Source organism: Cryptomeria japonica, chromosome 5, assembly GCF_030272615.1.
Source record: "Cryptomeria japonica chromosome 5, Sugi_1.0, whole genome shotgun sequence".
NCBI classification, from domain to species: Eukaryota; Viridiplantae; Streptophyta; class Pinopsida; order Cupressales; family Cupressaceae; genus Cryptomeria; species Cryptomeria japonica.
The window spans coordinates 361507204-361651382 of NC_081409.1; the positions used below are offsets into that span (position 1 = coordinate 361507204).

The 144179-nt window shown below is 37.6% G+C and overlaps 1 protein-coding gene across 1 annotated transcript; it reads left to right on the forward strand.

Moving 5' to 3' along the window:
- The first annotated feature begins 35033 nt into the window (after positions 1–35033).
- On the forward strand, positions 35034–113329 carry LOC131034533 (RNA pseudouridine synthase 6, chloroplastic). Its single transcript, XM_057966039.2, has 9 exons — positions 35034–35507; positions 85390–85518; positions 85634–85888; positions 86116–86197; positions 110657–110772; positions 110891–110945; positions 111104–111215; positions 111500–111669; positions 112704–113329. Exons 1-9 carry the CDS (start codon positions 35302–35304, stop codon positions 112986–112988), a joined length of 1410 nt encoding a protein of 469 aa, XP_057822022.2. The 5' UTR covers positions 35034–35301; the 3' UTR covers positions 112989–113329.
- The last annotated feature ends 30850 nt before the right edge of the window (positions 113330–144179 follow it).

Here is a 144179-nt window from a genome sequence, read left to right on the forward strand (position 1 = left end):
ATATTATTTGTAAAATGTTTTTATTGTAATATCTTGTAGAGCCGACCTACTAAAATTGGTCTTAGGGTATGGTATATATGTAAGATCTTATTTGTAAGATCAAATGTGGAATGCGAAAAAGAATTAAGTGAAGGTATATGCGAGATCAAGTAGAGGTATACACGAAGACATCATTTGAAGGTGAAGCTAGGTTTTTGTATAAGCATATCAGCATTACACCGATACTGAATCCAGCATATGAAGATGCTATTTTTGCAGTACATTCTTATTGGATTTAACCATCCAACTGTAGTCAGTGTGACTCCCATTTTGTGATTGAGTAGTGAGCTCTAGGTTGTTGGCCTTTCTGCATGTGCAGACCCCATTTATGTACACTTACTATCTGCAGTAGTATCATCTGATTGTGGGTAAGGTTTCCCACCATGGTTTTTCCTCTTATAGGGTTTCCACGTACAAATATTGGTGTTATGTGTTGTGGATGACTTTATGTTTATGTTTCATGCATTAATCTTTACCAGTATAGCAATTTACTGTTAACACTGTCTACCGGCATACTTAACTGGTTTACCGATATTAAGCATTAAGCTGGTTAATTGGTTTTTGGTTTGAATTTATTAGACAACTGATTCACCCCCCCCCCTCTCAGTTGTCTCCGGGACCTAACAAGGTTACTCAAATTGCCATTTGGAGCAACAAAAGTTGTCATTTTAGACACCTTTTTGTAAAAAGAAGACAAAAATGCCTTATTTCCATACAAGACTTGATAACTACCTCCAAATACTATATATATGCCTCCCTCTTCTTTGTATAGGGTTGGCTTTTGTACTTTCTATCATAATCAATCAAAAGAGCAGCAATTTTCATGTCTTTTCTCATGTTTTGCACTCCATTTGTATAGCAGCCCGTATTGGGACTTCTCATTTTCATTTTGTACCTTTTGGGCAGTGATTTTAATGTATATTCAATGATATTCATGTAATTAGATTGTAGGTTTTGTGTTTGGAAGTGGGTTGTACAAAAAGTTTCATTTTTGGCTCTTTTGCTGCCCTGTCAAGGGTTTTGGCCTCCAAAATGCATCAACTTGTCTAATTCCAGGTTTGGGCTCCCATGGATGGACTTAGAAAAGTTTTATTGCTCATATACAATGTATGTAATTCATCTTTTGGTTAGGGTTGTGCAAAGGAAGTTTTTTTGAGTCCATGCTAGGCAAGTTGGAGATGAACTTGGCTAGCAAATTTGAGAAAGACTCAAATAAGTTTGTGCTCAGAGGTCAATTGAGTGAAAAAACTTGAGGAAGAGGTATGCACTATAATTCAAGGGGTTTTGGATTCATTTGGAGTTCCAAACAGTGTGTTTTTCATCTTTCAAGTGTGTGTTAACTTTAGTTGGCAACAAGCATACATTTTCCAGATTTATGACAGTCAAAATTGGTCTCGGTGCAGAGATGATAAGTTTTTATTTCACCATTGGATCTATATGAATTTTTGATATGTTTCTCTTAATCTAGTTGTATAAAATTCCACTGAAGTTATTTGAATATTATTTTCTGGTTTATAAGTTATTAATGTCTGAGTGTGTTGAAGTAGTGGCTGGCAGCAAGTGCCCAGTTTTGGGAAATTAATGCCTTTGTGAATCCAAGTTTGCTTTATGAACACATTCATACTTTGGCATCTTGTAATAGGGCTAACAAAGATGATTAGAGGTTGATATATGCATTGATGAAGTTTTCTATGGTGATCTAACCTTGCAAAGTGTAGGAAAAACATTGGTTTGACAGTGACAATATTTTTTTTAATCATTTTAATGTTGTATGGCAAGTGTTTGATGTAGTGACAGTGCAGGGCAGAGTTAGAAAGTAGTTCAAAGTGATGGGGCAGAGATTATAAAAGAGTTTGGAATCTTGGTGTGTGGTGCAAGAGTAACTTCCTTTGTAACTTGAGAAAACAAACAAGACCAATGTTGCATAACATGCAATAGTGAGGTTGTTTGAGGAGAAGTGTGGGTGTTAGAGTTTAGTTGGATGTTGCCAACACAAATTTAATACAATAAAAAAAAAAAAAGTATAACCTTGGGTCCATTTGAAAATTAGACCAATTTAGGCTCATTGAGTAACTTCTCACTCAATCTCCCTATCATAGTGGTATCAGAGCACAGTAAGATTTAGGTGAAAAGAGAAAACAAATTGACTTAGGATCAATAGAATACTTAGAAGAAAACATGGTGACTAATGTTGAGCTAGCCAAGAAGGTCGAAGACCAAGAAGAAGAAAATAAAGCACTCAGAGAGAGGTTGGAGCAGCTAGCAGTGAAATTAGCTGAAGTAGAAGTCAAAACTGAAGAAGTCCATGATAAGGTTGGAGATTAGGGCAAAACAAAGGCAATAGAAGATGAGGTTCCCATACCTGACCCTGTTATTGAGCAAGAACCATTCTTGAAGACTTTGAGAGCTATGAGTGGTAAAACCTTAGAGGGAGTGGCTCTTTTAAGTGGAAAGATGGATCCAAATGCTCTTGTAGAGTGGATTGAAGGCCTAGAAAACCATTTTGAATGTGATGGAATAACTAAAGCACAAAAGGTTAAAGTAGCAAAATCAAGGTTGAGAGGGGCAACCTTAACTTGGTGGAAGTTCATCCAAGAGGAAAGGGTGAAAGAAGGTAAGCAACCAATAGCCACCTGGAAAGCAATGACATACAAGATTAGAGAAACCTATCTTCCTAAAGACTATGAAATCCAACTACATAGGAAAAGACAAAATTTGAGACAAAAAGACTTAGATGTCAGTAGCTACATTGAGGAGTTCCAAAAACTATGCATGAGATCCAAAATAGTAGAGGATGAGAGTATAAAGGTAGCAAGGTATTTTAATGGATTGAGATGGAACATATAGGAAGAGATGAGTTTGTTATGTCCACAAATAGTACACAAGTGTTATCAACTAGCACTTAAAGTGGAAGAGAAGATTATGAAAAAGCAAGAACAAAGCAATAGAGGTAGAGGTAGGGGTAGAGATGGTGGAGGCCATAAAGGCAGTTTTGGGGGAAGAAGCATAGATCAACGGTCCCAAGGAGAGTCTAAACTTATAGAGAAAAGTGGGGATTCTCATAGCAAACCCAACTATAGGGGTAGGGGATCAAGCAACCCAAGTAGGGGTAGATGTAATGGACCAGGGAGAGGGTCCTACTTCTCAACCACAAAGTGCTATAACTATCAAAAGTTGGGCCACCCTGCCTATAGATGCCCAGAGAAGCCTAGTTCATCCTATGGTGGTGAGAAGAGGGTAAACTATGTTCAGGAAGATGGAAGTAATACCAAAACTTTAGCATTGAATCTAGCTTGAGAAGATGGTGAGAGTTTAATGATCAAGAGAGTGTTAATGAAGAAGCCAACTAGTAAAGAGGTCTCATAGAGAAGAGCATCATTCAGGATTAAGTGTAAAATGATGGGAAAGGTGTGTAAGCTGATCATAGATTCAGGAGCCACAGATAACATCATATCAGAAGAAGCAATAAGAAAATTGAAACTACCTAGGACACAACACAAGGAGCCATACAAAGCAACATTGTTAAACAAGGGGCCATACATAGGTGAATACACTGATAGGATTCTATGTGACATCCTTCCTATGGATGCTTTCCACCTACTGTTGGGTAGACCATGGCAGTTTGACAGGAAGGCACAGCATGATGGGGAAAGAAACTCCTACTCATTTCAGAAAGATGGAGTAACCTATCAGATTCAATCGCTCAATGAAGAAGGAGAGAGCAACAGCAACAAAGTGCCTAACATCTTGTTAGTGGATGAGAAAGAATTCATAAAAACACTAGAAGAGGGTGAAGGAATTGGCTATGCAGTCATAGTGACACCTAGAGAGGAAAAGAAGGACAAACAAACTGAAATCCCACAAGAAGTGTAGAAACTTCTTGACAATTTTAAAAACATCATAAGTGATGGAACACCAGCAACTTTACCAGCTCCTAGAGCCATAAGTCATTAGATTGACTTCATACCAAGAGCTTCTTTGCCAAACAAGGCAGCCTATAAGATGACTCCTGAACAAAACAAAGAAGTAGCAAGACAAATTCAAGAACTGTTAGACCAAGGATAAATAAGAAAGAGTATAAGTCCTTGTGCAGTACCTACAGTGTTTGCACCAAAGAAAGGGGGTACATGGAGACTATGCATAGATTCCAGAGCTATAAACATAATCACTATAAGATATAGGTTTCCCATTCCTAGAATAGAAGACTTGATGGATTGTTTAGGGGGTGCAAGGTACTTCACAAAAATAGACCTGGACAGTGGTTACCATCATATCAGAATCAAGGAGGGTGATGAGTGGAAAACCGCCTTCAAGGAAAATGAGGGCCTTTATGAGTGGCTAGTTATGCCATTTGGTCTTTCTAATGCTCCTAGCACATTCATGAGATTAATGAATTAAGTTTTGCATGATTTTCTTGGCAAGTTTGTTGTAGTCTACTTAGATGATATTCTCATTTTTAGTAGGACTAAAGAAGAGCACTTGAAGTATTTAGCTATTGTATTGCAAAAGTTATCTGATGAACAACTAACCATAAATCTTGAAAAGTGTGATTTATGAAGCAAGAATTGGTCTATCTTGGTTTTGTTGTATCAGGTGGAGATCTGAAAATGGATCAATCTAAGGTTGCAGCCATAACAAGTTGGCCAACTCCAAGAACATCAAGTGATGTCAGAAGCTTTCATGGCCTAGCATAGTTTTATAGAAAGTTCATCAAGGGTTTCAGTGAGATTTGTGCTCCAATGTTGGATACCATCAAAGGGGGTGTTAAGGTAAAATTTCAGTGGACAAATGCAGCTAACAAAGGGTTTGAAACACTAAAAACCAAAGTTTCTTCACAACCAGTACTCATACTTCCTAGTTTTGATAAGCTTTTTACTATTGAATGTGATGCTAGTCATATTGTTGTAGGTGCAGTTTTGAGTCAAGAAAATAGACCAGTTGCATTCTTTAGTGAAAAATTAAGTGATGCTAAGAAAAAGTACTCATCTTATGATTTGGAGCTTTATGCATTAGTATAGGCACTTAGGAAATGGAGACACTATCTCCTTCCTAAAGAATTTGTTGTTTACACAGACAATCAGGCATTAAGTTTCTTGAATTCACAGGATAAGCTCAGTCATAGGCATGTTAAATGGGTTGAATACTTACAGTCTTATACTTTTACTCTTAAGCATAAGAAGGGCCAATGTAACAAGGTAGCAGATGCTTTGAGTAGAAGGCTTCTCATAGTACAGGAGGTACAAGTACAAAGTATTGGTATCGATTGCTTTAAGACTATGTATTCTGATGATGATGACTTTGCTGCTATATATAAAGTTTGTTCAGATTTTGAGAACCATTTCCATCATGAGTATGATGATTATACTTTGCAGAATGGTTTGTTGTTTAAAGGTGGACAATTGTGTGTGCCCAAGAGCTCCATGAGGGAGAATTTGATTCAAGAAAAACACAATGGGAGTTTGAGTGGACATTTTGGTCTCAACAAGACCTTAGAATTGGTGCAACATTTCTATTATTGTCCTAAGATGCAGCGTGATATCAGGAGGTATGTGGAGTAATGTATGGTTTGTCAGAAAGCCAAAGGTACCTCTTCCAATTCTGGTTTATATCAGCCTCTTCCTATTCCTACTAGACCTTGGGATTGCTTCAGTATGGATTTTGTAGTAGGATTGCCTAGAACTAAAGCAAGTTTTGATAGCATCTTTGTTATTGTTGATAGATTTAGTAAAATGGCACACTTTGTTCCTTGTAAGACTACACATGATGCAATCCATATTGCTTATCTTTTCTTTAAGGAAGTAGTTAGAATCCATGGCTTACCTACAAGTATTGTTTCAGATGGGGATGTCAAATTTCTTGGTCATTTCTGGAAAACATTGTGGAAGAGATTGGGTACTAATCTTTCTTTTGGTTCAGCTTACCATCCTCGGACTGATGGCCAAACTAAGGTGGTAAATAGGACTCTTGGAAATCTTTTAAGGTGCTTGACAAAGGAGTATGGACAGATTTGGGATCAGCTCATTCCACAGGTAGAATTTGCTTACAATGATAGTGTGAACAGGTCGACTGGCAAGAGTCCTTTTCAGGTGGTTTATGGTATGCACCCAAGGGGTGTTATGGAGTTGAGAGATCTTGGTGATTTGCAGAAGAAGAGTGGAACAATAGATGACATGGCCCAATCCATGAAAGAAGTTCATGCCCAAGTAAGGAAGTCTCTTCAAGAAGCTACTCAAAAGGTTAAGGACCGACTAGATGCAACAAAGAGGGATATTCAGTTTTCAATTGGTGATTATGTCATGGTTCATTTGAAAAAATCCAGATTGCAAAAAGGAGTTCCGAGCAAACTCCAAATGAGGAGGATAGGTCCTTGCAAAATATTGGCTAAGTATGGTACTAATGCTTACAAAATTGATTTACCTACTGATCTTTCTTTGTCTCCTATTTTTAATGTTTCAGATTTGGTAGCATTCAAGGGTCCACTTCCTCAAGAGAATGAAAGAGTTTTAGATGTGTATCAATCACTTTCAGACTTTCCTTTACCTCCTCCATCCATTCCTCAAGCTGAAAAGGTGTTGGACTCAAGAGTGTACAAGAAGACTCACCATCAAGTGTACATGGAGCATCTTATCAAGTGGAAAGATAAACCACTTTCAGAAGCCACTTTGATACATGAATCTGATTTCTCTAAGTCTGGAATTCCTTCTTCTTTTCTTCATCAAGGAGTCACATGACTTCTTTGTCTTTGGGGGAGTATGGTGCAGGAGCACCTAGTCATGCTTTACTCTCCATTTTTAGTATTTTCATGCTTAAGTGTTTGTAAGTCTTGTAATAGGTTTTGAATTTTGTAATAGGTTTTTTTTAGTCATTTCATGAGTGTTTGATCTTATTTTGTGCTTGAGAGATCAATTTTTCTTTCTTAGGGCTTGAATTGTCAATTTTGTGCTTCTAGGCCTAAAAGGGCTAAAAAGTGGAAAATTGCATTATAGGCTTAGGCATGCTTTGGAAAGTATTAAAACATGTTTAGAAAGTGTTTTTAATCATTTATAGGTTATTTTTGAAGGTTGGTTGTGTTAGGTTGCTCAAATAGCCATTTGGAGCAACAAAAGTTGTCATTTTGCTTGTAAAAGTTGTCATTTTAGACACTTTTTTGTAAAAAGAAGATAAAAATGCCTTATGTCCATACAGGAATTTATAACTGCCTCCAAATACTATATATATGCCTCCCTCTTCTTTGTATAGGGTTGGTTTGTGTACTTTCTATCATAATCAATCAAAAGAGCAACAATTTTCATGTTTTGCACTCCATTTGTATAGCAGCCCATACTGGGACTTCTCATTTTCATGTTGTACCTTTTGGGTAGTGATTTTAATGTATATTCAATGCTATTCATGTAATTAGATTACAGGTTTTGTGTTTGGAAGTGGGTTGTACAAAAAGTTTCATTTTTGGCTCTTTTGCTGCCCTATCAAGGGTTTTGGCCTCCAAATGGCATCAACTTGTCTAATTCCAGGTTTGGGCTCCCATGGATGGACTTAGAAAATTTTTATTTCTCATTTACAGTGTATGTAATTCATCTTTTGGTCAGGGTTGTGCAAAGGAAGTGTTTTTGAGTCCATGCTAGGCAAGTTGGAGATGAACTTGGCTAGCAAATTTGAGAAAGACTCAAATAAGTTTGTGCTCAGAGGTCAATTGAGTGAACAAACTTGAGGAAGATGTATGCACTATCATTCAAGGAGTTTTGGATGCATTTGGAGCTCCAAATAGTGTGATTTTCATCTTGCAAGTGTGTGTTAACTTTAGTTGGCAGCAAGCATACATTTTCCAGATTTATGATAGTCAAAATTGGTCTCGGTGCAAAGATGATAACTTTTTATTTCACCATTGGATCTATATGAATTTTTGATATGTTTCTCTTAATCTAGTTGTATAAAACTCCACCGAAGAGATTTGACTATTATTTTCTAGTTTATAAGTTATTAATGTCTAAGTGTGTTGAAGTAGTGGCTGGCAGCAAGTGCCCAGTTTTGGGAAATTAATGCCTTTGTGAATCCAAGTTTGCTTTATAAACACATTCATACTTTGGTATCTTTTAACATGGATAAAAAATATTATTAGAGGTTGACATATGCATTGATGAAGTTTTATATGGTGATCTAACCTTGCGAAGTGCAGGAAAAACAATGGTTTGACAGTGACAGTGTTTTTTTTAATCATTTTAATGTTGTATGGCAAGTGTTTGGTGTAATGACAGTGCAGGGCAGAGTTAGAAAGTAGTTCAAAGTGATGGGGTAGAGATTATAAAAGAGTTTGGAAGCTTGGTGTGTGGCTCAAGAGTAACTTCCTCTGTAACTTGAGAAAGCAAACAAGAACAATGTTGCATAACACGCAATAGTGAGGTTGTTTGAGGAGAAGTGTGGGTGTTAGAGTTTAGTTGGATGTTGCCAACACAAATTGAATACAATAAAAAAAAAAGCATAAGCTTGGGTCCATTTGAAAATTAGACCAATTTAGGCTCATTGAGTAACTTCTCACTCAATCTCCCTATCACAATATTTCCCACGATAGCTTGGAATTGATCTGCATGCAAGTCAATAGGTATAGTAGTATTAGTAATTTCTTTGTCAAGGATAGATTTATGCTCAGGAGATAGGTGTAAAAGCTCAAGTATAGAAATCTGTGCGGGCATCTTCCTTAAATGTTCTTTAAGGTTATATCACAAAGTTGACGTAGTGGGTTTAAAATTAAGACCTCAAAGGGTAGCTATGCATCTACGTGTGGTGACATTGCATTTAGGTTCTTTCCCTTTTATAATGAAAGTATTTACACGGTTATCTACCTCATTGGAGTAATTTATGACATAGTCATATTGAGCATTGGAATAATTTACACCATTACTAGAAGGGGTATATTAATCAACTGCAATCTTTCCATCATCGATAAGGTCTTGTATCCCATTTCAGAGTTGATTGAAACTATTAGTTTTGTGTCCCTTGTGCCTATGTTATTCACAAAAGTGATCACCATTCTTCCATGGGGGTTTGACTTATGGATTATACTCTCTTATTTCTAGTAGTGTGATAAGATCATTTTCAAGAAGTTATTTCAATGGTGATTCAAGTGATATCCTAATGGTGTAAATTTTCATTTAGGAAAGCTCTTTTGTTTTTTGGTTGCCTTTTCTGAAGATGAACCTTTAAGGTTATAAATGGGTGATGAGTTTTTTGTTTGCATCAACAACTCCATCATTGACCATATCCTTTTTTTTTAGCCCAAAAGGGTGTCTTACATTGTTTGAATTCAAGTTTTCTTGTGACCTCTATCAATGGTTATCTTGATAGTGCCATCATCAATAAGGGTTTGTTCAATTTGAAATCTCATTTCTATTACTTCATCAAAAGAGTCTAAGCATTTAAGGCAAAGTTCTTTTCCAATTTCCTTGTTCAAATTTCAACAAAAGAGATCAACTAGTTGTTTGTCGGGAATGTTGTAAGGTGCTCTTTTGGTCAAGTGTCTCCATCTTTGTAAAAATGAGACAAATGATTCTCCTTGTTTTTGTTTAGTGTTAAAGAGGTCCATCATGGTCACTTCATGTTCATAGTTAGAAGCATAAAGTGAGATAAATTTATCAATAAATTCTTGAAAAGACTTGATAGTTGGGGGTAATCGTGAAAACCATTCCATTGCGCCTCCTCCAAGACTACGAGCGAATAATCTCATAAGGTATGTTTCATCGATGATATTTCCAAAGTAGCGACACAAAATTCTCTCAAGTGATCCTTAGGATCCCCATTTCCTCTATATTTATCAAGTTTTGGTATCTCCCAATGACTAGGAAAAGGTGGCATTGGAATACTTGGATCAAAAGGATAGGAACATATATCCTCGATAGAAAACTTGTGAGATGATGTCTTATTGTTCTTGAGAGTGTCCAGCTATTTTCAAAATGCTCTAAGTTAATCCAAAATAGGATCACTTGTAGGTGTTATCTTTGGTGTCTTTATAGGACGTTTGCAACCCGGTTGTAAGAAAAAAGGTCTATGATCTTTTACTTTGTCATTATTGTGTTGTCTTAGTATGTTTAGATTCACTAGATTTGTCATTTACTGTAAGTAATGATATGTCAAAATCAGAAGGTATTTCAATTCCTTCATCAGCAAGGGATTTGAATTATTCTTGTGGATTACATTTGACAACTTATTTAAATAGTTTAGTGGGTAAGTGCACCAAGATGGTGACCAAAAAGGGGGTATAAGTGGACACCTTTTTTTTCTTCTTCTGAAATCAGCTAAACCTAAAATTGGAAGAGAAATTTGAGACTTGTCCACTCAAAATTTAAAGATACCCAAAGAACAAATATTGTAGTACTCTGAATCTGGTTTCCAAACTACTAAGGTTTTTAAAAATCTAATAATATTAAGTGGTTCAAATCTTGAGCGCACACAAAAGTGTTCTTGTTTTTTCACCAAAACATAACATAGTGTCTGACGTGCACATCAAAAAAGTTATAGTTGCATTTAGTATTTTAAAAAACCCTTTGGTAGAGAGATAGTTAAGAGACAACACTATAAGTTGTGTATTTTTTTGTATTTTTTTGTTGAGTATTTTTTTTTTATGATTTTTTAAAGTGAACACATCCTGAAAATTAGGTACCTGTTCGTGTGCGTCACATAACTTGCACCAAAATAATCAAAAAATCATTTTTTTTAAAGTGTAAAGAATGAAGTGCAGAACAATCATATAATTTTTTTTTCAAATTTAGAAAAGTACTTAAAAAATTATTTTAAAAAATGGTACACATCTGTTTTTGAGAACTATGGAGACACTAGTAAAAGAAATTCAAGATTAATATGTTAACATTGTTCAAATTTTAAAAAATATATATGGCTAGAAAGTTCAGAAGATGAGTGAAATTATGGTGGGAGTTTTACAAATACCCACTTGATAATGTGTAAAATTGATGGTGATGAAGTTGAGAAACCAAATTAGAAGAAGAAAACACATAAAAAGGAGAGAAATAGGGCACCCAAGCCTCAACCTTGTTATCCAAGGCTAAGTACAAGGCAAAACACGTACATGTTTATAATATTCAAATAACATGTATGGTTTGTTATTCTATATAATAACATGTATGGGTTTTTGTACATAATAATAACTCGTGCAAAGTTTTATTTTCATAAAAATGTGTACGAGTTATGTTCTTTAAAATTTACATATGTTAACATAGAATATATTCATATATAATTTGACATAATTACACATACATATATTCATATATAATTTGACATAATTACACATACATATATTCATATATCTACATAGAGAAAGAGGGAGAGAGATAGAGAAAGAGGGGGAATGGAGGTTGGGAGAGAGGGAGAGAGGGAGAAAGAGATAGAGAAAGAGGGAGAGAGAGTAAGAGGGGGAGAGAGAGAGGGGGGGGATAGTGAGGGAGATAGTGAGGGAGATAGATAGAGAAAGAGCGGGAAGGGAGGTTGAGAGAGAGAGAGAGAGAGAGAGAGAGAGAGAGAGAGAGAGAGAGGGTGGGGGGATGGAGAGAGATAGAGAAAGAGGGATAAAGGGAGACTAGGGAAGAGAGATAGAGAAAGAGGGGGAAGGAAGGTTGAGAGAGAGAGGGAGAGAGAGGGAGAGAGATAGAGAAAAGGGAGAGAAGGAGAGAGGGGGAGAGAGATGAAGGAGAAAGAGAGGGAAGGGAGGTTGATAGAGAGAGAGATAGACACACATAGAGGGGGTAAGGGAGGTTGATGGAGAGAGAGATAGAGAAAGATGGAGAAGGGATATTGATAGAGAGAGAGAGAGAGATACACACACAAAGAGGGAGATCTCTCTCCCTCCCTCTTTCTCTCCCTCTCCCTCTCTCTCTCCCTCTCTCCCTCTCTCTCCCTCTCTCCCTCATTTTCCATCTCCATCTCTTTGTCTTTCTCTCTCTTCCTCTCTCTCCCACTTTCTCTATCTTCCTCTCTCCCTCTTTCTCTATCTATCTCCCTCTCTCCCTCATTCTCTATCTCATACTCTCCCTCTTTATCTATCTCCTCCCCTCCCTCTTTCTCTATCTCTCTTCCTCTCTCTCTCACTCTCTCCCTCTTTCTCTATCTCTCTCCCTCTTTCCCTCATTCTATATCTCCTTCTCTCCCTCTTTCTCCATATCCTCCTCTCCCTCCTTCTCTATCCCTCTCTCCCTCTTTATATATCTCACTCTCCTTCCCTCCACCCACCCTCTATCTCTCTCTCCCTCTCTCCCTCTTTCTCTATCTCTCACCCTCTCTTTCCCTCTCTCCCTCATTTTCTATCTCCCTCTCCCTATATTTCTCTCCCTTCCTCTATCTCCCACTTTCTCTATCTTCATCTCTCCCTATTTCTCTATATATCTCCCTCTCTCCATCATTCTCTATCTCCTCTCCCTCTTTCTCTATCTCCTCCTCTCCCTCTTTCTCTATCTCTCTTCCTCACTCTCCCTCTCTCTCTAGTTCTCTCCCTCTCTCCCTCTCTCCCTCATTCACTATCTCATCCTCTCCATCTTTCTCTATCTCCTCCTCTCCCTCTTTCTGTACCCCTCTCTCCCTCTTTCTCTATCTCACTCTCCTACCCTCCACCCCCCTCTCTCCCTCTCTCCCTCTTTCTCTATCTCACTCTCCTTCCCTCCACCCCTCTCTCTCTCTCCCTCTCTCTATCTCTCTCCTTTTTTTCTCAATCTCTCTCCCTCTCTCTCTATCTCTCTCCCTATCTCTCTCCATCTTTCTCTATCTCATTCTCCTTCCCTCCACCCCCCTCTCTCCCTCTCTCCCTCATTTTCTATCTCCCTCTCTCCCTCTTTCTTTCTCTCTCTTCCTCTCTCTCCCACTTTCTCTATCCCCCTCTCTCCCTCTTTCTCTATCTATCTCCCTCTATCCCTCATTCTCTATCTCCTTCTCTCCCTATTTCTTTATCTCCTCCTCTCCCTCTTTCTCTATCTCTCTTCCCTGATCTCCCTCTTTCTCTATCTCTCTCCCTCTCTCCCTCATTCTCTATCTCCTTCTCTCTCTCTTTCTCCATCTCCTCCTCTCCCTCTTTCTCTATCCCTAAACCCTAAACCCTAAACCCTAAACAATATTAACACCTTCTAGAATTATTTATAGAAAACCAAAGTATATAATTGACATTGATGAAAATATTTTGAAGCCAATGCCTAATCATATTTCCTGACACACTTGTCATAGAATGACTAAAAAAATTGGAAAATTATTTTGAGAGATTAAATAAAACCACGAGATGCCAATTAATTTTTAAAATGATAAGAAATATGAATTATAGAGAGATAATGAAAATCATTGGCTTAAGATCATCTAAAAATGATGGTGAAAAAACTATACTAAGAAATATATTTGATACGTGTCAAGCAATTGGTTCAACATCAAGCTCTAAAGATGCAAATGTTACTCAGCGTGTTCTTACTTCAACCATAATGAGCAACCAAACTAAAAAGCCTCATTTAATAAGCAAAACATTACTACACCATGGCTTAGGGAGGCGTGACAAACTTGAGGATCCTAACAATAATTCTCTTTGGGCATTTTCGGGTAGACTTCCACAAAAAGACTAAGTTGTTGTTGATGCAAATTGAAAATTGTTGGCATGACAACACAAGAGTTTCACCTAGTCAAAGAGATGTTGTTAGAAGGAGAATCGGATCAAGAAATCATGAGCCACATCCGAAGCACTTTTTGGATATGACTTAAACAAAAATTTTCAATAAATTCATTCAAACATATCTTCAAATAAGAATTAGCCAAAGGTTTTTCGAAATGGAAAAACCCTTTTATGTTAAGATAAATCATGCACACACTACGTGTTGTTGTAGAATGCATATTGAATTTTCCATGCATTATGATATATATCGTCGTAAATGTTGTACTTTGCACACTAATGATGTTTTGCAGGAATGTGGTATACAAGCACCTCCAAAGTCATCAAGAGAATTTATTTCAATTGCATTATGTCAAAGAGATGATGGTTGCACCTTTTATAAGATTATGTGTTTGAAAGGCTCATGTTCTGCATGTGGTGGTTTGCAAAAGTTGCAAAAATGTATACATTTAGAGAGTACACATGAAATTGGAAAGCACTAGTCTCTTATGGAAAATACAAGTCGATCAAATATGGGGTTAAATATGGAGAAGAGTTGAAGAGATGTGAGTTGGTGAGTCAAGATTTACTCGTAGCACAGTTTATAAGTTTTTTTGAGGAGAAACTACTTTATGACTACATAATGCATACACATATAACGCGGTGGTTGGATGAGTAATTCAAGATATGTAATGATACATTTACTCTTGATACCATAGTCTCTATTGTAGATTTTGCAGAGAATTATACGTTACAACCTCAAAATGAAGTGCAATCTCAATACGACCACTCTCAATAGGTAACTATTTTTGTACACATAGCATTCATGTATGCACATGATAGCATGGAGTAGGATAGAAAGATAGTAAGAGAATATCACTATTACATAAGCAACGACCGTAGTCATACAACAGAGTTTCCGCAAGGATGATTTCAACTCTACTATGAGAATTTAAGGGAAAGGAATATCAGATACAACCAAAACATCATATGGTCATATAATTGCACATCACAATTCAATAATGCAATGATGTTCTATTGGTTGAGTATGATGCATATGAGGACTGGTGTACAACATTTTTGGAATTTTACTAATGTTGGACATGGAAAGGGAGAGCACGATGGTGTGGGTGCATGTGTAAAAAGAGATCTTGCTAGAGAAGAACTAAAGTATGAAGGTGGTGCTAATTTAACAGATGCAACAACCATTGTGCAATGGTGTAACTCGACAATGGGACTAGGTAATCAAGGTAATTCTATTATTTCTAGATATTTTTGGTTGATACGTGAATCTAATGTTGCAAGCTATGTAGATTGTTGCACAATTATAGGATTGAGTGGCTTGCACTCATTTAGAAGCTCAGATGTAAGCTCACCAATTATTTATACTAGACAGATGGTATGTTTTTGTTCATGATGTATGGATTTAATGTGGGATGATTGTGAATCATATGAGTGGGTTGATGGTTGGTATTGTAGACCTTTAGTTCCAATTGACACATATCAACTTCCCAAACCACTATGGTTGAACCATATGGAAGTTTTTGTAGATTTTGACCATGTATATAACTTAGTGCAACCAGGTATTGTTTAATGTTACTTAGTTATTGGAAAATTTTAACTCATTTTATTTTATTTTACATTATTTTGGGTACTAATTTATCATTCAATAAAATGCAGGTCATGTGTATGCAGTTATTGTTGATGAAAACAATGAAGAAGGGATGGATTACTTTTTGTGTCACTGCATTAAGGCAAAATATAAAATTGATAGCCACAATCATTGATGGAGAGGGTATTGAGTACCCAACAAGGTCTGTTGTTGTAATAGGAACATGGCTTCGAAGGTACCCTATGAAAAAACTTGATGTTTGGTTGTTCGAGGACTTCGACGCACATAGGCATATTCTTCATTACTCTAACCTTGTTGTTGCAACAAATATTCACTTGATTAAATATCATGGTAGACCGCTCAATAATAAATTATGGAAATTTCATGAATCTGACCACAAGGCAACACTTGACACAATAAGGGTTAGAGCTAATCCACAAGGTTCATTAGATTGAGCTGATTTGTATGTAATCATAGGGAAAATTTTGTATATAGATGGCCATGAGATGATTTGTATGTAATTAGAGGCCATATTTTGTATATAAATGGTCATGAGTTGATTTGTATGTAATCAAAGGCCAAATTTTGTATATAGATGGCCATGAGCTAATTTGTACCTATTTAGGGGCCAAATTTTGTATATATAAATGACCAAATGATTATAAATGCATAAATGAAATTTCATGATAAATATTGTATCTATGATTCTACTTGACATTCAGGCACTATACTTTTGTTAATATGTAATTCATGCATTATTCTATCTTGCAACTTTGCATTGCACGTGGTTGATGATGGCACTCAAGGCACTAAAGAGATGGGCCACGACGGTAGGGCGATGAATGTTTGGGTGGCTTGGGGACCCAACTAGGACTATTCCTAGCGTACAAATGCCCACCCGAATGTGCTCGTGTCGACAGTTTGTGGATACAACAAAAAAACAAGATTCACCCTATCTTGCAACTTTGCATTGCACGTGACTGACGATATTTGCACCAACAAAAAAATCACATCCCTAAGAGAATGGCTTTGTCTCTTAAAAATATAAGATAGGTTATTGTATAGGGGACTAATGTGACCTCGTGGGCTCAAATAGATCACTCTTACGTGGCTCAGATTTTGAGAAACAACCTGTCAAAGTTCGATAATTTTTTGAACTCGAGGCACTAAAGAGATGGTGTTGTGACGATAGGGCGTTGAATGTCGGGGTGACCTAAGATTACAACCAGGACAATGACTAGCATACAAATTCCCACTCGGATGTGCTCACGTCGACGGTTCATGGATACGACAAACAAAATGAGGTTCACCCTATCTTGCAACTTTGCTTTGCACATGATTGATGATATTTGCATCAACAGAAAAATCGCTGCCCTAAGAGAATGGATTTGTCTCTTTAAAATATGAGATAGGTTATTGTAGAGGGGACTAATTTGACCCTGTGGGATCAAATAGATCACTTGTAGATGGAATGGACTTTGAGAAATAGCTCGTCAAAGTTCAACAATTTTTTGAACTCAGAGCACTAAAGAGATGACATCGCGATGATAGGGCGATGAATGTTTGGGTGACCTGGGGACCCAACCAGGACCATTCCTAGCATACAAATACCCAATTGGATGCACTCGTGTTGACTCTTTGTGGATACGACAAACAGAATGAGATTCACCCTATCTTGCAACTTTGCATTGCATGCGACTGACTATATTTGCATCAACAGAAAAATTGTTGCCCTAAGAGAATGGCTTTGTCTCTTCAAAATGTGAGATAGGTTATTCTAGAGGGGCCTAACGTGACCTCGTGGGATCAAATGAATCACTTGTATGTGGCTTCAATTCTAAGAAACAACCCGTCAAAGATTGACAATTTTTTGAACTCAGGACACTAAAGAGATGGTGTCATGATGGTAGGGCAATGAATGTTCAGGCGACTTGGGGACCCAACCAGGATTGTGCCTAGCATACAAATTCCCACTCGAACGCACTCACATTGACAATTCATGGATACAACAAACAGAACAAGATTCACCCTATCTTGCAACTTTGCATTGTAACTATTGACAACTATTGACAACTTTTCACAACTATTGACAACTTTTCACAACCATTGACAACTATTGACATCTATTGATAATTACTGACAACTTTTAATAGACTAAGTACACATTTTGATCTCAACAAACATAAAATTTGGTGAATTTACCCAAGGCAACCAAATTCCACACTAGGAATTTAGATAATACCAATTGTCCATGAAGTAACTGAGATCAAAAGTTAATAGACGAATTGTAAAAGTGGAGGATGAAGGTAGAGCCATGCTCCAATAGTTGGAGTTTTCCTAAGTGCATTACTTTGGACATTATTTTGGACACGCTTTTATGATGGGCCTTTACTAGCAATTGCGTGAGTGGAAGCCATTTTGAAGTGATCCAAGAATTTTGTTATGATTGAGGCAAGGAGTTTTGTAGGTTGATTCAATATTTTATAAATCTTATCAAATCATATTCCACAATTGCAATGCTTTATATCATAGCAACAAAAAATGTTTGTGGAAAAAATCAACAAAATAGATGTTTGTGGAAAGTATTTAACCCATGAATTGTATAAAATAGATTTTTGTTGTTTATATTCATATTCTTGATTACATAGGTAGATATCCATTTAACTTATTAAAAGAGCAGTCACCCAATTCACCAAATAGTTGTCTAAGTCTAAAGATCAAAGACTAGCTACTATTGTAATGCCCGCCAAAATACCCTAGAGAAATTAAGAAACTAACATTCTAATGGAGATAATAATTTTTTTTTATAATAACATCTAACGCAACACATAACATTAATTGTGTAGAGAACCCACTAACATGTAATCTCTATGAACATGAATACATATCACATACATTCATAAACCAATTACGCAAGCGGAATCAAACATATCATCACTACCATCTCCCTAGGGTATCTCAACATCATTACTTACTACCAACACAAGCAACACAACTACTCATGATCATTACACCCTTAAGATTTCCATTACCAACGCGAAAGGCACTTTTACTTAAATTCCATGATATGCATCTCACTATCTTTATGCCAACTTAATATGCAATTCTTCCAATGCAACTCAATCTAATACTTTAGTCCATTTATCAACCAAATCCAAGCATTTCCTAATCCCCATATCCATTTCCTTAACTATCATGATCTCATTCCATCTATTATGATTATCTACTCATAACATATAAACTATAATTCATTCTTCAATCCACATGATAAACCAATTTCCTTATTCCTTTACTTAAGCATGAACGTGAACAACATCACAATAATCTTTCATCCATAGTTCCATTTATTAATTACATACATCTAACAATGTAAATCTATTTCTATTCAATACAAGTATGTGGTGTACATCATATACAATTCATTTACTATTTGTCTAGCATGATATGCATTCCATTACTTTGCAAGTCTAATTATTTACTATTAGCTTCATTATAGAACATCAATACCTATTATTTCTAATTTTCCTTTACATTCAAATTCTCACAAGAACATATCTGTCTCCTCTATCATGATTTACCTATTATCAACATGATCTATTCATATTTATAATTCCTTCATAACATCATAGCTTACACATAGCACCAAAAGCAAATCCATGAATCCAATAACAATAGTTTCCTTTTCTAATCCAACTCGATGACACAATAAGATTCATCCACAATTATTCTCTTACTAGAGTCAAAGACTCATTCCACATCAACTAATGCAAGTTAGATCATTTCCTTAAGGTTAATTATCCATTCTATCAATTACTCAGACTACAAATGCTAACATGATCTTTTCATTTGACAATAACCCCAATGCATAATGCAGGAATCCTAATATTTTCCTTTAATAATCCTTTTTGCATTCTATGCATACTTTTCCTAATTTTCAATGAGTACACATAAAGACATCATCATCTAACCTTATCCCTATTATCTAACATACTCAGTACTTACATTTAAGATTACTCCATTTCTCAAGGTTCTTTCACATATTAAATCACAACCTAAAGGTTAGCCATAAAATTCCTTTTTAACCAATACGAAAAGATCATATTATAAATCATGACATATCCTAACTACCATCTATGAACTACTTACGAATATATTTACATAATAATACATCATGAGCATAGCTCTTCCTTCTATGTGATTCCATCTACCACATACAAGATACTACATACATGTATCCAATATATTCAATACATAAATCTTCTACAAGGTACATCCATAATCCATCAAGAAGGAGAATCCACATCCACACAACAAGAATCCAAGAGAACATCCCAATGGATAAAAAGCACCAACCACCCGACCATGTGGAACCAAAGGAACCACCCCCCATGCTAGGAGATGACACAAGGTCCCAACACACTCTCTAAACCTAAGTGGGCACCTATAACCAAAGGGGAAAATCACACAAGGACTCTCATGCAAGAACCAACACAATACAACAAGAATAAACTCCCAGAGGCATACAAATCAACAAGACATAATTACCTCCAACAAGGCATCATCATAAATCATCAAGGGAACACATGTAGGAGTGGAGTGTCATCACATGCCATTCTCAAACATAACAACATAAGGCACTAGCCTGATGGACATGTGGAGCCATCTCAACCTATGAGAGATCAAGGGAGACTGACTTACCATCACAATGGCCTTCTCATGCTTATCCTAAAACATTCTCCCTAGGATCAAGTCATGAGGCCCACATCAATTATTTATCTTTATTAATGAATCTAGCTACCCAACCCATTAATTATTAGGTTATCACTTATTTACAAATCATGGTAAACTCTCAATATGCCCTGGCGGTCTAGACTTCATGCATCCTTACAAGGAACCTCATGCAAGCCTATCTCTTGTGACCCCAGTCATCACATGGAAGCTCACTCCCCCTAACATGGCCCAAACAATAAACACAACAAGAGGCTCATATCAACAATTAAATTTGAAATCATTACCATCATACAACCATATAGATACATGACCATCCAAAGGTCATAAAGCCAAATAAACATCAAGGAGCCTCATAACATAGAAATGCATCAATAAGATAATGAAATTTGCTCATCAAATAAAATAAGTATCAACAACAAGGTACATCAATTTGCTGGATTGAGCACAATAAACAACTCTACCATGGATTCTCAACATGATAGAGGCATAAATCCAATATAAAGATTTCTACAACAACATAGAAGTGAATGTTAGGTCCCAGAGGCAACTGAAAGGGCGGGGGGGGGGGAGGGGGGGGGTGGTGGGGTGAATCAATTGTCTATTAATTTCAACCCAAATATAACTTAACCAAACTTAGTGCATAATACTGGTAAACCAAACTTTAATGCTGGTAGATAGTTTAGCAGTTAATAACAGTACTGATAAAGTTTAATGCATGAAACAGAAAGACAAATAACATACACAACACATAACATAGTAATTGTTCGTGGAAACCCTGTAAGGGGAAAAACCATGGTGGGAAACCATACCCACAATCAGATCATACTACTGCAGATAGTATGTGTGTACAAATGGGGTCTGCACATGCAGAAAGGCCAACTGCCTAGAGCTCACTGCTCAATCACAAAATGGGAGTCACACTAACTACAATTGGATGGTTAAATCCAATGATAATGTACTGCTCAAAATAACATCTTCATATGTTGGATTTAGTACCGGTTAAGCTCTGATTATCTTCCTCATACCTTCCTTGAATTTTCAAATGATGTTTGCGTGTATAACTCTACTTATATTTGCATATACCTTATTACAATCCTTTTCACACTCTTCTTCTACTACATAATCTCATAAATGAGATCTTACATATATACCAAAACCTAAGACCAAATGTGTAGGTCGGCTCACTAAGATATTACAATAAAATCAATTACAAATGAATCAATTTGTGATGCATGATATCGGCTCAATGCATTTACAACAATAAAAAATCATCTCCATAACGTGTCGTGTTGATTTGGAATAGATAATGCTTGCCGGTACATAACCTAGACCTATTTGCCGGTAACAACAAGTATGTAAACTCGATTGTACCAATAATGAAATCACCAAAGCCAAGTGTCCAAACAATGTCTTCGACATAACCAAGTAATCTCCAGATGATAATAAATCATCCTTAGTGCCGGTGAACAATATAACCTATCGGTGAACCAGATACCAGTGACAGTGCATAAGTCATTGAACATGCCGATGAACATAACCAAAGATCTCCAAGTGTTGACAAGTGCTCTCAAGTGTTGACAAGTGTTGACATCAATGACAAAACCAATGCAACACATCCATAATACCAACAATCTCTCCCTTTGGCATTGATGGCAACACAAGATGGAAAAACTATCTAAGTGCCAAAGTAGAAATGTCAAAAACCAAAAACCAACAATCTCCCAAAGAGATAATTAACCAGAGATCAAAATACAGATATAGACAGTAACAATCTCTCCATCTCTCCCCAAAAGATAATGTGTCTTTCCATAGATATCTCTCCCCCTTTGACATCAAATGCTAAAGCAATACAAAACCAAGTACAATCAGTTCATAATACCAACAGTGAAAACCATAAAAGATTCATCAAATAGATCAAATGCATAATCTAGAAATCATCATAAAACATCCAAAAGGCCTTTGGTACGAAATCCAAATCTAAAAATGACATCACAAATGACAAACTGGAATGATACTAAAAAAAGACAGTTTAGCGCATATGTTCATTGTTTTAGCGCATACGTCAATTCTTTTAGTGCATTTATCAGTTTGTGAAGCGCATGTGTCCTCTGTTCTAGCGCATTTGTTCACTGTAGTAGCACATTTGTTAAACATATTAGCGCATACATTAAGTCTTTTAGTGTGTTTGCACAATTTTTTAGTGCATTTGTTCTAGAGAACATAAATACGGAAAGATGACTAAGTTTCGAACTTAAATTAAAAATCATAGAAAAATAATTAAGTATTGAAATCAAATGGATCAAAGTCACCTTGAAAAGACACAATACTAGCAACAAACAGATTGCAAAATCATTAGCTTAAGAAGGAGAAATCGAATCTCAAAACCCAAGAGCTTCCAACTCAATTCAAACCAAAATCAATTCACAGAATGCTCCAAACCAAATAAAAATCGTTCCTATCATTGTTTCACTCAAGGAAAATTAGGGAATTCCTTTAATCATACCAAAATAAGAAAATAACAAAGAAATCTTCAAAAACTCCCTCATGGCAAAATCAATCAAATCTCTCCAAATCTGATACAAACTCCCCCCAAAATCTCTACCAACAAGAAAATCTCTCAATAATCACCCAAAAGACATCATTCATAGAAGAATAGAATTAAATTTTCACAAAATCGAATCTATCAAAAAGATGCAAAGCCGTGCGCTCACGACAAACCAAACCAACCAATGAAAACAAAGTATTTTTCTCCCAGCCTAAAGTTAAACTTTATAATAATTCTATGCACATAAATATTTCCCAAAAACTATAGTATAAACTTTATAATAAATCATTTCCCAAATAAAACCCACAAACAACAATTTCTGCAAACACAAAGAATACACATGAAGCAAATTAAATGTGAAAGAAGAGAGCTCCAACCTGGAATTTGAAGTTATAGAAGAAATTTGAGGAAGAGCTCCAAATCCAAATCCAAACCACAAGCTCCAACAATCCAATAACCAAATCAAAATCCAAACATTGCAGAAAATCTTCAAGAATGGTAACCTGACACAAAACTTAGGGTACCAAATAAAAAGAATTTCAATCCAAAACCCTTGCCTCAAACCCAACCAATCAAAATAATCCTTAAAACAATATATCTTACTTACCAATCATATATTATATTTTATTTCCCCAATACATTCATAGCCAATAAGAATAAGTGGTAAGTAGAGAATAATATAAAACTTATTCACATGTATAAATAGAATATTGCAAATATTATTTACCAATGTATAAATAGAATCAAGCCCATATAAAATAAAGTATGGGTTATTAATTAAATATAATCTCATAAATAATCAAGCCAATAGCATTTAACAGTAGGTGGGAAATATAATAAACCCATTTACTCTCGTAACGAGAGAAATAGCTAAAATTATATAAAATATTATTTACCAAGTAACAAGAGAATTGTAATAAGATATTATTAAGTATTGATTACCAATGCACAAACAATAATGACCATGCCCTATTAAATATCTAAGGGCCATTTAAAATAAAAACCAATTAAATAATTAAATACAAGTTGCCAAGGCTAATAAAATGAAAGCCGACTAAATAAATAAATAAAAAAAACCAAGGCTCAATAAATAAATTAAAAGCCACCAATAAATATTAATCAACATTAAAATATAAAAGCACTATTAAACAATATAAATGCCAATTAAATAATAAATCAATAATAAATAAATAAAACATTAAATACCAAATAAATAATTAAACCATAAACATTAAATGAATAAATAAATAAATAATTAAATAATCAAATATCAAATAAATGATCAAAACTTAATAAAGATTAAACAATAAATACCAAATAAATATTAAAATAACACAAAATAAATAACCATAAAATATCAAATAATTAAATACTTAAAGCCAATAAATTAAATACATTAAAATAAGCATTATTAATTATAAAATCACACATCAAGGATCACATAATTAATCTAAATACTAAAAAGATCGTGGCGAATTACGCCAAGACGCTAACGACACATGGTGAACATCTTAGACCTAGAGTATGTGAAGGGAACTCATGTTATCTTCAAACCACATAAGCCATTGGAATTAAAGACACACTAAGACCTGTGAAGCCAGGTGGAGTCAATGTTTGGTACCTACAAGGTCTTGCAACCACAAAATGATAATACAACATATACATATATATCATAACAGGAAAGTGATAGAGAGTCGCGACTACACATCCCGCTCGCAATGAGTGACGTGGAATCGTCTCTATCATGAAGACAGTCCAATAATAGTCAAACATATCTCATAAGCATCTCATCAAATGTAATCATGAAATAGGGTTAGTGTAATCATAATCAACATCAAATTCATGATCAATATAATCTTTCGATAATCTATCACATAGTAAGCATAAAGTATCCATCAAATCACATGATCAATAATGATAGTATCAACATCGTATAAATCATCCAAAATAACATATACCAATAATGCCTATCATCACAATGCGTAACTAAAACACATGAACAATCATCATCCAAATCATCATAAATACTCAAGATAAGTCTATCACGCATGGAATAAAAGTCAACTCTAATAAAAACAAGTCAAGTCAAGGGTGGACACTACATCTATGAAATAGTTGAGATCAAAATTTATCTTGAACAAAGATCCAACTATTCTAGGAATTTAGTAAAAGTGGAAGCCATTTTGAAGTGATCCAAGACTTTCATTGTGATTGAGGCAAGGAGTTTTCAATGATTAGTTCAATATTTGAGAAAGCTTATCAAATCATTTTTCACAGTTGCAATGCTTTATATTCCTTGATTGAAATTGGTAAGTTTTTTATATGGGGTAGAATTCAACAAAAGATATTTATTTAGTTGAAGTAAAATATTAGCTTCTATCATTTCTATGGTTCAAAACATAACCATTCTTATTGAAATCAATATACATTCTTCATAACTTAACGATTCTCAAAATGTTAATAAATTGTTCAAAGTATGAAAATATGCACACAATGAACAAATTAGATTGAATGTCATCTTTTATATATATCCAAATGCAGAATAAAAGTTTTACAAAATTGTGGCATATGTGCCAACTCAACAAAATGTACAAAAACTGGCATATGCACCAACTCAATAAAATGTACTATATATGCCAAAATCAATACAAGTTTTACAAAACAATGGCATATATGTCATCTCAAGATTGATATACAGTGACCACCACTAATAGTATATAACTCTAAAAATCCTATAGTTGTGGTGGATCATCAAAATCGAGCCTCTTTGAAGTAGTGTGTGGCTTTGTAGATGCGAGCAAAACAACAATTTAAACAACAAGTTAGATTGCTTATATCAATAATAATTTATAATTGTCAAATTAACATCAAAATAACTATAATTTACTACTATTTCCCTACAATTGAATTGTTGATTACCTCATGTTGTGGTTTTTTTTGTTGAAATTCATTCAACAAATGATGGCCCCCTTTGACCCCTTTGACTATCAGGAGTCTTCTGAAATCACCTAGGTAGAGGATTTGTGTTATGCTCAAATCGCGAAGGTGGCTACACCAGTTAAAATACCATTGATACAAGTCAATATAAACTATATATATATATATATATATATATTTCTATTTAAACAAATATTTATATTATGGAATAAATGTGTACCAGAGGCTCTAATGGTTCTCTTGTTGTCCTAGGAGGGGTCATCACTGATGAAATAGGCATCGATATTACTTGTACATGTAAAAATGATAAGATTGTAATATAATGAATGCACACATGCATATAATCATGAAATTGAGAAAATTTAAAAAACATATACCTCTTGCATCTCTTCTTCCAATGCATCATCAGGCGCATTTATCATTGTTGTAAACGATCGTAGCCATCATTGTACATGTACAAGACAAAAGATGTTAGACTCGATCAATCTAGATGAACATGTACATAATCATAATAATTTTAAAAAATAAAATCTAAATCATGCTACAATAACACATGTAATCTCTTCAAAGTATTGTAATTTAATTAAAATTGTGATCAATTACCTTTTTCTGCTTGGGCGTCTTCGATTATGTCCTTTACAAAGGATAAATATCAGCCATAGGTGACATACCCAAAAAGGGTAACATAATTAATATACACAAACATATAATGTTAGCATAAAGTTAATTAATTAAAATTCAAATGAGATGCATATTCAATAAAAACTATAAACAAGATGTGTACAAAGAAGAATACCGCATAGCTCTCTAGGACAAATGAAATGGTCATACTTGTGGCATCATGAACCTGTGAAAGATGGTCCAAAGTCAACACTTGTCAAACCCCACACAAAGATACATTGGACAGATAATATGAATTCTAAAACATTAATTTGAGTTCAAGGTATTATTCTATTTTGACATGAATTGTAATTGTTTTACCTTCGATGATGATACAGGTGCAAGAGTTGTGATAGGTGTGGTGGATGACACACCCAAATTTGCTACATCCTAAAATGCATTATATTTGCATTAGTTTAATTTAAACTATAATTAAATATCTATTTACAATTAAAAATTTAAATTATTTACTAAATAAAACATTATAAATTCAAATCAACATACTTGACAACCAAAGACCTGCTGCTGCATGAGGTCATTTGTGAGGACCACATCATTTGGACCACCAACCTCACAACTAGCCCCACAACGTGTTCCCTGATCGTAGCTCGAACCATCAGCACGTGCAGTGTCATCTACCCCCTAGTATACCTCTAAGAAGGTGAAGCACTGGTGAACATTGGGCATGCTACCGATAGGTGGTATAGCTGCAACACCATTGTATGTTGTTGCACCATCATATGGGCCAAGAGGATGTGACAATTGCATCCCATGCTGGATAATGGTGTCGGTCAATGATACAGCTCCTGAAGAGTCTCCATATCCATAGACTCCTTCAGGGCTATAGGGACTGTCACGTGCACCAAGGGTTTCAGAGCATGTGGAGCCCGATTCTAAACATTTTGTACATGTCGAGCCCTTGGTCTATCTTGGACAAAGCCTCCACCTCTTCCCTAGAACTCCCTCATATCAAAATAATTAGGGATCTCATGGAGGATGACCTTGCAATATAGTTTCCTCAAAAAATACAAAGGCACCTCAAAGTTATTACAAGGAGGCTGGTCAAAGACCATCCACCACCTATCCCAAAATTGTGTTTTCATGGCAATGTGATTACACCAATGTATAGGAAACCTCTTTGAATTAAGAGGTAGGGTCTCCTAGGTTTGAGGATCGGTGAAAAGAGCACATATTTGTGCTTTGCTTATTTCTTTGTTCTTCGCAACATCATATGAGAGACCTTGTGTGTAAAAGTTGTGACATGAGTTTTTATATGCATCCCATTTAGTGACTTGTTTTGAAACTTTGTCGACACTATCCACCATTGTTTCTAGGGCTTGGGCAAGGTCTGCATGGTGCTGGTGTTCTGGTGCTTTCAATCTAGCCACAAGATTGGTAATGGTAACCCTATTTTGTGCTAAATGACCTAGTAAATCCTCCTGTGTGGTTTGGGAAGGGGTTATCTGTGGATTAGGAGGATTATGAGGCATATTTTGCTGATGGGGAATGTTCCCTTGAGGGGGGTTGTTTTGTTGAGCATCTGATATCAAATTTACAAAATAAAATAAAATAAATCAAAAACTACAAAACTATAGTGAAATTTGAGATAAGAAACAAAAAAAATGCATAAATAAATCATAATCTTACCTTTGCGATGGCGTGCCATTATTTTTTTGCATATAGGTCTCAAATCGTGTTTGGGTTTTTGGCGCTATGCTCTCCTCGTTGTAGGTTTTTTGATTGGGCTGCAGGTAGAATGGACCTAGTCAGGCCTCCCCCCAAAAAATTGTAATCAAAATAATGCGTACGTATTACTATTACATTTAGTAATGCGTATGGGTTACTAAACTTATTAGTAACTCGCACATGGTTCTTTTACTAAGAGAACCCTATACGCATTATGGGTTGGGATTCCCTAGCCAAAACACGTATGGGTTATTTGAAAAAATAATAACCTGCACGCATTACGTTGATTTTTCATTTTGGGGGGGAGGGTGTCCCTTTTTTTGTTCACCATCTTGGTGCACTTACCCTAGTGAATCCATTATCATGAAGTGCTTCCTCTACATGTTCTTGGGTTACCTCTTCATTGTTAGCTTCAATTTTTGTTCTTCCTCATCCCCAATATTAATGTGTTCTTCATCATCAAGATTTTTCTCCCAAGGCTTTTCTTCTTGTTGTTTCATTTCTCTTCTTTCATGCACTCTTGTCTTAACAAGCAATGTGATTGTTTTGATCTTTGACCTAGGACTAGTGATGTGACAATGCATGAGACTCAAGATTAGGATGCAATGCAAATTCCCGAATGTGGAAACAACTATATGAATGGGATTGGACTCTAAATGAGGTTTGGAGACAAATGATAAGATTGATATGTTAAAGATAAATCTATAATAATCTCAACGCAACTCTACGTTTTCATATAATTTGTGTAGGCAAGGATTTAATTGTGTTATGATGGATAGACACAAGGAAAAATGATCAAGATAGAATATGCTAAAGTAGGAGATGATGAACTCCAATCATATTATCCTACTCAAAGATGTTGATATGTTCCCTAACTCAAGGATGATGAACCTTAAGTGACAAGGGTGATCAATAGCCAATGTTTGATTCAAGACCTAAGGGAAATAACCTAAGTGCAAGCTAAAGGTTCTATTTGACCAATGATGGATATGCAAGGACTGAATGAAATGATCTAAATATGCAAGGACTGAAGATTGAAACCTAAAATATCAAAATTGAAGAATGATGCCCTAAGAGACTTGACATGATTGTGTTTTTGAGTTTTGTTTCAAAGGTGCATTTTGATGTCAAAAACACAAGTTCTGTGTTCAAAAGCATAGGTTTAATGTTTAGTGACAATTTTGCTTGTTTTTGCAATTTTGATCAAGTTTTTCTTTGTTGTAAGTGACCTAGCGTGACAAGAAATCACTCAAGCACAAGAACACAATGTCTAAATGTATGAGAAGTAGTGTAAACATAATGTGTATGTTCAATGCCCCCTCAAGACCAATTTCCATAGGTATAAACACAATCGAAAACACTTGAAGACAACGCCTATCTACCTAAGGTCATTTGGACTACAATGCGAATGCGATTCAACCCACAACTTGGTATTTCTTGTTGGAGTTGAGAAAATACAATAACACAGGAGCCCAAATGATCTCTGCAAGCTGAAAAACCTATTACAAGGAGAAGCAAGGAAGCAAATCACAGAAGAAAGAAATACACAAAAAATATGCTCAAAAAGAGAGAGCTCAATATTCACAAAATGTGTAATGTAAAAAACCTTCTTCTTCATACAATGAAAAGAATGAACTCAACCTTTAATAGGTCAAGAAACCCTAAAAAGGGAAAACCCTAGGCTTGCACATAATAATTAATAAAATAATTAATTAATATGCACCTAATGTTAGCGAGTGAACTCACAAAGTTGGTTCCCACTTTTGCCAATGAAGGAAATTGGCGAAAGTGGAAAATTTTGTTTATGGGGGGTTCGAGCGAAGTGGGGGTGTTCGAATGGAATACCCTTTGGGGTTCGAGTGAAGACCCCACTTCGCTCAAACCCCATCTTTCGAGTGAAGCACCTTTAATGCCCGTTAATGTCATTTTTCAATTATAGCACGGGGGTTTGATCAAACCCCCCTTCATTCGAACCCCCCTAAAAATGGGGTGTTCGCTCGAACCCCCCTTCGTTCGAACCCCTTTTTTAACACTTCTCTGAAGATTTCTACATTTTTTTGCAGATTTTTGGCCTTAAAACCTCTGGTTGAAGGCTCAAATGGAATGATCTTGACAACCCAAAATGTAGTATTATAGTCCTTGAAGCAAGCTTTCCAATGAATATAATTTTATTACATATTGAGTTTATTATGAACTTGTTTTTTTAATCTTACCAAATATAGGTTTTTCACCGAACATGAACTTCTCTGTTCAATGCATTGGGAAAAGTAGGAAACTAATTCAAAAAAATTCTGAAAAATATCCAAGCCCTGGGTATTGATGTCTTCTTTCTAACAAAAAAAATAAAATTGAATTTCGATATATAGAATAAGTTACGTGTTCAAACGTAAACCTATGTCTGAATTATGACTAGTCGGACTTCAAAACTTAATAAAATGAAAAATATTGAACATATCACTATCAAACCAACTGCAAGCCTTGGATATTGATGTTACAAACCAAAATTTGAAAGAATTGAGTTTTTATCATTTATAGAAAAAAAGTTATGCGTTTCGGGAGGCACATCACTCTTAAAAAATGTAGTTTGTTGTAAAAAACTACTTTTCGAGGGAGATGGAAAAATTAAAAAAACATCCTTTAAAAAAATTTGAAAAAAATATATATAGAATCTGCAGACAAAATTCTACAAATCACTAATTTACATCATCTTCAAATTCTTAATAGTTTAAAAGTTATAGTCGTCGGAAGTTGAAGATTATTTTAAAATTGTTCATCTCAGTGTCAAAAGTGGCAAAAAAGTGGGAACCATTATTGTGAGTTCACCCTAGCTTAAGTGTAAAACAGATAAAGGGAACTTAAATAATTAAACAAATATTGTTTAATTAATCAAGTAAATACCTAAATACTCTAACACCCCCCCTTAAGCTAGACTTAGGGAGAAGCTAAAACCTAGAACAACTACTGGAAGCAAGAAAGATGGGTCCCGACAACAAGGCTTGATCAGGTACCCAAATACAATGAAATCTCTATGAACTGGAGAAATAGAGAAAATCACATGGGAACAAAACTCTACTCCAAAAAGAGATGGAAAAGAACACCACTGAAGCATGAAGAACCTGCAAACACTATCGAAGAATAACTGTTGATCTAAAGAACCTCCACTGAAATAGAACATGACCAGGTAGAGAAGACTATAATCTGTATGAGTGCCCTCAAATGACACTACTCGAATTAGAAGGCAAACAAGGCAAACAACTGAAATCGAAGATACAGATGGCATGAGAAACCAAAGCCTGAAGAGTTGATCAATCGAACCACGGAAGCATTAAAACCAACAAGACAAACCTCCCCATAATGCTGAAGAGGGAGAGAGACAGGAACACTGAAAAGAACAACCAAGAAGAACTGCATGACGAAGAACTAGGAACATCAAAGGTGTTGAGAAAAGTACATGGTGTCGTGGAAGGAACACTCACTTGACACACATCATGAGGTGAATGTCATGGAAGGAACACTTACTGGACAAAGGAAGATGGCAAACAACAGGCAAACATCAACCTCCTCATGGCACTTTATAAGTAGTGCATGTACAATAAGGTACATGATGTGCATGATCCTAAAGAAACAATGCATGATGGCACTTTATCTCAGTGCGTTTGCATAAATACAAGCTACAATGATAAGAAGACTGGAAATAGAAACGAGAACCAAAATAGAGACATCCTACCCAGAGAAGAGATCCCAGGACCTGAAACAACCAAGATATCCACCAGAGTGCTGAAAAGCAAAAAACTGAATAAAATATGCATGGAGCAGAATCTAGAAATAAAACTCATATGGCTGGAAAGTACACAGCTCATGCTTTCCAAAAATCTAAAGTTTTCGAAAAACGGAGGTCGGATGCTCATTCTACGTCTCCTGGAGTGCAAAAAAGAGACCCCACTTTGACTGGAAAAAAACACATTCAAACAGAAAATTGGAAAAAATTACCAACACCATGAGGTCCGGCTCGGAACCAGCTTTTCGACGCCTATTCGTTTTCAAAAAAATGACTCCGTATACCTAAGATATGACCAAAAAACCAAACCCCCCTCCAAAACAAGAGGAAGGGGTAGTCTGGTGGCTGGGCAGCAGTGGCCGGGGCAGTTTTCGGCGGCAAGAGCCAGGCGGCAGTGGCGGGAGTTGGCAGGGCCAGAGCTGTTGGTGGAGTAGGCTGGGCGAAGCTGCGGGGAGCCGGAGGGGCGGCAGGGGTCGGAAGGCAGGCCAACGAGGAGCTGCGGGGAGCCGGCGGCGACGAGAAGTAGCGGCGGTTGGAGGAAGCGCCAACGGGGGCCGAGAGAAGCGTTGACGGGGGCCGGCGGCGGGTCGAGGGACGCCGGCGGGGGCCGGAAGGCAGCGGGGCCCGAGGACCGGTAGGGCGGGGGGCCGAACTGATAAGTTCGGTCGTCATACGACGACCAAACTGTTAGCGTCGGTACCCTGTGCAATCCCAAAAAACCTTTTTGCAAAAAAAAAAAAAAAATTGATTTTTTTTGAAAAAAAAACAACTATCGACTTTTTTGATTTAAAAAAAAAATAAAAATCAAATTTCTTATCTTGGGATCTACTGAAATGAAGGAAACAAATTATATATGCAAATGCACCAAACACATCAAATACTTGGGTTTTTTTAAGTGCCAAACAAAATGTGAAGTAGTCTAAGACAAGCAGGGTTCATTTGCCACTTAGAAAATGGAATGCGAGTTATTCATTAAAAACCAAGCCAAATCTACATGCACAAATCGTTAGTAGTTTTATCTCCCCATCTTCGACATACGATAACAAGCTACAACACTTGTTTGTCCACAAGAATTAGTCCCAAACTAAAAACTAACCGAAAACACTAAATTCACATCAAAATGAATTAAAAACAATCTCACTAACCAAGAAAACAAACTAACAAAAATCGTAGTAACCAAAAACAAACCAACAAACTAAACTAGCAAAACCACGCTAACAACAAACCACACTAACAATAAACTAAACTAACAAAAACCGCATTAACGATAAACTAAACTAACAAAACACAAACTAACCATAAACAAAACTAACAAACTAAACTAACAAAAACCACACTAACAATAAACTAAACTAACAAATATAGCTAAAAACAAAGATCAAACTAAAACAAGAACAACAAACTAAAAAAAACAAACTAAAAAAAACAAAAAAAGCAAACATGGGAACTATTTGTCACAATGCCTCAACAAAAACAAACAAATTATGAAAGCCTTTTTTTTTTCAAAATGTGAAAGATACATCTCCAAGAGCTCATGATTTGCAGATTGTAGGATAGGTTCAAAATGGATCACATAGCAAATGACTACAGGATATGCATGAAATAGATTTATTGAAACGGGTCCAAAAATAGATGTACGCTATTTGACAAAATGCATAAAAGAAATGTGGTCTCGTGGATGACAATGATTCTAAGAAATGCACATAATATATTTGTTGAAACAATTTTTTTATATTTTTAACAGTTAGCAATATATTTGTTGAAATGGGTTTAAAAACTTTCAAGCAAGAGCATTTGGCTGCTTAACATATGATAAGGCTCTAGAAAATTTATCAAATGCAATTAGTGTTAAATAAGGCATTAAAAAACCTTCAAACATTTACCATTGGTTGCCTAGAAATAAGGTATTAGAAACCTTCAAACAAATGAAAATTTCTTTGCAAAATAAGGCATTAAAAACCTTCAAACAAATGCAATTTTTTGTGCAAAAATAAGGTGTGGGACTGTTTAATAAAAATGCATCAAAACAAATTTAAAGAAAGGCATGTGAACTATTTATATAACAGTTACATGAACTGTTAATTCAATGAATGCTTGAGGTATATGTGTCCCGTGGAGGTTGCAATTATAGAGCATGTGCAAACGATAATTATAAAACTGATTCACACAAGCTTTTCAAGCATCCTCCCAGCCAATGCCAATACGAAAGCTTTAAAACAACACACATACATCCATCAAAGAACAAAAGAAAGAGAAACAAAATTTGTTGATAAACTTTCAAACAAACTACCTTCTACTAAGCGAAAACTAGATTAACAAAAGGACCTATGTCCCACCGGGCATGCCAGATGTTCGATGGAGGATACAAAACACTAATTCTTGAACCATTATTGCCCAACCATAAGCAAAGATTCAGATTATTTGACACCCCTAACACTTGGGAGAAAATATAGCCTTAGGGATTTATGACCTATAATTCTAATCAACCATTGGGTATACACTTGAGTAGGTATAGGGGATCAAATTGGTACTATAAGATTTTGCAAGATATAAGCATAGTCCACATTACCTTGCTCCTTGACACTTATACAATGAAGCATAATGTTTCTGATGAAGGCATCAAAGATAATTGGTCTAATAAGTTACTTAAAAAAAGTTGAAAACATGGATAGCTATTGCTGGCCTACAATGGTTGTTGAAGAGGATTTAGATAGAAGAAAGAAGTCTTGGATGAAACAAAATAACAACTAGATGAGTAAATAGGGCATTAAATTGCATGAGCACCCCAACACTAATGAAGAGATAAAAATATTATGTTAGAAAAATTTATGATTGCCATGTGCTCAAAACATATTGGTAAAAAAAAACCAGATTATGTCAAAGAGAATTTAACCTCACATGGGAACATGGTGAAAAAAATTATTCAAGGGTCACAATCAAGAGAAAGGCTAGACTTTTAGTTGTGCAATTGAGAATCGTTTCACACCATCTTAGGTGTGAGACAGGAAGATGGATGGTCCCCAAAGAAGAGTGAGAAGATATAATTTGTATTCTTTGTGATAGAAGAGTGGTTGAAATAGAATGACATTTTATTATAGAGTGAGGACATATAACTTGTTTTCTTTGTGATAGAGGACTGGTTAGAATGGAATGACATTTTATCATGGAATGTGTTGCATATGAGGGTATTTCTATTCAATATAAAAATGATTTGAGGAAACAAGACTTCAAAACACTATTGATTTCTTGATTGAAATTCACACTAAAAAAATCAACATTAAAAAAGAAACTTGAAAATTGTTAAAGTTTCAACTCTTGATCCCTTAGACTACTACCTAACCTTGTGAACATTATTAAAATTTCTCTCCATTCATTTATTTACTCTCCGAAACAAGATCAACAATATTGCACCTACTAAATTTTCAACAATTTTTGTTCAAAACCCTTTTGAAAAAACCCATAAAAACCTTATGCTCACTTCACTCACTCAGTCAAGCATTTTGTTGTAGATTCCGGGAACACGTTCTTATCATAGTGAACCATTCATCCTCTAGCTTTTGGGTGAACTTGTTTACGTAAGTGATTGTGCCTATCCTGTGGCACTTTTGGCTGTAGCTCTTATGCTCCTTCTAAAGGGCTGTCTCTGCAAAGATGGGGCACAACCATAATCCCAACATAATTGAATAGGATATGAAATGCATAAAACAGTGATGATGGGTGGTGTTGGCACGAGAATGAGGGTGTGGGTATCACCATACTCTTATTCTGCTCCTTCAATTCTTGGGCATGTTTGGAAAAGAAACAGAAGCGGAAGCAGAAGCAGAAGCAGAGTTGCCATTGATTCCGCGACACCTGCATTCTGTGGGAATGTTGAAACTTCCAATGCCTTGCCTCCTAAACGGTATTTATTCATTCCCATTATTTCTCTTGTCGCCGTCGTGAGTTCTTGAAAAATAGTTGCATAAACTAAAATAATGCTCCCAAACGATTGCGTTGACTTGATATCCTCTCAGTTAACATACTGGCAGATAGATTCTGTAGCCGAGAAAATTGTTGATATACATTTATATCTGGGAAAGTATGAAATTCCGTTCCTTCCTTACTCTCACCAACCTCCACATATATTTAACTCTTGGCTAAGTCTGCAATCTTATCATTTGCTTCTTTTTAACAATAGATTGATTTAGAAGTTCACACAATTTGATGTTAATGTATGGGAGTGTTAGATTATAAAAAGACCTCCTTTTTCCGGTACATATGCAGACAAACTTTTTTGTTCTTGAGGGCTCCTCTATTTAATCTTTATCTGATATTTTCACTTTCGTTCTTTAATGCCAATCGGAAATAATGGTCTAAATTTTCCTTGGTTTTTGCTCGGCATTGCTGGCATATCTTATTGTTAGAATGTGCATGTGCAAAATGCCTTGGGTTTGGATTGGCAAAAATAATCTTAGTTGGCTTCTTCAACAAAGTGTCGAACACCATAAAATGTTGTCTTGCTTGAAAGTGACCAAAAATGCCCTACTCTTACCTTCTGTAGCAAATAAATGCATTTTTTTATTAAATTTGGTAAGTCATCTGGAGTCTTGGATTTATAATTGTAGCTTGTTCTGGGCAATAAAGAGGAATTAAGAGGTGTTGAGAAGTGGAACTTGAAGTTTTTATTCTAAGAAAAGGAATGATATGGGGCATCTTCCTTAACTTACTCTGACCTGTTAGTTGAATATTGCTCATTTTTTTAGGACCTTGTTTTTCTAATTTTAGTTAAAGTTCGGCAGTTTTGTTGCAATCAAATTTTTTAGCTATTACATTTTACTGTTTTTAGATTGAAGAATAAATGTAGAATTGAACAACTGTTTTGGTAATAGAGGCTGGGACTAATGGGTAATCGGGGGAGTTAGTTCTTGGGGGGTTTTAGTTTTGAGTATAGAATAGAGAAGGGAGGAAATACATAGCCAGGGGCTGAATACTATGTAGTCAATGTTTCTTTTAAGTTTATTCTACAACTGTGTTTGTCGTAGTAGTTTCTGAGAATTAAGATATTATAACATAACTTATTGTATGTTCAAATGGATACAAAATAGTTGATTTTATGACTGTTTAGTTCTTTGCCATTTGACAGTGTTCACATGCATGAGTTAACATAGAACAGGGTATTTTTCTTTGCAACTAATATGCACATTCAAGGAACCGATCCGCATCACTTTGATATCAAAGCATAACTTTCAATGGCCCAGGGGGGAACCCATGTGGTCTGGGGAAGAAGAGGCCAGAGAAATGCTAGAGGGAAAGGTAATGCGGTTGATGAAGTACTCAGAAGGTTGCAGGCCTTGGAGGTCAGGTTGCCACATGAGGATTCTGAGGAAAAATTCAGAGGTTTGAAAGGGTTGAGGTGGAGCCGTAGATCTCATGGAAAGAATTATTGAAGCTATTAATCAAACAGGAAACTAGAGGTAAACTTAAAGTCCTTGATTTCAAAGGAGAATCGAATCCAAAAGTGTTCTTAGATCGGCTTCACGAGCTGGAAAAATGCTATGACATGGAAGGAATTAAAGAGACTGATCCACAAAGCATCATGGTTGCAGCATCTAAAATGAAGTCGCATGCTGCTCTATTTTGGGAGAATCTTGAAAAGGTTAGGAGAAGACAAGGGAAAGAGACAATCAAACGGTGGTCAAAGATGTTAAAACATTTGAAAGTTAAATTCATGTCTTCCAGTTATTAGCAAAAGCTTTTTAAAGAATTCCAAAATTTGAAACAAAAAGAGTCTTCCATATCAGCCTACACTAAAGAATTTTTGAAGTTGGAAATCAGGACAGATTTAGAAGACGATGATGAGCATGCAGTGGCCAAATACATTAATGGGCTTAGATTTTAACTTAAAAATGAGTTAGCTTTGGTCAAGGTGAATGCTATGGATGAGGCTTATCAATTAGCTTTAAAAGCGAATGAAGAACTAAATAGGTTGGGCAAGGTAGCTAATAAAATAGGTGGCAACAATTCAAATAGGAAGAGGAGTTTCCTCCGTATCAACCAACGAAGAAGAGCCGAAGGATGATTTGAAGCCAAACTTCCAAGGGAGAGGTGGTTTTAAAGGTAGAGGACGAAGACGACAATCTTTTGGAGATTGAAAGTTTTTGAGGTGCTTTATTTGTAGTGAGGCTCACAAGGCTATAGACCACCCACAAACTCCAAGAGAATGATGGTGACCGAAGAAGAACCCTTGATAAAAGAAGTCGAAGTGAAAAATGGGTGAGCATTCGATGTGATAGCTGGAGACAAAGAAGCCCCCCATTGTTGATTATGTCTGAAACAATGTGTTTGAAACACAACGCAAGTGTAAAGTGTGCAAGATGATTGTGGATAGTAGGTCAATAGATAACTTGGTAAGTACATAAATGGTGCAAAAATTACAGCTTATTTGTATTCTAAAGCCAAATTCTTATTAAATTTCTCGGTTGAAAAAGGATCATAGTGTGGTTATGAATTAGGCATGTCTAGTTGACTTCAAAATTGGTTTGTATGAAGACAATGTGTTGTGTGATGTTGTGGTAAACCCTATGCCCTAGCCGTATGTTTAAAAATTAAAACTGTTTAAACTTTTAATGAAAGTTCATTGTTTTTTTGGAAACCCTAGTCGGTGCCAAAGATCCATGATTTAAAAAAATCACCAAAAACTCCAAAAAAAATCTGCCAAATTGCAAATCGTGGTTTCTAGACTTGTTGCAAGCCAAAAAAAAGCTTGGTTTTAGTGAAAAGACGAGCAAAAATTTGTAGAAAAACCCATTGACCACCTAGAAACTCCAGTTGCTATTGTATCTACTTTATTGTAAATTCATTTACTAGAAATAAAGTGTTTCAACTGTTGGTGGTGGGTTTTTTCCCGAAGGTGAATCAATGACTGTCGCTATACCGCATGATGGAGATGCACGAACGTTATCCATCGTGGCTTGGCGACCAAGTGGTGGGGCTCGACAAGTTAGCAGCTCAGGCGAGTTAACGAGTGAGCAAGTCCGGGATGATCGGACGATTGTCGCTATACTGCTATGGCGAGATGCATGAAGTTTAACCTCCATGACTTGGCGACCAAGGTGGGGCCCGACAAGAGAGCTTCATTCGGGGCGGTTAGTGAGGCCTTGCTAAGGTGGCAGGGCAGGGACCTCGGAGCCAATCAGGGGGTGCCACGTGGCGGAGCACAAAAAGAGATCAAGGAAGATCGGACGATTAGGATAGCTGTTTGGTTGTCTTGCCAATGACCTGATGGAATTGCCTTCGGTGATCGGGGTATTATCAGAGATCGGGAGAATTGGTTGTTTGCTACACCGATACCCGATGAGGTCGCCTTCAGCGATCGGGTTGATATTGGTGATCGGGTTGACAAGATGGAGCCGATCTGTTTGGAGCCTCATTAGTGGAGTCGCTGGTTCATCGGGAGATTGGAGCAATGTTTTTGTGGTCTTTCTGATGGCCGATGGAGTAGAGACCGACTACAGGTGTGCGCTCGAACCGGAGTCCAAAAGATAAACACTTGGACATTGAAGATGGTCTTGTCGGTGTATATGAATACGAACCGACCCAACTTCCTGGTGCATGTGGGATATTGTGTTTCTCATGAATGCAGACCAACGCAAACGGTTAGACTTCAAACCGTTGGTGCAGTTGCTCAGATGAACTGTCGACAATCTGATATATGTAGCCATTGGATAACTATGGTGTAAGGACGGATAGCGTGAGTTGATTGTAGTGTCCAGTTCGCGAGAATCTGAGAACGAATACCTGTAGTTGCAGACTGAAACTTTATTGTAAATTCATTTACTAGAAATAAAGTGTTTCAACTGTTGGTGGTGGGTTTTTTCTCGAAAGGATTTTAAATATATATATTTTTTAATAATAACATTAAATTAGATAATAATAAAGGTAATAAATATTTTTCTTATTAATTTTTTTTTAAAACAATTAAAATTTAATAACAATATACCTTTATTAGAATTATTTTACAATTGATCAAAGTATATATATTTTTTAATGTAAATAAATGCGGAGTCGACTTTCTCAAGTTGAAAACATGTCTAGAAAAGGTATTAATTAAGACGATATAGAAGGTACAAAAAATGATTTCGCAATGCAAGTACAAAGGTTCAACAGATGAGCCGGAGCAAGTCGGAGACACTAACGGACATAATTCCCATGGTCCTAATAGGGAAAACTACGTTGACAAGGTCACACTAGCTGACATTAGGTAGTACATACCAGTCTTATATACCATACAATCACTGACCATAACCATTTCGCTTCCCTCTTTCCCGATGATATCTTTTTCCCCTTCTTCTTGGAGGCCAAGTCATTCCTGCATCCACTTGTCCAAACTAGAGTAGTTAGTTCGACATCTCGATATTTCAACTTTAATGTTTATATTCATTAAATCAAAAGATGAGTTACAACATTACTTAATGAAAACGAAACAACACAACATTTCATATATTTTATAATATTCAAAAATAAGAAATAACGCAATTTTCAACTAGGGCACCATTTAGGCTAAATCACTGTTTCTAGCATTCAATACCATTTAGGGCATCATTGTTTAACCGAATACGACTGTTAGCAAAACCAAAATCTTGTAGGGAATCAAAATCATTGTTTCAGAAACCAGTATCCATCTAAGGCATCAACACCATAGTTCCCAGATTCGGACTTGGCTCGGACTCAGCAAGGCCGACTCAACTCGTGACTCGGCTATGACTCGGCAATGACTCGGCAAAATAAAAAACCCTTGAAATTAAGAGATTTTTAACGATTTAAAACTTGTTTCATGCACCCATTATTGAATAAAGCCCAATTATAATGTGTGTTAGCTTGTTATGCCATGAAAGGCATGTTGGTAGAGTATCTACTTGTTTGGGGCTTCTGTTTAGTATTTTCTTTGGCCAAATTGAAATTCTGGGAGCACCAACATGAGACATCATGAACATCTTCACTTGGAAACTGTGAGGAGTGCTTGTGTATGGTAGCATTAAATATTGTGCTTGTTGAACTTAGGTTTTACCTTGGGACTATAGTTGACCTTGGTCTTTCTTGGACCTCTTAGTTTTTAGGCTATATATATGTTGGATGGAAGGGGGAATTGTGAGGCCAGAAGGGTTTGAAAATATGCTCCTCAGAGACATGTCCCTTGCCAAAAATAACCTTGTTTGCCGTGTTGGAGGGGATGTGACACCTAATCTAACTTCTATTCTAATGATCTAACTATTTAACACCTATCAACTATTCACTATTCACTATTTGCTATTAACTCTTAATTATTCCCCTTACAAATGAGATGTTTGAGCCTTATATAGAGAGCTCATTACAATTCAAAGGCTCAGATCGATTTGAGATGAATGGTCGAGATTTTACAATAAGACCCTAATTAGGGTTTGTTACAACAAACTCTATTCTGGCCAATGAAATAATTGCAACATTTGGACACATGTCCTCTTTAGAATAGTTGACCGATAGATGGTGGGGGTAGGTACACTGAAGTTTGTACCCCTATGGATTAGCTTGGTTCATCGAATCAGGACATGTTGATGTGGAACCTTCCGATTGTTGGAATGATGACTAGGATGCCACCTCATTCTGCTTGTTCTTGTAGATTTGATTCATCATCATGGAAGAGTGTTGAGAAATGTCTCTTTTTAGTCAACATTATCTAGTTTGCTTAATGTGATTGTGATGAGAAGCATCGTTATGATCTAATAAACTTTGATTAACTCTTCTGAAGCTATTTGCATCCTTGATCATGTTTGATGTAGACTATGTGATGACTTTGATTGATCCTCCCTTGTTTATGATACACTTGATGAATGGTGCACCTGGTGTACTATCTTTGATTCTTGGATTCCCAAAGGGAATTCAAGATTGTAAGACATTTCTTCCTCAAATAAGTAAGCTCCAAGGTCTTGACTTTGATCTTTGCTTTGCATGACTCGAGCTTGATCTTGATGTTGCTTTGTCCTTGGCTCCTTACTTAATCACCTGCAAAGCAAACAAAAGTGTGTCAAATACATAGAATACATACTAATTTCACTTACCTTCTACTTTTAAAGCCCTGATTTTGTGCTTGCTATAGTTCTGATACAATGTGAATTTTCACACAATTCTGCCTTGTGTCTGTCTCCAAAATGCCTTCAACTTGATTTGAAAACCTTTTCTCTCCCTCAAAACATTTTAATTTGCCTTTTGTTTGGTGGGTGCTTATCCTTAGAGAGTCGACTTCTTAATTGCTCATGATTTTTTGAGTTTTAGCTTTGCAACCTTGGCAGATATTTGAAGGATCTTTGCAACTCTTAGCATCATGGTGGGGTTTTGGATGAACTTTGCCATATTTGCTAGTGGCGACATTTTGAGGGGGCATTGCAAGTTAACACCTTGGGCGGCTTTTCATAACACCTTTGCCACTTATTCACTTAGTCGGATTTTTAGGCCTTCGCAACTTTGCTTCATGGGGGAAATTTAAGGTACCTTTGCCACGTTTCCTTGAAGGCGAAACTTTAAAGGACCTTTGCCACATTTGCTTGAAGGCGAAAATTTGAAGGACCTTTGCCACATTTGTTTGAAGGCGGAAATTTGAAGGACCTTTGCCACATTTGCTTGAAGGCGGAAATTTTAAGGACCTTTGCCACATTTGCTTGAGGGTGAAAATTTGAAGGACCTTTGCCACATTTGCTTGAAGGCCAAAATTTGAAGGACCTTTGCCACATTTGCTTGAAGGCAAAAGTTTGAAGGACCTTTGTGTTGATGTGTCTTTTGTACACGACCAAACACAGAATAAAATACCTAAAGGTACCTTATCCTCTCTTGAATAAAGCTTCCCCAAATGCTGAAGATCTTGCTGAAGGATCAATCGGAGTAGCTCCAAGGTTCTGATTGTAGGTTCTCTACGTGTGGATAAGCTCTTGTGGTATGATGTGATTTTGCTGGAATCACAAGGGGACTTACATTCGATGACCTGAGCATCTAATTTGCGTTGGTATCACTGGAACGTGGGTCTTTACTGATCCTTGATTTTTAAAAAAGGGAAAAGGATAAGGGTTGGAGAAGGATCTAATTCTAACACTAATAATGTAGGAGCAATGGATGACCTTTGATGAAACTTTAACTAAGTCTTGCTTTGACATGCTAGGATCATCTCCACAAGGTTAGTGCGATCTTCTAAGGAAAGCTTTATGATGTTCAGATCACCGCTACAAGCATAAACACCGTTAGGTTGATGCATATCAATGAAGAAGCGATAATTGAAGTTAAGCTTAAGCTGAATGATTCCAGTTGACTACGCAAGGCAAGTTTGCAATCAACAAACCGCTAGTAGTATGGATATTTTCACCATTGATCATACAAATTTTTTCCATTCATCTAATAACATGAAATTAAATTTGAGAAGTATAGAGACCATGCAAATTGTAGAATCGACACATGGAATTCACCATTCCTTCAATGAAGTTTACATGTCTTTTGCAACAATCTCTTGGCAACAATCTTTGCCTTCTCTTTCTACTCTATACTCTAAAATGCTATCTACTATTGAGCTACTAATTATTGACTATCTCTCTTTTGCTAACTCCTAACTATTCTTTGACTATTAACCCTTACAAATGAGGAGCCAAGGCTTTATATAGAGAGCCCTTTACAAATTGACGGCTCTGATTGACTTAGAATCAATGGCTAGGATTAAAGGATAGAAACTCTAATTAGGGTTTGTTATAACAAACTTCCTTAGCCAATGAGAAAATTACATTCCAGGAGTGAGGACCAATAGGAAGCAGGGGTAGGTACACCGAAGTTTGTGCCGTCCCCGATGAGTCAGGTACATTGAATCTGGACATGTTGAGGTGGACCAATCCAATTGGAGGAAAAATGACTGGGATGCCACCTTGTCTGACGTATGTGTCTTGGTTGATGCTCTTCTGTTTCTGACGTGATGAATGATGTACTTCCTTGACTCCCCTGTGCTTGATGAGGCTTCCTTATGGTCAAGTCTTCTTCCTTTGGTAGCATATCTTGCCTTGAAGTGTTGGCAAAGCCTTTCTTTGTCATCTTGTGGTTCATTAGTGTGGTGAAGCGAAGGTTTTGGAGATAGCTTGCAATTCCTTGAACACTTGAAATCTCCCAATGCTTTTCTCGAACACTTGAAGTCTTCCTCCATGCATTTGGAGTGTCCTTGATGATGATGGGCTTAGAATAGGTCGTCCTTGTCCTGGCCTGATTTTCTTTCACCTGCAACACAAACCAAAAGATGATCAAGTAAACATGATATATTTATCCTGTTCATAGCATTCATTACCTTAAATTATTAACAAGAAGGCATCGAGATAGAATTTGCCTTAGAATCCTTCCCAGGGACAGACCTTATAAGAATTTCGCTCAGGACCCTTTGGAAGGGTTAGGAGCAAATTTTGACAAAGTTGCTCAATCAGACCTCATTCTCAACATTACCTCACCAAGATCAAGTCATTAACCTCCAAAATTGCCAAGGAATAGGTTTTGCTCAAGGACCTAGGCAAAATATTAGACCAGTTAGGAATTTCGCTCTGGACCCTTTGGAAGGGTCAGGAGCGAAATTTGCATTCTTGGCTCAAATTCTTCTCACTTTTTGACCATACTCGCTCAGATGCATGTCTAAGTATTTCCTCAATCTCAACCAATACCAAGCTTGATGCAAAATTGTAGCAAAATGGAGTTTTTAAGGATTTCGCTTTGGACCCTTTGGAAGGGTCAGGAGCGAAATTCTTGAATTAGGCTCAAATTCTATCATTTCTTCACTCCAAAATGCCTCCAAGACAAGCATATGCTAGCCTTCTCTCCACCAAATCCTAGGAATCCACCACTTGACCTTCATCATGAGCAAATTAGGTGAAATTGAGAATTTCGCTCTAGACCCTTTGGAAGGGTCAGGAGCGAAATTCTTGACTTGCTTGTTTTCCTTCACCAAGGTCTATCCTTTTCACTCTCTATACTTGGACTCTCATCTTTGGATCCCTCTCCCATGCATGCAACACTTGTTTGACCCTCAAAATGGCTAGAAAGGAGAATTTCGCTAAAAATCATGGCCAGGGAGAGGACCTATTTAAGATTTCGCTCTGTACCCTTTGGAAGGGTCAGGAGCGAAATCCTAGTTTAAGCTCAAAATCTTGATCATTGATGGCCATAATCAATTCAAAGGCATGCCTAGGGGTCCTTCCAGGCTCAATCTACCTTGATCCACACTTAGCTTGACACAAAAATGGAAGGAAAAGAGGGATTTTGGGAATTTCGCTCTGGACCCTTTGGAAGGGTCAGGAGTGAAATTCTGGTTTTGAGCACATTTCTTCTTTCTTTCAACTCCAAACCACCTCAAAAGGCAAGGACATGCCACTCCACACCTATCTATTCCATAAAAACCAAGGATTTGACCATCTCCAAGGGAAAATAGGTGTCCTTCAAGAATTTCGCTCTGGACCCTTTGGAAGGGTTAGGAGCGAAATTCTAGTCTTATCTCAATTCCTTCACGTTTGGTGATCATAAGCAACTCAAAGCCATTCCTAAGGACATCTTCAATCTTGATCCACACTTAGCTAGACATAAAATTGAGAGGAAAAGGTAGATTTTAGGAATTTCGCTCTGGGCCCTTTGGAAGGGTCAGGAGTGAAATTCAAGATTGAGGCTTGATTCTTCATTCCCTTCGCCCTCATTCACTTCCTAAGGAAAAACATGTTGATTTACTTCCAAATACTCCCAAGGAACTAAGATCTTGGTCCAAACAAGGAAGAAATGGGCGTGTTCTTGGAATTTTGCTCTTGACCCTTTGGAAGGGTCAAGAGCGAACTTCTTGACTAAGGTTGATTTCACACTCCATTGCTTCTCTTTGTTGGAAATATGTGCCTCGAATTAACTTGACTTGTGTTCAGACTGATCAGAGTAACCTATCCTGATGGAACAGCTGTTAGTGTGACTATTTTCGATGGGCCAATGGAATCTTCTTCCTGTGATTTGTTAATAGGTGATCAAGTTCAAGATGATCCAACGGCTGTCGCTATACCGCGATGGGAAGATGATTGAAAGTTATTACCTGCGGCTTGGTGACAAAGCACGTGAAAAAAAAAGGAAGCAAGTTAAAGACCGTGCAGGTTGAAGGTGAATCAACGACTGTCGCTATACCGCATGATGGAGATGCATGAATGTTATCCATCGCGGCTTGGCGACCAAGTGGTGGGGCCCGACAAGTTAGCAGCTCAAGCAAGTTAACGAGTGAGCAAGTCCGGGATGATCGGATGATTGTCACTATACTGCTATGGCGAGATGCACGAAGTTTATCCCTCGCGACTGGGCGACCAAGGTGGGGCCCGGCAAGAGAGCTTCATTCGAGGCGGTTAGTGAGGCCGTGCTAAGGTGGCAGTGTAGGGACCCTGGAACCAATCAGGGGGTGCCACGTGGCGGAGCGCAGAAAGAGATCAAGGAAGATCGGACGATCAGGATAGCTGTTTGGTTGTCTTGCCAATGACCTGATGGAATTGCCTTAGGTGATCGGGGTATTATCGGAGATCGGGAGAATTGGTTGTTTGCTACACCAATACTCGATGAGGTTGCCTTCGGCGATCGGGTTGATATCGGTGATCGGGTTGATATCGGTGATCGGGTTGACAAGATGGAGCCGCTCTGTTTGGAGCCGCATTAGTGGAGTCACTGGTTCATCGGGAGATCGGAGCAATGTTTTTGTGGTCTTTCTGATGGCCGATGGAGTAGAGATCGACTACGGGTGTGCGCTCAAACCGGAGTCCAAAAGATAAACACTTGGACATTGAAGATGGTCTTTTCGGTGTATATGAATATGAATCGACCCGACTTCTTGGTGCATGTGGGATATTGTGTTTCTCATGAATGCAGATCGACGCAGACGGTTAGACTTCAAACCGTTGGTGCAGTTACTGAGATGAACTGTCGACAATCTGATATATGTAGCCATTGGATAACTATGGTGTAAGGACGGATAACGTGAGTTGATTGTAGTGTCCAGTTCGTGAGAATCTGAGAACGAATACCTGTAGTTGTAGACTGAAACTTTATTGTAAATTCATTTACTAGAAATAAAGTGTTTCAATTGTTGGTGGTGGGTTTTTTCCCGAAAGGATTTTCCCACGTAATTTTTGGTGTTCTGTCTCTGTGTTGATTCTATATGTTTTGTCTATGTTATTCTTAATGTTCAGTAAAAGTTTTAAACTGCATTCTTACATGATCTTCCTTGTTAATTGACATTAGGAAGGCGTTTCCGCACTGTGCTTTCCTTACACTCTTTGCCTTCAAGCTCAATCAAACTCACTTCTCCTCACAATAATCAAATCCATCTGCCATCCTTTTAGCTCAAAACAAGGTCGTTTTCATCATTTTAGGCAAGATAGGGGGTCAAACTGAGGATTTCGCTCTGGACCTAGGCCAAGGACATGACCTATAGGGAATTTCGCTCTGGACCCTTTGGAAGGGTCAGGAGCGAAATTCTCCTTTTGGGTTGATTTCTACCACTTCATCGCCTCAAACCTCTTCTCAAAGGCAAATATGCATCAAAGCCTCCTTAACCATGCCTCAAAAATCCAAAAATTGGCCATATCAAAGAGCAAAATAGAGGAAAAGTGAATTTTGCTCTAGACCCTTTGGAAGGGTCAGGAGCAAAATTCTTATTTTAGGCTCATTTTCACCTTTTTCCTCCCTTCTTTGGCTTGGATATAACTTATTAGGCCTCTCCTGATCATCCTCCAGTCCAAGTTAGCATTCACTTCAAGGTTTTGTGAAGAAAAAAGGGTCTCATATGAATTTTGCTCTGGACCCTTTGGAAGGGTCAGGAGCAAAATTCCTCCTTATGCTCAAATCCTTACTTCATTTTCGTATTTCTTCACTCCAAATAAGTGTTTTGCCCTCAATAATGCCTGGGAATGAGTTAGTTCTAAGTTTGGATCAAAGTAGAATGTCCTATAGAGGAATTCGCTCTGGACCCTTTGGAAGGGTTAGGAGCGAAATTGAAATTCGCTTTGGACCCTTTGGAAGGGTCAGGAGCGAAATTTGACATTTTGGTCTCTCCGTTAGGATTCATATTTTGGAATATAACATATAAGTATAAGAAAGAAGAAAGATATAAGGAATTATACTTTAAGTTATATTCCATATATACTGTCAAGATGTTTGATAGTGGTTTCGGACCTCCAAGAGTTATAATGCAAAATCTAGTTTTTGGAGGATTCTTCAATTTTCCAGACGTAGTCAAATTTTAGGATCAGGATGACATTCCAGACAGCCAAATTTCAGGACATTTGAAGATCAGGATGACATTCCAAACTTCATCACTCACCAATTTGACCTAACTCAAATCTTCAAAGATGATATTCACTCACCAAGCTTCATTGACCTCCTGAAACTCAAACAAGACACTATTAGCAACAAGAGCAAAACTAGGCCTAAGGGAGACTTTCAAAGAAACCCTAACTTGGAGCACCTGCTGACTCCCCTGGCTCAAGCAGAGCCTACCAATCCTAGTGATCCCCCTGGTGACACTCAAAATGCAAAGGCTAACAGACAAAACCCTAAAAACCTAGAAAGCAAAAAAAGTAGGGGTCCCCATTTGCAACGGGGCGATGTGTGAATACGTCACAACACTTTGCCACATTTGTTCTTAGGTGGCCAAATCAAAAACCTTTGCAAGATTTGATCGAATTCGGTTCTTGAAGATAGCTTTGCAATCTTGTTTGTGAATCAAAGCCTTGTTAAGGTTTTGAGACTAAGTTTATCAAATTTCATCTTTAAGGCAAATCATGATTCAAAACTTCATCCTTTGTCAAAATCTTTGCTCACCAAATTGGCTATCTAAGGTTCTTTCGTACTAGATCTTGATGTTACGACACAATTGAGACAAACCCTCATCTCAAACCCTAATTGACCTAAGCAACCTCAATGATCTCAATACTTCCACACACCTTTTAACTCATGAGTATCATCCTTAGTCATGGGGATTGGAATTGCTCTAGGACAAAGGGAATCTTCACCTTGGAGTCTAATCTTAGAATGCTAACCATTAGAAGCTTTGGAGAGCAAAGATAGTGTTGCACCTCACTTCATCCTAAAGAGAGAGACTTGATCGACCCCTAAGCAACTAGATGCAAGAAGCTAATAGCAAAGACACGACAACTACCAATGGCTAAGCTAAGATGACCAATCTAGAAAGCGAAAAAAAAGGGGGTCCCCATTTGCAATGGGGCTATGTGTGAATACGTCACAACATCTAGCGCCACCTCGAATAAATGTTCTTGAACATTTCAAAGATAAAGACTCAATCCATACTTATAATCTTCTGAAAATTCAACCCAACTTATCAAGAGACTAGAAAGTGTACTCAAAGTGGAAGAAGAATCCCAAATTGGATCAAGGCACTTTGTCTTTGAATATCCGCGTGTGTGCAAATGCATTAATTTCTTCTCAACAAGACAATCATAACTTCCAATTCCATCGTGATTAGCTACATAGTTTGTCTAAACTCCATAAGCATCCTGGATAGAGCTTCGTTGCCAGTCGGACGTCTATAGCCCCGACAAGGTTATTGCTGTAATCTCATGAGTATTACTCCATTGCCAGCCGGGTGTCCATAGCCCCGATGGAGTTACTCGCATGTTCCCATAGCCAATTTTGATATTTCATCATTTTTCTCTTCTTGATTTTTTCTTTTTCTCCTCATTTTTTCTCTTTTGATATTGCTTTCTTTTCTTTTCATATGCCGTCAATTCCTTTGGCTCGTAAGCAATGAAACTTACATGGGTTTGACGATTATAGTGGCGCTGAAGCAAGACTTTGGATTCTCTTACTAATCACGGCTTCGCTTGGAAACCATTATGACTCGAAGTTTATTAATGTCTAAAGATATAGTAATCAAATGATATTGGTATTGAGACACAAAAAGTGATTACCTTCCAAGTCAAGTACAAGTCCTAAGCAAATGATAAAGTTAGAGAGGAATAACCTTGGATTCAAAAGCATTTCATAAGTAGATATCTAGGAAATGGTTCTAAACGTAAAATCCAAAATGTGCCAATGTGTGAGAAACAACACAAACGCCTTTCTCACAAATGAAGGCTCCCACTTAGGACACCTAAACTTAGCAAACAACCGACTCCAAAGCAAACTAAAACTAAAGAAAACAAACGACTAGACAACTTGAGCCACCGAAGATCATGAGTCAAATGACTCAAGGCAAATTGAAAACAAGGCTCCACAAAACCTCTAAGCTAAAACACACGAAAAGAAACCTACACTAAAGCTATATACAAGACTCCTAGACTTGACACGACTCAAATGAGCGACATATGTACATGACTTTACATGATTTCTCAGGTTGTGCAACAAGAGCATGGCAAAAGTGATAGTTCGGTATCAGGCAAATTCATCTTTAAACACGAAAAAGAAGACTCTCACAAAGCAACTCTCATATTCAATCAACTCCTCATTCAAAATGATCAGTTGTGGTAATTCATTAGGTCCATGGTCTATCCAAATGCAAGTTGTTTTCCCAAAACCCCCATAATCAAAATCATAATAACTTTCAAAACTAGGATTAAGGAAAGAGACAACCTTGCATATTTCAAGCTCCCATATAAATTCTTGTGTGCTCTCCACCTTCGCATCATAAGAAGAGAGATCATCAACCACTTCAGGAGGTCACCATTGGTGATATACCATTCCATGGGCATCCACAACATGTTGATTCTTGCTTGCAAGCTCATGTTGGAATTAACTTAGCGCCCCTTCGAATAGCCCTTTGTTCTTCGCTTCAATGGTGACAACAAGTTCGCTATCTTGCATAAACCATTCATGCTTTTGAAATTCCATGAGCATATCTTCAAAAATGAGAGTCTCCTTAAATGATTGATCTTCAAAAATTTCTTCTAATGGTTGCTCAAGTGCTGACATTAATGGTAGCACCATCTCAAAGTGTTCTTCATTCTCTGGTTTTGATTGTTCATCTCCAAGGGAACTCGAAAGTTCTTTCTTTAGGATGACTTGAAGTTTTTCTTGTAGCAAGGATGAGCGTCCATTAAGGATGTCATCCTCTTGAATAGGTGGCAATTGTTCACTTCCTTGTTCTTGGAATGGTGAAAGATCAAGTGCTAATGGATAATCTCTCAAGTCAACTAGTCATGATATGTTCTCTTTCTTAATCTCTCGACGGTTCTCACTTGCCACCATCTTGCTAACATGAACGTCTTCCACTATTTCTTCAATTTCCTTGGATATGAGGTTACCTTCGACTATGGCGTCTTGATTACCGGGCTTATCCATACTATCTTCTTGTAATTCATTCAGTAGTGCTTCGGGAGGTCGAAGTTGATGGTGAATCATGCCTCTTGCATCAGTTTGCTTGTCTTGGAACAATATCGATATTGACTCTTCTTGAACTCCTTCCATGGGATCTTTCAACGCCCCCTCAAATAGCATGATAGTGATGATGTCTTTGAGCGCCCCCTCAAATTGTTCTTCATACTTGGGTTCAGTAATGATAATTCGTAGTTCTTCATTCAACATCTCAACTTGATTGTCTTCTCCTTAAAGACTGCTACTTGAAACTTCTTGTATTTGGTTCTCAAGTGTTGATTTTCTTACAATGCTAGGATCACAAGAAGATGACCATGCATAGTAATCATAGGGTGTGCTCGTTTAACTACGGGCATTGATTCAGATCATTGTTGCCCTCCCAAGCATAGACGGTATACTGCTATCGTCTCCCCCAAGCATGCAATATGTAATCGATCTCTACACAATGATATGTGAGCGATCTGCTCCTTTAGATGAATTAAATACCAATCCACAAATTGAAAATGATGATGCCCGAACAACTGATGATAAACAAAATATTCGAACTGCAGATGGAGGTGGATTGATTTCACACGAACTGAGAATGTACCGGCTGGAGATGAAGCCAATTTGCTTGCACAAGATAATGCACGAAGTGCAGATGCCAATGCAAGGTATGGAAGACACCATATGAACTGCTGGATCTTCTAACAAGATCATTGGTCTGATAGATCCAAGAATGATTATATTGATTTGGTCTGCTGTAGATGATGATGCCCAATCTGCTGGAGTATATATGTTATTTGATCTGCTTATACAATCCAAAGTACTGATGGATGAAGATGGTTCGATTTGCTTGTGTCTCAATGATTCAACCCTTTTTGGAGGGAGAGACAAATCATATATACCCGATAATAAGTCCCTTCAACCAGCACGATTTTCTCCAAGAGTCGGTCCTCACATAAAACATCATGTCTCTTCACACAAATCGATTATGCTCCAATCAACACGTCTTATTGAACATAATTATGAATTTGTTATGTTAACATGTTTCATGATAGAACCGATTCACATCTTAATCGGTTTATTACAAGTACGTTTTAATTATTATTTATAACAAGTTCGATTCAACATAATGTAAGCAAATTGGTGAAACTAAATTGTCTAAGGCCAATTAGGCCAATTAGACAATTTAGTTGTCTAAGTCGGCTCAGAAGAATCTCGAACGACGCTATTACATCAACACTCCCTCTTAGCTAGGGAGGAATCCTTCTCGATATTTGAGTCACATAGTGATATCCACCATGGCTACTCCCAGAGGGTGGATCCATCATGGCTACACCCATGAGTGGAAATACAAATGAACACAACCATCATGGCTACTTCCATGGATGGTGAAAGAATAGATATCACCTCACTGTGATATCAATCATCATAGCTGCACCCATGGATGATGTAAGAATAGATATCACCTCACCGTGATATCAACCATTATGGCTTATCCATAGATATCACCTCACGTGATATCCACCATTATGGCTTATATATAGATATCTCCTCATGTTGTATCCACCATTATGGTTTATCCGTAGACATCACCTCACGTGATATCCACCATTATGGCTTATCCATAGATATTACCTCACGAGATATCCACCATTATTGTGAGATCGTCACCTCACAATGATGGTAAGATGCACAAGTGTTCATCATTGTGAGATCGTCACCTCACAGTGATATTCACCATGGCTCATCCAGAGGGTAAACACACAAGTACAAGAAAATCACCACAAACTCTCTCACGTGGTGTTGTCATGGCGTCACACACATGACATCCACCATGAACCATATCAAAGGGTGGAGATAAGGGCTTACACCTCAAGTCTCTCTCAAAGAGAAATGCATTAACAAGAGTTTATACTTTAAACATCTTTTGAAGAGAAGAATACATTAGTATATATATAAACAAATATAAACAAATCAATGAAATAGAGACTCAATCTTAGCTAGGGCTTCATTCTCCACCATACCAAGCTTACCTCGAAAGTACACAAACTTTATTCTGGAGAGAGGCTTGGTGAGAATGTTTGCCGTTTGCTCATTAGTACTAATGTATCTCAACTAAATAGCATTCCTTTCCACCATGTATCTAACATAGTGATACCTGATCTCCACATGCTTTGTTCTATCATGAAACATAGGATTGACAGAAAGCTTTACACAACTTTGATTATCACAAAGGATAATAGTAGGCTCTAAGGATTGCCCAAACAATCCTGCAAGAAGTTTCCGAAGCCACACTGCTTCTCGTGCCCCCACACATGCTGCAATATACTCGACCCGTGTAGAGCTTAGTGCCACTGAAGACTATTTCTTGCTGTACCAATAAATCATGGCAAAACCCAAACTAAAACAACAACTAGAGGTGCTCTTCCGATTAGTGACACACCCTGCCCAATCAGAATCGGTATATCCATGTAGCTTCAAGTCCACATCAGAAGAATATCTCAGGCCATATCCAACTGTGCCGCGCAAGTATCTCAAAATATGTTTTGCTGCAACTAGATGTATTTGCTTTGGTTCACACATGAATTGGCGAAGTGCACTTACTGTATAGCAAATATCTGGTCTAGTATTGACTAGATACATCAAGGACCCAATCATCTGCCTGTATAGTGTAGAATCTACCAGATCCGAATCAACTGTAGCTTCTCTTAACTTATGCAAGTTGGTCTCCATAGGTGTGGACATGGGTTTACAATCTATCATACCTGTTGGTGTACGTTTTATCATCTACCAAACATTAGAATAAGATACCAAAGGTACTCTATCCTCTCCTGAAAAATCACTGCTGATTCCAAGGTCTATATGTGCGAACAAACGACTTTAGTGGGATAGCTACTTGGGTAGTGTATGCTGAAAATATCAAGGGGGACTTACGTTTAGGAATGTCTTTCAAGCTTCTAGATTTATCAATTTCAGGCTCTCTTTTTTTGGATTTTCCGGGATTTAGACTTTCAAAAAGGGAAAAAGGGGATAGGGTTAAGAAAGCTGATCTAAACCTACGAATTCTGGAGACGGTATTAACTAGGTGTTCTCGGGAAACCACACTTTGCTTCGCCACACTAAGGACAACTACACAAAGCGGGCGCAATCTTCAATGGGTTATGCTTATGATCGAAGTTTTGGCATACACAAGGGATAGGCTCAGACTAACTTTGCACAGTGAAATGGAAATCATCCATTCACCAAAAGTATGAGCGGAGATACACCGTTAATTAATACTTATCAAATCCTTCGTTTAACTCTAACAACTTTGAAAGCAAATCTAAATTTACTTCTAATTAATGTGTTGAGGAAATTGAAACCATGCTAGTCACTCAAATAACAGAGATTACAAAGCCTTAAGAGAAAGCACACATGCAATGTATTATTTGAAAAATGACCTTCACGCAACAATTTATCAAAAATCTCACTCTCTAAATGAGAGGAGATAGCCTTATATAGTTTTTTAGAAAATAAAGAATGACCGAGATCAAACAGCGATCAAGGGCCCAGATTGAAAGTTACAAACCCTAATTAGGGTTTCTCAAAACTCTATCAGTTAGAATGAACAAGAAGAAGACAAGTGGCATAGCTACTATTATTACTGAGGTGAGTGTCCAGTTTCCCCTTTTGCAGATTCAATGTATCTGAGCACAATAAGTCGCACTTCCTCTATGGTCACACTTGGCAAATTGCTGATTTGGAAATTGACCATATCCATGTCATCAGTACAGGTGGCGAGAGTATCTTCCCAGCCGAGTGCTTGTGTTAGGAAATCTTCGTCTATGCGCATGAAGCTCGAGACTCTAGAGAGATTTTCCTTGAGAACTGGCCCTGTAACTTTGAAGAAGTTTCCTTGAACTTTGTCCCTCAAATTCTCTGCACGCAGATGCTTCTCTCGCACCTCACCCTATTGCAATATCTCAACTGCCACAAGGAAAACCTTGTCTTGAATATCTCTGACGTTTTTTTCAATTTCTACACATTTAGCCTCGGATTTTCTCAGAGATTCAGCCCTTGTAACCAAGGCAAAGTACCAAGTGCTGAAATCATACAGGTCACCAGGCTTGATGACTTTTCTATTTACAAGATCCTGCCGAGAAAGTCCTTTGATTACCTTTAGATATGGAATAATCCTCTTCTGAATATCCTCCATTTCTTCCCAAGTTTCAGCTATGTCTCGAATTCTGCTCAATAAGGAAGATGTGGATTCATGTGCTTCTTTTAGGTTCTCAATGAGTATGTCAACACGTTCTGAAGCATCCACAGTCCATTCTTTCACTTCTTTGAAGGTTGCTTTCATGTCTTCATAATCCTTTAACGACTCTTGTGGAAGAGGTTTGGGCAGAGTAACAGGTACCTCCTCTTGATCTAGAGGTTTCGTCAAATGTTGAACATATCTCTTCCATTGTTGATTCTCTTCCTCAACCTTCATTATTTTTTCCCTCTCCTGGGCTAGTCTTGCCTTGAGGACGTTGCAAGAATCATCAAAGTCTTGGATCTCCCGAGCATGAGTAGGCTTACCCAAACCCACCGGAGTGATCTCATAATCTTCTGGAGCAACATTGTCCCGAGTTTTACCTTCCTTCGGCACAACTATCTAAACCATTTTGAATCCTGTGCTATTTCTTTGAATCAAAGAGAATCTCTTGGCTGGTTTGGGCGGTCTTATCTCAATCGGTTCACTCACCATAGCCAAGAATGCTGCTATGTTCTCCTCTGAATGATCCTCTTTAGGAGCCTGAGCCTTTATTCTTTCCTTTAACCAATCTGGGATGGTTGACTGCTCCATGCCACTTTCATCAAACTTATCCTCTATTTCCTTTGGTCCTATAACTATACCATCTAGGAGTTCCCTTGGAAACTCAGGTTCTTTAATTTCTACATTCCTAGTAGATTTCGGCTCTTGGGCTGGCTCTTCCATTATCTCTTCCACTAAAGGGGAAGGAGCTCTTACTCCTATATCAATATTTATCCTCTGTTCATCAGCTGTAGCCTTGACTGGAGCAGCGGATGCAATACTTAAGGTCGAATGATCCTCATCATATTTATACTTTCTGCTTGCATCTCCGACTACTTTCTTTCCTTTACCCCTCAAAGAATTTTCAGTGGGTTCTTTCCTTTTTCTGGATCCAACACTTTTTGGATTTCGAGCATTGTTTGAAGAGATACCATGGTTGGAAGACATTGATTCATTGGTCCCCATGAGATCATATGTGAGATCGGTACCTTTGGATTTAAGATCCTTTGTCTTCTCACTTGCCCACCATTTCGAATATTCAATTATTGGTCTCATAAGGTCACTCAAGTCCGACCTTTCAGAATCTGACCAATTAACCAAGGCAAGGGGCTCATTTCTCAGTTTGTCAAAGTGAGGCTGCTCAAACTCGGGATCATCTTCAAGCTGATTTGGTACTCTAAATACTTTTGTTGCTCTAATCAAATTCAGGGGAAGTCTGGACAACAATCTCTTTCTGACTTCAAAACTGTCAGCTGCATCAGCCCAATAGTCTTCGAGATACTAGCCTTATACTGGAAGAATGGGTACCAAGCAAGCTCCTTTTCAACACTAGCAGCAGCCTGTGACGATGGACATGTCTCCAATCCATTTCCAATAGTGAGAGAAGATGCTCCTGCCTTATTCTGCTTCTCTCTGTGAACAATCATATAATTTTCCAGCTGCCTAACAACTTCAAGCAACACTACCCTGTTGGTGGGATACATAGGTAACTTGTAAGGAGATCTAGAGAATCCTTGAATTCTTAGATAAGTAAACTTAGGATACTGGATGTACCAATGCCCGAATTTGTTGATAAAATCTTTAGATTCCTGGGAGAGCCTTTGATGTAGACCATCTTGGAGTGTCCTAGTAATGTGCATTAAGAATGCATCGTTGACTCTTTTAAAGTGAAATTTTTCCTCTAAGTGCAATTGCGGGTAGCAATCGCAATCGCAAACAACAAACTGGTTTTCTTTATTTCCCACTTCTCCTCTACCGGTGAGACCTCTGTATCTGTAGGTTCGAGCAAGAGAGTACACCAGATAGGAACTCATATAGAATGTCCTGTTTTTCTCTAAATTCTTCAGTTGGTCATTAAGATTATCACTTATAATCCTTGCCCAATCATTCATCTTCACTTCGGTATTTATCTCATTGATGAAGTAGTACATCCAAGGCTCAAATGGCGCGCCTTGTGGACTACCCATGACCTTGTTTAACAAAACTATCAAATCTCCAATATCTTCCTTGAAATATGTTCTTATAAGATCCTTAGGTAACGTGGAAGCACCTTTCCTTGGCTTTTCCAACCATTGATGATTAATGTTGGCCTCATATTCTTCAATGTTATCCTGGTATAGTCGTGTTGCTTCTTCCTTGGTCATGTAAGCAGGGTTATGATATTCAGGGATGCGGAAAACTTCCTTGATAGCAACATCACTGACATTTGCCAAGACTCTCCTGTCAGGTGCTATGATCTCTCGGCTTATAGAATTGTAGTGCTTAGAGCATTCTACTACCAAATCAATACACTGCATTGCTGGAAGGAAACCAACAGCCTGTATAATTCCATTTCTCATCATCTTTCTGGCAGTTGCTGTAGGCATCGAGTTGTCTAGGCCATACATTCGCTTCTTGAACTCCCTCAGGTTGATATGCCCTAGGTTCGTGTCTTCTACCAGCTTACACTTAGACCTCATCTTGGATTCCCGAGGGGAATGAGAGAGGAAGCTGTTTGGAGAAAAGAATCAGATGTTAATCTCAGAAAATCAATTAATATGCTCTCCAAACTATCAAATCTCTTCCAAAATCTGTGTCGAAACTTGTGAAAATGGTTGAAAAACTCAGGAATAGCTTGGGGTCTCCTCCAAAACCCTTTCAACCTGCATAAAACCTTTCAAGTTTATTCTCAATTTGCTCTAGAAACTTCGAATATCAAGTGAAGAAATCAGGAATGAAGCAGGTACTTGTATTAGAGTTCGAATCTGAAATTAGAAACATAGAGGTTCTTCTAAATTTGTTTCTAACTTGTCATTTAGTCTTTTGAATCTGCAAGGAAACGTTTCTAATTTGGTGTTTAGTGAACTTGTCAACACTTAGGCAAGTTTGAACTTCATCTTATCTTCCATATGCAAGTTTCTAAATTCATTTCCAGTCTACAAATCAAGCTTGATCTTCAAATCTTCGAATCCAAAACTTTTTATTTTGATCTCAGTTCAAACTCTATCTTGAAATCTTGCTGACCCCACCTTGGAATATTCTTTTGCTTTCAAACTTAGCATGTCTTCTCATGAGGTGGACTTTATTGTTTTGATTCTCCTTGCCATGGCGGACTTGAACAAACTTAAGAACCATTCCTTATGCCTTAAGGCGGACTTCATCTCTGTCATGCACCAACATACTCTCCAAGGGCGGACTTTGCACTTAAAAACTCCTTCATAGGGCAGACTTCATGCACTCAACTTCAAGGCGAACTTTGGAGGGCGGACTTTGTGAATATCCATCATGGGGCAATCTTTGTCTCTCCTTAGTGCGAACTTTGGCGTTCAACACTGACACCTCACCTTAGGTGGACTTTGGAGTCTCCCTCTTCATCATGGGCGGACTTTAGAAGACTTCATCATGAGCGGACTTTAGAAGACTGCATCTCACTTTGCTTGCTTCTTATCTTAACCTTCATTGCAAGGCGGACTTTGAGTTGGCTATGATATTAGGAGGGCAAACTTTTTCTTCCTCCAAATTTCTCAACTTAGACAAGGCGGACTTTTGAGTTTTCACACTACTTTGCTTGGGCGGACTTTTTGAAGAACCATGGGCTTTGGAAGACTTCATAGGGCAGACTTTTTCTCCTCCATGCCACTTTGCAATCAAGAGTCGGGCGGACTTTGTGAAGAACATGACCTTCTCCATCATCCATAGGGCGGAGTTTGTAGAGCTCCTGACATACATTCACCACCAAACATTGATTAGCTAGACTTAGAGATATACTTGAAAAACTTCAAAATTTGACAACTTCATCAATTTTAGCTAGATTAACATGAAATTTGAAATCCATACTTAGGTAACCTATCCGAAGCATCATGACTCCTAATATATAGGAACTTAGCTTTTTGGGTCAAAACTTGAAAGTTTTCGATCACGATCGATACAGGTCAGTGGTGCCGGTGTAAACACTAGGTCCCCACTCCAAAAAAAAAGCAAAAAGCAGACATCCCTAAAAAATAGGGAAAACATTCTAAAAATAGCCATCTCGGGGATCGAGCTAAAAATGCCAAAAACAAAACTTCTTAAAAAATAGGAAAAAGCAAAAAAGCAAACTTTCCAAAAATAGAAAGTTGTCTGAATTCGCTCAAATCAATTGCGTTCTTCGTCCTTTGGCCTTTCTAGGCACTTTGACGGTGTCTAGACTCTGTTATCACTTGGCTTGCAAAAACTGACTTTCAATCCTTAAGACTCAAACCATTCAAAACTTGACAGAACTGAGCGAAACTGAAGCGGAAGGCAACGTGACACTAACAAAAACCCTAGAAAGCAGCAAAGGAGAGGGTCCCCATTCTCAATGGGGTGATGTGTTAAAAAGGTCACAACAATACCAAATCTCTTTAGAATGTCAATGGTGTACTTCCCTTGATTCAGAATGATCCCATCAGATTTCTGCCAAACTTCTAACCCAAGGAAGTAGTGCATAAGGCCAAGATCCTTTATCTCAAATTTAGAGGCTAACTCCCTCTGACACTGAATGATGAGCTTCTCTGCCCCAGAGAGAAATAAGTCATCAACATGAAGGACCAAAATCAATGCCTCACCATCAACAACCTTTATGTATATACCATCATTCTTGGTGAATTCCATGATCACCAAGTATCCATTTGATCACTAGAGAAACCATCTCGACATGGTCCACTCCCTCTGAACAAATATGACCAAGATTCTTGGAAGTCAACTGAAGCAGATCCTCTAGCTGCTCCCTTTGACACGGAAGCATACCCTGCTCACATGGTCCCAATCATGGAAGACATATTGCTCCAAGAGACTCCCATGTCTCCGAGCATCTCAACTCATAACATCATCTGGCATGATCCACACATGGCTGAATGTGCTGGATTCAAGACCACCTTGGACCTACTATCACAACTCGGCAAGGAACTAAGTGCACAACTTCTGTAAGTGCTCTCATGCTTTTAGGAAGATCTGTAGCCATCTTTCTCAAGCTTGGCAAGGCGGGCAAGTTTTTGATCTGTCATAAGAAGATATCAACGCTTGGGTTGGGCGTTCTGATAGGCTGTATAGGCCTCCCTCTTGAATCATCAATCTCATAAGATCGAGCCCTAGATCATACATGAATATGACCATCCGGAGATTAGAACAAAACCTCTTCGAAGTTCGCTCCCTCTTACTAGGAGAGTCCTCTTGTCTTGACTTTGCTTTGTAATCCTTGATGTTGTCATTACCTGCACAAATGCCTCGGTAGGATTCCTAATGCATCATTCTTCTTTTCCTACAAAACCCATCCCCAAGGGCCAAAGAAAAGAACAAGAGCATAACGAGGGAAATAACTCTTACAATTAAGAGGCTGACTACGACAAGCAAATAACAATAATACTCAAGAGATAATAACCAAAAAATACTTATCTCAAAACGCTCATCAACATCCTTCTTGATATAAGCTGCTTCTTTCTTCCTTTTGAGTACTAGTCTTCTTCCAAGCTCCATCTGGCTTTGGATAAAACTTGCAACCCTTGTAAGTAGCATAACAGTAGGCAAGCCTTAACTACTAAGGTCTACAAGTGTCCCCTGCAATCACACATGAACTCGCACATACACTTGTAATAATCTGCTGTAAAAAAAACTGATAGTGATAAACTAGATGTCTTAAATTGTATGTAATCATAGCTAAGGGCTACATGACTCAACCTTACACATGGTCAGTTCTAGTCTCATGAACAGGAAGACAAACATTAGTCTAATGCATACAATAGTCAACTATCATAAGCAATGCATCACATATTATCAGATAAATGTGATAGTAGGGAGAAAACTTATCTGATCAGCTCGGTCCTTTCATCCAATGAAGGTCCTAAACTCGTATTTCAGTTTCCTTTGACAAATGCAAATCTGCAGTGTTTCCAAGGCTGAAGATAGAAATGTCACTTCTAAGAAGAGAATCATCAAAGTCTAGATGGAAAGAAGTGGCCCTAACTTCCTTCTCATTATTCCTGGCATAGTCCTCAATTATAACCCGTATCCAAGAATCTCTCTCTACTCAATCTAAAGATGATCTCTACCCCTGACATATCTTTCCACTCTTAAGCTCAAGCTCCTTCTCAAGACAGGGGAGAGTGCACTAACTGTGGCAATGGCTCTTCAAGAACCTTGCTTTGATACCGTGTTGATTTTCTTACAATACTAGGATCACAAGAAGATGACCATACACAGTAATCATAGGGTGTGCTCGTTTAACCACGGGCAATGATTCAGATCATTGTTGCCCTCCCAATCATAGACGGTATACTGCTATCGTCTCCCTCGAGCACTCAATATGTAATCGATCTCTACACAATGATATGTGATCGATCTGCTCCTTTAGATGAATTAAATACCAATCCACAAATTGAAAATGATGATGCCCGAACAACTGATGATAAACACAATATTCGAACTGCAGATGGAGGCAGATTGATTTCACACGAACTGAGAATGTACGGGCTGGAGATGAAGCCAATTTGCTTGCACAAGATAATGCACGAACTGTAGATGCCAATGCAAGGTATGGAAGACACCATACGAACTGCTGGATCTTCTAACAAGATCATCGATCTTCTAGATCCAAGAATGATTGTATTGATTTGGTCTGCTGTAGATGATGATGCCCAATCTGCTGGAGTATATATGTTATTTGATCTGCTTGTAGAATCCGAACTGCTGATGGATGAAGATGGTTTGATCTGCTTGTGTCTCAATGATTCAACCCTTTTTGGAGGGAGAGACAAATCATATATACCCGATAATACGTTCCTTCAACCAGCACGACTTTCTCCAAGAGTCGGTCCTCACATAAAACATCATGTCTCTTCACACAGATCGATTATGCTCCAATCAACACGTCTTATTGAACATAATTATGAATTTGTTATGTTAACATGTTTTATGATAGAACCGATTCACATCTTAATCGGTTTATTACAAGTACATTTTAATTATTATTTTATAAAAAGTTCGATTCAACATAATGTAAGCAAATTGGTGAAACTAAATTGTCTAAGGCCGATTAGGCCAATTAGACAATTTAGTTGTCTAAGTCGGCTCAAAGAATCCTGACCAACGCTATTACATCAACATCAAGGATCTCCTTTTGTAGTAGGAATGAAAATTCATCAAGAAATTCCTCTTCTTTGAAGGGATGTGAATCTTTGTCTTCCTTGACTGCTAGATTAACATCTTGATTATTATTTGTCACAACTATCCCACCAGCTTGGTTATTCTCAATTGTTTCCCCAACTCGTATTCCAATGTACTCCTTTTTGGATGTAATGTATGGAAAGCTATTCACTACAATACATTGATCATCATATGAACTTGTATTATCGACTTGCAATTGGCTTCCTTCACTATCTAATGGTGTAGCAATGTCTTGTTCATATGCTCTTCTAAATTCATTTGCAAGGTGTGCACTCCAAGATCTATTCACACTACAATCTTCCTCAGAAGGCTGGCATTCCAAACTGATATCTGACTTGATTGATAGCCATTTCGCATACTGAGCAAGTAAATTCGGAATGGGGTGCATTGTGAATCCTACACCACAATGGTAGCAATATACTTTCTAAATGTAGTTCACCATTCAAAACAAGCTGATTTTCAATCATTCATAAGAAGCTTGAAAGAGGATCTTTTCTCTCTGGGACACTGAAATTGCTTTCTTCCACTTTTGGCTTGGGAACATCCCAAAAGAAGATCTTTCCTTGTACTGCGGATTCCATCCTTGATAGGTATGTCAAGCAATGCATCTCATCATGTTCATTTGTCTCTTGGATTCTACACTGCCTTGGCCTTGCAAATTCGGACAAACGATGTGGGTAAAGTTGTGCATTCAATCTCCACCAAAGTTGAGGAATATCAACTTGTTGCTCATCATGAAACTGTTGTTGCTCCATCGAGGAATCTTTCCTTTTGAATCTTTTGATTTTTTGATTTTTGATTTTTATTTTTTTGAATTTTTTCTGGTTTTTCACTTTTTTGGATTTTTTGGAATAAGGGAGATCTAAGGAATCTCAAATGTAGCTTGAAAGTTCATACTAGTTCCAGCTGCGTGAAGTGCTTACTTTCTTTTGCAAGTCCAATTGATGATCCAACAGTCACCTTCTTTGATTGTTTGAGCATATATTCATAGTCATGCCCTCCTAATTCTGTTGTGCGTGGAGGAGAGTAAAAAAAAAGGCTATATGATTACTCCTTGCAAATATGAATTGATATGATTTGGAGTTCAGCTGTTCAGGAATTCATCGCGATCATGCCCTCCTTCTAGCGCCAATTTTGTTGAGCGCGGAGAGGAGGGTGCGAGTCTAAAAAAAACTTGAGGTAGCTTCTCCACTTGGAAGAATTTTTTTAGTGATTTACCCTTGTTGCAGACATGATAATTATTGTAATGTTGAATAGTAGTACTATTAGCAAGTTGTATTTGGAATTGCTCTTCATTTCCCAATGAATAAGTGGACGAGGCTGGTGTATTGCCTTGTTCGAAGTTTATCAGATTTAGAGTTTTTTGAGTTTGGAGTTATTTTCTTGTGTGGAGAGTTCCTTGTACCTTGTGGAGCAGATTGAGCAATATGTGCAGCTGTGTTCAGTGATTTACTGTTATTGCAGACATGATAATTATTGTAATGCTGAATAGCAGTACTATCAGCAAGTTGTATTTGGAATTGCTCTTCATTTCCCACTGAATAAGTGGAAGAGGCTGGTGTACCGCCTTGCATTGTTATTTATCTTTCCAACTTCAATTTTCAGTTAATAATGTACTGCTCCCACTGCATAAGTGGTTGAGCGATCTATTCCATGATTGTAATTTCCAGCCCTCCCATTGAATAAGCGGTTGAGTGATTGTTTGCTTCATTTTCTTGGTTTTGTCCTTGGCTGGTTTACTGCCAAGTGTTATCAGCACTAATATCATCCGTTGGATAAGCGGAAGGGGTTGGCTTGCCGCCCAAGCATTGTAATATTTCCAGTTGTTGAAACTAACGATCCCCTCAACATCGTATGCTCTCACCTTCCCAAATTGGGCTCTTGGTGATCACAAAGTGGAAGGGTTACAATTCCAGTATTATTGTATTTTCATTTCCTAACCTTAACAGGTTCTTGTTGTGTTGTAACTGGAAATTGTTGATGTGTAGCTAGGTCGGATGCTTCTAGGGCCAACCTAGCACGCCTAATGGCTAATTGGCCTGTCAGCCTTAGCCATGTTGATAATTCACTTTGTCATATTTACCCTTGTTTGGGTCAGCCCTATTTGGGCGATTTGTGTAACTTGTAATTATGTAATAGGGCTGACCCTATATTGGGCGCCAAGTTTAGAGCATTATATTATTATTAATTGTCATCTTTGCAAGGCTGAGCTGAGGTATCCAATAAGGACTAGGCATATATAAATACAAGGTTCATTCACACATTCATATACACCTTCATTCAGCGATCAATCACCTTCAGCAGAGCAGTGAACTCATTTCTAAGAGCAGTGAACTCATTCGCAAGGACAACGAACCAGTTCTGAGCAGCGAATATATACCTTCAACAAGTGAACTGATCTAAGGCCAGGGAATCATTCTCAGACCAAGCGAAGTGTCTCCTTATCAAGCAAATGGCCTACATCTGATTGGTGAATCACCTGCAGCAAGGATCATGCAGATAAGTTGCCGTAAGTGCAGATTTGGTTACTGTTGTTCATGCCCTAGTTTTGGAATTATACTGTGCTGATATATTGCTTCAAGTGTTGAAGCAAAACTTGTAAGATACATACTGTTTTAATCTAATACAACTGAGATTTTGATTGCTGGGTTTTTCACCTTCAAGAGGGAGGTTTTCCCAGGGTACAACTGTGTTCTATGTGTTCTTGTTTTATTTTCTGTTTGCTTTCAGTTTGATCTATAAAATCAACATGGTATCAGAGCCAGGTCTAAGCAAGATTCGATCGGATTTGCACAAGTAGATGTCTAGTTATTGATCGCGACTCAGAGAAGTTGTGTGAAGCTGGAGCTGATAATTTAAATGAAGAAACATCTGGATAACCTTATGAAATGCCAAGAGTCTTGGCTGTATGCTCTCATTTTTTCATTCAATAAAGGAAGAAGCTATAAGTGTGTGGATAGTTTTAGAACTCTATACAGCCAGGCAACTATTGTGGCTTCCATATTTTGAAAGTGGAGCGATCCGCATTGGAGACAACAATGATGGTCATTGTTTCAGATCTGGTACAGCAGCGATGCAGGCCTGATTCGCCCGTCATTGAAGTTGACATCATTCTTTGGAGCAGCAGACAATTCCAATCTAAGTGCATCCTTGGAGCGAATTTCCTGTGTGTTCCCAGGAAAAGTAAAGTGGCTGCAATAGAGACAATAAAGAGATAAGTAGTCCATTAATGTTCATGATTTGCATATGTAGTTATTAAATATGTGTGTTATTTACATTGTCAGCAGATGTCCGCATACGACATGCTGCATTTGAATGTACTTACCATGAGAAACTTGCCCCTTACATGCAGGACATTTCATCACAGGCTGTTGCTCTTCAGGTTATAGAGTTTTGGAATTCTATTTTCAATAAAGAGATTGACATTTAGGAGGAATATGAAGATGATTTTAGTGAAGCAATAGGCTCTCTTGCTTATGCTTTGCAAGTGGTCTTTCGAGATAAAGAAAGGACAGACCAAGAAGCATTCAAGGGAGAAAGAACTTGAAGCTTGCAGTCATAGAACTGAGATGATGGTTGGACGCATTTCTTCAAGGAAGGAAGATTTTGAGGCATCTTGTGAGGAAGCATCGCAGGGTGAAGTCTAGAGATACAACTTGCTGCCATAAAGCTGAGTTCGTGATACTTAACTAGAGGTAACCTTGGACAAGGAGGTCAAAAGATTGATTTCAGCTTCAAAGGGAGCTTGACATTTCAACTTTAGAGGGAGCTTGACATTTTAGCTTCAGAGGAAGCCACATCTTTTGGGTAATGCATTTTTCTCTGTGATGGAGAAATTTGATGTGAAAGCCCTTGTTAATGAGTTCTTCTCTGTGAGAGAGAAGTTCGAGGTGCAATCCCTTGTTAATGAGTTCTTCTCTATGAGGGAGAAGTTCGAGGTGCAATCCCTTGTTAATGCATTCTTCTTTGGGAGTAGGCATGGTGGTAATGCACTCTTCTCTGGGAGAAGTTTGAGGTGAAAGCCCTATTCCACTCTCTGCGAGTAGACATGGTGGATCCACCCTCTACGAGTAGGCATGGTGGATGTCATGGAAGAAATTCCATGATTTAGCACTTGTGTTTGTTCACCCTCTGGGAGTAGCTATGGTGAACGTCATGATGATGACATCACGTTGAGGAGTCCGTGATGGGCACTTGTGTTCATTTCCATTCATGGGAGTAGCCATGGTGGACCCACCCTCTGGGAGTAGCCATGGTGGTTGTGTTCATTTGTAATTCCATTCATGGGAGTAGCCCTGATGGACCCACCCTCTGGGAGAAGCCATGGTGGTTGTGTTGATTTGTATTTCCATTCATGGGTGTAGCCATGGCGGTTGTCACTATGTGACTTGGATATTGAGAAGGACTCCTCCCTAACCAAGAGGGAGTGTTGATGTGTAGCTAGGTTGGATTCTTCTAGGGCCGCCCTAGCACACCTAATGGCTAATTGGCCTGTCGGCCTTAGCCATGTTGATAATTCACTTTTTTATATTTACCCTTGTTTGGGTCAGCCCTATTTGGGCAATTTGTGTAACTTGTAATTATGTAATAGGGCTGACCCTATATTGGGCGACAAGTTTAGAGCACTATATTATTATTAATTGTCATCTTTGCAAGGCCGACCTGAGGTATTTAATAAGGTCTAGGCACATATAAATACAAGGTTCATTCACACATTCATATACACTTTCATTCAGCGATCAATCACCTTCAGCAGAGGAGCGAAATACATCTTCTGATCAGCGAGTATATCCCAAGAGCAGCAAACTCATTTCTAAGAGCAGTGAATTCATTCCCAAGGACAACGAACCAGTTCTGAGCAGCGAATATATACCTTCAGCAAATGAACTGATCTAAGGCCAGCGAATCATTCTCAGACCAAGCGAAGTGTCTCCTTATCAAGCAAATGGCCTACATCTGATTGGTGAATCACCTGCAGCAAGGATCATTCAGATAAGTTGCCCTAAGTGCAGATTTGGTTACTTCTGTTCATGCCCTAGTTTTGGAATTATACTGTGCTGATATATTGCTTCAAGTGTTGAAGCAAAACTTGTAAGATACATACTGTTTTAATCTAATACAACTGAGATTTTGATTGCTGGGTTTTTCACCTTCAAGAGGGAGGTTTTCCCAGGGTACAACTGTGTTCTATGTGTTCTTGTTTTATTTTCTGTTTGCTGCTTTCAGTCTGATCTATAAAATCAACAGAAATTAATTGAAAAAAAATTGTGGGGATATTACAGACTTTGAGAAATTTTTTATAGTGAGTGTGATGCTTTAGGAGTAGTTGTCAAGGGAGTATTAAGCCAAGATGGAGAGCCTATGGGTTCTTTCAGTGAGAAATTAAATGAAGTAAAAAAGAAGTATACCATTCCTGATCAAGAATTCTATGCTATGGTACATGCATTAAAATATTGGAGGCATTATCTTGTACACAGAGAGTTCATTTTGATGACCAGCAATCAAGCCTTGAAATTCATGAATTTATAGGATAAACCATCTGACAGACATGCCAAATGGGCTTCATTCTTGCAGGCTTACACATTTGTTGTGCAGCATAGGAGTGTAAAAACTATTGTAGTGGCTGATGCTTTAAGCAGAAGACATTATTTATTGATTGCAATGAGTCATGGATTGGTTGGCTTTGAAGAAATGAAAGGTGAATATGTGAATGATCCATTTTTTGCCAGCGTCTATGTGATTCTCAGTAGTCAAGAACATACAGTTATATCTCCATTTGAAGATCTTTTATTATTTGATGGCTTTTTATTTAAAGGTTCTCAGCCTTGCATTCCCTTTGGATTGAGGAGAAAAGCTTATGATAGAGATGCACTCAAGTGGGTTGGGTTGACAATTTGGAAGAGATAAGACTTTTGGATTAGTGAGTGAGAAATTTGTTTGCCCTAACGTGAGGAGAGATGTGGACAAATGTGTTTCTACTTGCAAGGTGTGCCAAATGGCAAGAAAAGGATGTCAAAATATAGGTCTATATATGCCCTTACCTGTGCCAAGGGAACCATGGACTGATTTTTGGGGCTGCCTTGAACCCAAAGAGATCATGATTTAGCGGTTGTGGTGGTGGATCGTTTTTCTAAAATGGACCATTTTATACATTTTAAGGAGATGAATGATGCAAGTAAAGTGGCACATTTGTTCTTTAGAAAAAGTCAAAGTTGCATGGACACGGATATGGTATCCGATACCGATACGGTATCGGATACAGATACGGCTATTTTTTAAGACCCCCAATATGGATACGGCTGGACACGTCATTCATAAAAAACACATACACATATATTTAACACAATTTTCTAAGTTATTCGAGGAGATTTTCATTACTTCAAAAGCAATATAGACACATAATTTCTACATAAATAATGATAAGTTGATTTATCATTTTACAATATGCAAAAATAGAAGAGTTGCATTGGAAGATAACCCAAAAAGTCACTGAAATAAAAAAACATTTCATTTGTCTTTCTCATTTGGTGTAGGTTTTGTTAATACCATTTTTAAAAAAAAAATGCATTAATGAAGTTTTTAAAATAAAATTTAGGAAGATTTACGTCAATTTAAAAAAAAAATCAAATCACATTAGTATTTAGCATGGTTGGAAATCTAGGATTTTTGGGCATGCGTGGGTACAATATTCGATGTGTATCTGGGCTGTATCGGATACGTATCCGTTTCAAAAACGGGAATAGATACAGGGAAACGCGTTCTCAGGGACGGACAAAGGAGTTTCCGGCAACTCTGGAAAAAGTGTGAGGTTGCATGGCATCCCAAAAACTATAACTAGTGACAGGGAGAACAAATTCTTAAGTCACTTTTGGAGAGTCTTGTGGAAAATGTTGAACAGCAGGTTCCAAATCAATTTAGCATACCACCTCGAAACCAATGGCCAAATTGAGGTGGTGGTAGCCCTAGGCAATGGGCTTCAGTGCTACCCCAAACTTAGTTTGCTTATAATTCCAACATAAATAGGTCTATAAATAAGTTTGCATTTCAAATTGTTTATGGTACAAATCCTGAGGGAATTGTAGACCTAGTTGAACTTCTGGTAAACCCATTTAGCAGCCAAGAAGCTGCTGATTTTGTAGAAAATATTTGGAGATATATTAAGCTAAAATTGCAGTTCATGAATGAGCAGTATAAGAAGAGTGTTGATTTGCATTGAAGACGAAAAATATTTCAAGAAGGAGACATGGTCATGTTGCATCTACGTAAGGAAAGGTAACCCCAGGGTGCCTATAACAAGTTAACGCCCAAGAAAATTGGGCCATGAAATTTTTTGAAGAAGATAAATGAGAATGCCTACCAAATTGATTTGCTTGAAGATTTGGACATTAGTTCTCTCTTTAATGTTGCTGACCTATATTCATATCTAGCTGCAGCAAATGATGATCAGGTGGAAGATGAGTAGAATGAGAGGCAAATCAATCACTGGACCAGGCACTTGCCAAAGAAGAAAAGAGCGCAAGTGGAATGAGTTTTGGATACTAAATTGATGGCTACTTGATCCAGGTAATGTAAGTTGTATTTTGTTAAGTGAGAAGGCTTTCTAGATTCTTATAACACTTGTATCACAAAAGCTAACCTGCATAATTACAGCCAAACAACTCCAACTTTTGGACCAGAATTAGGAAGTTTGGATTTTCTGAGAGGAGGGGAGGATGGTGTGGATCATCTTCCTAACTTCCTCTATCCCACGACCTATTAGGAAGTTCAGTTTTTTTAGACCTTATTTTTCGGTTTCCTAATTTAAGTTAACTATTTGACAATTTTGTCGCTGTCAAATTTTTTAGCCAAGAGCTGTTACATCTTACTATTTTTAGATTGAAGAATAAAAGTAGAATTGAATAACTATTTTGGTAGTGGAGGCTAGGATGGATAGGTAATTAGGGGAGTTATAATATTGAGGATAAAATAGAGAAGAAAAAGGTAGGAAATGCACAGCTAGGGGTTGAACACTATGTAGTCAACGTTTCTTTATCCTACCAGTATGTGTGTTATAGTAGTTTTTGAGTGTTAAGATAATATAAAATAACTTAGTGTACTTGTATGGATACAAAATATTTGTTTCATGACCGTTTCTTCTTTGCCTTTTGACAGTGTTCACGTGCATGAGTTAACACTGAACAGGGTATTTTTCTTTGCAAACTAATTTTCAGGTTCATGGAATTGATCTGCATCAAGGAAGATACAAAAGGTCTGCATGTGGTGAGACTTGGTTCAAATTTAGATAGGTAGAAGAAGGATGTAATGTTTTTTGGTACAGATGTTGGTCAAGAAGTGGCTAGGCTATAGATTTCAAAGTTAATACATAAGTTTTTAAGATTCAAACTAGGATCTTAGATTTCTTTAATGAGTGAAATGTAGTCAAGAAGTGGCTAGGTTACAGATTTCAAAGTTAATACATAAGTTTTTGAAATTCAAACTAGGATCTTAGATTTCTTTAATGAGTGAAATGGATGTGAAAGGGATGTTGTTCTGATATGTGGGATGTAGGTTTAGGGACAAATGGTGTGTCTAGTGGTTGAAAGTGGTATATTTTGTGCCTAATAAATAAGGGCACTAAAGTTAGTGCTAAATGAGAGGGGAAAATGCTAAGTTTGCACTTTTCATTTTTTCATTTTGTCCCCACTTTAGTGTACTTCTGAGCTACAACAAATGAAGTAGGCTAATGTAAAATAAAATTTTCATTTTTGCTATACTTGATGAAAATGACGCTAGAGAGTTCTTTGTTTGATGTTATTGTACCATCTTTGCTTGAGTATTGTTATCAAATCTACAAAACACAAAAGAAGAAAACTCAACACACACAATAAAAATATCCTGAAAAGTAATCTTGTACATCTTTAATCAATTCAATTATATCTTGTGGAAAAGCTAGACAATTAAGAAGGGATTGTAAGGAGAAGAGAAGAAGAAAATTGTAGATTTTGATGGAATCTGAGAGATCCTCTTAGGACGAAGATGATTCTTTTGTAGCTACCTTGGCCACTCATGCATTAGAATTTAGAAGGCATGTGGTTGATGAAATTTGGTGCCTCCTTCCACATGGTTGATGTTGGTTTGCAAAAAGTTAAGAATATGATGGTGGGAAGGAGTACCTTGGAGATGATTTTCATTTGAAGATTGATGTTGTGGTGGATTTTTGATTTGATTCCTTGATGGATAGTTAATGGGATCAATGGTGTACTTGTTAGAAATTAGGATCTAAGAATACTAATCATTATAAACAAGATTATAAAGTAAATGAAATATGAAACATACATGCAAAATGTACACATTACACAAGATATACATGGGGAAAACTCTTTCGGGTAAAAAACCCCATAAAGCATCATTTAATTAAAACACTTACAAATATAGTCTATAATAAAATAGACATGAACCTGGGGACACTCCTCCAATACTTCCACATGGCCAATAATACCTCATATGCATAGTGATTCAACTCACCATAAAGCTCCAAATTCACACACCTCTCAAATGAGAGAGAACCTCCTTAAATATAGGAGGAAGGGTGACTTCACTAGTCACACCTTTTCAATAACCCCGACTCATAAATAATTAATAATCTAATAGTTATTAGATTATAATTATTTCAAATGGGATATGCTTATAAAGCATATAATATATAAGGTTTTATAACCTTATATTAGAACATTATATATAAATGTTATAAGGATGTGATCCCTAATAACATTATGTTCTAACACTCCCCCTTAATGTTAATAGGGGATCACATGTCAATTTCCATAGAAGAAAAAATGAAGCACCCCAGTAACGTAGGTCTTCTTTGACAGTGATAAATAGGGACACAAATATATGCCAACATGAAGATCATGCATTCCGGACTACATGAAAGTCATCTTGTCATAATTTATAATCCCAGTGTTTTAAAAATGATGCTGTGAGGTCTTAAAAAATTATATTGGAGCCGCGGTCCCCTCAAATTAGCCTCTCCCCAGGTTCATTACATAGTGCCCGTAGGTCTTTATACAATGCTTTTACAAGTGGAAGTTTTACAAGGAGAAGAATTTACAATATGCCTGTAGGACTTAAAAAAAATCTGCCCGTAGGTCTTACGATACTGTGCTCGTAGGACTTAAAAAAATCTGCCCGTAGGTCTTACGATACTATGCCCGTAGGACTTAAAAAATAAAGGATTTAGCCACTAGGTGGTGTCATTGACATGCACACTCCCCCTCAATGGCATCACCTAAGGCCAAGCATTATTTGAATTTGGAGCATATAATGCCTAAAGGTCTTATGCCTATTAGGTCTTAAATCTAGGATTTAGCCACTAGGTGGTGTCATGTACACTCCCCCTTAATGGCATCACCTCAAAGCCAATCACTGCATAAAGGATTTCAAAGTGATGGCTAAAATTATAATATATAGTATGTTCTCATGATCTTCAAAGTGTCTTTATTATAGAATGATCTCACTTGAGTGAGGTGCCCATGATCTTCAAGGTGCCTTTATTATATAATGCTTTCACTTGAGTGAGGTGCCCATGATCTTCAAGGTGCCTTTATTATAGAATGCTTTCACTTGAGTGAGGTGCCCATGATCTTCAAGGTGCCTATATTATAGAATGCTTTCACTTAAGTGAGGTGCCCATGATCTTCAATGTTTATTTTGATCTTTAGAAATGATATTCTCTAGAATGAGTAAAGTAACTTCAAGTAATATGGTAATTTCATATGTATCCAAATGGAACTCTTCCATAAATCTTCAAGGCCATATTGATTCTTTAAGAGCTACATTCATATTTTGTCCATTTGATTCAAAGACACATAGAAGATGGTCTTCTTATTAAAGTATTGCCGCATCCATGTAATAGCACTTGCACCATATGTTTTGAAGGCATAACCTCACCATAGAAGAGACAATATAGTTAGTAATGTAGTAATCAACTTCAGTTTTGGTGCAAAGAAAGAACATAATATTATTTTTGTCATTTGCCAAAGATCATATAATATTCCTTATAAAAATATAGTCCAATGATTGGTAGAAAGGAGAACAACATATATTTTCATGAGAATAGGAATGAATAATTTGTTGTCTTGTTTAAAATACAAAAATAGAAATAGGAATGATCCATAAAAAAATTTAGGTAACGGGTGAGCTATCCTTTCTAGGTTTGCTCCCCAGACAGTTTATAAGGGCGATAGCCACCCATTATAAATAGATGCTTAACACGTAATAAATGTAGAGGATACTCGAAATTAAAAAAGGTTAGCTGAAGTAACACTCAAGAAAGAAAATAAAATAAAATAAAATAATGTATTAGCAAAAGATTCTTTGAAAGGTTTATGTAATGCTCTTTGTGTATGGATGTGCAAAAGTTTGAAACTTTTTTTCTTACTTTTTATATTCACCTTTTCATCCTTATATCTTAGTGAAAAAAGAATTAATTTGTCAAATTTAATATAACAAGAGTTTTGAGTTCTTGAGAGAAATAGTGACCTCCTTAGATGGTTGTGTAGACAACCTATGTTCTTAAGGGTCCAATTTGTTTCAAAAGATTATATCAACTTTGGTACATATAAATTATCAATATCTAGTTCTAAGTATGAGGATAAAAAAAATTACTCTTTTAACATACATTCTCAATAAATGTATTTAAACCTTGTTACTATGAGTCACTTAGTTGTTTACCAATTTCTATATAAACCTCTTTGCATTGGTTCATTAATAATTAAGAATTACTCAAATGTGTCACCAAGTGTCTCTTTTCTTTTATGAATTATAATTGAACTTAGAGGGTTTTGTTAATACAAAATTTTATGATCTATTTACTCAAAGATCATATAATGCTTAATGGCATATATAACTGTATATAATGTGGCCAGGATAAAAGATTCACCCCATAACATTTATGAAAAAATATATTTGTTCTCAAAAAAAATTGATCCACTTTATATAAATACAAAAAAAATAGAAGAAATCTCAAAAAAAATGATTCTACTCTATATTCCCTTTTCCATATTCAATTGTGAAATAAGAATATGAATGCAAATTTTTCTGCTATAAGAAGAATATTGTGCACAGAGACAAAGAAGATGTTGATATGACAATGAGTGCCTTTGAATTGCAAGAGTAAAAATCTGTACGAATTGAATCAATTTCAGTTGTCTAGATGGCTGTTTGTTTCAAATAGACAATGTTTGAAAGAATTCAGGTCATACACATTAAGATTGCAATGGTAGCTAGTTATGCACAAAATAGATGAATTTGATTTCCCTATATGGGGGAGCGGATTGGACGAATGCTTTAAAAGAATCCAGCACTTTGTATTTAACAAAGCTTGCTAATTACTCATGATATCTCTGCAATGAGATTTCCCAACGTAGGTGAGTATGAGTGATGGGTCACTCGCTCCCCACGCAACTAGAGACACTCCCTTCGCTCTCAAGTGAGGTGTGAAACAGAATGCCAAATGCAATGGGTGGTGAGCCAGTGTGAATGTGGTTTCCTGTTGAAGTGAGCCCAGTGGGCATTAGGAAGACATGAATGCAGAGTGTGAAAGCATAGCATCTTCACAAAACACCATAAATGTCGGATAAAGGAGCGTGAGAAAAGAGATGTCGGATGGGAAGATAGCCATTTGATAAAATAAATGAATTAGATAGCCATATTTAAGGAAAGTTACCCTTCCAAAAATGATGCATCATTTAGATTTTGTATAGGATTTTGATCTATTAAAGAGAGCACATTTCTCAAAAATATATAAAATCAATAAAATTGATTGATATAATTTAGAAAGCTATTTGATATATGATGAATTTAAAATGGTTGTATTTATGTATTTGTTTTGAGATGGTGTAACTCATTGTATGAGAATTTTCTTAATTGATTTAATTTGAAATTCAATCAAGTGAGGATATGTTTACAAGATAAGTAGTTGTGGGATAGATTTTTCTGAAATAGGAAGAAAAAAAATATCATGAAGATATACTTAAATACATTATTAAATTATATATATGTACTTGAGATCTTCTAGTCTTTTTTAAAAGAGTTATGATTAGCTAATATCACTTAAGTACCTAAGAAGGTGAAAAAATGCATTCTAATATTTCAAATGAATATGTACCTTTCGTAGGTCTTTAAAAGTATATGTTAAATTAATATAATGATACATGTAATTCAAAAAATTAATTCCATTTTTTTATATTATACAAGATGCACATAAATTTTTCATATTCAATATTTCCAAAATTGATAGAGGAAAGTAATAATTTAAAAAAAAACATCTGTCTAATTTTCTCAAAGCAAAAATTTCTTGAAAAAAAAAATAAAAAAAATATTTATCTCTTGAAGTGCAATCCCAAATGCTAGCCCTTTATTTTTGGAAAAGGTGTCCTTATAATCACACTACTCAACTAATGTAATATATCATGCATTTTCCTCAAAAAATAGCAATGAACAATTATGTCACTTACTCATATTTGTGGCATAGATTGTAGGAATTTTCATAAAGCGATTTTTCATCAAGTTCAACGTATTTTTTAATATAACCTGTAAAAATGATTAGTATAGCCTAACCTGCTGTGATACCATGTTAGAAATTAGGATCTAAGGATACTAATCATTATAAACAAGATTATAAAGTAAATGAAATATGAAACATACATGCAAAATGTACACATTACACAAGATATACATGGGGAAAACCCTTTCGGGTAAAAAACCCCATAAAGCATCATTTAATTAAAACATTTACAAATATAGTCTATAATAAGATAGACATGAACCTGGGGACACTCCTCCAATACTTCCACATGGCCAATAATACCTCATATGCATAGTGATACAACTCACCATAAAGCTCCAAATTCACACACCTCTCAAATGAGAGAGAACCTCCTTAAATATAGGAGGAAGGGTGACTTCACTAGTCACACCTTTTCAATAACCCCCACTCATAAATAATTAATAATCTAATAGTTATTAGATTATAATTATTTCAAATGGGATATGCTTATAAAGCATATAATATATAAGGTTTTATAACCTTATATTAGAACATTATATATAAATGTTATAAGGATGTGATCCCCAATAACATTATGTTCTAACAGTACTCCATATCCTTGGTTTGGCACATAATCTACTTTTTGTAAGTACATTTTATGTTGTAGGTATGTGTTGACGTGTATTTTGTACACAACCAAACACAGAATAAAATACCCAAATGGTACCTTATCCTCTGTTGATTAAAGCCTCTGAATGCTGAAGATATCGCGGAAAAGGATCAATCAGGATGGCTTCAAGGTTCTTTGTTGTAGGATCTCTACGTGTGGATAAGCACCAGTGGTCGTTGTATATGCTGTTTCTTCAAGGGGTCTTATGTACTTTCTGAGAAAGCTTGTCCGTATTACTCTCTTTTTGACTGTAGGAACAGGATCTTCCTAACACTAATAGATTTTCAAAAAAGATCAAAAGATAAGGGTTTCAAGGAATGAATACTAATCTAATCCTAAGAATGACTCAATGTAGGCTAAACTTGGTAAGATTATACCAATTTCAGTATCGCCAAGAAATTACAACTCTACTGGAATTGATGCGATCTTCTAAGGTGATTCAGTAATTTTCAAATCATCAAGGATATAGATACTATCATAGAAATACATATCAATACTTCCAAAAATGATTGAAGTTTTAAGTAATCTCAATATTTCCAGTTGACCACACAAGGCGTCCTTACAATCAGTAAGAAGCTAGTGGTTTGGAATGTGAATCTCACCAAAGATCAAGCACAACACTTAGTCCTTCAAACTTAAACTTAAATACTACTTCAACTGAGAGTGATTCAAGAAAATAAACAATCATGAAGATAGCCACAAGTATTGCAATAAAACACCATAACTTCAATATTTTATTGATCTCAAAGCCAAATGGACAACAATTGTTCAAAATTCTTTCTTCACTACTCAATCTTGCTACACAATAACTTTCTTCTCTCTAAGCTCTCTCTCTTCTCTAACTTCTAACTATTATCAAAATGAAAATGAGTGAGGGTATATATAGCATCCTCAAATACAATGAATGGCCCAGATCGAAAGAAGATCAATGGCTGAGATTTTGACACCTAAACCCTAATTAGGGTTTGTTACAAAAAGGTCCCCATTTAGATAAACATCATTAAATGCATAGCCAATATTTAATTGGCACAAATATCGAGGAAACATAGACCAATAGGAATTAAGATGCCACATCATCCTATAACAACTTTTCATCTAGAATTTTGTTCCCTTTCCTAAGCTCCTTTTTAGCATATCCAACGAATCTGGACACAATTCCTTCAATCTCGGCAATGGGAATTTCAGGAAGATTCTTCATTCGTTCTTCCAAGTGAAGGACTTGATCAAAAGCAGTGAGAAGAGTTGCCTCCCATCCAGGTTCAAGTTCTTTGATCTTCTCAATCAGGAACATGGTAGTGAACATCTGATCTCGTTGCTCATCTGTGATGACGTTCCCCTCTTTGCAAAAGATGACCTTGATTCTCTCCTCCAACTCTTGGATGTCCACATCTATCTCAATCTCGATCCGCCTGCCAAGAATGGTACACAATACTTCAAACACCCTATCTTGAATTGGATGGATGATACCTTCAACTTGACTGCATTTGGTGTTGATGTCCTAAAAAAGGACCTCTTTCATCTGGAGCAGAGCTGACCACTGTAGGAGGTTCTGAGTTCCTCCATCCATTATCTTTTCTTGTGCCAGGATCCGTCTTGGTGTTTGCCTTATTACTTGTAGAACAGGAATGATAACATCTCTAGTGTGAGTGAAAGCGGCTACAGTTATCATTAGATTATGGATAACCTCAAGGACCTGGATAGCTCGATGAACTGTCTTCATCATTCTTGTTGCAAATTCAACGGCTACTGTGTGGGATTTATCAATCCAAGAGCTCATAAGCTGAACCAAGCTCTTGACCCTTTCTGCCTCGCCAACCGATTCAAGAGGGAGTGCTTGTAAAGGAGATACTGCTGGATCTTGACGTCCCAAGGGCTGATTGAGATGACTAAAATAGCCTCTCCAAGCACCGATCTCTCTCTCAAGCTTCTTATTCTTTTCCATTTCTTCTTTAAGTTTGTCTTTAAGCGCTTCAAATGAATCGGTTGCCTCTTCCATCGCTTGTTCGGTGGTAAGTGGACCAAGCTCAAATGTTTCTAAGTCATACTCATCTGCAAGAATCTCACCCTCATATTTGTCCACTACTGGCATAGCTACTTGCAATTTCCTGGATCCTGTCTCATCTCAAATTACCTTGGACATTTTTGTGGCCTTCCTCTTTTCTATCACCTCTTGAGAACTCCCTATAAGGCTTTCTAAATCAAATACATCTTCTTCCTCTTCAACCACAACTACCCTTGTCAGTCTCTCTTTTAACCAATCCGGAATGGCGGATCTTGTTTCCTTTACTTGTATTTCTTTAAGCAGTGGTCCATCCTCTCGGAAAGGAGATGTCGCTTCATCATCATTCTTCTCTTCATGTAGCTCATTAGCATCAACTTGGGGAGATTGACTCGACGACTGCTGAGGTGTCTGTCCCTTTTCTTGCTTGTCATTTTGTACCATGGATTCCATAGACTCATCAATTTCATATACCATCTTCTCCTGATCTGCCTTCCTGTCATGTCGAGAAGATGTGCTTGGTGGGTGATCGGGGTTTGCCTTCTGTTTCTTCCTGGTGGATTCTCTTTTCTCAGGTCTTTCTTTCCTCTTTGAGCCTTTGGAATGAGAAGTATTCTCACTCATGCTTGCTTCGCCTTCTTCTGGTCTTGCCTCCAAAGTGAATGTCACTGATACATTCTACTCTTTCAACTTTTGATGCTGTACATCCACCCATCTTCGAGTGCATGATAAAATAGGAGCCATCAAATCTCTCAAGTCTAAAACCTCGGGATCATTCCAATCTATTTTCACTTCCTTGTGCTCTTTGTTGTAAGATGACTGGAGGTATCTACCATTATCTTGGGCCTGATCAGCTACTCTATAAACTTTGCATTTCCTGATGAGATCTAAGGGTAACCGGGAATGCATCTTTTTCTTAACTTCTAAATCACTTGGGAGATTCATCCAAAAGTCTTCTACCTGAAACTCATGCTTGTACTTCCCGCCGACTATCTCCTCCATATAACCATGAGGATCAAAATTCTCCTGCGAGGCAAAGAATGAGAATGAGTATAAAGATAATTCCTTCTCTGCATCCTCTGAGGCTTGAGTGTTAGGACACACCTCAATTGAATTCCCCAATATGATGGGCACGGGAATTCCATTTCCATGCTTGTGTCTGGATGCCTTCGCATAAGCTGCCAACTATCTAGTCACCTCAAGTAGCACTATCCTATTTGTTGGATATCTTGGCAACATGTAGGGAGGTGAAGGACACCCCTGAACTCTGATGTATGTAAACTTTTGAAACTGGATGAACCATGAGCCATACTTCTTCACAAGGTCTTGTGCATCCAGAGACAGACGATTGTGAATCCCACCTTGCAATATCTTGGTAATGTTCATCGTGAATGTGTCATTGACTAACTTGTAGTCACTTCTAGGTGGATGATGCAGATGAACATAAGAATCACAAACCCTTATTTCTCCGGGTCCTCTTCCGATCACTCCTCTATGAGGTAGCCTTGCATACTCGAAACTTCTGATTAAAGCATATATAACATATGAGCTCATGTGGAATGATTTGGTGGGTCTCAGCCTTCTTAACTGCACGTCCAAACAATTGCTAATGATTCTGGCCCAATGAAGCATTCCTTTTCCTTGGACTATCACTTGAATGAAGAAGAACATCCACTTTTCGAAGAAGAAGGCTTGAGGGGCCCCTATAACTTGATTGAGCAAGGTTATCAAATCTCTGTACTCCTCCTGGAAATCAATCCTATGTGGCGTATTGGGAATCTTGTTCAGGCGAGGCCGACTTTTGAGCAACCAATTCTTATTGATGAGATTCAAACAAGTCTCCGGATCATCTTCATAGATCGACCTCGCTCCTTCTAGGCTTTTGTAAATCATATCTTTATGTTCTGGAAGACGAAGAGCTTCACTTATGGCCTCCTCTGAAAGGTAAGCTAAGATGTTCCCGTCCTTGGATACGATCATTCTTGATTGTGAGTCATAGTGGCGGGCACATTCGATCATCAACTCATGACACTTGACGGCAGGAGGGAAACCTGCAGCCTTGATTATGCCACTTTCAATTATTCTCCTCGCAACAAGTGATGGCTTGCCAATGTAGGGGACCTCTTGAAACTTCTTCATGTTGAAGTTGCCTAAGTTGGTGTCTCCGATATTACTCCATTTGGACACGATCCTGGTCTCGAATTCGTCATTCTTCTGATCTTCTTTGATGAGAGCGGGGCGACTAGTAGATACTCCAGCCTTTGGAGTCGCCATCTTGACACCTACACAACATTTCAAAATTAGTCCTTGAGCATTAAAGGGTAGAAAATAAGACTCAAAAGGAGGATTTAAGATATTAATTAGGAAATTTCATGATAAATCTAGAATCCTTCATTTCTCAATTGATAAATAAAAAATTCTCAAGTTTTAGACCCTTTCAAAAAAAAAAAATGCTATTAAAACAAGCCTTGACAAGGAATATCAAAACGAGTCCATACCTTCTCTTGAGTACTAAACTCTAAGACCTTTGAAAATGATGCAAGAAAAATGGATTTTGCTAGGCAAGGTTTAAATGATAGCCCTCTCTTGGATGAATTACGCCTCCCTTAGCCTCCAAAAGAGCTTCACCCCACTTAGCCTTCAACACTTAGCAAAATTTCGCCTCCAATCTGCTGGATTTCGCTCCTCAATTTGCTCTTCAATTTCGCACTTAGATGGAATGAATGAATGATTTGAAATGTGAAGCAACACTCCTCCATTATATAGAGCGCTCACCCTACCCCCTTCAAGGCCGACTTGGCAAAAAAAAGGGGTAAAAAATAAATAAAATCTCTAAAAAAGGGTGGCCGACTTGCCTATAAAGGCAAAACAATTCCCTTGACCGCTCATTTTAAATTTTAAAAAAAAATTAATTTTAATCCTCCAAGGTAAAATTTTGATTATTTCAAGGCTTAAAATTAATTTATTAAATGCAAAATGCTTTTAAATTAATGCGAATTTAAATTTAATTTTCCAAATGTCTCAAATTTAGCAATTTTGGTGATTTAGTGCAAACTGGAGAATATCAATTTTTTGATCAAGGTCTCAATGAAGCTTGCTAATGATTTCGCCTTGGACCTCTTGAGAGGGTTAGGAGTGATTTTCTCATTTTAGGTTATAATTCACCTTAGCTTGATTGTTGAACTCTCAACGCAATCTCCAAGATCCATTTCCTTGCACCACTGAGTTACTTCATCAAAAATCTTGAAGGAAATAATGCTTTTAGAGGAATTTTGCCCTGGACCTTCAGCAAGGGTCAGGAGCGACTTTCATAATTTGGCTCAAAATTGACATTTTTCAAAGTTCAAAATCTCTTCAAGGCATCTCAAATAGGTCTTCTCACTGAATTCCAGACTTAGTTCTATCCAACTTAGGAGAAAAAGTGTGATTTTGGTGTTTTTCGCCCTGGACCCTCTCCAAGGGTCAGGAGCGACCTTTTCTCCTTAGGCTTACTCCTTCATCAACTTCTCTCGAATCTTTCATTCATCGCTAGGTAATGTCCTTCCTCATCCACTCATTCAAGCTTGTTTTGTTTCTGCAGGGCAAAGTGGAGATTTTTCAAATTTTCGCCCTGGGCCTTCTGCAAGGGTCAGGAGCGACTTTTCTTCTTCTGGCCTAGAATCATCAAGTTTTGAAGCAAACCACTACTCATCATGATCTTAAAGGGCATCTTTACCTTAGTGCATCCTTGCCTTAGCAAAATCTTCAAAGAAATAGGTAGTTTTTGTGATTTTTGCCCTGGGCCTTCTGTAAGGGTCAGAAGCGACTTTTGAATTTTAAGCATATTCCTTCATTCTTTTGACTTCAAATCACCTCTAAGGCATAACACATCGCGTCCTTCTCCTATCCAAGGAAGATATATCAAGATTTTGTCTTAATTCTACAAAAAAAGGAGAGAACCTTGGAAATTCGCTCTGGACCCTCTCCAAGGGTCAGGAGCGATTTTGATAATTGCCTTCAAAACTTTCATTCTCAACAATCCTTCTTTACTTCAAGGCAATTCAAACATCATTTTAAACTCATGCCTAGGCTTAGCTTTGCTCAAACTTTGGAGGAAAAAATAGGTTTTAGAATTTTCGCCTTGGACCCTCAGGAAGGGTCAGGAGCGATTTTTCCCTTTTGGGCTTGGTTGCTTCTTGTTGGCCATCCAAATTATCTTCAAAGGGTAAAACATGCCTTTTCACATCCACTCCAACCATAAAAAACATTTTGACCTTGCAAGAAAAAGGTGTTTTTGAGAATTTCGCTCTGGGCCTCCTGAGAGGGTCAGGAGCGATTTTTGCAATTTTAACCAAAATACTTTACTTTTCACTTTGAAACCTCTTTGCTAAGTAAGATTTCATCTTGTACTATGCTATGAATAGGATTTCATGTCCAAGAAAACTCAAAAAAAATGCTCTTGAAAGGAATTTCGCCCTGGACCCTCAGCAAGGGTCAGGAGCGAATTTGCCTTTCCTGGGCAAAATTCCTTCATTCCTTCATCTTCAAACAAGTTTGGGGGCTTCATCATGCTCATTTCGCCATTGGCTCATGTCTTAAACACCTCAATTTGACCAAACAAGGCCAAAGATGACTCCAATAGAAATTTTCGCCTTGGACCTCCTGGAAGGGTCAGGAGCGAATTTCTCAATTCATGCTTGTCTCATCATCACTTCAAGTTGATTTCTCCTCTCCAAGGAAGAAAAAACTATTCCTCTCTCATCCATACCCAAGCTTGACTTGATTTTGCCAGGAAAACAGGTGATTGAAGGAATTTCGCCCTGGACCTCCTGAGAGGGTCAGGAGCGAAATTTAGGTTTTCAACAAAGTCCTTCATCTTTTTGAGTTGAAACTTTCTCAGGTGGGTAAAGGGAGTTGCTCATTTTCCATTCATGTTCAAAACTTGATCTTCTTTTCACTGCAAAATAAGGAAAAATCCAAAATTTCGCCCTGGGCCTTCTGAGAGGGTCAGGAGCGAATTTGCCTTTGTTGCCCAAAATTCATCAATTTTCATGCTTTCAAACCCTCAATTGCATCAAGTGACGTCCAATCTTCCTTCCGGGAGACCCTGCACAAAACAAGTTAGCCAAAATTAGTGACAAATAAACTTAAACAAAATTTTTGCCCTGGACCCCCAGCAAGGGTCAGGAGCAAAATCTTCATTTAAGGCTAAACTGCTCAAATTTTAAGTTTCAAACCACTTCTCAAGGCAAAGTCAGGTCATTTTCAAGGCCAGGAACCAGTTAGCAAGTCCACTCAAAACAAGAAATTGTGTTTAGAATGAAGTTCGCCCTGGACCTCCTGGAAGGGTCAGGAGCGAATTTGGCATTTTCAGGCTCTTGATCCATTTCATTCCCTATTTAACTTAGCCCACTAGACTCACTTTCTTCAATGACCATGCTCAACTGACTCAAACCTGGAAACAAACAGGACTTTGCCCCAAAAACCCTCTTTCAATCAAGACCTAACTGGAGACCTATCTGATTCCCCTGAAATGTATATTTCATTCTAACAATTTCAATTCTTCAGGGAGACAAACAATTTTCCAAAATTTGACTGGACTTAGCTTGAACGATACCAAAAAGAACCCCTAAGGATTAGCCCTAATCCAGCTAGCTCAGACAGACCACTCACTTACCCAAAACCCTAAAAGCAGAGAGAAAAACAAGCAAAGAGAAGGCAAACCAAAAAGACAAAAGAGGGGGTCCCTGTTCTAATGGGGCGATGTGTGAAATGGTCACAACAGTATGCAGACTATTTTCTCAAGTGGAGGGTGCAAAATGGTTAGAGGAGCCTCTTCCTGCATTGTGTCGTCCAAGGTAATCGTTTGTGCTGAGTGGTGTGATGTTCTTCCCATATTTAGTTATTTAAGTTTCTCTATAGGTTGGTCTCATTTGGCCCTTCTCTCTTGCCTTTTATCAATTTTTCATACGTTGTCTTCCATATTAAATTTTCCTAATGTGTTTGATGGTGACGTTTCCCCTTTTCTTAATTATGAAGGCTGCAACATTTCTACTCTTTTTTGGAAATATCATGTCATTTCTATGGCAGAAATTGTAAACTTTCTTGTTCCTCCTTATAATGGTATATTTCATCATTTAATAAAATCACTTTCCGAACTCTTCAATTTTCGGTTCTACAACTGTCACGTGAAATTGTGACAAGTTTATGCTTTTATTATTTTAAATTTTCTGCATCCATTTAAGTTGTGATAACACAATTGACAGGAAAGGGTGCTTTTTAAAAATTGGAAAAACTCAATTTGAAGTGTAAATATCTTAAGATGAAGTGATAGATACAATCTGTTGATGCTTATTATCTTCTTAACAACTGTAAAAGGGCACAATGCTTGTTGATAGCTTATCACATCTACATGTGATTGGCAAATTATTTGCCTTCGTCTAAAGTGTACTCGAAACCCACTTTGTATGCCCTTGGTATGCAGTATCCTCTGATAGATTTTCTCTTGTTTGGGCTCCCTTTATTCTTCTGGCATTCCTCAGTTCATCATGCAGCTTGTAGATCTTGATTATTTTTGTTACTGGTTGACAGGGTACTTCAGACGGCTTAAAAACTTCTATATTAAAAGATAATTTCTGAAGCAAAAGCTGCAATGTTGTAGGCCTACCATGTCTAAGTATAGTCCAAGTAGATGCCTGGTGTATGCTGTGTAGACTATGCTAATCTTTAATCAGTTTGAGAGTTTTTTTTTTATTTATTTACATTTGGCATAACTTGTAGAAGAAAACTTAAAATGTATTATAAATTGGTCCTTTTATGACAGTTATCCGGAGTACAACAGGTTGCTTCCTTGTCCTCGACAAAATGAACCACCAAGGATAGAACACCTTGTGATGGAGGAATCAGGAAATGTTGTTGATCATATCTGTGAAAAGCTTGATCTTCCTCCTTTGTAAGGAAAACGGTTATTTAATGTTTGAATTGATTCCTGGATGCTTGTTAGTTGCATGCATTATGATTAAACCAATATAAAATCTAGTTAAGGATCTCCTTTTTATTTTCCAAAGCTATGTTGCAGATCTCATTCATTTTGGAGCTGTTCACTGTGCCTTAGTGTGCCCAAAGCCACCTTCAACTGCAAGTGCTCAGCAAATTCGGTTGTTCAAACAAGTAACTGCACCCACTATATTGAAGAAGAGACCATCTCTCAAAGGAAAAACAATTCGAGAGGCACAAAATACCTTCAGAATAACCAGTCCTAATGAATACATAGAAGCTGGGTCTTATTTACGTGTTCATGTGCATCCAAAACGCTTTCCAAGGTACTTATATCACCGCATAATGTTTGTGTGTAATGGTTTCGAATCAAATTAGATATTGAGATATGTTAATGCTAAGTTTATCTAGTTTGTTTTGAAAAATATAAATATCCTGAAACTTAGTTTGTTGCCTCAGCATGTATCAATTTAGGCTTCCAGCATGAGCTATTATGCTAGGTAGTTGTAATTTCATTCTATAATTTTAATAGTTCTGTTTGATGTTCTATTAGATGCTATGAGGTTGATTGGGCTTCAAGAGTTATTGCAGAGACTGATTCATATGTTGTTCTAGACAAACCTGTTGGTATTTCAGTAAGTATTCAGATCATTGCATGGTTAACCATCCTTTTCCTATTAAACGCATTAGATACATTGTACGGAAACTTTGGAATCAAGTCATGTCTTGGACTTAAGTTGAATGTGATTCTTATTGGTGCTATCTACACGATGGTCTGCTTTTAAGTTTATTTATCATTCAAATTGTTGGTGGTGAAATAAGAACATAGGCACACTTTTTGACTGGCTTGGCCACAAGGAATGCACGCCTTGGATGTAAGAAAGTAGTAAAGCTTTTAGCGGTTTATGCCTGGCTGCTAAGCACTTTTAGCTGGTTAAACCTTGTTAAATCACGACCAAAAGATGGTACAGAGATTAGTAAAGCGTACCCGAGTATGAAGAGGGCTTCGAGGCATAATTGGTGCACTTTCAAGTGGAAATAACCATCCAAAATTTTGCCTAAAAGCTTGAGGAATATGACAATATGTTTGGTGAGGTGCGACCAAGTAAAGAAGGATTTCAAATCAGATGAAGTGCACATTTTCAGTGGCTTAGTCAACAATAAATTCTACTTAAAAGATTTGCTATTTTTAGCCAGCACTAGTTTTAGCCTATGCTATTTTTAGCTTGGAGTCAGCTATTGTTAGAACTTAAACTGTTTATCTATAAATTTCCTACCATGCAAGAGATATAAGCTTTAAGTGATAGTTTGGATTTATTTCTAACTAATTTGACTTTAGTGCATTGGATTTGTTAATAAAGATTGCATTGAATGCAATCTAGTTAGTAGCTAGAGTGATAGTTTGGATTTATTTCCAATTAACTTTTAATTTATTTTCACATAAGATTTTTGTAAACATTATAAATATATTGTTTTGCACTTGATTGTTAATGGAAAATTTCATGTGCAGTTAAAAATTTTGTTCATTGAATATTTATTGTTATTGTTTTAGAATTTGTTATTTATTCACTATTATTTAATATGTCTATTTGCTTGTAAATTATTGTTGAAGTATTCCACCGCGTGTTCTTGTGTTTTTACAAGTTAAATAAAACTTTGTATTGCAATTTATGTTGGTTCTCTTCCAGTTTTGAATGCTGTTGTCGTGTTTAGCTTATAATGTTGTATGCATTTAAGCATATTCAATCATGGTGTACTTGCATTATTTAGTCTATTCTTTTAGCTAAATGATGCAAGTGTGTAGTCATAGGACTCCCTTTTAGTCAAAAAGTATAGTCATTTATTTTGAGTTGAAGCGTGTCTTAGCATTTTGCCTTAGATGAATTGAAAAAGACACTTTTGATTCTATTTAATATGATTGTGAACCAACCTAAAAACCATTGTCAATATTGTGAGTAGCAAATACATTTTGTTTGTGGTAGGTTAGTTTTTGATTTATAGGGAGCTTCCCCTTCTAATTCTAAGAGTGGTTCTACTACATATATTTTGTTTTGTCTTACACTAAAAGGTGCCAGTTCAAATGCTAGCATTTTTTTATGACTCTACTTGTGCTATGACCTTAATCCAATAGTTAGTATTGGTTATGAGTAGTCAGATTGTGAATTGTGTTCTCATTGGAGATATTTGGAGGTTTGACCCCTCAAAATGGCTTGTGTAAAGCGGAAAAATCGAACCCTAGTCGTTCTCCCCTCCCCAATTCCAAGGAGAGAGAAAGGGAGAGTCACTAGGGTTGATGGTTTTCACTTGGGGGAGACTTTACATTCAAAAGAGGGGTTGAAACCCACAAGATCCAATCCCACGCAATGCAAGATTGGATTCTAAATGAGTTTCAAGGGTTAAGGCATCAAGGATACCCTCTTTTGTAAAGAAATGTAGATAGAAAGATTGAACTAGGAATGCATGTAAAGTAGGAAAGATTCGCTTATAAAAAGAGATAGGGATATGGGATAAAGCTGCGGACCTGGAATTAGTAGTAAAATGTCGAGACGGTGCTGTTCTGCAAATTTGAGCGAAAGTTGACGGGACGATGGCGCCCGACGTGCACACGGTCCTCCGAAAAATCTGCGAAACGAAGGTGGATCTGTTCGTCTCTGCACAAGGATTCCAGATCTTCAATTACAGCCGCGTACCTGCAACCTACACACAGAAAAGAGAGGACGATTGAGGGGTTAGGGATGAGGGGTTTGCCTTTAGGTCAAACCCCAGTTTTGGAATTAACCAAGAAATGAGAATGCTGTAAATGTAAATGTTTGTAATGTAAACAAGTACTGATACCTTGTTGTAAGAATGTTTGTATTCTTACATGCGAAGGTGTAATGTATGTAGCATGTAATGTGTTGTATGTGATCTCCTCTTCAATGGTTGAATCCTTGTCTTGAATGCAACACTTAGCCTTGAATGGAGACTTAGAATGATCAATTGCTTGAAGGAATGCTTGAATGCTTGAATGCTTGAATGCTTAAATATCGTTTCCACCTTTTTTTTCTCTTTGTCCTCCTCCCTTTTTGAGAGAGGAAATGTAGTTTATATACTTGTCAATTAGGGCTGATAGACTGATTTTCCCGACCTTAGGCCGACCAGGAAATGTTATTTTCCAATTTGCAAACATAAAGACCCGACACCCCATAAGAGACTGGGCCCAAAATAGGGCCAGGGACCAGGGCGCCATGGTCCCACCTCCCGGGACAGCAGGGTGCAAGGAGGATCAGGCCAGGGTGCTGAGAAATGCAGTTTTTGGTGTCATGAACAAGTTTCGGGGTCTCCATTCAGGTTCCGTGTTGCATCGCCATCGTGAAGACCCAAATGCAGTCGAAATTGCAAGTGTCGCAATTTTAGGACGCTACAGCTTGTTATTCTCAGTTATTAAGTGTTTTCAAAAGATTTCATATTAGATTCCTCGCTTGTGCAAGTTATTTCATTTCAAGTGATATCAGAGCATGATCTTGACACTATGAATGCAAGAAACAAGGCTTTTTTTTTTGTCTAGGGATCATTGTGGGAAGCATCTATCTCAAATTTTAGTGAATTTTTTCTTGATTTTAAAGGGATTTTCAAGATTGCATTGGAGATATAAATTTGAAGGAAATTGTTGCAGAATTTAAAGATTTATTGTAGAATTAGGGTTACATTAGGGTTTCCACCCATTTTGCTCCCAAGGTTGCAATTTAGTGAATCATTTGCTTGTTTTTGAAGGGTTGAAGAATGGAGCAAGTGTACACCTACACTCATTATTTTAAGGAATTTGGAGGATATACAAGGAATTTATTAAAGAATTAGGGTTTTGACTAAATTTGTTGCAAGGCTAAATTACAGAATTTAGTGGAGATTTTTTTGGGAAGTGAGATCTAGGCCCTAGTCAAATAGAGTAAAACATTTAGATTAATTTGAGTTGTTTTGTGTCGTTTATTGCAAAACTATTTTGTTGCACCATGGCATGGTCTTCTGCAAAAAGAATCCTATCACACTTAGAAAATCTCTAGACAAGGATGATATATAAATTGACATATTGATCCTAATGATATAAAGGATGAAATTACTAATGTTAAGGAATTTATTTCATCATTAAGTGTAGAGATGACATCCACAAGAGTAGATATTGTTGCATTATCAAGGAATATGGATTCTCTTATGAGTATTTTGAACTCCAAGGGAGTATATTCATATAATAGCAATTGGGAGAAAGATGGTTATTCTAAGTGACATGGTGCTCATGGGTTGGAATTAGATCTCAAGATAGATCAATACTCCTATAATTCAATGGCTAGCACTCATGAGACCTTAGAACTTGCTAGGAATGAAGAATATGCAAGACGAAGGAGGAGGAGGAGTAGAAGAAGCAAAAGAAAAAGAAAAAGAAGAAGAGGGAGGAGAATAGGAAGAGTAAGGAGAAGAATAAGAAGAAGAGGAAGAACAAGAAGTATAAGGAGAAGAAGGGGAAGGGGAAGAAAAAAGAGTAGAAGAAAGATAAAGTAAAGGAAAAACAAAGAGAAGTAGTCAAAGCAATAACATGTTTCTATGCATTGTCACTTGGAGAAATTAAAAAAGGATTGCCTTCTAAAAGGGATTTTGGTTAGGCCATTCAATCAATGCTAGGGTACCATTTGCCACCCTTCAACTCTTCATCAAAGGTGCATAAAAAGATTAGAAAAATAGAAGAAAAATCTCAACACTGGCAAGAGCTACCTTGGAGTCTCAAGGAGAACAAGGCAAAGGAACAAAACATAATGAAGAGGTACAGGGATCAATACAATAATCTAACATAGATAATGCTACCTAAGCTATATGCAGAGGGAAGACACATCTTTGAGATTAAATTAATTTTCCAAACACACATGAAGAAGCTTAGATCATGGACAATCCTAAAGTACCTCATTAAATGGAAGTATTTGCTATTCAAATTTTCCCCATGAGAAGATGAAGATTTAATTCAAAAGCATCCACAATTGATAAGGGTTGAGGACAATGCTTTTGTAAATAGGGGAGGAATGCAATGACTCTAATCCTATAAATTGTATTGGGTTATGAGTAGTTAGTTTGTGGCTACATTAACTCTTGAGAAAGGTATATAATCATTATTATATTCATATATAAGTTGTACGGTTAACCTAGGATTTAGAGTTAAGTATCTATGTGAACTTGGCTGGTTTTATGCCCTACATACTCGCCCCTCCATTTTAGCCAGTAAAATGTGGGTCCCCTTTTGTTTCCCTTTTGTTTTGGTTCCTCCTCTTTTGTTTTTTTTAGTGCTTTCCCTTTGTTGTTTTCGAGATCTCGGAGTCCTGAGTTTGGAGGTTTCTTCTTCAGGCACCTAGGTTCCCAAGTTCATAATAGCCCTTAAGCTGTTTTGAACCCGAAACCCTGAAATCCTGATTTTTTTTTTTGCCCTCAGAATTCCGGACTTCTGAGTTCTTGAGTTTACAATAGCTTTAGTTTTTTTAAAACTTGGAACTTCGGGATCTTGAAATCTCTTATTTTCCTTGCTTTTTGTTTTGTTCTATTTCTCTAGAATCTCGAAATCCCGAGTTCCCGCGTTAATGATAGTTTTCGAGTCATTATGAACTCGAAACTTTGGGATCCGGGTTCCTCATTTGCTTTGCTTGTTTGTTTCTTTTCGGAGTTCTAGAACCTTGGGTTTCCGAAGTTCATCATAGCCTCCTAGGTAATGTAGGCTTCGAACCTCAGGATCTCGGAATCTCGGGTTTGTTGTCCACCAAGTTTCCGATGCCTCAAACACCGCGACTTTGTCAGGGGTATAAATACCCCCAGGGTGTTTTATTCTCCTCATTTTACATCCTTGAACTTTTGCACCCAAGCTCTCCTGCTTTTGATTGATGGGTGAGTCTATTGTTGCAGATTTCGTGGCATTTGGATTTGTCGTGGTGCTTCTTTTCGTGTTGTTGGCGAGGTAGGTTCTTTTCCTTCCTCTTGCCTTGTTTCATATTGTTTTCTTGGTTCATTTTTGTTCTTGCTTTCTTTGGTTTCGTAGTTCGGTTAGGTTAGGGTTTTCATGTTTTTCCTTGCTTCGTAATAAGTCAAATTTCCTTGCAAATCTAGCATTTTGGCCTTGTGATTGTTTTTCGGCCTATTTTCATAATGCCTTAGTTTACATGTTCGTACCCTAAGTTTTGACTTATCCCCCTTTAACTGCAGAATTTCGGATACTAAGAATCTCGAAGTTCTTTTCAAGATGGATGGTTCACCCTAGAATCTCGAAATCCCGAGGCTTTAAAACGTTGTTGAGAAGTTGGCCTTTCCTTGGACCCGAAACCCCAGAATCCCGAAAGTTCCAGAGTATAGCCCTTGTTTCATTTCAAAATTTTGAAACCCTAGGGTCCCGAAGCTTGCCTTTCACTGTTAAACTTCAAAGCTCAGAAACCCTGAAGTTCTGGAACCTTTTGCGATTGAGTCCTTGCCTCCTCGGGATCTCGTTGTTTTGAGCCTCTTGTTCAAAATTATTGACCTTTCAAAATCTCTGGATCTTGAAACCCTGAATTCTTAAGCAGTAACGTTTCCAAACCTCGGAATCCTGAGATGTCGGACTTTTGGCCTAAGTTTCCTTTAGAAACCCTTCTGACCTCGGAACCTTGGGTTTCCGAAGTCTTTTGCCTTATTGAAAATTTAACAGGGTGTAATGTGTTTTCCTTGGGAAATGGTGGTTAATTGACTCTCTTGTAGGTTTAGAAGATCTTATGGTAGCAATAGATGTCCTAGGGAGCTCAAGGAGGAAGACAAAGACTGAGGCAAGGCTTGAAAAGTTTCCAATCACAATGAAGTACAAGTACCAAGGTTAGATAACTGCCTCCAAATTTGAGAACAAAGTACAATGGATCACCGAAACCGAAATTAGCCATATTGAGTTAGAAGTAATCAAACAAGAAGCATATGGCAGGGATCCCAACAATGCCTGGAGGAGAATTAGAAGATTAGGGCTAGTGCAAAGTACTATGTTCCCTCAAGCCATGCAAATACTAGAGTTGATCATGGCAATAGCACAACATTATGACAAAGACACAAGACAATGCAGAGATACTAAGGGTAATATCGTTGTTGACTTGTCTCCAGACATCCTAGCTATAACCTTCAAGATTCCTCAGTTTGAACAAGTCTTACAAATCACAAAAGAAGAGGCTCTAAAGGAATTTAATAGCAATGTGAATGTTAATAAAGATTATTTGAACAATACTTGGGAGCCTAGGAAGACAAGTTTGAAGGCAACAAACAACATCCATAGGACTGAATTCAAAGATGCCCTTAGTGATTTGATTATTATGTTGAATTGGGCTTTAGGGAAGGAAGAATCTAGACACTACCATCTGTGGATGTATTACTACATGTTTACCATCCTTAAGGGGAAGCATTACTTTGATTGGGCTCAAATCATTTCTGATAATATTCATAATCAAATTTGCAGTGTATTGGAAATCCAGAGGTTCTTCGTGACTTCATATGTGGTTTGGATGGTAGCAAGAAGTGGAGTCTACCCAGGACTAAATACTCAAGGGAGACTAGGAGAGGGTCCTGATGACAAGAGTGTGTGGGAATACTACACTCAATTATCCTTTAGTGCAGCAAATGATCATTTTAAAAGGGTGAATGATGCTTTTATATATGCAGTCATATGCAGACTCATGGGAGATATTGGATATAGGCTGTCCAAAGAAGCAGTGGCCTTGATAGAGACATGGGAAACCTGGTTCATTCAAAACCCAAGATCTACATACTGTTGACGTGCGGTTTGTGACCACACCAACACAGAATAAAGTTTCCCAACAGTCACCTTATCCTCTCTTGATCAAAATCAGATGCATGCTTAGATTGCAGGAAGATCATACATTGACTCCAAGGTTCTGGTTGCGTACTAGTGACTTTACTGCAGATATAGACTTGTTTGGCTTTGATGTTTGTTGGTAATCCAAGGGGACTTACGTTTGAATCATTCTTTCACTTCGTTGCTATGGCTGGAACTTCATCATCAGATATAGCAATTCTGTGATGCTTTTGCTTCAAACGAACTGAACTGGAATGAACTGAAGTTAAAGGGGAAAGGGTTAAAAGGATCTAGATCTGCTCCTAAGGGTAGTGATATCAATAGATAGTGCTCTAATGGAGAAATTCCAAATAAGCCAAGTTATGTTTCGCCAAGATTAACTACAACTCCACAAGAACTAGTGCAATCTTCCAAGGATGTTGAAGGATTTTCACATCGAGAAAGTGCATTTGAATACCCAAAATGGTGCAATCCAAACAACTATCCGCAATCGAACTTAGCACAAATTTAGTGGCTCGGGCTAACTTTACATTGCAACTTATAATCTAAGCTACTGGAATCACCCTGGCAACCTTGGAATCGGGTCCTGATTCCTTACGGGTCCTGGTCCGAGCCTGGTCCCCCGTGGATTCCACCCAGGTTCCTCCCAGCCAGCTGGGTCCTCTGTGGGTCCTGCCTAGTGGAAGTGGCATTCCAATCAATAGTGGTTCAATTGATGCTGAATTTGAACTAATTAATGACCTTGGGCTTGGGTTGGATGCTTCAGATGAAGATGAATATGGAGTTTAGATCCCATAGATGACTTGTAATTTGAATTTTTATTGTGTCATGACATTTTCACATTTTGAAATTTGAATCAGTTGAAACTTGAATATTATCTTTTTTGCAAATTATGAATATGATATTACATTTACGACATACGAATATTTATTGGCATTGGTAATTATGGATTTATGATTTATGATTTATGTATGGAAAGTTAGATTGTATATTTCATATTTGTATGGATTGTATCAATGCAATAATCAATAATGGTAGTGATAGTTTTATATAATTATATTTTATAATTTTTTTTGTGGTCGATTCCGTACCCGTATCCATACCCGAATAATCAACAAGATGCAAAAAGTATGAACTGTGGAAATTCATCAAACACCATTACGTTCTCCATTGAAATCAAAGCACTACTCTACTACTCTAAGTGAGGAAGGTGAAACCATGCAAGTTTTGAAAAATAACTAAGTAAATACCATCAGAGAACAATGCATCACTGTTATTATCTCAATAACTTATCGCAACAACATACAAATCTCCCTGCTTTACAAATGAAGGGGTCACCCCCATATATAGGCCTCCAGCCTTGATTACATGCAAACCCTAATTAGGGTTTGACCCAAAAGATTCCACACACATGATGCAACAAGGTGGGAATAAACATCAATGACCCATCATGCCCATTAGCAATTGATTACATTCTTGCCAAAAATGGCGCCCATAAAGCATTAATTAACAATTACATTCAAAAAGTGCCCACTATGCAATAAATGCGAGGCAATGTCCAGGATGCATTTGAAATATAGATACCTTTAGCTTGCCATGACTGATTCTAGGAGTCTTAATGGTCTTGTGAGATGGAATTAACGCATATGCACACACTTAAGCAATTTGAGATGAATGTGCTTTAATCTAGATTCTCACCCTGAAGTGTTTTTTCAATACTGCCCCTCGTGGATTGGGTTTTTTATCTTTGAAATGTTCAAGAACATTTATTTGGGTTGGTGCTAGATGTAGTGCCACTTGTTCACTCATTGTGTTGTTTTGTGTAGGGTTACTAGTGGATGCAAGTTTCTTCTTTTCTCTTTGCAAGGCCCTTTGAGCCCTTTGGCTAAGTTGCATCAACTATCTTTCATAGGATGGCAGAGATGAGGCTTTAATACCAATTGTAATTCTTTTGGGATTACCCTGATTTCTTTACCAGCAAACAGTATCGACTCTTGAAATAGATGTTAGAATCATTAATGATTAACAAATCATGACAATTTTTAAACATAGTACTATTCATATTCATTTCATACATTATAACAACATTAATAATGAGGTCATTAGAGCATGGACAATATTTGGCTCAATCTATAATAACACCATCTCCCAAGTCAATCACACAGTGAGCCTCTAAGTTAGATTGTAGGTGACAATATTGAGGTCGGTCCTCCCCAATATTGCCGCAGAGTCGGGAAGGGGGCCTAACCCTGCCTTGCTGCCCTAAGAGTGCATCATGAAGGGATTGTTAGGAGCTGGGAAGGGGATCTAAGCCCGCCTTGCTGCTCCCATATGCCAGGAAGGGGGCCCAATCCCACTTTGCTGCTTATAAGCCACTTAGAGCCAGGAAGGGGGCCTAATGCCACCTTGCTGCCCATGAATTCTAGCCCCTCACGTGGACCTACTTACATCATTCCCATGACCTCATAATGCAATTGCCAAGAAGTGATAAGGTGATAAAAATATACCTCTTTGATATCAACAAATAATGGATAATCCTTATTAAGATTAAATCTCCAGATTCATTGTTCTGTATTCACTTAGGATGAATTCTATTTCTTAGTTCTGCTCTTACTGAGTGACTTATCCCAATAGATAAATTGTTTCTTTGCTGATTAATATATATATGATACTATTCCTTGATTGATTGCTGGATTGCCGCATAAACATACTAATTTCAGGCTGGTAATATTAGGTTAGGCTCTCTTCTTAATTTCCTTATTTTCCTGATATCTTCTTTCTTGCTTTGTTCTATTTGATGATCTATTATGGATACCCTTTTTGGATTCCAACACAGATTTCAGATTTTCTGATCTGCTCTTATTCTGCTTTTTCTGCTTTTATTAAATCAGGTCTGATTTCCCTTGCTTCCCTCCCTTAGATGAGGCTTCAACTGCTTTATATACCCCTTAAACTGGGAAGTGACAACCTTTTGGAAAGATACAACCTTTCCTAGGTTGGCCCTTATTAATTTAAATGAATTCCATAAATCTCTGCCATAGGTCGGCCCTTGTGAGTTTAAATAAATTCCATACTTTACTTCCCTAGGTGGGGCCTTATTATTATTATTTTTTTGCCCTAGGTTTAGTTATTAATGCTGCGACCTGCTCTGTCATTCTTCCTTGCCTTCCAAGGTCTCTTTCTGCTGTGATTTCAAATCTTTCTTCTCTGCTGCAACTTCTTAGTGATGTTTTTAGTCGGGGCATGACAGTCTGCCCTTCCCAAAATTGCTTGTCCTCAAAGCAATGATCATGGAGAGAGTGTTCAAGATGACTCCTATGAAAGGGCTTGTGTTTTGAAATTTCTAACGTTGTTGGGAATTGTTTTAATAAAGATCTTATTTCACAATTCAACTTTTGTTGTGTTACTATAGTTTTGCCCATGATTAGAAGTGAGCTGTTCCACATATTAGGATGAGAATTAGTAGTATGACACACATCTATGTAATGTATAATGAAGAGGTTTTCCCTTTACTTGACAAGGAGCCCTTAGGGGTCTTATGAAGAGATTTCAAGTTGACATATTACAATTTTTACTGTGGAGATTGGTTGGGAATTTGTTTCTAGATTTTGAGGATGTAAGGGCTTTGTAACTACTAGATTTGCTCCTCCACAAAGCTCCACTTGTTTATTGTCCTTTCTTCTTTTGATTGATGCTTTTAAGATCTCCTTCATTGTGCCTTGTTTTCTTGCTTGGATTTCCTTTTGCTTCTTTGTCAAACATTGACTCTATATTTACGTATTTGGCTTCCTTTTGCATGTGTCCCGGCCTAAATTCTTTCTTACATTTGAAGCACAAACCTTTCTCTTTTGTGTCTTCTCGTCGTCTTTTAAGTTTTTCTTGATTACAAATGTGCCCATATTCCCATTTTTCTTTGCATCAGAAACATAATCCTTTATTTATAAGCTCCTTTCTTTCATTGTAAGATAGAGGGGGATAAGGCTTTTGTTGTTCATCCCTTTTGTAAAAAGGTTTGTTATGAATGTTAGAAGGTTAATTCTTTGTATGGTATTTGTCCATTGTAGGTGTGATGTCTAATTTTAGTGCCTTTTGGATTGTGTCCTCAAGTGATATGGGATCGAGGGCAGTTACCAAGCCTCAGATAGTTTTTTTGAATTAAATATAAAGCATCAACAATACATAATCAGTATATCAAAACAGAATTCTCAGAGTTCGGGACTGATGAGTATCCCAGTTAATGTTTCAGCCGCCACAAAAGAAAGGCAAAATTGATCCGAGCAGTGCCTAGCACCAGTTCACTTATCGGGTAACATCAAAATATGATCCAAAAAACAATCATCTATTCACAAACTAATTATAAACAATCTCTCCATCAGGTAGCCTGTAATTCCCCAGAGGAGGAACCCAGGCAGTCCAACCATTAACACCTTCATTCCAGACCTCCACAAGCCCATTCACAATCTGGTCTTAGAAGGGGTGCACAGTCTGAGCCCGGATCTTCTCTTCTCCCCTGCGTACCACGTCCATCCTGATCTGTCTCTGCTCCAGCTGGTGCATAAATCTCATAAGGGCCTGCTCAAAGGTGGTTTTGTTGCTGTCAACCTGATCCCATCTAAAGCCATGTGAGATCTCTTTTATATGCACTGTGGTGGATCCATCCTTAATCCATTGATCAAATTTGTCTTCATCCAACCTGAGGACCATCGTAACCTGCAAGAAAATAAGATGGAAAATGAGTCTCCTCAGAGACTCAGTAAGGTTTCGAGATCTGCCATCAAAGATATCATTATTGCAAAATTTCCATATCGGCCTTAAAATCTCTAAAGAAAGACAAGACTAGAACAGGTTAGCCATTTTCTTGCAACCCTCAATGAAGCCAAGGCAAGCATCAACAAAAGAGATGGGCATAACATCAAATTTAAAACCAAACAACTTCCAAACTTCCTTAGCAAAGTGGCAGTCAAAGAAAATATGCTGAACAGTCTCCGGAAGGTGACAAAATTTGCAGAGAAAATAATTGCCCTCAAGATCTTTCAATGGAAATTTATGTAACATGAGTCTCCAGGTAAAGAATTTCTTTTTTGGGCTCCGATGGACCCGCCCACAATTTATTCAAGGATCTGTGGATAGTGTCAAATTCCAATCCAGGTTCCAAATGCAGTTCAAATAATTTATTATACTATCTGAGTCAACCATTGTGTTATAGATGGACTTGGCCTTGAGGAGAGGAAGGGGGGTATTATCAGCCCAGTAGAAGGACAAGGGGGAGGACCGAATGAAGCTGGGAGGAGGTTGCACAAGAAAGGGGGAGAGAACATCCTTTAGCACCTTATAGGTCCTGTATTGAGAGAGAGGAACATTATATCTGTGAGAGAGTTCTTCCCATGAAATCAACAATCCATCATGGATAATCTCTTCAAAGTTTCTGATACCCCTATTATACCACTTCAGTGCAAAACAACCTTGTAATGTGGCAAGAGGTTTGTCTTTATGGAGGATATTCCACCATATGGACCTATCAGCGGTGATTTGTCCCTTAACAACAAAAAAATCATTATTTCTGAAATACTGACTAACAGCCTCCCATGCTCTCCACAGGGACTTAAACACCTCTGACCCATAGGGAGTAACCTCAAACTTTCCTGCCAATAGATCACAGAGGAAGATTCTTCCATTTTTTAGCTTTCTTGGGAACAGACCTTTGAATGTTTTGCCTTATTAGCACTTTCCAAGGTTCATTTCCTTCAATAGCCCTAAGAATCCACTTTGATGCAAGGGCAATTCCCTGGAGCTTAAGGTCTTTGAGTCCCATTCCTCCTTTCTGTTTATTTATCACACACCATTCCCACTTTACCGCATGCTGCTTTTTGTTGCCTTTACCATCAGACCATAGAAAATTCTTGATTTGCTTTTGGATGTGATTAAACTGATAATTGCAAAATAACAATGCCGAGGAAAAATAGATATTGTAAGAAGACAATATCTTCTGATAGACTTGGAATCTTCCAGCTAATGAGAGGAAGTTTCTATTCCATTTGGATAGTTTTTTAATCAATCTTGTTCCTTATCCATTCCCACATCTCTTTTAGGTTGGGGGAGACATAAAAGGGTATGCCCAGATATCTCACAATTTGATTAGGACCTTCCGACTTCAATGAGAATCTAGAAAACCATACTGGAGGATCTTTATCCCAGACAAGCAAGCTTGATTTATGGAGGGCTAGTTTGCTACGCGAGGCTTGGCAAAAAAATGTCTATATTTTCAAGCAAGGGTACCAAATTGTTTTCCTCCAAGGTCATTATAATCACAGTGTCATCTGCAAACTGAACATTCACAACTTCTTCCATATTAGGAAGGCATATTCCTCTAACCCTGGGAGTGAATTCATTATCCTTCAAAAGATAGTAGAGAGCATCAGCAACAAGGACAAACAATGCCGGGGCTAGGGGGCAACCTTGTCTTATGGATCTAGAAAGAGAAAGCTCTCAGACTGCAAACCATTCACTTCCACCATAGCATTTGCATCACATAACAGAGTCTGAACCATTTTGCAAAATGAATTAGGGAACCCCAAACTGTTAAGCATCTGAAGAATGTTTTTCCATTCAATCCTGTCATATGCCTTTTCAAAGTCAATCAATAGCATAGCTCCTTGTTGTCCTGTTTCTTTAGCCCAATACAAAGATTCCTAGCATGTAATAAGGTTTTCTAATATGAATCTCCCTTTAACAAAGCTTGTCTGAGTAGGACTAATGATCTTAGGGAGGATCTTTTCTAGTTTGGCAGCAATAACTTTGGCCAAGATCTTGTATGAGACATTTAGCAGCGTGATGGGCCTCCAATTTCTAAGCAGGGTTTTGTCCCCATCTTTCGAGATCAGTTTGATAAGGCCTTGGTTAATATCCCTTCCAAGGGTACCCATTTCAATGGCCTCTTTATATAAATTATAGAGATCATCAGTGATCCATTCTATATTCTTCTTATAAAATTCAAATGGAAATCCATCAGGCCTTGGGGATTTATCATTACTCAAGGACACAATGACATTTTCAATCTCCTCCTTTGATAGAGGTCTACCAACTAGATCCATGTCTTCCTCTGTCAATTTCTTTGGTATAAGTTTTCCAATGAGACTCCTTGCCCTATTCTGCTCCTCTCCCATATTCTTCGCTGCAAAAAGTTTTTTGTAGAATTGAGCAAAGCAGTTAAGGATTTCTTTTGGATCAGTAATATTCTTGTTTTCCTCCGATATACTATGTATTCTTTCTTTAGCTTCCTTCATCCTTAACATTTGGAAGAAAAATTTAGATCCTCTATCCCTCGTATTAAGCCAGTTTAGTTTAGCCCTAGTCCTCCACCCTCTGATTTTTTCATTTTGTATCTTCCGCAAAACAGCCTTGGTGCCAACAAGATTATGAGCTAGTTGTTCACTCTTAGGTTCGGCCTGTAGCTCGAGTTTAGCTTTACAAAGAGCATTATGCGAGAGGATTTCATTTCTCCTATTATCCTTCGCTTTTTTCTTGCCTACTGCTTGGCATAAGACTCTCGAGCTCCTAATATTCTGATTCCATTTCTCTAAGTCTGTCTGCAGATTATTGTTGTGTTTATTGAACATCCTAATAAAGCCCATTGCACATCTGACATCCTCATCTTCCAAGAGGTTGACATTCAAAATGAAAGAATTGCCCTGAGAAAGATTAGGAACCTTAGCAGTAGAAAAGCCCAGAGTGATTTGGATAGGGTGGTGATCTGATAATGTGTAAGGGATGACAAAATATTTATCTCCCTTATCATCTTGTTGGATCCCAAAAAATTCTTTATTATAATAAAACCTATCCAATCTACAATACACTCTCCTATTCAGTTGTTGGTAATTACACCATGTAAACCAAACAAAATTCAATTCTTCCTTCTTGCCTGCAATTGGATCTATAAGTTTCAACTTGTTAATCATCCTCTCCCAGTGCAGTCTCTCCAGCCCTTTCCACTCAAATCTAGAACCCCCCCTCTTATGCTGTGCATTTTCAACCATTTAAAATCACCTCCCATGAACCAAGGAACATCTTCAAGAGAGGAGATCCAATTCCACAAGTCCACCCTTTCTCTGTAGTCATTAGGAGCATAAATTGCGCAAATCCCAAAGATCATCTCTTTCAATTTAATTATCACCCAAAGAGCTCTAGCACAGGGAGATTGCCCCCCTCTAAGCACCTTATTGGCCCATTTGTGACTGAGCAAGATTGCAATGCCACCTTTACCCTTAGTGTGGCTAGTATAGAAGGAGGTGGCATCCCTCCAGATGCATTTAAGGCCCACTTCTAATGTAAATCCTACTGATTTCAACTCTTGAAGCATTAAACAATCCACATCTTTATGCATGTTAAGAAATCTCTTAACAATGTATTTCCTGTTAGGGGATTCCATACCCCTTATATTCCAAGAAATTGCTTTAAACATCATAACAAAGATTAATTAGAAGTGTTCATAAAAGGCTTAAACCCTTCAAAACATTTAGACCAATCTTCTTTATTTGATAAGCTACTGGCATCAAATGCAACTACAGAATTAGGTCTCCCCCTCTTTTTCCTAGTTTCAGAAATTCAGCTAGGTGCCATCGATTCCTTTTTGATACTGACCTCTTTGGGGGTTCTAGGAGACCTTTTCCTTCTAGCTTTCCTTGATCTTACTTCAATAAAGTCATCCATCTTAATGCCAAACCCAATTACAAAGTTGGGAGCATCAGGACAAAAGACAATTTCCTTACCTCCCAAATTATCCAGCTCCTTTCCATTAGGAGTGATGCTATGCCCATTTGTCTGACCTTCATTCAGGGCAGGGGTGGGGATGACAGAAATGAGGTTTCTGTCCCCAACAGAGTCACTAAATGTTGATCTAGGGGTATCCATTGTCAACTAAGGCCCATTAGTGTCCTCATATGTGTCAGGGGAGGTTTTAATGGACCTCAAGCTAGCATCAGGGCAACTACTTTGCCCATCCTCATGAGCACTTTCATCAGTGTATCTAACAGCAACATTCAGGTCCTTACAAGTAGTCCCCATATCAGGCACATGAGATTCTCTAGATCCTTGGTCCACATTAGTGGCTCTGTTAGTGGCAGGGGTCTCATCACTGCCATTCCCATCCAAACCCTCAGTGGAGGGCAGAGGGATAGCAATCTCAATCTCAGCCTTTTGAGAGGCAATAGCCATTTCCAATTGTTTCCTAGCTTCAGCCACTCTTTTCAATTTGTCGAGTACAATTTGTTGGGTGTTTTGAGTTCTAGGCCCTTTGAAAGAATTTGAGTTATTAGGGTCCTTAGGAAAGGATAAGTGGGAAGGATCAGCAGCCACATTTGCTTCCTTAAGAGCTTGTTTGTACTTCCGGATGCTCTTAGAGATGGGAGGGGCTGAAGGTTGAGTCATGGGTTTAGGTAAAGGAGATGTAGGGCTAGAGTTAGGATCAATCTGGGGAGAAGAGACAGGTGGGTGGGGTGGATGCAGAGGGTTTTGAGCAGCTTTAGGGCGGGCAGTTCGCATGGCAAGTAATGGACAATTTTTCTTAAAGTGCCCACCTTTTCTACACAAATGACAAGCATTAATATCCCCTAGATATTCCAGAGGACAGCAAAATGAAGTATTTTCAAGGTTAATCACAAGTTCTGCGGGAAATTCAGCATCGGGGTTAAAAGCAATTAATACCCTCGCATCCATATGAGGAAGGGGGGCCGGCGAGGAGTCAACCCTTAAGACTCTACCCAGGGGTTCTGTAATTTTAGGGATACAATTCCACAAAAAAGGGGGCACATCCTTGATTACGACCCATCTAGGGTTCGAGAGTGCCTCTATTTCTTCCTTACAACATTCAGGGGTCCATTTAATAATTCTGAAACATGAATTGCCAATATTCCAAAACTATTTATCAAGAGCCTTTTTTTGGATTGCTCCATCTTTAAAGAAGATTAAAAATAAACCTTTTTGCAACATTCTAAAAAATGAGTAATGGAACCCTAGTTTTTTACTCCACACATCTTGAAGCCACTTATTCATAAACTGTCTGGATGGAACCCTATCGACATCGAGGGCAGCAAGAAAAACGACTGACTCTTAGTCTAGAAATTTCTCTAGAAATAATAGTAGACATAGAAGAATTAGGCTTAATGATGACTTTTCTGGCAAGAGGAACCTTACCTTCTTCCTGGATGGAATTGGCCGCAACATTCTCTCTCTCTTCTGGTTCGAACCGAGCCTCTGCTGGAAAGTCGACCTTGTCACCTTCAAGGGCTTGGCGAAAGGATTTCTGTGATTCCTCCAAATTCCGGGTCGCCTCCAAATCGTTCGACTGCATAAACCGCTGGTTTGTATCCAAGTTGCCATCATTATTAATGTCCATTGATGGCGGCAGAATATTCTTGAATGCGGGGGCTCCCTAGTGAGCCCCCGAACCCTGGAACGGCTTGCAACCAAAGACGACCTCGAATATCGTGCCCTAGTTGCAGAGCCTTCAATTTTTTTCTCCACACTTGAGATTTTCAAGCCTCGGATAGTTTCTTTTAATCCTTACACAAATTAAGTATGTGAGTCTACTTTGATAAACCTCTAGTACTATTATTGATAGTTTTTGGAATTCAGTGGTATAATCTTCTACGTTTCCATGTTGTTTTAGTTGTGTTAGCTCTTTAAAGTAGCATTCGGGGTGCCTTTGAGTAAATTCAGCGTAAGTTGTTATGTGTCGGTGGCCTTGAGTAATAAGGCCATGATGCCACCAATCATGGGCTATTCCCTCTAAGTGGAGTATGGCAAATTTTATGGTGTCTTCCTTCGTCAAGGGACTAAGTGAAAGATAGGTGTCCATCTTCTGGACCCATGAACGTGTTGTGACCTTTCCGAATCCATCCAAATTGGGAAGGGTCATTATATTTACCCTTTCTTTCAAATCTTTGTTGGGTTGTCCTCTTTCCCTACTAGGGGCATTTTGTGTTTTAGCATCACAATAATCTCTAAAGGAGACATTTCTCCTAACTTTAGGATCTAGCCTTGAGTATGCTTCAGCAATTTCATCAACATCTTTAATAGGTGTATTATTTGCTTCTTCCTCTACTACGTTCTCCCCTAGGTATGAAGAGAGGTCTTGTTGGCCTAGGGGTTGATACCCTTGAATGGTTAGAGTTGGCATCTCTCCCATTGGTTTGATTGGGTCAAGGATTATTGTTGTTCATATTTTGGATGGCTTGGAGAAGTAGTTGTGTCTCTCTCTCATTTTGCTTCATGAGAGATTTAGTTGTTTGCTCCATGAAGGTCTTCAATTCTTTTCCCATTTGTTCACTCATCGTGTTGTTTTGTGTAAGGTTACTGGTGGATGCAAGTTTCTTCTTTTTTCTTTCCAAGGCCCTTTGAGTGCTTTGGCTAAGGTCCATCAACTATCTTTCATAGGATGGCAAGAATGAGGCGTTGATACCAATCGTAATGTCCCGTTTTGGGATTACCCTAATTTCTTTAGCTGCAAACAGTATTAACTCTTGAAATAGATGTTAGAATCATTAATGATTAACAAATCATGACAATTTCAAGACATAGTGTCATTCATATTCAATTCATACATTATAACAACATCAATAATGAGATCATCATAGCAATATTTGGTTCAATCTATAATAACACCATCTTCCAAGTCAATCACACAGTGAGCCTCTAGGCTAGATTGTAGGTGACAATATTGAGGTCAATTCTCCCCAATATTGCCCCAAAGCCGGGAAGGGGGCTTAACTCCACCTTGCTGATCATAAGCCACTTGGAGCCTAGAAGGGGGCCTAACCCCACCTTTCTGCTCATAAGGGTCATTCAGGGCTGGGAAGAGAGCCTAACCCCCACCTTCTTGCCCATGAATTCTAGCCCCTCACATGTACCTACCTACATTATTCCCATGACCTCATAATGCAATTGCCAAGGAGCGATAATATATATATATATTCTATTTGATGATCTACTATGGATAGCCTTTTTGGATTCCAACTAAGATTTCAGAATTTCTGATCTGCTCTTATTCTTCTTTTTCTGCTTTTATTAAATCAGTTCTGATTTCCCTTGCTTCCCTCCCCAAGATGAGGCTTCAACTCCTTTTTATACCCCTTAAACTTGGAAGGGACATAACCTTTGGAAAGATACAACCTTTCCAATCGCTTCCCTTGGTCGGCCCTTATTAATTTAAATAAATTCCATAAATCATTGCCCTAGGTCGGCCCTTATGAATTTAAATAAATTTTATAATTTGCTGCCCGAGGTTGGCCCTCATTTATCAATTATTTTTGCCCTAGGTTTAGTTTCTTCTTTTTGTGGTTATTTCTTTTTTCGCCCTAGGTTTAGTTATTAATGCTGTAACCTGCTGTCATTCTTCCTTGCCTTTGCCCATAGATTAGGTAGCGATCCAAGGTCTCTTTCTGCTGTGATTTCATATCTATCTTCTCTGCTGCAACTTCTTAGTGTTGTTTTTAGTTGGGCATGAGATATATACATCGATTGGTGGCCTTTGGCCTTTGTCCTTCATTGACAATATTTTCTCCATACCTTTGACATCAATGATGATATCTTGCCACCTTTGACACAACGACAATATGTTTAACAGCCTCCTCTCTTGCTTCTATTCATGATATGGATGATTTGTGAACTATGTTCTTTGACTATGCATGCTATAATGATTTTGTAGGTACTGTTTTAGTTTCTCCTAGTGATGAACATTTCAAAATTTTATTCAAGTTGACATTCCAATACACTAATAACATTGTGGAGTATGTGGCCCTAATCCTAGGACCAAGGGCACACGGGGACGCATCCCTGTGGTTTTTTGGTTGTGTCCCTACATTGGGACGTCTCAGGGACGTGAAACAATGTGGGGATGTTTCCCAGGCTCCCAGCCATCCCCAAAATTTGCCAAAACTTTGGGGATGTTTTTGATATGGGGGAACGACTTGGGAACATAGTGGGGACAACTGATCGTCCCCGGGATACATTGGGGACATTTGAGATGTTCCCAACCATCTCGAGGACGACCAACTATCCCCTTTTTTCTAGTGCTAAAAAAAATGTCTAACTCTAAAGAAAAAACATTTTTAAATGATATTTGTGCCCCCCACACCCCTCTAATGCTAACATGACTAAACATAAGACTCCATGAGTAGCATTTGACTTCATTTTTACATAACAAAAAATTGCAGCTAAGCTAGACAAAGTAGCATAGTTTGAAGGTACTGTTGGAAAAACTAGCATCAATTAGAGGTGACCATCATAGTTACCATCAATGATTACATACTCAACCACTTTTTGCTCCCGCAAGCAGCTCACGAGTTTACTCGCACCTGCACTTGGAATGAAAACTCACCTCACTTGCCAAAAACTCATTGCCACTTGTAGAAAGCTCACTAAATACTCACTTGGAGGTCATACACAGTCAAAATGTGCTAGGAAAAGCGACTTTAACAAGGTAAATGTGTGTTTTTTACACAATTTTTCATTAAAAACCCTACTCAACACCAAGTGGGTACACAATGGATTTGGATGACTTTGGAGAAGTGACTTTGATAGGTTAGTTCGAAAAAAAATTCCAATATTTTTCTTTCGGGTTTTCCTTGATTCATTTAGCATCACCAATAATCTCCAAATTTTTCATGACCATTTATCCTCCACTACAAAAATGTGCCTGAAAATGCATTTAGGCTTTAGCACTAATAACATTGTGGAGTATGTGGCTCTAATGCTAGGACCAAGGGCACACGGGGCCGCATCCCTAGGGTTTTTTGCTCGTGTCCCTGCATTGGAACGTCTCAGGGACAGGAGACAGCTTGGGGACGTTTCCTAGCCATCCCCAAAATTTGCTAGAACTTTGGGGATGTTTTTGATATGGGGGGATGACTTGGGAACAGAGTGGGGACAACTGATAGTCCCCTAGATACATTGGGGACATTTGAGATGTTGCCGACCATCTCGAGGATGACCAACTATCCCCCTTCTTTCCAATGCTAAAAAAATGTCTTAACTCTAAAGAAAAAAACATTTTAAATGATATTTGTGCCCCCCGCACCCCTCTAACCCTAACATGACTAAACATAACACTCCATGAGTAGCATTTGACTTCATTTTTACATAACAAAAAATTGCAGCCAAGTTAGAAAGAAACTAAGCATAGTTTGAAGGTACTATTGGGAAAACCAACATCGATTAGAGGCGGCCGTCATACTTTCCATCAATGATTACATACTCAGCCACTTTTTGCTCTCGCGAGCAGCTCACGAGTTTACTCGCACCTGCACCTGGAATGAAAATTCGCCTCACTTGCCAAAAACTCATTGCAACTCGTAGAAAGCTCACCGAATACTCACTTGGAGGTCATACACAGTCAAAATGTGCTAGGAAAAGCGACTTTAACACGGTAAATGCATGTTTTTTACATAATTTTTCATAAAAAACCCTACTCAACACCAAGTGGGTACACAACGGATTTGGATGACTTTGGAGAAGTGACATTGATAGGTTATTTTGAAAAAAATTCTTATTTTCTTTCAGGTTTTTCTTGATTCATTTAGCATCACTAGTAATCTCCAAATTTTCCATGGCCATTTATCCTCCATTGCAAAAATGTGCCTGAAAATGCATTTAGGCTTTAGCAATGCACTTAGATATATTAATTTAAAATATATAGTTCCACTCAGAGCATAGTCGAAATACTCTACATCTATCTTTTATATGTATCTTGTAATATATCTTTTAAATTTTTATATATGATTAAAATATTATAAATATGTATTAATTATTAAGAATTTAAGATATATAAGATTCAAATATAGTTTTTATTATTGAAAGTTTTATAATTTAGGAATTCATATTAATTATTACGTATATATTATTTATACATAATTATTAATATATATAGAAATTTACTATTATCTATTATATCTATAATTTTTTATTTGTTAGTAGTTAGCAATTGTATCCAGTTCTACTATCCAGCTTCGAGCGATGATGACATTTTGTATTCCATATGTATTCAACAATCAAGTTTAATAGAAAACACTTCCTCGTCCGTTTTAGACTCATTTGATAGATTTTGTAATTGAATTTTGCAAAAAAAAGGTGTTTTTATAAGAAATTTAAGTACTTTTTAAGTTGCCGAGTTTTTGCTGAGTTAAAAAATTTGGGCGTGCCGAGTACTCTCAGTGTCCAAGTATGCGATCTGTGCTTTCGATCATTATGTTTTACAGTTTTTTGAAATTTGTGACTTTTTCATTTTGACATTTGTAGTGCAAACTTGTAACCTTTGGGCCTTTTGGTGTATGGAGTATTACTATTTTTCAATTTTATATCATATGCACATTGACAAGAATTATGGAAGCAATTAAATATAAATTTGTTTGACACTCAAGCGAAATATTAATTATGGAGTGAAATGATTGAGGATTCATGAAGATTCAGAAGTGGTCATATCCATTATGTTTATTGTTTATCCTATTGGGTTTATTTATAAGGACACAGAACGTAACAATTTACGTCATAAACCTAATTTATGGAATGGAACAACCATAGAGAAAAATATTCCCCTAAACTCAACTAAAATGTAAAAACAACTTATTCACCTATCTTTAGGTGTTTGGATGATGATATGGAGGTGTTATGATATGCTGGAAGCTGTTGTGGTGTGCTGGAGGTCGTTTTTTGGTATTCAACTTTTCTGTTGCATGTTCCTGCAATAACTGGAAGTCTGGAAGACACCCTGCAGCAAGCTGCAGAACAATAATGATGACCAATGAAATTGTACTTCTTCCTATAGATGCTGAAACTTGTTTGAGAGTTCCCCTGCTAACAAAATAGGACTGCCGAGGCTTTATTGTATCACACCAGTTGTATGGACTTCTTGCAGCTTGTAGCAATGAAGTCACTGTTGTCAAATTAGTGACATATAAAAGCTTTTGACAAGCAATTTTTCCTTTCCTACCATTTCCTTTTCAAAAACTAATCAATCCTTTCATATTTCTAAGAAATTAGATCATAGTAACATAAGTACATTTGAGTTGAAATGGACGGGAAAGTAATGCTAAAAAGGATGGGCAAAAGGCAATAAACATGTGCTGAAAGTGTTCCATTGTGGGACTCATCAAACTGCTTTAGGGAATTATATTACTATTGGACTAAAAAGCCAATAATTTCCAGTTTTGCATCCCATAAGTAGCATAGCTGCATAAATGGGAATGCAGTCAGGCTAGATAAAAAATGAAACATTAACCAAAATAAGAATGACAAGAAAATTATTGCTTTCTGCAGCTTTCAATGTCACAAGCAATCAACAATTAATCACTCATCAAGATGAATTTATTTGTGTTTCTTTGTGAAAATGATTCATGGTGTTTCTTTCTTACCAACCCTGGGCAAGAGATGTAGAAAGGGCATTGTATCCATACAATTGGCATACCATCAAACCTTGTTATTTCAGAAGAAACAAAATTAAAGAGTGATTGGAGGTCTACAAGAGGACAGAGATTGAGTACACATATCCACCGAGTTCTGATACAAAGTACTATCAAAAGTATTCAATGCCTGTTCTAAAATTAATAATTCAAATGCCCATTTAACCTCTGACGTTTGCATTAAAACTAAATATTGCTATTTAGTCTTCTTACAAAGTAAACTATATTTTTAATTGTACATTCATCTCTTATTTATTATTTGGCTCATTTTAAACCAAGAATTGAACTTCATGCTTGCCAATTCTCCATGAATGTCAGCGAAGTTTTCCCGAAGACCATATTAATCTGTATTTCACTAAAATGGGGCTGAACAAAACTTTGTTAACTATGTAATGGTCTTTATTAGTTATTACTCTATAATGTGACAAAATAAACTTCTAAACTACTTTTCCATTCAAGAAAGTAAGAAAAAGGAAAAACTCTTTCAAACTCCCTCTTACATTTGTTGGCATTCTTATTTCTCTCCTTTGATTCCTGCTGATTAGTGTCTACTAAGTTTTAGCCTTGTTTAGTATCTGATTTATTAGAGTTAATATTTTTAGGCCTTCCTTTGAGGGTTACATTTTCAAGACTATCTATTTAAAGAAATTCATTTATGATCATATGTTAATTATGATTGCTTTGTGATTATATGTTACTGTTGTCTGGAAGTGAAGATTGTTCCAGGGTAACTAGATTAATTAGGATGTTCCCAGAGTTTGTACATTGTATGTTAAGTTCAAATAAGCTGTATGTAATTTATTTGGACATAATATCAGGTCGGAGGAACAACAGATAATATTGAAGAGACTTGTACAATGTTCACAACTCGAGCAATGAAGCTTAGTTCACCCCTAAGGACTACCCATCAACTTGACAACTGTACAGAAGGCTGGTGAGTTACTTCAACACTATGTTCTTGTAAGTTAGGTGTAAAAAGACCATAATTTGGACAATATTTAGTTAAATTGAGTCAAAATATCAAATAGTAATGTTAGTTTTGTTGTTGGCAGTGTTGTGCTTTCTAAAACTGTGGAATTCTGTGCAGAGTTTCACACAAAGCTTCGGGTTTGACCATTACCTTATCCCATTTACAAACTAGAATTGACCGACATTTTCCAATACCTTTATTTTTTGGACCCCATAAATTTGTGATTTCAATTTAATACCTACCATCTGATGCTCTACTTGTAAAATAAATCAATTGGTTTGTTGGTGTGAAACAGGAGAAACAAGTTAAGAAGTTATACCTTGCATTAACTGCTGCACCTGTTCCACCTGGGAAAATATCCCATTATATGTGTCCAGATAATTTTGCTCCTCGAATTCTTTCTAAAGGTGAATTATGATATTACTTGCTGGCAGAATTTATCTTATTTGTTTGAATAGACCCTGTTAGTATATATTAAGGATAAAAGGATTCTAGATTTCATGCATATATTGCCTGTGCTTATGGAATTGTAGTCCTTTTTCTCAATTTATGAGAAGAGAAATGTTCTTGCTTACTTCAAGATTAGATGCTATGAGCGAGTAGAAGTTCCTTGTCATTACAATCACAATTTATAAGATACCACACAACATTCTCAATTTTGTAATTATCAAGACGATTTACTTTATTGCAGAGCCTTTTGAAGGATGGCGGTTGTGTCAACTTGAGGTACTGGAATGCAAAGAAGTACCTTGGCCGGATACTGCTATTGAAGCCACATATGGCATTCGGGACTGTGGATGGTCCCCAAAAGATGTTGCATATGAATGCAAAATAAAGCTATTGACAGGAAGGACGCATCAGGTGCTACATGGTTTCCATATTATTTTTGTTCTGCACTACTTAGATTAATCATAGTTTGAGTTTATCAGTTATTTCTTTCTTTCTTTTAGATTTTCCAAAGACATGAAATAAATCAGTCATTGAACTCACCATATTGAATAAGAAATGCCCAGTTCATAGTATTGTTCCATGTGATTTTTTTATTAAATTTCTCAATCAGTTGTTACATAAGACTTTCCCCTGTTTGGGATAAGCTTGTTTCTAATTTTATATAATTAGTATAAGCAGGAACAAGTAAATTATATCTGAGAATTTCCCGTTATAAGATAACCTGCTTTGCCATAAGTCTTGCTGCTGTCATTTGCCTATCTATATCCGAACTCTGGCATAGCTCATTTTTCTTGGTGGAAAATTATGGTATTGAAATACAACTGCACAAATGCGATATAATTTTATTGTAGTTCTTGAAAAATTGTTGGCCAATATATGGGATAATCTCAAGTTTTCCTGCCAATTTGCCATGCGGGTTTACAAACCCATTCAAATTGGATATAAATAAGGAAATACATTTCATTAAAGGAAATGAGGATCGATTCCTATTATTATCACTTTCACATACAGAAGACGAGTGAATTTGGTCTCTTTTCTAGTCGATAGGAAAAGTATTGTATCTTAAACAAGATTGCATGCGGCATCTAGTAACTGTTCATGCACCCTTTCTTTTATATATTTTAACCATTACACTGGGTAACAATTATAGCTTGACACTGGTTAAATGTGTTTCAAGTCATGGTGACTTTGTTACATGTTAAAATTCAGGCAGTTCCATTGTTTTCCTTCAAGGAAAATGTCAATATGGACTGTTTAAACTGGGAAACAATTATAGTTTGACACTGGTTAAATGTGTTTCAAGTCATGGTGACTTTGTTACATGTTTGCATTCAGGCAGTTCCATTGTTTTCCTTCAAGGAAAATGTCAATATGGACTGTTTAAACTGGTGTTCTCAGAATGAGATTTGGTTTTATTCAGACTCTAAAAGTTTGCATGTGTACAGATCCGAGCTCAGCTGGCTGCTTGTGGTTCCCCTATAATTGGTGATTCTATTTACATGCTAGCTTCAATTAAGATGATAATGTCACCTCACCTATATCCATTTGCAGAAGCTGAAAGCAAGAAAAATGTAAGGAATAGCGAGGCTATGAATTCTGCAATTCATCAATGGAAATCACAGCATGGTAAGGAACCAGATATTGCTATTGGTCTTCAAGCATGTGAAATCTCTTGGAATGATGGTGAATGTACTTACCAAGCTGGGCTGCCTTGGTGGAGGTCTAATTGATGGGTGCCTGAGCATTGCAATCTGGACAACTGATGTCAATTCAAAAATAATGTAATTGATTATTTTCTCCATGAGTTATCCCCTCTTTACATAGGCTTTCTCGAGAAAGATGCTGAAAGATGAATTTTGTGAAGTCATCTTTGCTTTGAAGTTGTATGATGCATTTGCCTTCAAATTGAAAGAAATGATAGTTGAAGCATATTGTGTTTCATGCAAGTACACTTTGGTCAATTTTCATTTAAAATTAGTATTATTCATGCAATGATGTCAAGCCAAGCCTGCATGCTCGTGGATATGCTAATGATTTTTTAAGTATCTCTAACCAAGGAACTTTTTAGTGGCTATATGTTGTTTTTTCGGTTGGTTTTTGAGATTTCTGTCCCCTATATTTGGCTATTTTCAGGCTCTTCAAAATTTGCCAATTTTCTCATTCTTATAGATTTTCTTTGTAAAATTGCCTGGAATTAGAAATTTCATTTATGTGAGATAGACTCATTTTGCATTATCTGTCTTATGAAAATTTGGGCCCTAATCTATCTAGCTATTGGGAGCTATTTAAAATAAAATTCTATACTCACTCCATTACAACATTGTTGTCTTTAATTATATATTGGTAGAAAATTTAGATGTTCAATCATCATAAAATTTAATATTAATAGAAAAATAGTCATTGAATTGCAAACAAATTAGCCGTAGATATTAGAAGTGTGCTAGCTACATCATGTGACTAAAGATCGGACAACTTAGGTTGATTGCATCCACAAATAACCCAAAAGTGTGTTGAAGCATGTTTTGAGTGTCCATTCTTCCAGTCAAGCTAAAATGTGAACCACTTTCTAGCTAGCATGCTCTCAAATGAAGATATGCGTCGACACAATAAACTACTCCTATAACAAAAAAAGTTGGAGTATTACATTATCAGATAAGTTTAGTTTTAGTTTAGATTAATAAATGTTTACAGTTATGGTTTAGTTTTGTAACTATTAGTTGGTTTACAATTGTATCGCCTATTTAAAGGCATCTGGGTTGAATCTAAGTTGCAAGGTTTGCCCCCTTGGGCCCTTGGTATCGGTCTGGTCCAGGGTCCTGGTCTGGTCCGCTTCTGGTCCAGACAGGTTCTGTGATTCAGAGGCTTGGTTCGGGCTAGGATGAACCTGGGCAGACTTGGGTCGAACCCAAGGATCTGACGACCCAAAGACGGTGTTTTTTTTTTGCAAAATTTAAATTTTCTTTGAAATCCCCCACAAATAAATAAATATAACCCTGAAAGTGAGTTTTAAAACATTAACTTGGCTCATTTCTCCTCATTTGTGTTGCAAACAACTATTTTTTCGCTAGCAGGTTGAAGAAAAGTGAACAAAGTTTGGCTTCCAGAATCAAATAGTAGGAGTTGAAAACTGATTTTGAAGCTTCAACAAGTGTTGCAACATCATTTCCACACATTTGCAAGCTCCCATTGGTTGAAAGAGGTAGGTTTTTGAATATTTTTTTCAACTATTTTTGTTTCACAAATTGTCAAACATGAAACATTAATTGTTTTTCCTTATTTTGTTTTTGTTTTGAATGTATTCATATTATTTCTTGCCATAGGAATTAGAATGGCATCTACCTCTTCCTCCATTGGCACAAATGAACAATCAATATCAAAACAAAGAAATGATCCAAATTCTCCCCTATAGAAGTATGTTGACATTATAAGACCACTTTCAGGAGGTGGGGGACTCTGTTGGAGATGCCAAGGATGTGGCGTAGAACATAATAGTTCATATTTTTGGGTGGTATGTAATGCCCCGCCAGGAAACCCCGAAGGGATTAAGCCATAACACAAGAATAGAGAGCAATTTTTTTTTTTTTTTTTAAAGTTACACCACATAGGATACAATAAGATATCAAAGATTCAGATTACAAAGCGGAAGACATCAATTAACTCCTAAAGAGTTTCCCAACGAGATTACTTAAATTTCACGATTCCCTTTACTCACACAATTAATCCAATAAGCTGAATATCTTAATAACGAGATAATTCGTAATCAGGATAATTCCTTCCAAAAGAGGGAAATATAAATCACAAGCGAAGATTCATCATTAAGATCCATTCATAATCTTCATTCAAGCTTTTCATTTAAAATTACAAACCATACATCTAACATTCTAATACACTAGGATTTCATCATAACATAAGAGATCTTTCCAAGCATATTTAATTTTCTTAACAACAACTGAATATAATCCATTGCTCTAAAATACATTCTTTCATACTCCAATTTATTGCATTTCAAAAGATGATTACAACCATGCATCTACGATAAATCTCATCTAAACCACTTAAGCATTCGGTCAACATGGCATTCAAGAGAGAACTGCATAAAAGCATTAAAAGCTAACTCCATTTATCCACTTAACCATTCTAATATAAGCTAATCCTACATGATAAAGCTGAATAAAGGAAACATGAGAGAATACATCACAGAACACCATAATGATCTCGGAGTTCACCCCTAAAGGGCTACATCTCCGGGTCTGCTCAACTGCAAGACCCCTCTGATAATTAATAAAGTTAAGAATACAAGATGTTACACCATTACAATCCGGCCATCAAGGCGAAATATAAACAATATACAAGCGACCACATCGGTCAATCAATACATAAACGATCCCTGAAAAGAACAGGATCCAGCTGAACATAATCAAAGCTAATACAAAGGTCCAGAAGAGCATCCACAAGGCTGAGCCATCACCACCCAAGGTCTATCATGAAACTGACACTCACAAGGGCATAAACAAAAGGACGACCCACAAAGGTACTCAAAACCGGACAAAACGACAACACACTAGCGAATGTAGGGACAAGTGTTATCACACAACCTGGTATGGTTACCATGGCGAGTCTTCATAGGTCCCGGCCCCACACACTGGGTTACCCTGGCAACCTAATCCGAGCTTCCGGCCCATCCAAGCCTCATGTGGACCCACACATCCTCTCGTGAAGACAAGGATAGTGGTTTGCCATTTCAGGCCTTCTCACAGCATGTCGAGTCTATGTTAGCACTCGTCCCATGTGTGAGGCACAGTTATCTTACTTAGAGATTACATTCTAATCTACTGCTAGGTTATCACTTATTAGACTCACTTTCGACGAGTTTACCCAGCAACCACTTTGGGCGCGGCCCCCAATCGAAAGCCACTTTCCTATACGACACTAGACTAAACTCAGACAAACTCAAAACCAAGGAATAGACATGGTCGGACGAACGGAGTTCAAGAAGGGAGAGACAATCATTTAGTCACACACGACTCAAAGATGAACACTTACTGACGGTACTCTAATCAGAGACCTGACAAACTAAGGTCAACCACGAATCATCATTCGACTTACACAAAGAGGATATGACCGATTATGACATTACCACAAAACCACAGTCAACTCGGAATCGAGGACTGAAACAGGTACCCCAAGTCAATCCATACGACAGGGTCCTACCAAACAAAGCAAAACATGCCATTTCATAATCAAAAGCGAATACAAAAATTAAACTCGCATAGGCAATAATCAGAAAAGACAATATTCAACAGATACAATCTTTCCGAACTGATCTAAACATTAAAAGTCGATCAAGTTTTCTACAAGATCTAAATCAGATTATAGTTATCTACCTCATCTAGGGATAAGTTGTTCTTGGTTTTCTAACTCTCTAAGATTCAAAGCATAAACAGACATATAAAGCCGTAATGAGTTTTTAAACCAAATGATATTAATTAAACTCAGACAACCATTAATCAAATAAATAAGATATTTAATCTCCAACAAGACATCATTAACATACTGGTCTAAAACCGACCTCTACAGTTTCGTATGTTCAAGTCTAGATGCATTATACAGATCACGGAAATACAAATGTAGAAAGAGAATCTAAATGGAGATAATCATTTCCAAAGCATATCGTTTAAATTCAAACACCCAACGATAAATATTTCACTTACTTTTCAATTACTCAAATGATATGTTCTACAATAGCATTTAACATCATCAATTAGTAATTCCATCGTATTACAACGATTTCCCAATAACATATTATTCTCTATTTTGTTTTTAAACAATACTACCTTAATTAGTCAGATGCTCTAACCAGCTAGAAGGTAAGATATAAACTTATTAATCCAAGATTGGTCCAAGAAATAGCCAATTAATATTCGATGACGAAATTGTTAATTTTAGACTTAATTAGAAAAGTGCATAAGCCACAAAATGAAAATTGAATAATAATTAACTTATAAATTCCATTATAGAATTAATTAATATCCAAATTAACATTTATCAAGATATTGCCTTCTTAATCATAATTAAGAACAATTAAAACTTAACATTAAAAATAACTTTCATTAACATGATATTAAAATCATATGCATTTTTTTTTGTAATAAAAAAATACATAAAAAAAAACCATTTTTTTATAAACCATGCTTAAAACAAAACAAAAAAACGCATTTAAAATAGTGGAGAGGGCGGGCCATGCCCTAACCCTAGCCGCAGGGCAATACCCGAGCGGCGGCGCCACTGCGGTGCCCGCAGGCTCCGCGGCACCCTGCGGCCACCGCGGCCCCTGCGGTCACCGCAGTGAGCCGCAGCCACAAGCGGCCTGCGCGCAAGCACAAAGGGGGACGTGCGGGGGACGAGCGGGGAGAAAGGAAAACGTGCGGGGGAGGGGAGGAGGAGCGGGTGGAGCTCCGCTCCCCGCCCTCCAAACCCCAACCTCGGTTTAAAATAAAACAAACGCCCAACTTGGTTCATATTCACAGTTCGAAAATAATGAAAACCAAAACGCCCACCACAATATGATAATAAATGATTAAAAACGCACAGGCTCAAAATAATAAGTTTGTTTTAAATGGACTGTGTTTTGGTATCCATTTCTTTGGTGATTTCATTCTTCCCTAAATACGAAGGGGTTTCAAACGCCCAACAACAAATAGAGGAATTAACAACATCTCAAATACACTTCCAGCCAAGCTAATTAATTTACTAAATCAGTTCATAAGCATGGCAGACAATGGAGAATCTAAAACCAGATAGCATGAAAACATTCAAACCCCCCATTTCCATTTTAAACAATAACTAAAATTGAGAATTGAATCCTACCTGATCTCGCGTTCCTGGCAAGATCTGCTGAACAGTCCAAATCTCCAGCTCCCAAATCCCTCCTTCTCCATCCAAAATCCCCAAATTCATCTCCAAAATCTTTTCCAACCAAAATTTCTCCAAAAATGTCCATCCTTCCCAATTTTCCCCAAATTTTGGGTTATATGGAAAGAGTTGACCAAAAATTCTATTTTTGGAATTTAAAATTTTATTTACAAATAATTCTCAAAATTTAATCGTTTCTAACTATAGCAACAAATTAACTTGCTCTCTAATTCCAAAAACGATTTTCTCATTTAATCCAATTTAGCCTTTCTAATATCAAAAAACCAACAGAATATAATCAATCTATTGCCATTTTAACTGCAACTTTATTTTTCAACAGCATAAATATAAAATGCATTTAATATTCAAAATCAGTTATTTAATCGAATTTACTCCCAATTAAAAACGAGCAATCCAAATCAACGAAAATCGCATAACGAAATTCCGATTAATCTAGCCCATTAATCTCTAATGCACAAATACATATTTAATCCAGATAATTACTAAGGACTAATGAATCAATTTAACCAGGCACACCAAGCACGCAAACCGAGAAGGTCAACCAAACAGACGACTCGCAAACCCAAACAAAAAGGGATCACCGACGACGACTGACGATGCTCACTAGAGCACGACTAAGGTCAACTAGGGTCTTACGACCACCTAATCCAACTCTAAGGATTAAAAAGGTACACTCAAACCTGTACATCCAGGTGAAGACGAACTTCGCACTCATGCGGCGTTGTACCTGAAATTTCCTGCAACCAAGAGTCATACATGTATACATATATAAAATTTAATGAAAGCGTTAGCTCAATATTGATAACACGAAATAGGTACACTAAATAACTTGCATACAACTAGTGAGAAAACCACATCAATAGCTATGCGTTAAATCAAGCATCTGACTGTAACATCATATTAAGATAAACTAATCAAGATTAAACCAAGGTTAGAGATTGATTAGGGCAAGGGTACTACATGGTAGGCCATTTGTGTGGAATACCAAGAAGAAGCATCAAAAAATGCTTTGAAAAAGATGGTAAACCTATATCAGATGAGACGGTGATGAAATATATTAGGGAGCATGAGGAAGCAAAAGAGAGAGAAGCCCGTAGATTGAATAAAAGCGCACCAAAAAAAACAAAGGGAATGCAACCCCCATATAATCTCAATGTTGTAGTAGAAAATCACCCCTTTTTTTCCACAACTGAACCTCAAAGTGAAGCACCTTTGACACGCAAAAGAACAAGGGGCCTTTAGAAACTGCATTTCAAAAACATTGCCGACCAAGATGTAGCAAGGTGCATATATGCAAATGGGTTGATTTTCAATGTTGTTCGCACCCCATATTGGAAGCAAATGTTGAGAAGTGTTAATGAGGCTCCAAGAGGGTATAAGAGCCTAGGTTATGAGAATGTATGTGGAACCTTATTGGAAATAGGGTGAAGGGGGTTGAAGATGCATTGAAACCCTTATGGGATTCATGGGTTGAGATAGGTGCATCAATTGTTTCAGATGGGTGGAGAGATTCTAAAAATTGTCCTTTGATCAATGTCATAGCAGTGTCCTCTAAAGGGGCAATGTTTTTGAAAGTTGTGGATTGTGAGGGCCAAGTAAAATATGGCCAATTTATTGTAGATATTTTCATCTTCGCCATTGAGTCAGTGGGACCTCGCAATGTTATCCAGGTCATAACGGACAATGGAAAAAACTGTAGAGCTACTAGTTTGTTGGTCGAGGAACGCTATCATCACATCTTTTGGACACTTTGTGCGGTCCCTTCACTCAATCTTATGCTACAAAAGATTGAGATAAAATTAAATCGATCAAAGATGTGTATTCAGAGGTTGAGAACATCCAGATGTTCATCACAAACCACTACATGTCTCAAGGGATTTTTAGATCCTTTATGAATTTGGAGCTATTGAAAGTAAGTGAAAAGTAATTTAATTTTGCATTTTTTAATTTTTTTAATTTTCAATATTCATAATATCATTGTGTAAGTTATATTGTGTATTCTTCTTTAAAGTTTGGTTTTATTTTTTCATCATTTTGGCATTAATTTGTGTTATAGGTTGTTGAGATTTGTTTTGCATCAAACACAACCGCCTTGAGACGACTTGTGAAAGTTAAAGTGGCACTTTGCAATATGGTGATCAACACAAATTGGACTCTATGGAAGCAGAGCAGCAGTGAAAGGACAACAAAAATTAGGGAACAAATATTGAATGAGTCATGGTGGGATCTTGTGACATATCTCATTAGTTTCATTGAGCCCATTATAAACATGATTCACTATATTGACATGGATAGGCCTTGCATTGTTGAGATTTATGATGACATTGATTTTATGTTTGAAAAAATGAAGTGTATTATAAATGTAAGAGAGAAAGACCCCGAGGAGAAATTCTTCAAACAAGTGGAAGCAATTGTTGTAGAAAGGTGGAATAAGGTGATCACTCCTTTGCATCTTCTTGCCTATGTCTTGACACCAAAGTACTTCAACAATCATTTTATTGATCAACTAGGATGACTTCCACCATTGAGAGATTTAAAAGTGTTTGATGGGTACAAGGCAGCATTCCTTAGACTCTATCTTGATGATGATTTGCGAGATATTAGTACAAATAAGTTAATAGAATTTGCAAATGGAAATGGTTTAAGTGTTTATGCTCTTTGTCATAGATCTAGGAAGGATGCTCATAGTTGGTGGTACTTCCATGACACATGCTTCCAAAACCTACAACCCTTCGATGTCGAAGTTTTATCACAAGTATGTTTAATTAATTAAATTTTTTCACAAGTTTTATTTATAGTTTACTTCGTCTTCATAGGTTGCTTTTAATTTTTAATTTTTCTTTTTATAAATTTATAACTTTAATTGTTTACTTTGTCTTCATAGGTTGCTAGTTCATCTGCTTCGGAAAGAAATTGGAGCACATACTCTTTCATCTACTCACTAAAGTGTAGTAGATTGCAATAAAAAAGAGTGGAGAATTTAGTATATGTGCATTCCAACCTACGTCTTCTTTCACACAAACAACATGACTACAACCAAGGGGAAACAAAGATGTGGGATATAGAGCCATCGCATACTGATTTGGATGCTTCTTCTCAGCGTGTTGCACTTGATGACTTAGATAGTGAGCAAACTTATAGTGCAAGTGCAAGTGGCATTGGCATTGGCTCATTTAATGTCAATGTCAATGATGAGGAGGATGAGGAGGAGGACTAGAGTGAGGATGATGAATTAGAGAATCCATTTGATGATTAAACTTTAAATTGTTGAAAGTTGAAACAATGATACTTGAATATTTTGTCATTTTGATATTAAACTTGATGTATATGATGCTATTATGGTATGACCATGATGATATGATTACAAGTTTATGCTGGTTTTGTTGTTTATATGATGCTATGTGACATGCTAATCTTAATTCTTGCTTACAGGTTACACACACACACACACACACACACACACACACACACACACACACACACACACACTAACGAACCTAAACCTCATTTCAAAAAATTTTCGTACTGTCGTATCGGTTATTTGAACCCAAACTGGGGCTCCAACCTGAACTGATAACCTAGGTTTGAATCAATTTGAATATGTTGAATATCAATTTTTTACCATTTTCTATCATATGGTATCAGAGCACTTATTTCTCCCACATATCTATGAATGTGATCTACACTTGTGAATGCAAATTGGTATCAGAGCCATGGAAATATTGTAATACCTTTGTCACTACTGTATCATCTTTGAAAATATAATAGAAATATTTGTAGCGTCTTCCAACATTGTTTCTATCTGCCTCTTGCTATTGTGTTATTTTGAAAAAATATTGAGAGAGTTTGAGGACTGAAAAGTTGAGGGTAAGTCTTGCAAGTAGCTGTGGACCTTGCAAAAGTAAGACATGTTGTTGAAGCCAAGGAGGCATTGTGAAGGGCAACCGTAAGTCAGGAAATTGTAGCAGCAAATGAGGACTGAAATTCTGAGTAAGATCTAAAAACTTTCTTCTATTTTAATAAAATGGCAAGTCGTAAGAGTTTGAATACTAGCATGACTGAAATTGCACCCTTGCGTGATATTATTGAAGAAAAGGGTGTTAAAGTAGATGAAAAAGGGAACTTTAAATTTCTTGAAGTTCTTATCACTGATCTTTATCGTGAAAAGGGAATAAAAGCTAGGTTAATGACTGTTGTAAGACATACTGAATTAAATCTACAAGTCCAAGGTCAGGGAATTCTTCTAGTTTATTTGCCCTTTATTGATCCCAAAGATGTTAAAAGATGGAAAGAAAAGGGATACTTCTTATATAGACATTATTGTTCATCCACAATTTAACTATGACATTGGTGCTGAATATTTTGCTTCTCTAATAGATACAAGATGTAGAATTTGGGACCAAGCAGTAGTTGCACAATTTAGAGGAGTCTTAGATCTTGAAAGGGATGATGGGAGATTGGCTGTAAGACCAAATTTCACTATTTCTCTTGATGATAAATATATATGTTTTGCCTTTTGTTTGTTACTTGAAGTCAAAGGCATATGTTTACAACCTGAATCAATTTACACTTCTATTGGAGGTAGATGCATATATCATCTATTAAATGTCGTTTCCCCTCCATCAAATTTCCCATCAAGAGTGTCTTACCTAGAAGGGAACAATAAGTTATTAGGTTATGATAGACATATAGATTTTGAAGGTTTTCATCTTGGTTTTCCTATTATAGAAAAGCTTATTCAAGAGAATAAGGGGCCAAGGTTTCAAGATTTAGACACACCCCCTCACCACATGTTGTCCTTAACTCCTAAGATCCAAAGAAGAAAGCTATCCATGGTAAATGTTGTTACAGATCTAGAGGTGTTCATTCTTGAACAACCAGTAAATGATGATCCCTGTAAGAGTCTTTTTAGAAGAAGTCATTCTAGGGCTCGAAATTTAGGTAATATTCCAAGTTCCATTAACAAACCATATATTGATTATAATCTTGAAGAACCTCTACCTCATGTACAAAATATCCCCTGAAAAGACAACTATCTCTCGGAAAATCCTTAAATCCTTATCCTTCTGGGTCTTTTATGGCAACACTCTCTAACTTGAGTAGTAATCCTAAGCTCATGGATGCATTAGCAAGGCAAGTGAGTCTAAAGCTTGCATTGACTCCAAAAGAAAAATAAGAACCTGAAAAAGACGGTAAGAGAAAATAGATTAAGATAAGTAGGATGCTAGAAAAAACAACCATGGTCAGGGAAACTCTCCCAAGAGCGCAAGAAGAGAAGAGAACAAAATTTCAAAAATAATATTAAGGGGAACAAAAAAGAGCTTACTAGCTATGAACCAGGTAGATGGCCAACCCCTGAGTCATTCACCATACTTAATGAGGATTCTGAACTTTGGGGTAGTTATGAATCCAGGTTGAACAAAAAAATTGGTCAATCACAAAAGAACTCTGGAGCTCAAAGAAATTAGCTTGCTCAATGGAATATATCAGCGCAAAAAAATATTGATGACATAGCTCTTGATGTTTCTAGGAATTTACAATTTTTTGAAAGCAACCATGTTCAAATAAGTGCTATGTATATAGAGTTTTCTTCAATAACCCATAGCCAACAAAGGATTGAACAAGACATATCAGAAAATAAAGCATTGGTTGATTTAGTCTCCAGAAAGCTAGATAAGATTAGTATTTATGTCAAAAAGATTAGGGTAACTAAAGCCAAATATGATAGTTCTGAAGAAGAAGATAATAAGAAACCTCAAACAAAACCAAGAAAAGTTATTATACAAAGAAGGAAAGGACTTTTTGATGATGACAAAGGTTATTAGGTCTCACAACATGAAGGAACACACTAGTGTTGAGTGTTGGGTAGATGGTTGACAAGGGATATGATTTGCAATTCAAGAATGGTAAATGCAAGATCCTAAATGCTTCCGGTATAGAGATTGCATCAGGGACTAAAACTAAAGGTAATGTCTTTCATTTGAATGCTAGTGAGAAAAGTTGTTTGATTGCTTAGATAGATGAAAGTTGGTTGTGGCATAGAAGGACGTGTCATTAATTTTGATTGCATGATAAGGATAAGTTCTACTCAAGCTATTAGAGATTTGCCTAAAATTGGGAAGCCATCTAATCCGGTATGTAAGGAATGTCAGTTGGGAATGCTAACAAGAACTACATTCAAGAGTAAGTTGTATTCATCTAATGGACTGTTAGATCTTGTGCATACCGATTTATATGGTCCTACTAGAGCGAGAAGCATGCAGGGTGACAGAGATCTCATGTTGTTGATTAATGATTATTCTAGGATGATGTGGGTTACCTTTTTAAGGGAGAAATCAGAAGCATTGGAGAAATTCAAGATATTCAAAGCTAAGGTGGAGACTGAGACAATGTTGAAGCTAAAGTTCTCGAGATCTCGAGATCTGATAGAGGAGGGAAAATTACATCAGGAGAGTTTGATACATTCTGTGAGAGGAATGGAATTAGAAGACAATAATCTGCTCCTAGAACCCCTCAACAAAATGGAGTTGTTGAAAGGAAAAACATAACCATTTTGGATGCTACTAGGACTATGTTGGTTGAAAGAAATGTTGCATAGACCTTTTGGAGAGATGTTGTTAGCACTGTTGTTTACACATTCAACCAGGTGCATATAAAAGGTGATTCCGGTAAGACTCCTTATGAGCTATGGTTTGGTCATGTTCCTACAGTTAGATATTTCAATTTTTTTGGAAGTAAATGCTATATCAAGAGAGATGAGGATATAGGGAAGTTTGATGCACGATGTGATGAAGGAATCTTTTTGGGTTATTCTACTAAGAGCAAGGCCTACCGATGTTACAACAAGAAACTGAGAAAGATAATAGAGAGTGCAAATGTGAAAGTTGATGAATGTCTTGGAAAGCAGATCAAAGCATGCAGACATGAATTTGATGATGAAGATGCTATTTCAAAGCCTGAGTAGATTGAGATCTTGAAGCAGAATGATCCGATGGAGACAAATAATTAGGATATTGTTGTTGCCGGTGAAGAAGTTCAAGAGCTAGAGAATCAAAACTGTTAGAAGACTCTGAGGTATGTAAGACTAAATCATTCAGAAAATCGGATTATTGGTGATAAGAATAAAGGTGTGATGACTAGGAGAAGGATTGTTGTTGAAGAGATATGCTTGATTTCAAAGATTGACCCTAAAGATGTTGTAGACGCATGTAAAGATGAGAGTTGGATAAAAGCAATGGAAGAAGAATTGAATCAGATTGAGAAAAATAACACTTGGGAGCTTGTTCCGAGACCTAAAGACAAGAATGTGATTGACACTAAATGGGTGTTCCAGAATAAACTAAATAAAGCTTGTGAAGTGGTAAGGAACAAAGCAAGATTGGTATGTAAAGGGTGTTCTCAGATGGAAGGTATTGACTATGAAGAAACTTTTGCTCAAGTAGCTAGAATTGAAGCTCTTAGATTGCTGCTTGCATATGCTTCATACAAGAATTTCAAGGTGTATTAGATGTATGTTAAGTCATCCTTTTTAAATGGTGATTTGGAAGAGGAAGTCTACATTGAGCAACCAGATGGATTCTCTTTATAAGATGAAGGAGATATGGTATGCAAATTAAAGAAACCACTATATGGACTTAAGCAAGTCCCTAGAGCCTGGTATGCTAGATTGGACAAGTATTTGTTGAAGTTGGGATTCTGTAAAGGTATTGCTGATAGTAATTTATACTTTAAGGTTGATAATGATAACATTTTGAATGTTGAAGTCTTTGTTGATGATATCATTTTTGGAGGAGATGATGATTTGAGCATGAAGTTTGCTGACGATATGCAAAAGGAATTTGAAATGTCTATGATAGGTGAAATGAAATTCTTCTTAGGATTACAGACTACACAAATTGACAAAGGCATTTTCATTTCTCATCTAAGTATGTGAAGGAATTATTGAAGAAGTTTGGGTTAGATGATTCTAAACTTGTTGGAACTCCTATGGTGGCTGGATGCAAGTTGTCTAAGAATGATGAATCTCAGAAAGTTAATCAGACTTTGTATAGATCTATGGTTGGTGGATTGCTGCACTTAACTCAGAGTAGACCAAAAATTATGCATGTTGTTTGTCTTTGTGCTAGATTTCAAGCTGATCCTAAAGAGACTCATATTACTGTTGTAAAGAGGATTTTCAGATACTTGAAGGGGACTGTTGACTATGGTTTATGGTATCCGAAGAATGATGATTTCATGTTATATGCCTATACATATGTTGATTGGGTAGGTGATGTTGATGACCGGAAGAGCACCTCCGGTGGAGCTTTCTTTTTGGGAAAGAAGTTGGTTTCATGGTCTAGTAAGAAGCAATATGTTGTATCTCTATCTACTGCTGAAGCTGAATACATTGCTGTTGCTAGCAACTGTACATGTAGTTTGGATGAAGCAAATGTTGAAGGATATTAGAGTTGTTTATGATGACCCTACTGTTATTTAGCAGTGATAATTCAAGTGCTATCAATATTTCCAAGAATCCGGTACTGCATTCTTAAACAAAGCGTGTATCAATAAAGTATCATTTCTTGAGGGAGAAAGTCAGTGATGAAGAAGCCAGATTGGAATATGTATCCACAAAGGATCAGATTGCAGATATTTTCACTAAGCCTTTTCTTGCAGATACATTTGTCTATTTGAGAGACAAGTTAGGGGTCTCTGCCCCTCCTGATGAGAACTAGATGCATGGAGTTGCATCAATCCGACAGATTTCAGAGCCTTATCTTTTTATTCGAGTTGATGAGTTGGTGTTGCTACTCAACCAGAGTAGTCAGTATGTTTAGAATTATGAGTTTATCCTAAGGGGGAGAAATTGTCCTTTTTAGAAGGAGAGATTATTTGGTTTGGAGAGAGAAGCATGAATTGTATTATGTCTTTGGCATTAATGTTAAAGGGGGAGAGATGCATGTGAAAAACTGCTTATTCTTGAAGCTTTGTGTGCATGATCTTAGGGGGAGTTTGTTGGAGATTGCTGGTGTTGATTCATTCCTTTGTATTGATTGTTTTTCACATGCATATGTTGCCATCAATGCCAAAGGGGGAGATTGTTAAATATTGCCACTGCTAGGATATGTTGTTGTCATTGTTGTCAACATATTCCTATGTTTTAGTATTATAGAGTTGTTCGGTGATCCGGTGTTTGTAGTGAGTTAATCTGGTTGGTTTATTTGTTTGGGATGCTGAATCAACTAGAGATACTTCATTCTTTATTGGTTTCAGTGATCCGAAAGCTCACTTAATCATATCATTTGATCCGGTTTGAGGTTTGGTCTTTCTGTTTTGTGGTTAGCAGAGTTTGGTATTTGATCCGTTGTGCTCCGGTATGATTACATCTTTGGTTGTAGATTTGGGAGAGCGTTTGGGATGTTCATGTGTATCTATATTTCAGATGGTTTGTGATTGGGTGCTCCGCAAGTTATCTTTCTAGTTTGAATTGTTGCTGATAAGTGTTCTTGAGTGTTAGCATGTTGATCGATGAAGATTTGAATAAGTGGTGTTGGTGAAGCTATTGTAGATGGGTCTAATGTGCTTGTTGGTGTCTCCTGATCATTTCCTATTTTTTTTGGTGGTCCGGATTGATCCTTGTGCGTGGTATTGGTGATTTTGTTGATTCGGTGATATTCTTCATGTTATATGGTATTTTCGGTGGTGTAGCGTGTTGCGGTTGATCTTGGTGATATTTCCGGTGGTGATGCATGTTCGAGGATTTGATTTAAACCCATGCTATGTCGTCTATGACATTGTATTGGTCTAGTGGTTGATCTATGTATCGTGTGATGCAATTTTGTAATTGGGGGTTGAGGGTTTGGCCAACCTTGTAGTCAAGGTTGATGAATTGTATAAACAGGTGTTATATTCATGTAATTTGGGTGTCGATGTTGTCTCTGCATTATTAGAGAGTGGTGTATGTGTGCATAAGCAAATTTATCCTTTTGTATGGTGTATTAAACAAAGATTGTTGCAAGGCAGACAAATGAGCTTAACCGCAACTATCATTAGGCATTAGCAGATGCTATCTTTGTTATTCATGTAATCTGGATTGTAGTCCGAATATTATTCTAAGGTAGTGAACATTCCCTGAGGGTTAAAGCCTTCTAGGTCATTATATTTTGAGCAGTGAGCTCTAGGTAGTGTACCTGAATGCATGTGCATTCCCCATTGTAATATTTACACATACTATTGCAAAGTACCATTTTATTGTGGGTAGGTTCCCACCGTGGTTTTTCCCTTAATTGGGTTTTCTACGTAAAAAATCTTGGTGTTATGTGTGTGTGTGTGTGTTGTTGTTGTTGTGTTTATATTTATTCTTGCTACAGTTGATTGAAATCTGAGATTGTGGTTAAATTGTTTGATCTGGTGAAAACTGATTCAGCCCCCCTCTCAGTTTTCCTTCATTGTTGTTGCCAATAGTAACAAATTTCCTCCACTACATTTTGGTGAACCTGACGTGAAAGCCAACTTTCTTTTTGCATTGTGTGTTCATCATTCAGTTTATTGCACATATTTAACATCTAAAATCTAAATTAAAAAAATAAAACGTAGCTTGCATTCGTTTCTAGCATTTGCATTTGTTTTTCTTTATCCTTCTGCTTAGCAAGTTTTACTAGAAGAATCAAACCCTTCGTGTCCTTGTAGGGTGGTCTAAGTGTCGCAAGACTTGTCTATGAGCTTTACGACCTAGAATGCCATGAGAGATTTAGTTAGGAGGACATCTAAATAGAGTTTCTCTCCAGATCATTACAATCCTCTATCTGATGCAATGATCAAAAACCTTTAGCATGATTCAAGTGATTATCTCCCCTCTTATACTCTCTAGATACCTTTCATGGGAGGCTCGTCAGCTACTAGCTCTCAGAACAATTCCTTGACGAACTCTTCGCCGCCTTCTCCTGTTGTTGACCATGATTCCACTGCCACTATTGACTTTGACTGTATTCAGTCTCAAGAGGAGAATGTAAGAGATTTTGAAGGGTTTCTTAATCGTGAGAATGTTCTCTCTCAAGTTGGGAATGTACTTAATACCTTGAGAGACATGATCATCTCAGATAAGAAAGGCTTAGAGATGCTAAGGGCATTATCTATGATCGTTAAAATCCATGTACCCTTGGCGGATGCACCCCCTCAGGATGGACAGTCAGAAACTTGTGGTTCTCAGCTGGGTATTGACATACCTGGCTTGACAGTACACATGGTTGAGCTCGAGCCAACAATTCCTAGCATCAATGCCTCTACCACTCCCTTGGGGTATATGAGTATGTCTAGTAGCTTGACCTTTGCCTCTGTTGTAGCTCATATCTCTACAGTCAACACTTGTACTACCTCTGTTAGTGGCATTGGTTCTTTTGGCGGTGCCAATGGAGGTGGTTGCACTGGTTCTCTCAGAGGTGTCGATGGAAGTGGTGGTGTATTTGGTCCACCTCCGCCTCCTCTGCCTACTATTCCTGTCTTGAACACTATCCTACAAAACATGGGGCAGTTGCAGTTTTATCTCACAAACCTGGCCTTCGCTTCTGGTCAGTCATCTATGCCTGCATATTATAGGAAGAGTCCCCTCGATATCACCATCCTGAACACCATCCTTCCTCCTCCGGCCGAGTCATTGAAGTTTGATAGGTTCAATGGTGATGGGGATGCTAATGTCCACATTGATTCTTTCATGACCATGTGCAGTGACTACCACAACTTGGACTGTGTTGCTTAAACTATTCTCATGGTCCCTTAAGGGAATCGCATTAGAATGGTATCGCTCCTTGTCAGACCATTCCATCCGTACCTTTGATCAACTCATGGATTTGTTTCTTAAACGGTTTTAGGCTAACATTGGTAGTAGGATCACCATCATTGACCTTGTTCACTGTAAGCAGAAGCCCAACGAAAAGATCACATATTTTATCTCAAGGTATCAGTCAATCTCTATTAAGATCCCCTTTGCCCTGCCAGATAGCAATTTGCAAAGGATGTTCATTGACAATCTACAACTAGCATTGAGGCATAAGCTATCCCTTAATTGATATCAAAACTTTGCTAACATGTGTTTCACACTCACAAACTACCAGCACACCATGTCATTGTTCAAAGATATTACTTCAAACCCTCACGGTGGGTCTTTGGTAGGCACATCCACTGAAGGGTCTAGAAAGAACAAGGTTGTCACTAATGTTGTGGCTGTCCCGTGGGGATCACAACATAATAGAGTCTTCAGTAAGTTGAATGACTCGTATCTAAGCATAATACAATAATCAATAAAAGATAACCTGATTACCCTTCTCGAGCTTCAACCATTGCCCGATAATAGACCCTACCCACGTTGGTACGATGGATCAAAATTTTGTCACTACCATTGTGTGCCTGGTCATGACACTGAGCGATGTTATCGTCTTTGGAATATTGTCCAAGACCACATCGACAGTGGGGCGATTAATGTTGATGCGTAAAAACATAAGTCGAACAAGTCCGTTGATAAGCGTAACAGGGATTTGCAGATCTACACTAATCCATTTCTCCCGCATTGGCAAATTTCATTTCAACATTAGATCCTCCCTCAGATGTTGGTCCGTTTGTAAACATGGTCACCATCACTCCCATTTGTTCCCCTCCTAGACAGAAGGAGAAGGTGTCTGACATGTCATTATCATTCACCCATTTGTGACACAGTCAAGTTAGGGAGATCTAATGAAGGACATCCCTGCCTTGCAGCCTATAACATAAAACACCATGCAAGATACCGGCAACTGGTAACAAAACACAAGATCTAACCGATAAACAAATAAAGAGCAACCCTAACCGGTAGAAGTAACACATGATATAACCCGTAACCAGATAAATCAATCATTACAACCATTTAATGAATCACGTATGCCTTCAATGGCTACACATGTTGAACCATAACCTGAGATTACAAAACAATGCTTACAACACAAATCTATGATGCATAGATCTTCTACTCAACAAATAAGCCTCCGGTAACAGTCTGCACTGTTTTGCACTGATCCGGACCTCGGTCCATCCAGACTTCAACTCCCCCGGACCAGAATCTCTCCGCAAACCACATCTTTGCTCGATCTGTTTTTCCTCGGACCTTTGTCTCTTAAAATGAATCTCAAAACATTTCTTTATACCATCTGCAAGCAATAACAACTTGATCTAGTCGGCCAAAGGCCAACCGGTTCATGATGAAATGTGTAAACTATAACATGTCAGCCCAAATCACCAAGAACATCTTCAAATGCATAAAACTTCATGCGGTCCTCCGGAAACATCGGTCAAGGCCCAAAACAACATTGCTCAATGATCTGTAAGTTATGGAAACCACCCGCAACCCAATTCATCTTCGCTTTACTCACTGCAAGACCAACCGGTAAGAACATACCAACACTGGGCCAATACCAAAATCGATATCTCACCGGAATCAAATCCAAATTCCATAAATCTCGAATATGATAAAGACAACGAACTCAAGGTGATAAATCCAAATCCACAAGGCTAAACTCTCAAACATGAAGAAATGTAATGACCTCCATGCAATTCCACTGCAAACGACTCCAACCGGTTTGAACTACTTCGGTGCTCCTGCATCACTTTGGATGCCCCGTATTGTGGAGAGTCTTCTCCTCTATACATCCCTACTAAGATAAATGATCAAACTATCATAGGTGTGATGGTTGACCCATCATGCAGAGTCGATGTCATTACAAAGGAGACTCTATTCATGAATGGTTGGCATAGGCCCGCATATGATGAATTTCTAGCAACCCTGAGGACGTATGATGGTTTTTCTGGCCCTCCTTTAGGTAGCATCACCTTGACGGTCCTCTTGGGGCCCAAGGCTGTGTCTTCTACATTTGTGATCATCCCTGAATTGGATCTATTTCGAGTTAAATTAGGCATTCCCTATTTAATTGCTATGGATGCGGTCCCCTTAGTGATTCATAAATGTCTCAAGTTTCCTCATGAGGGTGCGGTGCATGTCATCCAGGATACTGGATATCGACCCCTGGTAGCTTGTGGGGACTTTTTGCTAGATCATTTTTGGCTTTCTCTAGTGGGGCCTATGCTTCCCCATGGTGACTTGATGTATCGTGCATATTATCAATATAAGACGGGGGAGTTGGCCCCTAAGTCAACTCAAGCTAGTTATTTGTTGCCTCTTCTTGCATCAACCTCTGCTCTATCTATTCTTGTCCTGGAGCGGGTGGTGTTTCGTAACCCTCATCGTCGGGTACTGAGGCTAAACCTATTCCCTTGAATAGACCTCCCCATCTGCCCCAGAGTGCGCAACCTCTGGTGGTGTCTTTTGTTCCTGCCACTACACCTAATGCAGACAAGGGCAAGGCACCCGTGTTGTCAAAGTTTGCGGCCCACCCTCCCTTCGAGCTCCTGATCATGGCCGATATCCCTCAACCCTCTCATTATGAGAAAGGGAGGCATTACTCTCATGTTCTTTCATCACCGTTTGCTCCTGCTTCACAGTCCACATCAACACGCTCTATCCCTCCAATTGCTCCTTGAGCGAAGCGAGGTAGGGTGCCTGTTGTTATGAATGTAGTACCTATCTCAAATGCACCTCCTATTCCATCAATTGGGCCTTCTCCTATCCTTGACATTGTTCCGGAGGCCTCTCCTATGGAGCATGATGCTCTCGAGTACTCTCGGGCTTTAGTTGGTGGATGTCATCTCTGTTGTAATCAGCGTTCGCGTGAGCATAAGCGCTATCCATGAGCCAAGGCTCAAGAGCATGATGCTTCTTTGCAATCTGTTGGTACATCTTTAGCACCCAAACCTGTTGCCTCAACTCCTGTTTCGTCAGGTGCTCCTATTCCTGCATCATCTTTAGTTTTGCTTCCCACTGCTTCAGGGTTTGTTGATAAGCCTCCCCCTAAACGGGTGAAGGTTTTCATCGCTCGTTTGGAGCCACCCCTCATTACCTCCCTGATGAACATAGCTTCGCTGTCTCGGCGTGTTGACATGCTGCATACGCAGATGGTATCTAGCGCAACCTTATCTTCTCCCCCCATTTCACATCCATTCAACATCAGAGCTTCGCTGGGGTCCTTCAGCCTGCCGTGGTTGATAGGAGACATGTTTCTCATGTCCTGCCCAAACACAAGTTTGAGTAGGGCCCTGTCTCAGAGTTTCGATGGTGCGAATCCTTATAGGTATGCTCTTCATCCTTTTCTCTACCTGTTTTAGTGTCTGTCTGTTTGCCTATTTTTGTGTGCGTGGTTGAGAAGGCTCCACTTTCTCCTGAGTTTTTCAGCCCCTCTTCTGTAGGTCGACAAACCTATCCATGTTTCATCTTCTCCAAGTGAGTCACCTACTTCCTCTACAAAGGCTTGCTTGTTCGACTCCTTGGAGGACATCTTGGCCTTGTTTACGATCTTCACGTGATCGTTGACCCTTGCCTCTTCCGAGCCTTTGGATTTAGACATTGCTGCTGCTTCGTCCCTTGCTCTCATTGCTGGTGAGGCACCCGATGAAGCTCTTGCGGTGGTCCCTCTACGAGCTCGTCCTCCTTCTCCCTATGATCAAGATTGGGAGGACGATGATCTCCTAAGGGATGACCTTTAAGATATTTATCTTTTACCTACATCTATTTGGGTGTGCACTTGATTGTGTTCCCCCATGCTTGCTTTATATGTTCGTTCCCTCTCAGAGGACCCGAGTTATTCCGTAGGTACTTGGATATGGGAAAGTTGACTATCTTTATCTATTGTGCTCTCTTGGAGGACTCGAGTTACCTTGTAGGTACTCGGATATAGGGGATTCTTCTTCGTACAACTTCTTCTATTTGTTATCTATTTCTCCTATCTATTGTATATCTCTTTTTTGATATTCGGGGATGATGCAATGCATTGGGGGCATCTTTAGCCTTCTTCCATGTTGAACCGCTTTTTTATTTTATCTTTGTCTTCATGTTCTCTTCTTCAGATCCAAGAACTTTGGCGCTATGACGATATACCCATCTCGCAGTTGTATTACATATCTTATCTCTCTACTATGGGTTCTGATGCCACACTATTAGATCCCCCTGTCCTCATGCATTTATCACTGATGTTGTGGACATTCATGTGTCACCACCTAATGGTGGCATTCCATGGAAACATCTCCCTATGTTGACGTGCCACAACTAGTCTTCTCTTTAGAATAATATGCCTTTCATGCATATCATTATAAAGGGGGGCCATCATATCTGCATAATCCACATTTGTTATTTAGTCTCTCGCATTAGTGTTTCTTGTTGATCACTTTTTTCATGCTTGCCTGTGTGGGGGCCAAACCACTTGATCCTTTTCTTTTTCGTGCTTGCCTAGGTGGGGGCCAAACCACTCGATCTTTTTCTTTTTCATGCTTTCCTGGGTGGGGGCCAAACCACTTGATCTTTTCTTTTTCATGCTTTCCTGGGTGGGGGCCAAACCATTTGATATTTTTCTTTATCATGTTCGCCCAGATGGGGGCCAAACCATTGGATCTATCTGTATCCGCCTTTCTAGAGGCCAATCTACTATTTATCCAATCTATCTTTGATCGTCGCCCAATCACATGGCTATCTAGCATTTCGCTACCCATGCCGACAAAATCTCGTCCTATCGTATGGTTATTCATACTGGCATATATCATCACCCTATCGTATGGCTATCTAGCATAACACACTTTTCTATCCATACTGGCACATCTCATATCACTGCAAAAACCTATCTTGTATCCTTTTCATAATAAAGGGCTTTCCTTCAAAGCGAGGTTTGTTTCTGTTACATTATCTTATCATCCATCTAAATATATCCTTTATCATGTCATTCGACATGTTAGTCTGTAGCTAGCATGTTTGAGATGTATCGGTTAACAATATCTATTTCAAATCTTTCACAGTTTTTCAGCATTCTTCGAAAGGACCATTATTTTTGTAGCTCTATGAATAGCTCACAGTGTTATTCTCACAAACCTTGAAAGGGGAGTTCACTAATCCTCCTTGACTTTGCCTTACGTATCCATACTCTTTCATCTCAAACTATTACCATCTTTTTGTTATCTTTATCATTTATTTCTCTGTGGCTTTATCTGGACCTTGTCCATGGAGGTGGAAACACCAAAACGAGGGCCTGACTTAGGTAGACTCCAAAACACAACCCCAACATTTTCCCTTCTTGCTTGTGTGTAGGTTTGCAGTGGTGAAAAGATTATCATCTTGCGGGAGGCTTCAATCATGGATTGGTCATGAGTTTCTTTTATCTCTTTTATCTTATTTCATTTTAGTGTTTCGTATTTCATGATTACTATCTTAGTTTCATCGTTTTATGTATTCACTTTATAGTCCAGTCATTTCTGTGACTTGTCGTACAGTCTATACACTTCGTATGTACACGACGACAGTGTGTTGCACTGGTGTCCCAAACTTGTGCACTTGTCCTTTGGACAAAGGCTTAGCAGAGTCGTTTGGGAGTCTCAATTTATAGTCTGTTAACTTAATTTGTTATTATCATCCCTTGGCTCACCCTAAGCACCAATATAGGTGAGGTATTAGAGGGTCAATTTGTTCTCTTGGGTTTATCATCCTTGAGGTAATAGATTTCCTCTACTACACCATTATTATAAGAAAACTCCACCAAATATAGGTAGTCATCCCATCGCGACTGCTGATCCATGACATACATCTTAAGCATATCCTTAAGAACCTAATTAACTCAGTCTACCCATTTGTCTCTGGATGGTATGCTGAATTGAAGTTCAATTGAGCTCCTAGATCATGCTGAAGGGAAGTCCAAAGCATTGAAGTGATTACAGGATCTTGATTTGATATAATCCGACAAGGAATACCATGCAACCTCACGATCTCCTCCATGAAAAATTGAGCCATTGTTGTTGTCATGTAGGAAGATCGAATATGAGAAAAGTGTGCCACCTTGGTCAACCTGTCAATGGTGACCATGATAGCATCATGTCAACAAGAAGACATTGACAAACCAACAATGAAATCCATAGAAATGATATCCCATTTCCATTTTGGAACTAGGTTTGACTGCAACAAACCGGCGGGATGTTGTTGCTCGACCTTCACTCTCTGACATTCCAAACATTAGGACACAAAATTTTCTGTCCCATCTCATGTCAGACCAATGATGCAACTGTCGAAGATTTGCATGCATCTTCTTGACACCTGGATGTGCCGAATAAGGTGCACGATGTGCCTCTGTCAAGATCAAAACACGAAACCCCTTTGAAGGTGGAACATAAATACGTCCCAAATGTCGAAGAAGACTATCTGTCTCCAAAGAATAGCCTACAAATCTCCCCTCAAGGGATCTCCTTGAAGCAATCTCTTCTCTCACCTCCTGGTACCAAGTGTATTATTTTAAAATTCATTATTTTTTATTAGATTCAATAGGAAATCATGAATCACATCTAATTAAAGAATTTCATAACATCAATAAAGTATGCAATCAAGACAATAAGGCTATAGAATTATTCAATCAAAACACCCTATTGCGTAGACACAAGTCGCTTCCATTCTTCTTCTGCTTCTCATGGTATGATGACTCTTAGTATTGCACTGCTAACCTACATAAGATTGACACAAGAATTCGAAGTTCGTGATTGTTGAAAATGGGAAATGGATGTTCAATTTATAGATTTTGGGAGGAGATTGATTGAGAGGTGGAACTGAAGTGAGCTAAAAAGATGATTGATAGTTGAACTGAATTGATTGAGAGATAAACTCATTTGATTGATGAGTCAAGTGAATAGATTGATTAGATGACTAGATAGATTGATTAGTTAATTGAGTTAATTGGGGAGATAATTGAATTGATTGCATTGTTAAAAAAAGCTAATTTGGAGTTGGAAAAGATGATTGAGGGGTTAACTGAGTTAACTAAGGAGAAAATGATTTGATTGATCAGTCAAGATTTTAGCATGTGCTATAGGAATTTTGATTTTGATTTGAGTTGATTTTTTATTTTTGAAATCATGAAATGCACATTTATTGAAATTAGAATTTGGAATTTTTTTTTAATTTTTAATTTTTAATAGAATGGATTAGTTAATCAAATAATTTAATTATTTAAAATTTAATTCAATTAAATAATAAATATTATTTAATTAAAGGTAATAAATCAAAGTTAATTAAATAATAAATATTTAATTAATATAAGAAGGGATTAATTGATTGGAGAGAAATAGAATAACTAGTAATGATGATTAAATTAATTCAGAAGAATAAAACATTAGGTTAACTAAATAATTAAATAATTATTTAATTAATAAAGAGGAATAATTAGCGAGTTAGTGATGAGATATTTTTAGGTGTCTACACCAAGCATTCGAAGGAAGTGCACTAAGAATCTGAGTCCTCAAATCCACGTTGAGAGTGATCGTTGATAACTCATGCCTCTTGCGACTCAACTCATCTGCCACAACATTCTCCTTCCCCTAAATATACTTAACCTCAAAATCATACTCACAAAGGAACTCCATCCATCGCTGCTATCCGACATTGAAGTTAAACCGAGTAAAGATATACTGCAAGGTCTAATGATCACTATGCAACTCAAACTGATACCCAAGAAGAGAATGCCTCCATCTCACCAGAGCATGAACAACTGTTGCTAACTCTAAATCGTGTGTGGGATAATTCAACTCATGATCCTTGAGTTTGCAACTCATAAGGAATCATACGACCATCCTTCATAAAAACTGCTCACAAACCTTCCAAGAAGCATTAGTACACACAACAAAATCTCCTACTGGATCTGGTACCGCTAAAATGGGTGCACTAGTCAAACACTCCTTAAGGATTTGAAAAGTTGTCTCACAATTCTCTAATCAAACAAAATTCTCCCCTTTCCTTTGAAGAGAAGTGATAGGATGGGAAATCCTTGAGAACCCTTGAACAAATCAACGATAATATCTTGCAAGGCCCATAAAACTGCAAACCTCACCCACATTATTAGGCACTTGCCAATCTATAATTGCCTAAATCTTTGGAGGGTCCACTGCGATACCTTCTCTAAAAATAACATGGCCTAGATATTTCACCTCAATCTGAAACAATTCACACTTAGCCAAATTGGCAAACAACTAATTTTCATGAAGACACTGCAACACTTGCCTCAAGGCTCCTCATGCTCCTCCACAATCCTCGAATAGATCAATATGTCATCAAGGAACGCAATAACAAATCTATCAAGGTAGGTCTTGAACAATCCATTAATCAAACTCATGAAAATTGGGGGCGCAAATGGATCCACTATAAACTCATAGTGTCCATAACGAGTGCGAAAAGTTGTTCGATGAATATACGCCTCATGAATCCGCAACTGATGATACCGTCACTTAAGATATATATTGGAGAAGACCTTAGTATCCTTATTCTGATCGAAAAGATCATCAATCCTTGGCACAGGATAATGATTCTTCACCATTACCTTATTCAACTACCAGTAGTCTATACATAGATGAAGAGATCCATCCTTCTTTTTAACAAACAAAATAGGTGCTCATCAAGGAGAAACACTAGGATGAATGAACCCCTTAGCTAACGAGTCCTCCAACTGCAACTACAACTCGCTCAACTCTTGGGTGGTCATCTGATAAGGTGCCTTAGATATCAGCTTCGCTTCGAGAACTAGGTCTATCTGAAAATCAATGTCATGCGTAGGTGGCATACTTAGAATCTCACTAGGAAAAACATCTAAGAACTCTTGAAGAATAGGATGACGACGGAAAAGATCATCTCGACTCTCTCCCTCATCCAAGTCATTCAATGTTACTACAAACAACTAACATCCTTGTTGAACACAATGCTTCAACTGTATAGCGGAAATCATATGAAGAGATATAGGTCGATGCACACTTAGAATCTCCACTATTTCACCATGATCATCAAGGCACTGCACCCTCTTACGATGATAATCAATCCTAACCTGACATGACTCAAGCCAATCCATGCCTAACACAACTCCATAGAACCCCAACGAGAGAACATGAAGGTCTATAGTGGTGGAACAAACTCCTAAATCCAACACACAATCTCGAACAAAAGAATCCATTGCCAGCCTATACCTTGTAGCTAACTCAACCTGCCACTTATTAGCTTAATTTTCCATTGAGAGCTCACATCATTCTACTAAATATGGAGAAATAAAGGAATCTAAAGCTCTTGAATCAAAAAACACTAAGAAATAGATACCAACTATGTCACCTATAATCTCCACAACTGTACCTTGATGCTCAGCCTGACGGTTATCAACCACTACAAAGACTTGATGAGATCTCCCTGCATATCCTATTGTAGGCTCTGAAGCTATTGGCGTTTGATTGGACATCTGCGATGATCTCTAATGGAAATGAATTGCAATATGACCCTACTGACCACAAGTGAAGCAACCTCCCCTACTAAAACCTCTTCTCAACGAAGGTGCACTGGACTGCTGAAAATGGCCTCTACTAGAGTTATGCTGAGAACTCCATACTGGTAGCATGATAGTGCTTATGACACAACCAATTACAATCCCTCCTTACCTGAACACCACCACCATGAGCATAATTCTGGCCGTAGAACTTCTTCTTCTACTGATGTTGTCCACCCTTGAACAATGGAGGGTGACTCCTAGCAGATCCTACGACCTGCAACTGTGTACCTCTCACACCTGATCCTGAAACTGGATCACTACCAATTTGCACTCCTGTCTATCCATCTAAGGACATAGCCAAATTCTCCTCAACCAAATGTGCCTTCTCCATGGCTACCTCCATAGTCTTGGGTTCAAAAACCTGAACTCCTCTAGTGATATGAGCATTGACATCCCTAACAAAGTGTTGCACAAGCATGGCCTCATCATATGATATCCCTGCATACTGCTTAAGTTTAAAGAACTTATACTCATACTGCTCAATTGACAAGCCCTCTGTCTGAGACCATGGAACTCATCTGCCTTCCTTTGCCTCCAAAGATCTGATAAAAAACGAGCACATAATCGCTCTTGAAACATCTCCCATGATACCGATGCAATATCCAAATGAAGTTTCTGCTCCTCCATACACCACCAAGTGGAAGCGAATCTGTGAAGATGCATAATAACACACCTAGCCTTGGTGTTACTATACGAATACATAAAAAAAAATCGACCCAAATCCACAAGACAAGTCTCTGCCTTTGTCCCACTGCTAGATCCATCAAAAGTAGGAGGTCAAGACTTGAGAAGATCCCTCATATGACCTGCTAGAATCACATCCTGATCTGGAACAACATCATCTCTCCTTCGTGCTGAATGCTCCCTCCCTCTCTCTCTTGATATGCAACTCTATCCTGAAGACCAAAATGATGAGACTCCTCTTGTTGAATCTCCTCCTGTCTCGGTCCAAACGTGCAAGAAGCTCATGAAGAACATTAACCAACTAAGGAAATCTGTCATTACCCTATTGATTCTCACCCTGGATTCCCTCTTCCTAATGTTCTTGTTGTTGTTCCTCCTGATGAGCCTCATCAAAAACCTCTAGACGAGGATTTTGTTGAGTACCCATATGGCTACCATGCCCATAGCCTCTACCCCTAACAAGCATCCTATCTAAACAAGGTGTAAAGCATGTATAAGATAAAAATCTAGGGCCACTACTGCAAAAAAAACATACTAGCAAGGATAACCTCATGATTAACCTAAGCTACAATACTACTATGCACAATGGGCTCAACATGAAACTAGTGTATGAACATGGGCTCTGATACCAAATGTAATGCTTGCCAAGAATACCCTAGAGAAACTAACCAAACAACTAAGAAAATAGAGATAATTTTTTTTTAAGAACATATACAACTCATTTATTCGCTACACATAATCATAAGAATATAAATGCACAAGCATAATTAACTTACATCACATAGATTAACATCTAATATATTTACATTCCCTAGGGTATCCCAATGTCATTACTTAACTTTACATAACATCAAGATATGAACAATACCTATTCTCTCTACCATATAATTCCTTCATTTTTACTAACATCCATTTCATCTAAGATACATAGGAAGGTAACCATTTAACTACATCATTGCACATATGCGAAATACAATTCTCTAACAATAGAAAAGTCCACATTAATATTTGTTCATCAATCCAAGTCATACCGATACTAGGCTCATTTTAATGCATAAACTCCAAATGTTCATAATCATTATTTCCAACAACTAGACAATACCATCAATTCTAAACATAAATAATTCATTTCTTAATAGGGGCATCTACATTAGCATTCAACATGTTATATATTCTCATATTACAAATAATGCAAATATGATCGTTACAAGAATACATCATCTATTATTACAAGGAACGATAATCTCTAACTACAATAATAAGCATCCTAATTGCATATCACATCCTTCACAAGGAAATCACCCACTATACAACTTCTATTCCAATAATGAATTATAGTTCCTAGTTACAAAATAGATATCTAAATACATGATATAATGAAGTCTCTCAACCAAGAACATAGAACATATTTGCTCCAAGAAACCAAGAATAAGTTGAAGAGATAAAGAATCCTTGAATGCACACAAACACCAACGAAGAAGAATCCCAATGGAAGAAGGCATCAAACCACCTGACCATGTGGAGCCAAAAGGTCCACGCCCATGCTCTGGGGAATGACATAAGGTCCCACACACACTCTAAACTTAGGCTTACACCTAACCTCCAAGGAACTTACCAAAAGATTAACTCTCAACAAGACCAACCACAAAAGAGAAGAACCAAAAACTTAACAAGGCTCAATCATAAATCACCAAAAACCCATTAGACACAACCATTCAATCAAGGCTAAGGTAGTAGGACACATGTAGGGAAAGAGTGTCATCACATGTTATCAACAAGGGTTTCTCTGGCGGTCTCTAGACTCCAATGCCCATCAACAAGAGTTTCCCTACAATCTCTCTCTAGACCCTGGAGCCCAAGTGATACCCATGCGGAACTAGCTCAACCTTTCGTGAAGACAAGGGAGTATAGTCATGCCAACAAGGCCTTCCCAATCTCATCTTGCACCTGTACTAGCATGCTAGGAAATGAGTGGGCCACCATAAACTATCTTGTTTAGTGTGAGATCTACCCAAAACCCTAAATTAATTAATTAAGATCATCACTTTATTAAAGAAAACTTCCAATGCAACTCCCTAGTAGCCACTTGAGGGGCCCGACACCCGCTTGGAAACCACTCCCCCTAACATGTTCCTAAACCTAGGGTTAAAAACCAATATAATACATATACATGGAATCTCAAGAATATCTAAAAAATGTAGCATTGTAAATTGTATACCCTTAATTGGGTGTTACAATTCCACGCTTAGGTTAGCACCCGCCTTAGTGTGTTTGCATTTTGCATCTGAATTTCCCTTTAAGCATTTAATTAATTAATTAAATTAAATCTAAAGTCTTCTTTCATCCCTCTACACATCATAAAATTGGGCCCTTTACCCTAAGTGTGCCCCTTTTTATTTTATTCTTCCAATTTAATCATTTCATCAAATAACCTAATTATGTCTTATTTCGACCTTCTAGGTATAATTTCACATATCTAGACATTGCAAATTTCCAGAATCTCCTAGAATTTTCTTTTAAATCACAATATCTTGCTTCCTCGAAAATTTGGTGAAAAGTTGGTTGGATCGTGTGTTCGAACCATGTTGGTACCAACATGGTTCAGACTTTTTTTCCTTGAATTTCGAGAGCATGTTTTCATGGTATTTTAATATTCAAATCCAAGAGATTGGTGAAAAATATTATTTCTAAGTCAGCCTATGACTCAAAATAAAGTTAGGGTCTCCTACATAAAACCTTCCTTTCCTCATTTGAAGGATCTAAGAAGATCTAGTGATTGAAGGAGCTTCTTGTGAAGTGAAAGTGAAGGTTATATGCAGTCTACATCAAGCATTTTCAACATCCCTTAGGAGCTTTGAAGACATTGAAGAATAATAGGAGATCACTGACTGATAATTGGCTTGTACCTCTCTCCCTTAGGGTTTGGTATGGTTTCATGTTATTTTCATGTCTTTGCATGAGCTTTATTTTCAGATTTGCATTCATGCTTTAGATCTCTAGTTTATTTATAATTTGAAGCATTTACATTTGTGTGGGGGAAAAAGTGACACTAAGCAAAAATGCCCTAATCTCACTTTCAATCACACATTTGTGGAATACGAAAGAGCCTAGAGGTATCACACAATTGGCTACTTCTTTTTGTGGAAGAGAGAGCCACGGGCTACCTATTAGGATTTCTATTCCTTTGTTGCAAATGATGATGCAAGTTCAACTACTAGCCCTAGAGTGCAAGTATGAACTAGTAACAAGATTGCAAGATTGAGATTAAGTGATGAAAAGCTGTAAACACAAGGATAAAAGGAGAATACAGATGTGTACCTGGGGTTAAAATCTGAGTGGAAATGTTCGGGACGGGGGCGCATGTGCCACTGACTTGATTCTGCACCTAAAACTACTCCTTTTGGCAACCTGAAAGCTGTCGAAAAGTGCTGAAAACTGCTGTTGTCTGAGGGACTAGGGCGCCCAGCGCCCCTATCCCAGGGACCAAGGCGCCTAGCGCCCCTGTCCTGTCAGGACCAGGGCGCCCCACGCCCCTATCCTAGGTTTCTGCTCTGCAATTTGGTGTGTTGTCCCGTCTCAGTCTGCTTCCGTCGGATCTGCAACTTGCGGCATCCTTCGAATTCAGAAATCTGCACTTATATCTGAAAAGAGTTGTAGGGCAGCTATATAGGGTTTTGCCTTAGTCAAACCCCCGCTTTGGTGATTCCCACCTCCACGAATAGACAAGTTGTATAGTAAAAGTTGTGTGTGCAGACCTTGTGTGTGTGCAAGATCCTAAAATGAAAGTAAGCAAACTAGAGCAACCTAGAAAGTAAACCCTAATTGCTTGTAAATGATAATGTAAATGCTCCAAATCAAGATGCG

What these genes read in the sequence shown, in the direction of transcription:
- LOC131034533 (XM_057966039.2), top strand. Translation starts at nt 35,302, where the DNA reads ATGCATAAAACAGTGATGATGGGTGGTGTTGGCACGAGAATGAGGGTG. An exon ending in AATGCCTTGCCTCCTAAACG is followed by an intron (nt 35,508 to 85,389) that starts GTATTTATTCAT and finishes CTTTTATGACAG; the next exon opens with TTATCCGGAGTACAACAGGT. An exon ending in CATCCAAAACGCTTTCCAAG is followed by an intron (nt 85,889 to 86,115) that starts GTACTTATATCA and finishes ATGTTCTATTAG; the next exon opens with ATGCTATGAGGTTGATTGGG.